This window comes from Phacochoerus africanus, chromosome 16 (assembly GCF_016906955.1).
Source record: "Phacochoerus africanus isolate WHEZ1 chromosome 16, ROS_Pafr_v1, whole genome shotgun sequence".
Taxonomy (NCBI): domain Eukaryota; kingdom Metazoa; phylum Chordata; class Mammalia; order Artiodactyla; family Suidae; genus Phacochoerus; species Phacochoerus africanus.
This window is the reverse complement of record NC_062559.1, coordinates 42799672-42906951: the sequence shown is the minus strand read 5'-3', so window position 1 is coordinate 42906951 and position 107280 is coordinate 42799672. Positions and strand designations below refer to the sequence as shown.

Below are 107280 nucleotides of genomic sequence, written 5' to 3'. Positions count from 1 at the left end.
TGTCCAATGTCTGACAAAATTTATGTCATACATTTTGCCCAGTTTTTTAGTTGCTCACAACAGCAAGTCCCATGGCAATTTTTCCTTCACGGGCGGATGTGGAAGGCCAGGAACACTCATTTTAATGTCCTTAAGGAACCAAATTGCCTGATACAGAATCAACTAGATGCATAATTTTAAGAACTACAAATGTGTAGTTTACTTATAGAATTCCTTCATCTTACTGATTTTTTTTTCTTTTTATGGACATGCCCATGGCATATGGAAGTTCCTGGGTCAGGGATTGAATCCAAGCCACAGCTGTGACCTCCACCGCAGCTGTGGCAACACTGGATCCTTTAACCCACTGCACTAGGCTGGAGACTGAACCCACACCTCCGCAGCAACCCAAACCATTGGAGTCCAATTCTTAGTCCACCGCACCACGGTGGGAACTCCTGATTTTTAAAGTTTAATTTTTATTTTATTTTGGAATAAAGGAGTTCCCATTGAGGTGCAGTGATAAAAAACCCAGTAAGTATCTATGAGGACTCGGGTTTGATCCCTGACCCCACTCAGTAGGTTAAAGGATCTGGTGGTGTTGTGAGCTGTAGTGTAGGTCGCAGATATGGCTCGGATCTGGCATGGCTGTGGCTGTGGCTGGTGCCTACAGCACCAATTCGACCCCTACCTGGGAACCCCATATGCCACAGGTGTGGCTCTAAAAAGACAAAAAAAAAAAAAAAAGATTTCTTTATATTGGAGTATAGTTGATTTACAATGTTGTGTCAGTTTCAGGTGTATAGTAAAGAGATTCAGTTATCCATATACATATGTCCACTCTTTTTTAGATTCTTTCCCCATATAGGTTATTACAGAATATTGAATAGAGTTCTCTGTGCTAGACAGTAGGTCCCTGTTGATTATCTATTTTATATATAGTAGTGCGCACACTCAACATACTGATTTAACAAGAAACATTTATTGAACCCCTGTACCAGGAACTGCACTATTACTACAAAAATGAAAAAGGCGTATCAGCCCCACCTCTCAAGACATCAGAGGCAAGCAGGGATTAAGCATACAGGTAATATATGCATATATCACATGTTGTTGTCAGGGTAACATTAAGAGTTATGCCTAGATAGATATATTAATCTAGCATATTGGGGAATATAAACAAGTTTGAAAGACGATGATAAATGAGGGCTACTCAAAGCTAGACCATTAAAAAAAATACATTGATGACAATTTTGCCTTTCTTCTAACCAGTGTGGATTTTCTAAAGAAGCCCATGCAATGATTCGGGAGGAGCTGAAGTACACGTGTAATTGAGAAAGGCCTTTAACACATTGCATGTAGAGGTATTTTCCACTTAGTGCTTCTTTTAGTGTATCATTGTAGCAAGAGGAAAAAGATCTGTCACTGGGCAACTCTCTCGGGGATGAACGAGAGACAGTATTATGTGAGTGAGGCACTTATGCATGGGTAAGAAAGCCTGTGTCATTGCCTTGCATGTAATCTTATGAGAACTAAAGAAAGGAGCTGACAGAAAAGCCATGGGAAAATGACAAAGAAAAGCACTAGTTAAGAGTAGTCAGCCACCTGCCTTAGTCCTATGACAACCATGTTTAGGAGGTTAGTTTTCTGAATTTGGTTACCATAGTAACAAACCTTTAGAATGCCCTTAAAACAATTTACAGAATTACTGCACACATTGAGTATAGGCAACGCTGAGAGAGCTTGAGTATTCAAATCTATTTTTAAATTATTTTTTAGAATTTAAATGATCCATCAAGCCCTTTAGATATGCAATTTAGACAACCATAAAAAATATTTTAGCAAAAAGTTATGAAATTCTACTCATATAATTAGACCGGGGTTTATAAGTTCAGTTATTCAAATATGTCATTTCAATGAGGCTCCTATTTAATTTTATTTTTTAATTTTAAATAAGATAGTTCATGAATGTTCTGGACCTGGTTTTATAAACAAATTATTATGTATGCTTTACATTCGTGGCTGTACCTCTTGGGGTTATTCATGGGTTTAGCCGACTCTACAGATAATTTAAAGGGAGATTGATGAAACTTCACTTTACAGTCATTAAAGAACAGACTAGAGGATTCTACGATCAGATTTTAGGAGTTTCAAGCTAATCCTTTCTTCCTGACATGTTTTCCTAGTTTACCTGGGTAGAAAAGGTTCACCTCATGCTATGCAGTTTTAAAATAGGGCTGGTTTTTAATATTCTAGTGACACTTGAGGCTGCCTTTTTAATAAATGAAAGCTTGTTTTGAATTGTAAATGTTGAGCCTCTTATGTTGGCAATTTTAACACCATTGCTCACTTGAGATAATGTATGACTTAACCAGAAGCTACTATTAGTTATTTTCCAATTCTTCAGAAACCAAAACAAAGTCTTTCTAAATTGCTGTAGGAATTTTGGATTTAATTAAAGGAAGATTTCTTTCATGCTATGAGTGATTAAACAAACATTTTACCTATTGATAGAATGTATGAAATTTCTGACTCTAGAGAAAGAGTATTTTTGGGGATTACTCTTCTATGTACTATAAAAGACAAACAAACAAAAAACCCTGGTATTATTTGTTTCTTCTTCTTCTTTTTTTTTTTTTTTTTTGGTGGTGTGAGGGCCACACTTGTGGCATATGGAGGTTCCCAGGCTAGGGGTCTAATCAGAGCTGTAGCTGTTGGCCTACACCGCAGCCACAGCAACTCCAGATCCGAGCCACGTCTGCAACCTACACCACAGCTCACCGCAACGCGGGATCCTTAATCACTGAACAAGGCCGGGGATTGAAACTTCGTCCTCATGGATACTAGTCAGGTTCATTTCCGCTGAGCCACAACGGGAACTCCTGTTTTGTTTCTTGTTGGATTAATTAACTGACTTTCAGAGAATTGGGAATAATCTAGATATATGGAGATATTTTAGTTTTTAAATTCCTGATTATTCTTTATTCTCCTTGCCACTGACTTTCTACCTTAATCATAAACCAAGTCCTAGGTTTTTTACTATTCTTATTATATCCCTTATGTCATTGATTCTAGCTCTTCTGCGTGCAAAGGATTTGGCTTTTTGCATACAGAGTGATTTATTACTCAGAGCTGGAATCTTTGGTTCTATTTGAATTTCAAAAATCTCATATTTTTTGAAACAAAATTTAAAAATAGAGATTATTTTAGTATCATATGAATTTCTCAGATCATTGATTTTTCCTTACACTGAATGAAAAGAAAGGATTGAGCTTTAAAAATTATTAGAAAAATTCTGGAATAGCCAAATACATAGAGAGAGTAGACTGGTAGCTTAGGGGGTGGGGGGAAAGTGGGCAGTAACTGGTAAAGGGTATGGAAGTTTCTTTTCGGGGTGACGAAAATGTTCTAAAACTGTGGTAATGGATGCTTAACTCGAGAATATACTAAAATGTATTGAACTATAAAAAATAATCATTGTACTACAATTAATTTTTATTAAAAACGGAAATAAAATACCCCCCTCAAAAAACATATTAGAAAACCAGAGAACATTGCCCCAGTTCAGGATAAACAGGTGAATAAAGAGTTAATAGTTTTAAAGAATTATTGCCATGGTAATAAAATGTTTGGAAAAAAAAAATCCAAGGAGCAGCTTTGATTTACTGTTCAGCCTTAATATGAGTGAGAATCAATTCACTTTAGTAGGCTTCTTAATTTTCTTTAAAGACTATGATTCAAAGCAGAAAACCCTGAATACTAAGGTATAGGGCATGGCATTTTATAAAAGATTACATATCATAAAATGTAGCCAAAATCATGCAAGGAAAAACTTAAGTGATTAGTCTCAAGGAACCCGTTGGAATGAAGATAGCAGGAGAGAACAATGATGCTGGGGGGGGGGGGAGATTTGGCCATTCAAATGCGGATTTCATTGCAAGACCCTCTTTTTAAGGTCTCTGTTTTCCTGCAAGTGAAATGTTGTCTCTTACTTTAGGGCACATCTCCTATACTTGTACTACTCCTCTTCTTGGTTATTCTACACAATTATAATTACCCGCTTAATTAAATTTAGCTATTAATGTCAAGAACCATCTTTTAAAAATCTACTAAAATGTCTCAAAGAGAATGTCTATTGCACAAAATAGCTGTGCCACAATTCCAGGAGATGTGGTCATACAGGTGAAGAATCAACAAAATGTGGTTGAATGTCATGTCTTACTCTCCTACCCAGAGGTAAAAATTCCATCCAAAGTTACATTGACATAAAATGCACTCCGGCAAAGTAAGTCTAACCATGAATGAGAAAATGCTACAAGAAATGGGAACAAAGCCCCATCAGATCTCCCTACCCTTCCTTCATTCTTTATAAAGTCAAACTATCTTGTGTTTGAAATTGTGTTTACCGAAGAGGAAATTATCTTTATCTTACTGCAGTATGGAATTTTCAATTAATTGTAAATTCCCAGAAACCCCTAAGTGGGATATAATTTACCTGTACCTAGAGACCAAGAGGACAGCATCCGTTTTACTCTGGACTTTTAGAATAAGACCTCAGCAGACATCTCATCTTATTTGTCTTTAGATCACAAAATAAAATGGATGGTCGTCTAGCTCACAGGCACTTAAGATTGGCTTTGTAAATTGCTGGCTGACTCATACTCACTAAAGTCATCCATTTTATGCCCAGAGGCTTTATTAGCAGCACGGGGACACAAAGAACTGGTAAACAAAAGAATCCAGTGTGCGAAGTGTTTAGAGCTCCCAGGATCTTCCAACCGTTTTTATCCTTTCCTTAAAAATTATCTATGTATATCCAAAGGAGCCACTTAATCCCTTGGTAGCCCTCAAGCTGAAGGGGGTAAAAAAAGATTATTGCTGGTTTTACATGGAGAACTGCTAGGTAGTTTTACCTTAATTATAAGTGAAACACAGAAAAGTGAGCAAAGTAGAGAATGACAGACTCCAGACTGACAAAAAAGCAAGTGTGCACAGTAAAGAAGTTTCCAGAGAGAGGAAATCCTGTACTAGAGAGAGCATTTCAATGACTATATTTGAAAACTGAGCTGTGAAACCAGTGTTTGCTAAGGTCTCTTTCTGCTGTTAGTCTGGAGCAAGAAGTGGAAGGTAACAGAGGCAAAGCTGAAAGTATATTTGAAATAATATTTTTAGGAGTTCCCATCAGGGTGCAGCGTAATTGAATCCAACTAGGAACCATGAGTTTGCGGGGTTCGATCCCTGGCCTCGCTCAGTGGGTTTAGGATCTGGTGTTGCCATGAGCTATGTTGCATCCACAGCATATGGGGGGTCCATATGCTGCGGGTGCAGCCCTAAAAAAAATAATAATAATAATAAATAATAATATATTTAAAGACAGAAAAGAATTTACTTTTAAATAAGACTCCAAACCCATATATATGAATGTATGGATTGCATTGTACTTAAAGGAATATGCAAATCCTACTATTAAGAATGCCATAGATGTTAAGATAGAAGTACTAGAATTTTAAAGTTTTCAAGTGGGCATAAGAATTTATATTCATGTTTGACAGTTTAGACTTCAAACTAAAATGGTTAAGAAACCAAACCAAAGCAAAACAAAAACTCTTATGCCCAAGTGCTCTACATCTCTGGAAAATAAATCCCTTGTTATTTTTTCCCAGAGTTATTATTATAATGACAATTTGCTTATTAAAAAAAAGTATAGATTTGCAATATTGTGTTGGTTTCAAGTATACAGTAAAGTGATTCACTTATACGTATATTTTTTCTTTTTCTTTTTCACTATAGGTTATTATAAGACATTGAATATAGTTCCCTGTGCTATACAGTAAATCCTTGATGTTTATCTGTTTTATATATAGTGGTACATATATATCTGTTAATCCCATACTCATAATCTATCCCTCCCCTGACTTCCCCTTTGGTAACCACAATTTTTTTTTCTATGTCTGTGAGTCCATTTCTGTTTTGTATATAGATTCATTTGTATTATTTTTTAGATTCCACATACAAATGGTATCACATAATACTTGTCTTTGTCTGGCTTACTTCACTTGGTATGATAATCTCTAGGCAGACAATTTGCTTTTTGTGTGTGTGTGTGTCTTTGTGCCATTTCTTGGGCCACTCCCGTGGCATATGGAGGTTCCCAGGCTAGGGGTCGAATCAGAGCTGTAGCCACCAGCCTACGCCAGAGCCACAGCAACATGGGATCCAAGCTGCATCTGCAACCTACACCACAGCTCAGGGCCATGCCGGATCCTTAACCCACTGAGCAACACAAGGGATCAAACCGGAAACCTCATGGTTCCTAGTCAGATTCGTTAACCACTGAGTCACGATGGGAACTCCGACAATTTGCTTTTTTAGCAAGGGGTAAGAGGTTTATTTTTTTCCCGTAACATTTTACCAAGTTTCTTTTTCCCCTCCTGCAATTTCTAAACAACACTGAGCAATCACCCATATCCTCAATTCCGTGGGGAGATTGCACAGTGATGTCTAAATAGCATTAAAGATGTGAGCAATAGCCTATATCAGGAATGAGATGAGAAATACAAATTCCCCAGGAAAGATTCAAATGGTTAATCACCTGTCTGAACCAGAAATCACTGTTTATTGTTATTTTCAGAGTAACCCAGAATTTCATTTAATTACATAAGATATCTCATAGCAGTAATTTACTTAGCAGGCATTAATCATCATAATGTCCACCTGTGATGCACAAACCCTAAACCAAAGTAATGATAACCACCCTGAAACAAAGCAAAACACCACATATATTTTCTCCAGGGTAAAAATTCACCATTCATGATCAAGGTTTGATGCTTATTTCAAAACAACGGAAGCCAAACCACAGCTTTCTTTACAAATATATCTAAACAAAGTAGATAACCAGAGACACATTCCAAATGCCACCCTACCCTTCACTTTCCACTACCTGTCCAGTTTCCTCACTTATTGTTTTGTTTTGTTTTAGGACTGCACCCCACGGCGTATGGAGGTTCCCAGGCTAGGGGTCGAATGGGATCTATAGCCTCCGGCCTACGCCACAGCCACAATAACACCAGATCCAAGCTGCATCTGCGACCTACACCACAGCTCACAGCAACACCGGATCCTTAACCCACTAAGCGAGTCCAGGGATCAAACCTGCATCCTCATGGATGCTAGTCGGATTTGCTTTCACTGAGCTATGATGATAACTCCCCATTTTCCTCATTTAGTTTTGATATAAAACCTAAAACAATAGTTAAGAAAAATCCATAAAGCTGCTGGGGAAATTGGGGCTTGAATAATTTTTCACAAAACCAATTATTTCCTACGTAAACTTTATTTTGAAAAGAATACTACAACATAGTTGTATAAATTTAAATATGACACATCTTAGCAGTATTACTGAATCAAATTATATACAAGCGAAGTCACAGTTCATGTCTGATTACTTCTACAAATGATAAGGTACAAAGATGCAGCTAACCTAAAAAGGCCGATAACTTAAAAACAACCATAACCTATTTATATGTTGTCATTTCATGCTTGTGTCTATATAATAATTTAGATGGGACTTGATCAAAATTCACACAAGATTAAAAAGATATGCTACTTCACCAAAATTCTTTTTTGGTTTTCTTGCTCTACAAAGAAGTACCATATGACTTTCCCCTGATTATAAAGAATGAAGCTTTCTGTGTTGTGGCTTATAACTCCTCCAGGTTGAGGAAAACAGCAGTAACAACTTAAAGAGTTTTCTAAATAGAGCTGATTTCATCAGAAAAAGGTGTTATGTTCTTTCCAAGAACTCTATGTTTTCGTGATGAACATGTCAATATATAAGAGGTGAAAGTAGTCTACATATATGATGTAATAATTGCTCATACATCTTCAAACAAACAAACCTAGAGGTAAACAGTAATGAAAGGACTATGACACACACCTGGACCCTCTCACAGCATAGGGTTTTTAAGGCAATTCAGTGCTCACCCCAAGATTATTCAAGGAAAAGAGAGCCATTTCTGGATCATGGGGAGAATTCAAAAGTACCAGAAACAGCCAGTTAATGATCTTCAAAGGATATGGGCCTAAAGAAAAAAACCAGAGTTGACTACTAGGAGAGCAAACTGAAGAGAGAATTAGGGCCAATGAATTCAAAGAATATTTTCACTTTTTAAAAAAAATAGTACAGGGCAATAGAAAGATACTGAACTTGGGACTGAAATCTGGTTCTACAAGTTAGATGGTGATCTTGGGCACAAGAATCAATTTCCTTGAATGACAATTTCCTCATCTATAAAATAGGCACATTAAGATCTATCCTCTTTTTTTTTTTTTTTTGTCTTTTTGCCATTTCTTGGGCTGCTCCCGAGGCATATGGAGGTCCCCAGGCTAGGGGTTGATCGGAGCTGTAGCCGCCGGCCTACGCCAGAGCCACAGCAACACAGGATCCGAGCCGCGTCTGCAACCTACAACACAGCTCACGGCAACGCCGGATCGTTAACCCACTGAACAAGGGCAGGGACCGAACCCGCAATCTCATGGTTCCTAGTCGTTAACCACTGCGCCACGACGGGAACTCCTATCCTCTTTTTTTTCATTGGCTTCAGAGCAATGAGAATCAGACAATGGTGCACGTAAGATCACTTTGTAAACTTATAAAGTTAGCAAATGGATATTTGGGCAATTTTTTAAAAAGTATTAAGGAAAAATTCCAATTTAAGATAAAACTATAAAATCATTTTTTTGACCCAGGATAGACCTCTATTCAATAGCAGCTGCTGTGGGTCTGCCTCTTTTTTTTTTGGATGAAGTAGAAATGGGAAAAATTCAATTCGCTTACTACTTTCTCTTATAAGACAGTGTTACTGTAGCATAATATATTAGTTACAGACTTTATTAATTAAGAACCAGGAAGGGTAATCCCCTAGCCTTAAAAAGTAAACAACGACTCAATACAACTCTCTACCTCCTCTACAATACTTTGACACATGTATTATGAAGAAATAAACACATAAATAATTTGTTCCATTAATCATGACAGGCCATTCATCACTAGGAACCCAACCTATGTAGCTTAAATCCTAGGCAGAATATTTCAATGTATACATATTTATAAATTATTGACTCTCTTACTCCAGCATTGCACATCTCAGTAAAGCAGTAACTCTTAACAAATAGAGTTCAATAGCCATTCTCCTCTTTTCTCAAGCAGAGACTCAAAGGCAGTTACAGACATAGTTTCATTATAATATGAAAATAATAAGCCTTGGGCAATTGTGAAATATTAGCATCTAACTTGGAGAAAACAGAGGGAAGAAGAAATAAAGGGTGCTGATTTGTGCTATAACTTGGTCCTAGGTTGGGCATGTTCCCAGTTGCAATATTTTATTTTATTTTATTTTTTGCCTTTTGTCTTTTTAGGGCCACACTATTTTAAAATTAGAAGCCAGCAAGTAAAACATGAGGCTTCATATGTGAAAGTGAAAATGGTCCAGAAGTCTTCTGTTCCAAGACAAATCAGTTTTTTAATTCCCAATAACTCACCAGAAAGAAATGGGTCCTTAGAAACGCTAAGGAGTTCTTCATATAATATTCAGAAAAAAATATTAAAAATAAAAAACAATGAACAGAATGTTATGAACAAATAAGACTTTCTTTCAGGATGGTTACCCTCTCTTTTAAGGATGGATGCTACATAAAATGGGCAGTTGTGTCTCTATAACTCATCATGTTTATATGTAAATTCTCTGGCAGATATAAATCCATCTTTATCTTCATCTTCTTTATCAAAAATATCCTCCACCAAAACATCATGATGACTTTCATTCACCACAGCACCATGCTTTTCAAATTCCTTCTTTAAATACACTTTAACCTACAAAATAATGGGTCACATTAATAATTCTAATTCATAATATACCGATATCAAGTCAACGGATATCATAGACTGGACAGGCAGTGCACGTAATTATGTGTAATAACTGCTAAACAATACCTTATGATATATTTCTAATGACAGTAAAAGAATTATAAGGAGTTTTTCCCCTTAAAAGCTGTTGCTATACAGCTACAGTGGAGACACAGAGTATTGCTCAGAGGCAAAGAAAAGGCTTGTATCACATGAATAATACACAGAGAAAGCATATTATATGTCCTTAATCTGAGTCTAAATAAAGCCAAGCATTTGAAAGACTGCTATCTTTCAATCCAGTGAGTTATCCAGATCTTATCAGTTAACAAGGGTCAGAATTCCAGATATTTCTCTTAAAATTAGACAAAATGATGGCACTTCTTAATTTAAGTATGTGTCTGAGAATACTACCTGCTGTGGACCTGGCTATAATCATGCCAAATGACCTTCCAATCTCAGAAACTGAAGCAAAATCCAGCCTGATGAGCACTTAGACTAAAAATGTCCATTTTCATGTTTAAAGATATTTAAAGATATAAACAAAATACTGCCCCTAATTACCTACTAGATTCACCACAATGCAAGTCAACCTACATTTTCATTTTTAATCATATCCCTGTTATTCCTTCTGTTAGATCAGCAATTTCAAACCCTCTCTCCTCCCCCTATCACCAACATACAAGCATACAGTGTATATTCATTTTTAAGGTTAAGGTGATTTAATGCAGTTGTTAAGGGGGGTGGGTGTGATAATGAAATCCTAAGGGTTAATGTAGAATCTATATCCAGGGTATATTGTGTGAACAGAGCAGTGTGTATAGTATAGCTACTTTCTGTGTAAGAAAGGGGGAAATTAGGAGTTCCCGCTATGGCACAGTGGGTTGAGGATTCAACTGCAGTGGCTTGGGTCGCTATGGAGGTGCGGGTTCAATCCCTGGCCCACTGCAGTAGGTTAAAAGATCCAGCGTTGACAAAGCTGTGTTTCAGATTCGATCCCTGGCCTGGGAACCTACACATGCTGCAGATGCAGCCAAAACAAATACATATTCCTGTTTGCGTATATTTGCATAAAGAAACACTGTAAAGATGTGTTAGAAACTAATAAAATCGGATACAAAGGGAGGAGGGTCACATGGTAGAAAGGGGATGTGGGTGGGAGAATGACTTCATAGATATCTTTGTATATTGAATTGGGTTTTTTTTGAGCCATGTAAATGTGTTGTATATTCAAGCTATTTTTAATGAAATGGGAATTCAAATTTATCTTGGAAAAAATCCATGACCGATAACACTCTGAAGTGTTAGAAACTGAATAGCTGTGGATCATGACCCTGCGGTTTATAACAGCATAGCTTATTCAAGACTTAATCATTTCCTGGCCATTAGAATGAAATTGAGGGAAGCATTAAAAGGGACTTGGTTTCTGACCAGCCAAGCTACCTCCACTTCTTTTCCCACAGCAGCCGGACTAAGATATTTGTAGCAGTGGCTACAAAAGCATAAATTATAGGGAGAAATCTTTGTCCTTTCTCCTTACTCAAACACCAGGACTTTGAGGGGGTTAAGAAAGGGCTCCTACTGGGGGAAAATCCACCCTGGGCTCCCCCCCTTTCCAGGTGCCATTCTGAGCAAAACTGAGCATGTGATGTGCTTGTTGCTGCTAAATGCTAGAAAATCACTATGAAACTCATTGAATAGCTAATCTAAAGCTTTAAACATAAACTGTCCAGATGAGGAACTCTCTCATAGGAAATCTATGTTTCTTAATGCAGTAACTCCAAAATGGGAACCGTCTTGGCGAAACAGATCTTCAAAAACTGAGGGCAAGATACCGTGCGCCCTAAGCATTAAGGAAAAAAGCAAAAGAATGAATGGTATTTTTTTTTTTTTAAGTCTCAATATACTTCTCTCCGAAGTGAAGCTCTCCTATGAAGCAAGACAATTTTCAAAGCATCAGTATTTAAATAACATGTTATGCAAATAAAAATAAATGTTTTTTCAAATATATTTCTGAAAAAGTGAGCTAAAAGAAAGGGAGAAAGAAGGAGGAAGGGAGGGGGGAGAGAGGGAAAGAAGGGAGGAAAAAGGAAAGGAAGGAGATAGAAAGAGAAAAAAAGAAAAGAAGAAAGAAAAAGGAAAGAGTACCTCATCTTTAGAGAGTTTCCAGTCATCATTAAGATCCATTTCTTGGAATGATTCATGGGATCTTGGTCCATTTCGAATCTCCAGGAGATCGATGTTAAATATCAGTGTACTCTCCGGGGGAATTTTACCTGACATGGGGGGAGGGTGTTAAATTTTGTTAAAAAGATCCCAAAGTTTTTTTTTTTTTAATTGGAGTAGTGTTGACTTACAATGTGATAATTTCTGCTGTACAGCAAAGTGATTCAGTTGTGTATATGTATACATATTCAGTTATATATGTATGTATATACTCTTTTTAAAAATATTCTTTTCCATTATGTTTTATTATAGGACATTGAATATAGTTCTCTATGCTGTACAGTAGGGTCTTGTTGACCAAAGTTTTGATGATAAAAATCTTGTGGCACTGGACAAATACTATTTTAATTGAAGAGCCTTTCTAAGATTGTCCCATATGATAGAAATACTGAAAGTTTACTCAGACAAATAGAATAAAGAAGAAATAATCCAAACTATTGGATCAAAAGCAGTCTGTTTTGGAGTTCCCATTGTGGTGCAGCAGAAACGAATCCAACTAGGAACCATGAGGTTTTGGGTTCACTCCCTGGCCTCTCTCAATGGGTTAAGGATCGGGCATTGCCATGAGCTGTGTTGTAGGTTGCCGACGTGGCTCATATCTGGCATTGCTGTGGCTGATTTGACCTGTAGCCTGAGAACCTCCATATGCTGTGGGTGCAGCCCTGAAAAAGCAAAAACACAAACAAACCAACCAAAAAACACCAGTCTGTTTTGGGGTCTGCAATTAAAATTTGTTTTACACACACACAGACACACGCACGCAGATATGCCAAATGCTCTGAATATTAAATTTCAAATATAACTAAGATATTATATATTATATGAACTAATGGGCTTTAGATAATTCAGAATTAATTACAGTACAAGTGATTTACTAACTTTTGGGTCAGAAAGTTCTGGACTAGAAATATATATGGTACTGCCATTTCCACCACCGGGAGGCAGTATATAATTGATTGCCCTCTGGTGGGTTACACTGGGATTGAGGCTTACATCTGCCCCTCTTTAAGCCTCAGCTTTCTCATCTGTAAAATGCAAATTCAACACCCACTGAGGAAATTCCATGGGGAGGAGAGAAATTAAAACAAATTCCTGAGAAGGGAGATAAAAATCTTTTAAAGTGAGAAGAGCTTTGTTAAAGCACCAGGAACCTCAAAAAAACAAAACCAAAACCAAAACAGAAATTTCTGGGAAACATGGATAGTTTTTTTTTTTTTTTCTAACTTGTTTCCTTACAACTGTATTTAAAATACAGGTCTGGGTAAATATTACAAATATTTCTTGGTGCCCCACCCCCTCAGCCCACATATTTCCATGAAAGAAGATTTGTCAGCACCAGAAGAACAAAACTTACACTGTGTGCCGAGGGGTACCACTCCAGATCTAGACAGAGAAAGGCATGCACTAGAGGTCATCGGTACCACTGGTATCTTTCCAAAGGGAGGCATGCAAACAGGGTACTACAAAATTAGTGTTTAAAGACGTATTAGTAGAGTCAGTTCCATGATAATCTGTTTGAAGAAAATGACTCAAATTCAGATCTCTACTTGCTAAAGTTAAATCAAGTTTCAATAGCGTATGGAGAAGGGGAAATGGACTAATACTAAATACATAAATACTAAAGGTGAGACAGTAAAGGTGCAGGAAAGTGAAAGAAATACGTTTGTGTAAGCATCAGAGAAACATTTTCTAGATACTTGATTTTCTTCTCTAAACGGATCGTTATAAACATAGGAATTGAATTTGGTTAGTAAATGCTTTTCTATGCATAAGATTTCCATAGCAAGATCCATTTTAGAAAATGTAATAGTTTACATATGCACCAACTTTCTTCTCAGGAAACTGGGGTGAGGCATCAGAATCCCCACCTTGGAAATGGTTAAGTTTAGACCTATGGATGCTGTGAAGTCTATATTTCTACTGCATCCGAGTGATTTTCTGTCTAGTTCTGATAACTTCTTAAATTCTTTTTCTTCTTCATTATGTAACATGTGCCCATTGTAGAGAATGTGGAAGAGAGAGAACTAGAAATAAAAATAATTCCAGCACCACTGTCCACTGTTAACATTCTTCTTTATTTCCTTGTGATTCAATTTGTATGTGTATATATTTTTTCTATACTATTATAATATATATGCTATACTATATCTTTGTTTTCTATTTTTATATATAATGTTATATCATACCTACTTTAGATGTTAATTTTTAAAAAATCTTTGAAACACCACCATAAAAACCCCCACCAAATTAGCGAGCAATATTAATAATAGTTGAGATTACAGAATGTTTTTCACTGTTGGCTCAGTTGATCATTTACATATTATGGCCTTCATTGGCTATTTCAAATGGTAATCAAGACATAAATATATTTTCCTAAGACATTCAAGTCCTCTATTTACATCTAGGAAAAAAGATACATAGTAGTTACTAACTTCTGCCCCTAATCCAAAGAAGAGTGGTAGTACTATAGTAAAAATGTATAATTTTTATTACCTTTTCCTTCTTTTCCATAGCCCAAGGCAGGAGGAATGATGAGCTTTCTCTTCTCTCCTACACACATTCCCTTCAAACCCTGGTCCCAACCTTTGAGAGCCTCCAAGATGCCCAGGGTAAACCAAATAGGCTGCCCATTGTTATGTTTGTGACTACAAGAGAAAGAAAACACATTAGAACTCTCAAGTAACTTAGTCATTTTTTTTTTTAATTGCTGTGGTATAATTTTTCCACCACATGATTAATTTTATTAGTTTGGAAAATAGCACACATGCACAGGTCCACTCTACAGTAATTCAATTCACGGCCCATCTTTCTTGATGCACATTTCGGAAAGCTGACTTGGCTAGAGAGGGCAGAGAGAATAATAATGAAAACAACTGTCTGAGCATTTACTGTAGACCAGATATTATCTTAAATGCTTTGATTCTTTTAAGTCTAACAATGATCGTATGAGGAAAGCACCACTACCACCCCATTATACAGATGAGGAAACTGAGGTTAAGTGAGCCAGTCTCAGACCTAACTCGGAAGTTCTAAGTCTTAATCAAAAAGTGATACTGACCCAGGAAGGCCACTAGGGTGCAGAAGAGGGATGAAATAATGGAAAATGAGTGTGGGAAGGAAGATGAGAGGCTAAGGAGAATTTACTGCCAACACTGGTGGGTCCATGCCCACATGGATAATGGAGAGTCAAGAGCACATTGTCTTTCATCCTGCCGACAGCTTTTCTGATGTATAGCCTGCTGATGGCTCTAATAGGTTCAAGAGACTGCTCTTTTCACAAACTCTGGCCCAGTTCTCTCCCTAGGCATTGACTCTGGGGCTATGCAGGGAGGCCTGGAGCAGTGGCCCCTCAAGGACTGGGGAAGAAGGGAAGGGTCAAGACATCCAGGCTCACGAGCGGAAGAGAGGCCAGCTGCTGAGCAACTGGAGAAGGCCTGCCGGCCGGGTAGTATATAAACCTGTTAGCTCCTCTTAGTGCAACGAGGAAAGGGTTCTATTCAAGGATCTCTTACAGATAAGAACTGGAAATCACTCTACCAGGCTTCACCGGTACCATGGTTAATAAATGGAGGTAAAGACCATTACTTCTTTTCCTTAAAAGTAATCAAAGTAGCAAAATGGCAACAGTAGGAAACGGGACGGTCAGAAAATATAGAAAAAAATGAAAGAATCTACCACCCAGAAGCCTACAGTTTTGGCACACTTCTTGCCGAATCCTTCATGGCTAAAGGATTTAGGCTATTTACCACATAGGCTGTGGTTCTCAAAATGATGAATACGCTTTTTAAACTGATCATTAGATGGTACTTCTTTATAATACTCAGAGTTAGCAGTACTGGCCATTTACATGGAGGCTGCCTGACAATATTCCTGTCTTCAGGTGCTAGAACTTTAGTAGCAGAGTGCTAATTAATATCCCGATGTTCCCACCGAAGTCCACACAGGCTTTTGGTTCTGAGACCTGAAATAGATCAGCCTGGATCTAAAAGAGATCATACCGAAAATGAAAATGTAAAGGAAAGTTTCGGAAGGCAAATCATAATATCATTTAATGTCCACTGTGGCTCTGGCCTTGTTGACAAAAAGATAAGACTGTTGAGAAGTCTATGGCAAGCCAGCATCTTGGAACTTTTTGCCATTGACTTTAAAATGTCATGACAGATCAGATCTGAATGCCCAGTAATGGCAGTTGATCAGAAGATGAGGTCGAGGGAGTGCCCGTTGTGGTTGAGTGGCTCATGAACCCAACTAATATCCATGAGGATGCAGGTTTGATTCCTGGCCTTGCTCAGTAGGTTAAGGATTCAGTGTTGCCATGAGATGTACATCGCAGACACAACTTGGATCCCATGTTGCCGTGGCTGTGGTGTAGGCTGGCAGCTGTAGCTCCAATTCGACCCCAGCCCAGGAACTTCCATATGCCGTGGGTGCAGCCCTAAAAAGAGAAAAGAAAAGAAAATGAGGTCTAGGATGGGGCACGAAGCTTTGCTGCTTAAGTTCAGGCTGCTCTTTCCACCTGGTGTCCTTCCTTCCTCATTCTCCACCTGGGAAACCTCCAGCCACCCATCTTTCAAGACCCACCTCAATTATGATCTCTCAGAAGGTGTTCTTTCCCCATCTCTCAGAGCATGATAAATTCCAGAGTCCGTGCTTCGTGAGCACTTTGAACATTCTGAACTTTACAGCTGTCTTCCTACCCCTGTACTCAGTGTCCTGCTAGAGGACAAGAACCCAGTCTTAGTCATCTCCGCATCCTCAGGGCCTGACTTGGGGCTGCTCAGTAAGGATTTGATAGATGGAGATGAATGAATGGTGAGGACAGAGAGAAGCCAGATGTTTTAAATCCACCTAGGATCAAGCACAGGGCCTAACATAAAGAAATGTTCAATAAATACTTTAGGGATGGAATCCGAGAATCAACGCCTGATGGGCAATCATTACACTTACAAAACTTTTCCCTGCTGCAATTTCTTTCTTTATAAAACAGAAATAAGGACAGTGTAACCACCTGAAAATCTTTCACTGTAGGTATTGGATTAATCTTCCATAACCACACCCACACCCATCAATGAGGTCTTTGAATTTCTAGAAAGAAACAAATCATGGCCCTGTGCCTTGACCAAAATGTCCACCAGGCCAAAAGTTAAATAGGTCAGTGGACTACTGTTAACATATCCTACCACAAGCAAATAAATGATTGTGTATTCTGCTCATGAAAGGGCTATGAAAAGTTTAATTTCACCTTTACCAAAGAAAAATGGAATTGAGTTATTTTCCCTCAGAACAAGAGAAATGAGAATGCCTTTACGTCTTTCCCACTTATTGCCTATTTATACACCTAGATATTTCTACAGGATTTCAGAGATTCTAGCTCTAATTTTTACAATAAAAAAATTTATCGTTTTATCCTGACCACGTTTCCAGTAAGACCTTCAAAGGCCTTGTTATATAAGATTGACTTTAACCAATTCCTTCCCCCAAAGAGAGAAATTAGATATTTTAGTTTTTTAAAAGGGAGATAACGCTGGTACACGCTACTGTTCCTGCCCAAGAGCTGGCCTAAGTGGGTGGGTTCTTTACTTCTTTACCTGCAGGGTATAATTACTTACGTGGAGTGAAATAAGGAGCCGTCCTTTTCTAAGTAGCCTTCATAGTGGACCAGCATCAAATCCCCCCCTTTGGTCTTGCGATGGCAGATGAATGGCTTCTGGAGCACTTCAATCTTCACTTCTGGTTCAGGGATCAGAGCCCCGCTCGAAGAAGTGACTAACAGCGTCAGGACCGCGTTCCACAAGAAAAGCCTCATGTTGCCAGAGCAGGAAAGAAGTTCCTAGAAAAACAGAGAAAGGGCCCCCGACCTCATAGAGTTAAGAATGTAGTTGAAAGCTTAGGACAACAGCCTCTGGCAAGTTCATAACTCTCCCTCCCAGTAGACGTGGCACATTTACTACGGACAACTTTCCCGTGCAACTTCGAACTGGTTTCTAAAGAGTTAAACCCAAGCCCGGGCCTGACTGGCTCCAACCACGCGGACGCCTGGGCAGGGCGGCCTCTTATTGGCTAGTGGAGCTGTCTCTCGGGCGACTCTCGAACCAATGACTCTACAACCATGTAATTTACCACCCGGTAGCCCAGGGGCAAACCACCCGAAGTGGTCCCGGAGCCGGACAGACTACAGAATTCCTCTATCTGGCACTTTAAGAAAGGGGTGGGGCGCGGAGCTCACCAGAAACTTCTCAGGCAGAGTCACAGCTGCGAAGAACCTGGCTTCAGTGAGAAGTCGTGGACCCAGGTGAAACAGCAGAGGTTGAAGGAAAGACTCCTTTGCTCTCACAGTTGGTGCGGTCCCCCTCCCTCATAGTAATTGCTTATTATTTCATTTACGGTGCAATCGATAAAGACTTTAGCAGTGCTTTTGGTTTCACAAAGTGCATTCCTGTGTTTGACCCTCACTACCCTGCGGGTAAGGCAGATTCTTTTATTCCATTTAAAAGATGAGCATATATAGGCTAGGAGAGGTTGTGTCCTGCTTAAGGTTGTTGAGGGTCAAGAGCCGTTGAGCTCCGCCGTCAAACCAGGTATTGTGATGTATTGTACATCACTGCATGATGTTACGGCTGCTAATAATTTATCATCTAAATGACCTTAGTGTAGAGAGTCAATAATAGCCTCTATCAAGAATAAGTGCAGACCATAGTTCCCGTTGTTGCTCAGCTAACTCGACATTATATCTGAGAGGATGCGGGTTGGATCTCTGGCCACGCTCAGTAGGTTAAGGATCCAGCACTGCCACAAGCTGTGACATGGGTTGCAGATGCAGCTGGGATCTGGCGTTTCTGTGGCTGTGGCCAGGGAGCCCAGGGAGCTTCCATATGCTGCAGGTGCGGCTCTAAAAAGAAAAACAAAACATGAGAGAGAGTGCGGATCTCGGCCTTAAAGAAATAGTAATCACATTTACGAGTTACACAAGCTCAACTTAGTTTAAAATTTGTAGTTTTACATTTTTCACATAATTTCAAAAGCAATACGTGTACATTGTAGTCGAGTTGGAAGAAACTAGAAAGCACTAGAATTCCCAGTTAAAAAACAGGAGCCACATTAAATTTGAATTCCAGATAAACGAGTTGATTGTTCTGTGTTTTTATTTGCTAAATCTGGCAGACTTTCACTAAAGAAAAAGAAAGAAAAAAGATTTCCTATGATATCACCATCCAGATATAATCCTCTGAACATCGTGGTGTATGCTTTTGTGACACATGCCTAAAACAGTTAGGATCCTATTGTACACTCTTTCATAACCTGCTTTTCCACTGAGTCTACAGTTAACATTTTCCCTAGTCAAATATCCTTAGCACAGTGCTTTCTCACAATTTAATACGCATAGGAATCCCCTGGGAGTTCCTGGAACCATTCAAGAGTTCAATTCAGGAGTTTCTGGGCTTGGAGCGATATCCCGCAATTCCGGCAATCTCCTAGGTGCAGTCGGTGGACCACACTTTCTGTAGCGGGGCCTTAGAGTTTAGAAAACATCTGCTAACACTGCTACACACAACATTCTATCGTGCAATTCCCATCACCTCCTTCCGCCCTAATGGGCACCTCAATAGCCTTGAAGTGTGTGAGATCAATTAGCTTTGAAAAGAAGAATTAGACCTTGAGGACTAGAATCCAGGGAGCAGCCTAAGGGGTCCCGGTGACCCCAAACATTAAGAGGTAGGTAGGATCCATCTACAGCACATTGACTTAGGACTTGCCCCAGTGGCCTTCCTCCTCGGTTCTCACCCTTTCCGTAGTCCCCAGCCTGCGGGACTCCTTTTCCCCGCCGGCCTCTGCGGCTACGTCAGCCCGGCCGCCGCGGTTGCCGCTAAAGCCCGGAGTGGATTTTGGGAACGTGCGCGCAGGCGATGCACGGGGCATGCGCGAGCGGGCTCCGGGCCGGGTGGGTAGAGGCTTCAGGTGGCGCGCGGTGGCGCCGCCCGCGACCCGCCGCCCCGCTTGCGGCCCTGTGGTGGCTGCAGCCGCCCCCTCGGCCTCACCCAGTGCTTTGGCCTCCTTGTGGACAGCGCGCCGGCCCCGCGGTGCGGGGCCACGGGTCGGCCGCGCCTTCACGTGTCCAGGCCGCCGCAGTGACCCCGCCCCCGGGCCCAGGATGTGAGGCCCGCGGGGCGTCCCCGCACCGGGCCCGGACGCCGGGAGTGGCCCGCTCGGCAACGCCGAGCGATGGCCCTGCTGCCGGTGCTCCTCGCCTCCTGGGGCCTGAGGCAGTGAGGGGGCCGGCGGGCGAGGGCTGAGGGGGCCGCGGGCGCCATGGAGGGGGTGCTGTACAAGTGGACCAACTATCTGAGCGGTGAGTGGGGGGCGCGCCAGATCCTTTGTCTGAGCCGGAGGAGGGCGGTGTCGCGACGCGGTCCCCAGCATTTCCCACTGCAGTTTTGTCTCCCGTGCTTACAGACAGAGCCCCCCATTGGGGCTGGGTGACAGCGCTAACGGCCCTTTCACTTCGAGGTGAACGCTGCGAAGTCCTGAGATTTGGGGTGACTTGAAAGGCACGACGCCCTCAGTGTCAGCGGGAGGGAGGCGCTGATTCCCGCAGTGGGGTCCTCTAGGAGTCTCTGGAACTCTGGCGGAGGAGCTGGTCTCGGAAGGTTTCCCATGAATGCCCGGCAGTGACCCGGCATTCCAGAGGGGAAAGGTTCTTTTTCCCAAACCGAGTCCCCAGTGCCAAGTTTCCCTTGTCACCTGGAGAGTCATCTGCGTATCTGCGTCTGCGTGCAGAACAAGGTATCAGAGTTGTGTCTCAGCAGCTTCAAAGCTCCAGGTTTGGGGTTTTCTCACTGATGATTTTTTTGTTTTGTTTTGTTTTACAGACTCAGAAAGCACCATAGAATGAATGCAAATATTAGCAAGTCTTTTCTGCCCTGCTGAGCAGAGTGGCTTAAAAATAGTACCCCGCCCCCTTTCCAGTTTGTGGAAGTACTTTCTTCCGATCTTGAGAAGGTCATAACTATTCTTCAGCTGTGACTATGATTCACAAGGAGCATTTTCATAAATGAGTGTATAAATAAAAGCCTTCTGTGTGCTGGAAACTGTGCGAGGCACTTTTTTGAAATTAAACTTTTTATTATGGAAGAGGAGGTAGGCACTTAAGATTTTAATAGCAGTATATTTGAAATGAGAAATATTCCCAGTATCTCTTAGGGAGGTGGAGATATAATTTTCTCATCCTAGGGAAGCTAGGACAGTTTTTTAAGGTTGTAGTGTGATTCTCTGGGGTGTTTTAAGGACATTTGTTTCTGGGAGGATTAGTTGGCATAGTGACTTGGATGAGGTTACACAGCACAGCTAAAAATGCACCTGTTGGGTGTATCCAGAATCTCTTCCCTGTGCATAATGTGGTTAGAAGTGGAGTCCTGTTCACTTTTCTTGTGATCATAAGTAGAAATTGAGAGAGGAAAGGTGTTTTAGAGGACTTAGCCCTTGCTGCAAGGACCTTCATTAGATGTCAAGTGATTATATTAGGTGTGGATACCTCATGGTTGGGCTACTGTGAATGTCAGAGACTAGTTTTCTGCTAACCTAAATGGAAGATGCTTAATCAAGTATTTTGCTTTCGAGGTGTCTTTAAGCTCTGAGATGTTATGACCTTATATCCTCGAGTGAAATTTAGTTGCTGGTCTTGGACTTTCACCCCTTTCCATCACACACACTTTTTAACTTTCTTCTTCTTTCTCAGTGCTCTTCTTTTTTTCCATCTCCCCCCAAAACTTTTTTTTTTTTGTTTTTGGCCTCTCCTTTCTTCCTCTTCTCCTACTTAGAAAGTTGAGTATCTTGGTACTGTATCTACTTCCCGGTCATGAAGTGCTTCTTCCATCCCCCACCCCCACTGTTTTGATGTATCTGTCAATAAAGCAAATCTCTCTAGAAAGATCTTTTGGAATCTTTATCATGTAATGCCCATACCATCCATTCTGTTGGAAAAGGGTCTCCAAGTAAGAGAAGTTAGTTCAGTGAGTGGTGCCAGAGCAGAAGCCCTAAAGAAAAGGGGCACTGAAGCCATTGCCAGAGGTGACTGTCCTTACACCATGCTGCTTGTTCCCTGGGGGCCATGAGCCACCTCATTGTGAACACACCATTCATAGAAGCCCATCACACCACTGCAACCTTTCCTGGGTACACTTAGAATTATGTTCAGCAAGTTCTCTTTCATTAGGAGATAAACTTATTTTGGAAAGGAGCAGTCATAGCCTGGGAGGAACAAATGCATTCTTGTTTCTTTCACCCTCCTGTGCCAGGTAGTCTCCCCAAAAGAGCATAGTGGGAGTGTTAATGACGAGCTTTGATGAGGACATCACTGCTTTTTCTTCTTCTGAAGCTTGTTTTGCTTTTTTTTTTTTTTTTTTTTTTTTTGCTTTTTAGGGCCGCACCTGTGGCATATGGAGGTTCCCAGCTCCATACAGCTAATTAGTTCCTACAGCTAATCCGAGCTGTAGCTGCCAGCCTACACCACAGCCACAGCAACGCCAGATCCGAGCTGCGTCTGAGACCTACACCACAGCTCAGGGCAACGCTGGATCCTTAACCCACTGAGTGAGGCTGGGGAGCTAACCCACATCCTCATGGATACTAGTCGGATTCGCTTCCACTGCACCACAACGGGAACTCCTGCATCTTGTTTTTTACGGTAACATTTTTCTCCTATGGTTTTGCACATAGTAATTTAAAAATAGATATAATCTCAAAATAAGTTTTTGTTCATCTTGAGTTTTTCTCTGAAGGGATTATATAACCTGTTTGTGTAGCGTATGTATTTCTGTTGTGTCCACAGCTTGATATGGGATGCCTTGTGTCCAGATCAGTTTATGAGCTGATCCTTTGAATCCTTGGAGGATGTTAATTTTATCGACCACCTAATGTGTGCTGGGCCCTGAGCTAGGCATGGGGCAAGCAGTGTTAAGACAGACACTGCTCCTGCTTTCCTTGAGCTTACAGTCTGGTGGGGGAGACCGGCATTCACTGGATAAATGGTTAGAAGCAGGTTTCAAGTGTGTGATATTGGTGGAGAGGAAGGGAGAGGCTAGTCTGCATCTTTGAGGAAAATTTAAGCAAACTCCGAAGGATAAATAAAAGCTGGATAGGTGGGGATCCCAAAACAGAGGTACAGCTGGAAGCTATAAAGAAGACTTTTAGGCACAGGGAATGTCAGTGTGAAGGCCCAGGGAACACCCAATTGGCTGGAGAGTTGAAAAGGGTCTCCACCAGGTCTGCAAGGGTAGGGGGCAGGCTTGAAATTGCAGGGCCTCATAAGCTGGTTTAAACAGTACAGAGTGATTGCTCGTGTGTGTGTAAGTACGAGCCAGGAATGATAAGATTGTTGAAAAGCTCATTTTGGGAGTTCCCTGGTGGCTTGGGCCTGAGAACTTCTACATGTCTCCAGTGAGGCCAAAAAAACCCCCAAAAAGCTCACTTTGGTTACTATTATTTTATTTTGCCAAGCACTGTAGTTATTTTGTGAGCTCCTCTTGCCTCTTAATTAAACTGTTAGCTGTCAGTTGCTGAAAAGATGGAAACATCATCAAGCCCTGAGAATAGTAGCATCTAAATTGCTTGCATGAATGTACTGATAAAATACAGAAAGAAAAAGGAGGAAAAGTCTCATTTCCCTAATATACTAGGTACACTCAGGTACCTCGTGCTCCATCGGAGAAAAAAGTAAAACAAAGGAAAAGTTCTATGTATTTTCTTCAACAGTCTTGAGCCATCCTGTCTTTAGAAGAGAATTACATTGGATATTCTGGGATTTAGTGTCCAGGCTCTCTACTTATTAGAAGATTAATCCTGGAATGAAAAGGAAATAGATTAAACATTTCACAGGCACCTCTATTGTGTGAGACATAATGCTAGGCACTGTAAGTTTATTTGTATCTTTCAAGCCCTACAAGTTAGTCAAAGGGTATTATACTTGCTTAGTTATATGTTAATGCTCTCTAGTAGAACACTAGTTAAGGAGTCACGGGAGACCTGAAGTCTGGTGCCAGCCCTGTCACTGTCAGCTGCAAAGTCACGTTACCATTCTGAGCTTTAGTATCTTCCTCCATAAAAGTGATGAGATTTCTCCATTAATAATTGTAAGAGTAGTAAAAAACATAACGCTTCTAATGTTCCAAGCACTATTCTAAACATTTTACATGGATTAACATATTAATCTTTGTGGTGATTTAAAGAAGCAGTTGCCTTTGTTACTCCCATTTTCCAGATGAAGACATCGAGACACAGAAAGGTGGAGGAAGGAACTGGCCCAAAGTTATGCAGTTAATAATGGCTCCAGCATCAATGCTCCATTACATAATACTTGTAAATGTCCTTCCTGCCGGATCATTATATAATTGTAGCTGATTCATAAGGTTCCTATATTTAAAGTATGTTGACCTAGAATAGCAGATTTTATTTGAGGGTGGGAGGTGGGGAGGAGTTCAGGAGTGAGGAGGACTTGCCGGGTGTTGTGCACATGTTTTGTTCACATGGAAATTTTCTGAGCTATGCTCTGAGCTTTCTCCTTTGCAGTTTTAGGTCGGTTTCCTGCCCACTCAGCACACAGAAGGGCTGCTGCCATGAGCTCTAGCCAGCTGCAGGCTGGGCCCCTCCAGTGCATTAGAGCACAAGCACACTGCAGCACTGCATTCCAAAAATAGCAGAAGCTTGCATCATGCTCACCAGATGGTTGTTTGAGGAGGTGCTGTAATTTTGCTTACCCCCGCAGGTGGAAGACGGTGACACGTATACGCATGTACTGTGTAAACAGTGCCAAGAGGTCATCTGGACCATGTGAATGATCCAGAGCAAGATTCTCAGGGTCTCAAAACCACTAGTCAACCTTTTTTTGTTATTGTTGTTTTTAAACATCTTTACTGAGATAGCAATTGATCTATCACGAGTTTCACCCATTTAAAGTATACTAGTCAGTGTTTTTAACATATTTACAGAGTGCAACCATCACCACAATCAGTTTTAAAACATTTGCATTATCCCGGAAAGAAACACAGTACCCGTTAGCAACCATTCCCACCCTACCCTCTCTTGCCTTGCCAACCACTCATCTTCTCTTTGTATGAATTTGCTTATTCCAGACATTTCATATAAATGGAATCCTACATTATGTGATCTTTTGTGACTTCCATATTTTACTTAGCATGCTTTTGTGGTTCATCAGTGTTGTGGTGTGTATCAGTACTTCATTCCTTTTTTTGTTTTTAATTAACAAATAATATTCTGTTGTTTGGAATATTTTATTTATCTCTTCATCAATTGATGCACATTTAGGTTGCTCTTTTTTTTTTTTCCATTACGTGTAATGGTGCTGTGAACATTTGTGTCGAATTTTTGTGTGGACATGTTGCATTTCTCTTGAATATAAACCTAAGAGTGGAATTGTGGGGTCACAGGGTAACTGTAACAGTTTGGGGAACTGCCAAACTTTTCCACAGTGACTACACCATTTTACATTCTTGATAGTAATGAAAGAAGATTCCTAGGTCTTCACATCCTCACCAACACTCATTATTGTCTGTCTCTTATCCGTCCTGGTGAGTGTGAAGTGGTATTTTAGAGTGGTTTGATTTGTATTTCCCTAATGACTAATGTGTTGATCATCTTTTCATGTGCTTATTTGGCCGTTTGTACATCTTTGGAGAAATGTCTATTCACATCGTTACCTGTTTGTTAATTGAGCGTTTTTTGTTTTTGTTTTTGTTTTTTTCCATTATAGAATTGTTAGGGTTCTTTAACCTAGATACAGTTTCTTTAGCAGATATATTACTTGCAAATATTTTTTTTCCTCTTCTGTAGGTTGTATTTTACTTTCTTAATGGCATCATTTGCAGCACAAAAGTTTTTAAATTTGGTGTCCAGTTTATCAATGTTTTGCTTTTATTGCTGTGCCTTTAGTGTCATATCTTAAACCATGGCCAAACCCTGGGTCACAAAGATTTACTCTTAGGTTCCTATGTTTTTTTTAGAAGTTTTTTAAAGTTTTAGCTCTTACTCAATCTCCCTGAGATCTCACCTTGCAGTTTAATGGTGACAGAAAGAATAATTAGCCATACTAGATTTATTATGGAGATGAAATGGATAGCATATATGAAACTGCTTGGTACATAGTTCACTCTAGGATAGGTTAATTCGATGGCTATTTTGATTAATGATGCCAGAAAAATTCAGTTTGTATTGCCTGTGTGGAAATTGTGGCTCCTCAGGGTTTCTGAGAGTACGTGTATCCTGAATTCCTTAGATCTTCCTTTTGGAATTTGGAGGGGTAGAAATTAAAAGGAAAAGAGTCAGATAAACCATCAGAATTTTGAAATTGACCCTGCAGTCCTATGACAGTCATTCTTTTGGGTGAATGATGATTACAGATCATGTAATTCTGTGTACCACTAGTCTGTATGTCTACTCTCAGCAAAAATTAATTAATAATTTCTTAAGGAATATAAGAGATGTTAAAACCATTGCCTCGTTGGCACTCCATCAAAAGCAGTACCGGTCTTCCCCTTGATTGTGATGTGGTTGGAGATACTAGGAGTGAACCATGGAGTCTTACGTGATTATAGTGGTCTGTGGATGGGAGAAGCCTGGGGACCATTGTTCTCGGACTGTACTTTCAGTATTTAATCCTTACTACTCCCTGTTACCATTATTGTTATTTAGAATTGAGCCAAAAAGCTAGTTAAATTCCATTAGGAATAGATTTGAGACAGACCAAAGAAACTTACATTAGAGCTAGTTTTTGGACCTAAGACAGCTGAATGAGACAGTAGGGAAGGTAAGTCCAAAAGATACCATGATGCTTGGGCATTTTTTTCCCTGAACCCGTTTTCAAATTGGCCTTGGAAAGTATAAAAGTACCAGGAGAGAAGGAGAAATGGATAATACAGAGTTAGCTAGAGAGAAATAGCTGACGTTTCTCAGTATTCCTGTCACATCAGAGAAAGCTAAACATCATTTGCTTGAGAATCTATTTCATGTCCATCAGATAAAGTTGTTTCTCTATAATCCAAGACAAAGATGACTCTGTTTTGCTTTTTAGATAGCAGAGAAATGATCTCAACAGTCTACTTTTAACATGGTCTAATAGTCCCCGGTAAGTCAATCTCTCATTCACTGAAGATAAATGTTAAGAAGCACAGAATATAAACTTCATACCAGACCCTTTGTGGGGTGTTGAGAATACTGCTATGAGTAGGACATGATTCTTATTCTCAAGGAGATCATAGTCTAGTGGAAATCTTTCTCAACGATGAAAATGCCCTTAGAGCTGGACTTGTGGTTTGGACTTTTAAGCTTTGTTCTGAGGCTGTGGATTGACAAGACTTTAGAGGGACCACACTACATATAGCTAGTCCCTAGGTGTAGTTAGAGGTTACCTATCACCCTCTGGTGTCTTTATTGGAATTGTAAAGGCACATCTGGCATGCTCTTGACTGGCTGTAACGTTAGTCTTCGGTCATCCAGGTTGGCATCACAGATGTCCTGTTGCTTTTCTGCCTCTGTTGACCAGTATATACAGCTTGGATGGAGACCAGCCCCTCTACTTCGGAGGCCAGGATAAGCAGCCAGAAATAACGAGAGAGGAAAGTAAGAAAGTGAGGAAGGCGTAAAACTGGAGTAGACAGGCATACCTTTGCCAAGAAAAACAGCGAATCCTTTTTCAGGAGTGATCAGAGAAAACAGCATGGAGGAGGAGAGACCAAAGGGCGAGTGAGACTGGCGTGGGCAGAAGGGACCCTCAGTGGAGAAACCAGCAAGACCAAACTGGGGGGTTCTTTTTTGGGAACAGGAGGGCGTACTAGGGTGTTATTAGGATGGGATGAGATGATTAATCCAAGCTAAGCCTGAGAGTTTAGAACTGGTTTTGTAGGAAGTCATTAGGCTTTTCTAAATAGGAATAAAGAACAGGTAGAAACCGTGCTTAAGGAAGATTCAGCCACCTGAAACATGATAAGAGAAGAGGGAAAGCTGAAATATAAGAGCACAGTGATGTGGGAAGGGAGGGGGGGCATTGGTCCCCATTTCACAGATGAATAAACCAGGGCTCACGTGATATTTAGAATAATACGGCAAATAACTCTTGAGCCAGGTCTGCCTGACTCTGTGTCCTTTCCATGACTTTGTGCTCCAGTATGATCAATGGTGGAACACAAGCCAAAAGTAGAAATGAGGGTGATTAGGTAGGACTTAGCGACTGACCTGGAGGAATAGGGCAGAAGTGACCCTCAGGCTTGGAGGTAGGATGATATGAGTGTGCTGGGTTTGTTAAAAGAGACAGAATAATCTGAAGGAAGATGATATATTAAACCTTTCTCAGTGTATTCCATCTCTCTCTGTTTATAAACGAGAAAAATAATGCCCAAAGAACTTAAGTGATGTGCTTAACATAACATCTGGATGTTATGAATCTGAACTTGAACCAAAGTTTCTGGACTCTAATTTTCTGAGGAAGGTGATGGTGGGACATATAAAAGGGCATTGCCTAAAATAAATATAGCAGATACTTAGTTTGGTAGCCCAGAGCACACATAAGTGACTAACAGAAGGGTTTAAAGAGACTTTGATATCATATATTGTATTTATAGTTAGTCTCCTTGCCATCTGCACACCTGACTCCCCAGAAGACTGCCATTCTTTGAGAGCTGGGATCTTCTTTTCTGTATATCTCTAAGCCTGACAAATTATAAGTGCCCCCAAAATGCCTTGTGAATTAATGATGATAAATTAAGAAACCTGTAATTTAGCTAATGCTGGTTATTATCTATTAAAACTAAGGGCACCTCCTCATCCTTCCTCCTCAGCTGCACCAAAACTCTTAGCAACTGACCTGACAGGGCTTTGTTATCTACTCTCCTGTCTGGAGCTCCCCGAGGGGAGCTTAGTTATGATAGATGATTCTGTTGAGGTAGAGTATGGCTGAGCAGAGTTGAAGGACTGACGCTACCTGACCTCAAGACTTCCAGTAAAGCTACAGTATTTTGTGGTGCTGGTGAAAAAAAAATGGACAAATAGATCAGCATAACAGAATAGAGAGCCCAGAAGCAGACCCACGTGAATACAGTCAGCTGATCTTCGACGGAAGAACAAAGGCAGTACAATAGAGCAAAGATGGTGTCTTCAACAAATGGTGCTGGACAACTGGACTTTCATCATATGCAAAAAAATAGATCTAGGTATAGACCTTACACCCTTCACCAAAATTAACTTAAAATGGATCGCAGACCTAAATGTGAAACGTAAAGCTAAACCCCTTAAACTCTTACAAGATAGCAGTGGAGAAAACCTAGATGACCTTGGGTATTTTGATACTTTTTTGTTTGTTCGTTTGTTTGTTTTTTTGCCCTTTCCAGGGCCACTTCCTGCGGCATATGGAGGTTCCCAGGCTAGAGGTCTAATCGGAGCTGTAGATGCTGGCCTACGCCACAGCCACAGCCATACCAGATCCAAGCCACGTCTGCGACCCACACCACAGCTTATGGCAATGCCGGATCCTTAACCCACTGAGCGAGGCCAGGGATCAAACCTGCAACCTCATGTTTCCTAGTCGGATTCGTTAACCACTGCGCCACGACAGGAACTCCTGATACCTTTTTATTTTTAAATTTATTTTTCTTTTTTGGCCTCACCCGAGCAGGCTATGAAAGTTCCTGGGCCAGGGATCAAACCTGTGCCACAGCAGTGACCCAAACCACGGGCTGTGAAAATGCCAGATCCTAACCCACTGCGCCATCAGGAAACTCCTTGGTGCCTTTTTAGATACAGTCCCAAAGACACAATCTATGAAATAAATGGTTGATAAGCTGGACTTCATTAAAGTTAAAAACTTCTGCCCTGCTAAAGACAATGTCAAGAGCAGTAGAAGACAAATCGCATGCTGAGGGAAGATACTTGTAAAGGACACATCTGATGAGAGGAAACAAAGAAACCAACCTAAAAGTGGGTGAAAGACACCCACCAAAGAGGATATATACATGGCAAATAAGCTTATGAAACGTCGCTCCACATCATATGTTATCAGGGACATAGAAATTAAAGCAACATCGAGATACTACGAAACAGCTATTAGAATGGACAAAATTCAAAACACTGGCAACACCAAGTGCTGACAAGGATGTGGAGCAACAGGAACTCTTCCTACATTGCTGATGGGAATGCAAAATGGGAATCGCTTCTTTAGAAAACAGTTTGGTGGTTTCTCACAAAACTGAACATACTCTGGTCATAGGATTCAGTAGTCACATTCCTTCCTATTTACCCAAAGGAATCAAAAACTTAGGTCTGCACAGAAACTTAGGTTTATATGAAAACTTGGACAAAGATCTTTATAGCAGCTTTATTTATGATTGCTAAAACTTGGAAGCAACCAAGATGTCTTTTAGTAGGTGAATGAATAAACAAACTGGTGCCTCCAAAAAAAGGAGTATTAGTCAGTGCTTAAAAGACATAACCTGTTGAGCCATGGAAAGACTTGGATGAACCTTAAATGCATGTTAGTAAGTGAAAGAAGTCAATCCAAAAAGACTACAATGTGAACGATTCCAATTATGAGATGTTCTGGAAAAGGCAAAACTATGGAGACAGTAAAAAGATAAGCTGTTGATGGCAGGGGGAGGGATGATTGTTGTGGGAGATGAGTACATGGGTATATACCGTCATACATTTGTCCAGACCAATGAAGTGTGCAACACCAAGAGTAAACACAGGTAAACTGAAGGCTAAGGTAAATTACGGTGTGTCAGAGTAAATGATAAAAAAAATGGACCACTCTAGTGAGTGAGGTTGGTAGTGGGGAAGGCAATGCATGTGTGCAGGCGGGAGGCATGTGGGGAATCTCTCCTCAATTTTGTTTTATTTTATTTTTTAAAATTTTGGTCTTTTTTGTCTTTTTAGGGCTGCCCCCGCAGCATATGCAGCATATGGAGGTTCCCAGGCTAGGGGTCCAATTGCAGCTGGAGCCATACCCAGCAGCCTACGCCACAGCCACAGCAACACGGGATCCAAGCCACGTCTGTGACCTACATCATAGCTCATGGCAACACAGGATCCTTAACTCACTAAGCGAGGCCAGGGATCGAACCCATGTACTCATGGGTGCTAGTTGGGTTCGTTAACCGCTGAACCATGATGGGAACGCCTCAGTTTTGTTTTAAAACCTAAAATTGCTCTAAAAATTTTAAGTCCTTTAAAAAAGTTTTGTTTTTGTTTTTGTTTAAGATAGGGAAAGGTATCAGAAGAAAGCTGAATTGGCTAGATTACTGTTAGACAAAGTAGACTTCAGAAGAGGGAAAATTGTGAGGGATAAAGAAGACATTGCCTAATTATAAAAGGGTCAATTCATCAAAAAGACATAGGAATCCTAAATGTGTATACAACTAAAAGCAGAATATCAAAATATATGAAGCAAAAACGGATAGAACTGACAGGAGAAATAGATCCACAATTATACTTGGGAACTTCCAATTCTTTTCTGAGTAATCCGTAGAACAAGTGTCCAGTAAATCACCCAAAGATATAGAAAATCTGAATACTGTCAACCAACTTAACCTAATTGACATTTCTAGAAGAATCCCCCAAACAACAACAGAATACTACATTTTTAAAAATGCACATAGAATTTTAGTGACTAAAATTGACCATGTTCTGGGACATAATAGAAACTCTGCCAAAATGAAAATAATGTTGTGTCTTTCCCAAAAATAAACTAGAAATCAATGACAGAAAAATGTTGGAAATCCTCAAACATTAGGAATTAAACAGTACACTTTTAAATAACCCACAGATCAAAGAGGGAGAAGTCTTTCAAGAAAATTAGAAAATATTTTCAACTGAAATTGAAAACACAACAGTGGTTAGCCAGAGCATGAGGAGGGCTTGACTGCAAAAAAAAAAAAAAAAAAAAGGTAGGACAAGGGTATCCTTTTGAGGGAAGGATAATGTAATTTTCTTTATCTTGATTATTGTGGTAATTATTAGGGGAACTATGCATTATCTAAACACAGAACTTTAACCAAAGAAGAAACTGAATTTTAGAATAAATGCTATACATATACGCAATGGAATATTACCTGCCATCAAAAAGAATGAAATACCGGCATTCTTAGCAACATGGATGGACCTAGAAACTGTCATGCTAAGTGAAGTCAGCCATACAATGAGACACCAACATCAAATGCTTTCACTGACATGTGGAATCTTAAAAAAGGACAGACTGAACTTCTTTGCAGAGCAGATGCTGACTCACAGACATTGAAAATCTTATGGTCTCCGGAAGAGACAGTTTGAGGGGTGGGGGGATGTGCTTGGGCTGTGGGATGGAAATCCTGTGAAATCAGATTGTTATGATCATTATACAACTACAGATGTGATAAATTCATTTGAGTAATAAAAAAGTAAAAAAAAATAAACTTAAAGATTCTGGAAGAAAAAGTAGACACTGTGTACAGTCAGGTGGAAAATTTTGGCAGAGTTGGAAACTTTGAGGTAAAATGAAAATGCTAGAAATAAAAAGCACAGTAATGGAGATGAAAAAAAATACTAAAAAAATGCATCTTGTAAGGGGGTTTAAAAAAAATTTTTTTAAAATAATGTGTTTGGATGAGCTACTTGTCACAAGACTGCAGAGTAAAAAATAAGGAAACCTACAGTATTTTTAGTCAGATGAGGGTATGACTCACAAGTAATCACTTTTTTGGTTTGGACCTTTAAAGAATAAGGCATCTCTATGGTGGCTCTTGTGAAATAAAAAAGGAAGAAAATATAGTGCAAAATTAACATGAGTTGTGCCACTTTAGATCCAAATAAAAGTGCCTTTGTTAAGAAAATTTGCTCATTGGAAAAATATATATTGTTCAACATTACTTGAAGTGAAAGAAGCGAATTTTGCAAACAGTTGTTATCTAAAAAGTATAGAAAGACATTTGCACTATGTGAGGGAAAATAAGCTGGTAATTTTAGAATTTTCATTAGAATAATCTTCAAATCTTTAATTTCTTTGAATAATGTTTTGTAGTTTTCAGAGTATAAGTCTTACACTTTTAAATTTACTCCTGTTTTATTCTTTCTGATATAAATGAAAATTTTTCTTAATTTCATCTTCAGAATTTTCAGGGTTTTCATTGCACCTATATAGAAATATAGTTGATATTTGTATGTTGGTCTTATATCTTGCAACCTTGCTGAACTTATTTATTCTAATATTTTTAATGGAGTCTTTTAAATATATATATATATTTAAAGGAATATAGATATATATTTAAAGGAATATATATGTATATTTAAAGGAATATATATGTAAATTTAAAGGAATATAGATATATATTTAAAGGAATATAGATATATATATTCAAGAGCACGTCTGTAAATAGAGGTAGATTTGCATCTTCCTTTCCAATCTGGATGCCTTTTAAGTCATTTTGTACCCAAATCGCTCTGGCTAGACTCTCCAATACAGTGCTGAATAGAAGTACAAGAGCAAGTGTCTATGACATCCAGTGTTTTGTCATTGAGTATGATGTTAGCTGCGGGATTTTTGTAGATGCCTTTATCAGGTTGAAGAAGTTCCCTTATATTCCTAGTTTGTTAAGGGTTTTTGTTTTTTGTTTTTTGGGGTTTTTTTGCCTTTTTATGGCTGCACCCATGGCATATGGAAGGGGTCGGTCAAATCCGAGCTGCAGCTGCCAGCCTATGCCACAGCCACACTCAGGATCTGAGCCGCATCTGTGACCTACACTGCAGCTCATGGCAATGCCCGATCCTTAACCCACTGAACAAGGCCTGAGATAGAACCTGCATCCTCATGGATACTAGCACCCGTCTAGTATCCACTGAGCCATAATGGGAACTTCTGTTTTTATTATGAAACGGTGTTAGATTTTGTCAAGTGCTTTTTCTACATTTAGTGAAATAATCATGTAATACTTTAGAAATCTTTTACTTACAGAAACATCCAACTGAGGTTTGAGGTAAAGAACGGACATCTATTTGTCCATGTAACTGAAAAGTCCAGAGGGTATCTTATCTATCAGTGTGACACAGTCTGATTGAGGTGTTCCAAAACTGTTATCTAGGAGTTTCCATTGTGGCTCAGCAGTGATGAACCACTCTAGTATCCATGAGGATACGGGTTTGATCCCTGGCCCCACTCTGTGTTAAGGATCTGGCCTTGCCATGAGCTGTGGCATAGGTCACAGATAAGGCTCAGATCTGGCGTTGCTGTGGCTGTGGTGTAGATCGGCAGCTGCAGCTTTGATTGGACCCCTAGCCTGGGAACTTCTATATGCCACAGGTGCCATCCTAAAAAGAAAAAAACAACAAAAAAACCCCCTGTCATCTAGATTTGCTTCCTTTCTCTGCCTCCCTCAGGGGGAGGTCTTCCTACCCCCTTTCCTTCTATGTGTAAATTATGTTTAGGTCCCTGGGATGCGAGATGACTGCCAGAGGCTCCAGGCAAGTGAAGAAAGAAACAAAGGGGAACAAAAGAGTCTCCATTTCTTTCCACCTTTCTCCAGTCTCAGGAAAAGTCCCAGAATTATTTCTAGTTGGGTCACTTGCCTGTCTTGGAACATATTATTGAGGACGGGATGTAAAGCTGCATTTAAGCCTGATAGCCCCACCCAAACTACATGGACAGGGTATGGAGAAGGGGGGTATTCAGTAATAGAATACCCCCCCAGAAGTGTGGGAAGTAGATGCTGGGTTGCCAAAAATAAATACTCACTATACCTTCTATAGTAAAATAATTAGGATAATACAAAGTGTGTGAAATTGGCATTTAAATACTTTTCTGCCCTGCCCCATCCCTGGCAGTATAGCTTATATGAGCTAAAACTTTTCCCTGCTCGTTGAAGTTTCTTATCACATTTTCCAAGCAGGGAGTTCGACTGACACCATGGTCCATCCTCCAGTAGGGGACAGCCAAAAAAAAGCGGTGGGGGTGGGGGTGGGAGTAGGATTGACAGAAAGAGTCTGATGGTAATCTGAGGGATCAGGGACTGGTATAGACCCACAGTTTTCACCTGCTCTTTTGTTACTGTGAACATTTTTTATCGTGTTCAAGTGTATTAGGCTTCTCCAGAGGAACAGAAACACCGTTACAGACTTACACCGTTACGGAGATTATGCAGTCCCACAGGCTGCTCTCTGCAAACTGGAGAACCAGCGAAGCTGGTAATGCAATTCAGTCTGAGTTCAGAGACCCAAGAATCAGGGCTGGAGGAGAGTGGAAGTCCTGGTCTGAGTCCAAAAGTCCAGGCATGCCGAGTGCCTCTGTCCCAAGGGAGGAGAAGATGGATGTCTCAGCTCAAGTAGGGAGAGCACATTCACCCTTCCTCAGCCTTCCTGTTCTGTCCAGGCCCTTAATGGATTGGATGGTGTCTGCGCCATCGGTGAGGACCATCTTTACTCAGTCTGCTGATGCAAATGCTGATCACTCTCAGAGACACCCGCACAGACACACCCAGAAGTGGTGTTTTACCAGCTGTCTGGACATCCCGTGGACCACTCGAGTTGATAGTTAAAATTAACCTTCACACTAAACCAAGTTGACAGCAGATTGATATAAAACAGGAAGTGAATTAATGGCATCTCTGCTTCTTCTCTCATGTAATTGCTGAGCTGTGTGTCTGTGCTGCCCACAACTGGCCGTGATAAAAGAACAGTGTGCTTTGATACTGCTCTGGACTCTCCATTTCTCTGCCATTAAATTTCAGATAACAGAAATAAGACTTCTGTGGTCTCTTAATGTGTATTCTGAAATTCTGGGAACTATAATGAAAACTTTCTTGTTTTTATGGTTGCAAACTACAGAATAAAATAATTGAACTTCTGTAATTATAACTTCTAGATAAATACAAAACCTGTTACAGAGAAGGTATTGTTTTGGTTACTATTATAGTTTACAAGCTACTTTTATTTTTCTGAGAAAGTTTTTTTAAAATCTTTTTTAGACATGATTTTTATTTTTTCCATTGCTGTATAGTTGATTTACAGCAAGCTCCTTTAAAAATGTACTGCAGCTGTGCTTTGTGTTTGTGTGTTTGGGCTGTTTAACATTTTTCAGATTTCCTATAAGATAAACCTAGTATAGTACCACATTTTTTCAATTTTTAGGCATTTTCCCCCACATTCCAACAGCTCTGAAATTGGAAAGCATCTTAGACTCAGTGCCATGTCATTGCTTAACAAGCAGGTTTTTTTTTTCCTTGTGTTGCATAAAATAATACTTTATCTTAGATTTTTTTAGGTTTTTTGAAATGTAGTTGATTTACAGTGTTGTGTTAGTTTCTGGTGTACAGCAAAGTAATTCAGTTATACATATATATATTCTTTTTCATATCCTTTTCCATTATAAGTTCTTGTAAGATATTAAATACAGTTTCCCTGTGCTATACAGTAGGTCCTTGTTGTTTACCTATTTTATATATAATAGTTTGTCTCTTTTAATCTCAAACTCCTAATTTATCCCTCCCCCACCCTCTTTTCCCTTTGGTAACCATGTTTGTTTTCTTTGTCTATGAGTCTGTTCCAGCTTTGTTTACAAAAATTCATTTGTATCATATTTTAGATTCCACATATAAGTGATAGCATATGATATTTGTTTTTGGCTTCACTTAGTATGTTAAACTATAAGTCATCCATGTTGTTAAAAATGGCATTATTTTGCTGTTTTTATGGTTGAGTAATATTCCATTGTATAATACATACCGCATTTTTATTCATTCAACCGTTGGTGGACATTTAGGTTGCTCCCATGTCTTGTTAATAGTGCTGCTGTGAACATGGGGTGCATGTATTCTTTCAAATTAGAGTTTTCTCTGGATATATGTCCAGGAGTGGGCTTACTGCATCTGCAACATACACCACAGTTTGTGGCAGTGCTGGATCCTTAATCCACTGAGCGAGGCTAGTGATCGAACCTGTATCCGCTTGGATACGAGTTGGGTTCATTTCTGCTTGAGCCACGACAGGAACTTCCTATTTTTAGTTTTTTTGAGGAACCTCCATTACTGTTTTCCATAGTGGCTGCACCGATTTACATTCCCACTAACGGTGTAGGAAGGTTCCTTTTGCTCCACACCCTCGCCAGGTGTTATTTATTGACTTTTTAATGGTGGCTCTTCTGACCAGTGTGAGGTTATACCTCATTGTAGTTTTGATTTACATTTCTCTGATAACTAGTGATGTTGAGCGTCTTTCCATGTGCCTGTTCATCATCCATGGGTTTTCTTTGGAGAAGTATCTATGTAGATCTGCTGTGGTTTTTTTGGTTTTTTTTTTATTGTGTTGTGGTTTTTTGTTATTGAGTTATGTGATCTATTTGTATATTTTGGAAATTCAGCCCTTGTCAGTTGCACTGTTTGCAAATATTTTAGTTATTTTAAAACCGACAGTGTGTGGAGTTCCTGTCGTGGCACAGTGGTTAACGAATCCAACTAGGAACCACGAAGTTGCAGGTTCGATCCCTGCCCTTGCTCAGTGGGTTAAGGATCCGGCGTTGCTGTGAGCTGTGGTGTAGGCCGGCGGCTACAGCTCCAATTCGACCCCTAGCCTGGGAACCTCCATATGCCGCAGGAGCGGCCCAAGAAATGGCAAAAAGACAAAAAGAAAAAAGAAAAAGAAAAAACCGATAGTGTGTGATGGTTAATTTTATGTGTCAACTTGCCTCTTCTGTGGGGTGCCCAGACATTTGACCAAACATTGTTCTGGATGTGTCTGAGGGTATTTCTGGATGAGATTAACGTTTGAGTTGGTAGACTGAGTAAAGTAGATTACTTTCCCTGATGTGAGTGGATCTTAGCCAATCAGTCAAAGACCTAAATAGAACAAAAAGGCTGAGTAAGAAATAACTCCTGTCTGACTATTGAGTTAGGACATTGGTCCTTTCCTGCTTTCTGACTCTGACTAAAACATTGGCTCTTCTCGGGTTTCAAGCCTGCTGACTTTTGGACTGGAATTACAAATTGGTCCTCCTGAGGCTGTAGCTTGCTGATTGCAGATCTTGGAATTTCTCAGCCTCTATAATTGCATGAGCATGTAGATACACATACAATTGGTTCTGTGTTTCTGGAGCACCCGGACTAAATACAGATGGACTCCTATATTTGATAAAATGTGGTAATTGAGGGTATGTTGAATTCTCTGTACTCAAGAGTCACAGTGTTTTTGGAGAGTGTTCCCATCAGACATAGTCATGAGTTGAGCTGTAAGTGAGAAGATGATATGGTTTTGTACCAGGATAGCCTTATAGCAATGGGGAGTCTAGACTTGGGGGTTGTTATGCTGGGAGGGACTGTAGAAAGGCATAGTTTTCTTCCCAACTCTGCTGTGTACTTCCTGTGTGACCTTAGGTAGGTCACTTGATCTGCGCGGGATTGGTTTCCTTTTCTGTAAAACGAGCTGGTTGGACTAGGTGATTTCAAAGGTCTCCTCCATTTCTCAGGTTCTTTTTTTTTTTTTTTTTTGTCTTTTTGCTATTTCTTTGGGCCGTTCCTGCGGCATATGGAGGTTCCCAGGCTAGGGGTTGAATTGGAGCTGTAGCCACTGGCCTACGCCAGAGCCACAGCAACACGGGATCCGAGCTGCGTCTGTGACCTACGCCACAGCCCATGGCAACGCCAAATCCTTAACCCACTGAGCAAGGGCAGGGACTGAACCCGCAACCTCATGGTTCCTAGTCGGATTCGTTAACCACTGCACCACGACGGGAACTCCCATTTCTCAGGTTCTTAGGAATTGATTCTTTTGTCTCAGTGAGGGGAGATGGCAAAAGTTATAAATAATGACTTTTGCAAAGGGCTAAGATATCACCAATAATACCTATTTCAGGAGTGCTGATTTTTTGCTTAATAATATGTAGTCTGAGGATCAGTTTGGTTTCCTGTATTGTAATGTTTGTGCCAAGAATGGTGGCCTTCAGGTTTCTTTTTCCATAGAATTTGAAGCCAAGGTCAGGAAGTATCACCTTCTGAAATACATTTACAAGTTCATCCCAAGAGATTTTCCAGCCAATAATTGACCTATGTGGGTGTTGAGATAAGGCTTCAGGCTCCTGACATCCAGTAAAGGGTGTAGGTTCTTGCTTCCCTGGGAAGGATGTCCCCAGTACAAGATGTAGCAAAAGGAACATAAGCCATGGTTTTAGAAAACATTACGTATCTTTGGTGAGAAAGGATATTTCAGTGACTGGTATGAATTATTAGAGGGTGGATTTTGAGAATTAGTGTTTTCCCAGTTTTGTTTAAGAAAGTGAGAGACATGGTACCTGGCAGGTCTAAGTATTCTGGTTCCCAGAAAAGCAGACCCTGACAAAGTAGATGATGAATGAAACATCTTGCCTGTCACCTAACCTCTGTGTCTAATTTAGATTTAGTGCTGACCATTCAGCCTCCTGATTACAAATGTAGTTTCTCTGAACTATGACCTTAGGCTATGGGTGCTCCAGGAAGTGTACTAATCTCCTGTTAGTAGTAAATTGATACTATTTTCACATCTCTTGGTGACTTATATACTTGGTTTGTGTGAATCAGTTCCCAAGGGCCCATCAGGTATGTACTTGAGCAGCCCTTGTGGCTCTGCCCAAAGCCCCTACCAGCCTTCTCTCTGGCTCTCTCAGTCACAGAGGGGTCCAGTGGGAGAAATATATACTCAAAGGGCTGGGGCATTTCAGAGAAAGAAGATAAAATACATCTGACTTAGGATACTGACAAGGCTTATGCAGAGATGGTCAAGGATGACGTTTTAGGAAGAAGATCCAGTTCAAGCAAAAGCCCTAAAACAGGTGTATAGCAAGTAAGTTTGGTTCGACTAGAATCTAGGTGTGTAAGAAAGCTAAATAAGATGCATGTATTTCCACTGAATACTGTTTATCCCCCGAAGTTCTCTGAAGTGAAAGTAGTTAAGCCCTTGAGTGTTTTAAGAATATTCCATTTCAGCGGGCCAGTACCAAATCATCATTTAAAGTTATCTTTCCTTAGATGTCATATGACCCTAGGCAGGCTCTGTATGTTGTTGAAAGGCCAAAGCAATCTTTAGTCTTATTTATAAGTTAGGGATAATTTTTCTTAACCATAGGGGAAAAGAGTAAATGTGTTAACAATAATATTTGAAAAACAATAATCTTTTATCTTAGAAAGATTAAAAACCAAAGTTTACTGATACTATATTGAGGGGAAAGGAGTAAAAATCAGTAATCCTGTTACCTAGAGAATCATCACCATATTTATCGCTGATCCTTCAAGACTTCTCTGCAAAAATGGGATCAAACATAGATCTTTTCTAAGTTCTTTCCCTTCGAATTTCCCCTGGATTGTAAGTTCCTTGGAGCTGGGATCTTGCATCCTTTGTTGGGTCCTAATCCTGTGTCCTGGGAAGCTGTAATTGAGACCACGCTCTTGCTTCTGTTTTTAGGTTGGCAGCCTCGGTGGTTCCTTCTCTGTGGGGGGATATTATCATATTACGATTCTCCTGAAGATGCCTGGAAAGGTTGCAAAGGGAGCATCCAGATGGCAGTCTGTGAAATTCAAGGTGAGAAACCAAGAGACTTGCAGGTTTTATTTTTCTTTCTGTCTCTCTGTCAAAATGAAAGAGCACTAGCTTCTGCATGCCTTTCTCTGCTGCTCCTATAGTTCAGACAAAAGTATATAATGTTATGTCCCAGAAGAAAGTCTTACAAGTAAAACCTAAAGCTGCAGCCAGTTTTTACAAGGAGGTTGTTTAAGAGGTAGAATAAACGAGAGCAGCGTGCTTCACCACACCTCCAGTGCTCATTCCTTTAGTTGCCTGCTCACCTGGGGCCAGTGACTATTTGCTAAGCTTATTTATCTTATTGCATATCTTCTTATTGCACTTGTATGTTTAAATCAGGAGACACATACACCTCCTGGCCACCACCTCTGCACTAAAACAAAACAACACAGACACCTAACAGACCTACAAATAGCCTTTGTTTCTTGGTTTTGAGAATCTTGAGATATGCTGAGAAGATGTGGCTCAGAAACTGAGCAGAAGGGAATTTGGGGCATGGGGTTTTGGGGGGTGAAGGAGGGTGTGGCTTGCTTGTTTCTTCTCCTGAAGTGCTCTGAAGGGATTCTCACATTTTTTATATGACTAGTGAAGAAATTAGAAAAGGAAAAATACTGTGTTCTTGATGGCCTTCCAATAGCCCGAGGAGATAAAGAGCATACCTTTATTTTTTGGCATTAAGTCTTGATGGCCGCAGAGCAGCATACTTTACACACACACTGCCCCCCAAAAGAAAGATTTTCCTTTCTCCTCTTATAAAAGTTCCCAAGGAGATTTGGGTGGTTCTTTTTTTAGGCCAAAGGCTTGTTGAGACCTTGGAATCAATGCAGAATTTTCCCTTTTCATCAGCAGAGGCCTCTAGGAAGAGGTAAATAAACTAGAAGTCATAAGGCCTGACGTCTTCTCTTGGAAGAAGTCCTCAGTGACTGGTCCCTGTGAAGCTCAAGAATTTGCGTGGAGCGGAGGCTACCCAGCTAGGGCTCTGCTAGGTGTCTGACCTCCCTCTGCCTTGCTCCCAGTTCATTCAGTAGATAACACACGCATGGACCTGATAATCCCTGGGGAACAGTACTTCTACCTGAAGGCCAGAAGTGTGGCTGAGCGACAGCGGTGGCTGGTAGCCCTGGGGTCAGCCAAGGCTTGCCTGACAGACAGTAGGACCCAGAAGGAAAAAGGCAAGTATTGATTGTCCTCTGGTCTGGGAACCCTGGGAATCACCCATTGGCATCTCTGGGTTCCCATATTTGCTATCTTGCTTTTGCCCACCTAGCCATTTGTATCATACAAATACTGTATATCTCAGTGGAACTTAAGCAGTCTAACTCTTCTTTCTCAACATGGCATAGTAGACAGAGTACAGGTTAGGAGCCAGATACAATAGGACTTAAATCATGGCCTTGTGGAGTACTGGCTTTGTCTCCTTGGCCTAGGTCACTTAACCTGTCTAACCTTTTTGTCTCCTTATATTTTAAAAGGAGGCAATCACCTACCTTAGAAGGATCATCATGAGGATCAGTGATGATATAAAACTGCCTGGTACTGTGTCTGGCACAAAGTTGACCTTTGGTAAAAGAGTAGCTGAGCCAAAGCAGCCTCAGATCTGGGTGCTTCCAGCAATAACGCCCCACTTCCCACCTCCTTTCCTGGGGTAGGTGGATACTTAAGGTTGCTGCTGCTTCAGGCTCATTAACTCAACATCGTTAGTTCTCCTGAGAACCATGGCATAACATGAGTGCCAGGACTTACAGCCTCCCTGGCAGCCCCCCAGCTCCCAGTGTACACCTGAGGAGATTGGTGGGAGAGAGGGGCCTCTGGGAAAGTGTTTCAGGGGGCCTTTCCCATGGCATGTATGGCAGATGTGCCTAACCCGGCAAGTTGAGACAGTAAATGGCCTCTGTGGGTGGTTTTTTAATGCCCAGTCGGGAGCAAATTCCAGACACTGTCAGCTTTGACTCTGATCAGGTGGTGAGGTGCAGCTTTTTTTGTGGAGAAGAAAGCAGAGGCAGTAATGATCATAGCTGGGCCCTCAGTGCCGGGGTGGCTGGAGTGAGCGCTAATGAAGGGGCAGCAGGTGCACAGAGGGGTCATTAGCCCTGCCAGGTGGCATGCTGGACCAGCCTGCTGAGTTAACCAGCTGTCTTACTAGCGGTAATTGCATGTCACAGAACACTGCTTCCCAGTTTCCAACCCTGCGTCAGCAGCTGGGATCCCATTTTACAGATAGTAAAGCTGTGTAACAGAATTGAGACCAAAATTCTGAACCCTTGACTCTGTTCCCAGTTCTGACACAAGTAGATCAGAGGTACACCGTCTCCTTCTTCCTGACCCGGTGATCATCGAATATGTCGCCTCAAGAAATAATGTAGATTCAAAAGAATGGAAACCTCTCTTTTCTGTTTTTCTTGCTCCCATAACTTATATCATATCTGCCACCCATAGTGTAAACATCTGACTTTAGGCGTAGATTATATTTCACTTGTCTGTATAGTATACTAACTAGTAAACGAGTTATTCATTCTGGTAAATACATTTTCATCGTTTTGTTATTTAGAGTTTGCGGAAAACACTGAAAACCTGAAAACTAAAATGTCGGAACTAAGGCTTTACTGTGATCTTCTTGTTCAGCAAGTAGATAAAACAAAAGAAGTGACCACAACTGGTGTGTCCAGCTCTGAGGTAAAATGCCATTCGTCTTAGCCACCTGAAATGTGGCACAGGTGTTGCTTATTCTCACATAATCCCTACCATGGGATTTACTGCTTTTCAGAGGAAAAAAGTGACAAAATTCAACAAAAAGAAGGTTGTGATTCCAGCATGTGGAAGCATATCGTTTTCCTTCCTGGGTTGAATTCAGGATTAATTAACTGATAACATTTGGAACTTTCAACTTTATTACTGATGTGCTAAAATATATTTTCCCCCAGTTTGTATCACTTTTAATTAATTAATTTATTTTTCTTTTTAGGACTGCATCTGTGGCATGTGGAAATTCCTAGGTTAGGGGTTGCATCGGAGCTACAGCTGCCGGCCTACACCACAGCCACAGCAATGCCAGATCCAAGCTGCACCTGCAGTCTGTACCGAAACTCGCAGCAACACCGGATCCTTTAGCCCACTGATCGAGGCCAGGGATCAAACCTGCATCCTCATGGACACTAGCTGGGTTCTTAACCTGCTGAGCCACAACAGGAACTCCTTCATCACTTTTAAAATATAGCCTTATTTGTTTAGCAGAACTATTTCTATACTACTGGTGTGGCTCTTAAGATGCAATGTCATGTCTGTCAGTAATGAGACATGACAGGGTCTGATGAGACCATAGCAGGGTTTTATTTCACTATGACAGACATTCTGTTTTAGTGTAGGCTAGTGCTTTCAGAAATAGAGACACAGCTTTATTTCTCTGCCTCATCAGCAAGAATTGTTGTTTTTTTTTATCACTTATTAATGAAATAGTGATTCATTCATTCTAAAATACATATGAAAAGATCTGTCTGGTATTAAATTTTGCATTGAATGGTTCACATTAACCAGAAAAAGGATCTCTGCTCTGCTTTCAAAGACGTTTTCTAAAGAACAGTGCCTACAAAATGAAGAATCTGCAGGTGATAATTAATTGCTTTAAATTACTTTTCTTAGGTAATATAGCAATATGCTACTAGTAGTGTATGTGAAACTAAGTTTTTCTAGTAATGGTGGTTTAACTCACTTTCATTACCTTTTTTTTGGAGGTGGGGAAGGCCGTCTTATTCATTTAGTAAGCTGCCAATTATGTACCAGACACTGTGCTGGGAGAGGGAAAAGAGAGGTGTGCCAAAAACATTTTCAGTCCTGCTCTTGGGATGTTACAGCCCAGAGCAGTGATTCTCAAACCAGATCAGTTTTGCCCCTTAGGAGACATTAGCAAAGTCTGAAGACATTTTTTGGTTGTCACCACGGAGGAAGTGCTGTTGGCATCTAATGGGTAGTAGCCAGATGCTGCTTAATACCTGCAATGGACAAGAGAGCCACTCTCCATCCCTTACTCCACTAGTTAGCCATCCCCAAATGCCAGTGGTGCCAGGGTGGAGAAGCCCTGGTCTAGAGGGCAGGGAAAAAGTAAACACAGCAATTTTTAATTCAAAGAAGTGTTTATAGTTAGTGCCTTGGGAACATGCTGATGAAACTGTGGCTGTGATATTGAGATTTATAAGAAGAAATATATGTTTGGTCTTCCTCTAGTTTTTGGCACTGAGCTCCTAAAAAAAAAACCTTGAAATTTCCTGTGCTGCAAGTGACTAGATGTCCTGTTATGTTAACGAGGTGACGTTAAGAAAGTACCTAAGGATGGGGGCTAATTGACAGTGAACCCAACCAAGTGATTAGAGGATTGGAAGGAGGGGAGAGGGGCTGAAGGTGGACCTCAGTCTCCATTGGCCAGTGATTTAATCAATCATGCTCACCTAATGAAGCTTCCATAACCCAAAGCTTGGAGTTTGGTGAGCTCCTGAGTTGGTACGCACCCACTGGCTAGAGGAATGTCATGCTCGGGGAGTGCGGAAGCTCCAGGCCTCTTCCCACATGCCTTGCCCTGTGCATCTCTTCCATCTGGCTATTCCTGTTTATAATATACTATTAATCTAGTAAGGAAAGTGTTTCTCTTAAAAAAAAAAAAAAGTTTATCTTAGTTCTGTGAGCTGCTCTAGCAAATTAATGAAATACAAGGAGGGAGTCGTTGGAATCCTCAGTCTGTAGTGGGTGAGTCCGTAGCACAGGTGACAACTGGGACTTGCCATTGGTGTCTGAAGTGGGAGTGAGGAGCAGTCTTGTAGAACTGAGCACCTAACTGGTCAGATCTGATGCTATTTCCAGGTAGGTTGTGTCAGAATTTAGGACACCTAGCTGGTGTCTGAGAATTTCATGGTGGAGAGGAAAAAACCACACATTGTAATTGGTATCTGAATCAAAGTGGTTCACGACCAGCAACATCTAGCTTGTTAGAAATATGAAATTGAAGAAAATATAAAGGCCACTGTTAAAAGAGCAAAATCCACCTGAGTAAAATTTAAAGCTCTTACTGGCTTTATTCAGCCCATCTAGCAGATAGAAAGGAGCTGTACAAGGATATGGATTTTTATGGACCAAAGTGAACAGGAACAGGGAAGTTATACTGAGCGTTTGCAGAATGGTTAAAGCACAGTTGCTTTTCTTCTGTGGAGCAAAGGGGAGTCTTGGAGCTGGGTCAGTACTTGCACTGCGCTGGCAAGCACTGATTGGTTGGGCTAGGCCTGCCTTTTCTGGGAGAGTCCAGCACAGAAACTTGGTTCAGTTTTTGGTTTGTTGATGTGAGGCCTAGCATGAGTATCTCCATCTTTGGCCAGTCTGATAATTTTAACCCAGCTAACTAGCTACCATGTTCCTTAGTCAGGGGGTGACCTCAGTTTCCTAAACAACTTATTAATGTCAATATTAGAAGAAAAATACCTCGAGCAAGTGCAATAACTTGGAGGGGAAAAAGTGATTAGATGTTCAAGAGAAAACCTCTTAGACTCATCTGTAGTGAAAGCTAAAAAACCTATTCAGAAAGCAAACTATGATTCGTGGTTTCTAATGCTTCATTTCTAGAGCCTCATTTTTACTCAGACAGTGTGTTATGTTTTCCCATTGATTCCAGTGTCTTCAGTTCATGTGATTCAGCTTCATGTCTGCCACCCCTTATAGTCTGGAAACCCCATGAAGGCTCAGTGCCCAGTACCTGACATAGTGCTGTCATATATTGTTGAAAAAAGCTGTTGCCTTCAGCTAGTGAGTGAGCCTGAAGGGCAGATTGAGGATAAGACTTGTGTGTGATTAATAGATAAATTGGACTTGCTCAGTCTTTTTCTTTTATAACTGTTGCTGAAACTCGGCCTCTGTCCCCTGGTGCTGAATAGAAACATGGAGACAGTTTTGGGTAATGGAGGGAAAAAAAATGGCTTTTATTGTTTTGCCAGGCAAAGGAGACCAGAGCAGACTAATGCCTTAAAGACTGTGTCCTCCATTGGGAAGAATTGCAGGAAGTTTTATAGTGAAAAGGAGAAAAACAGGATTCCAGATAAGAATCAGGGTTGAGGGCAAATATGCATTCTTCTTTCTTTGCGGGAATCTTTAGTTATGGAGGTTGGTGTCATGAGATCTCAGCATGATCCTAGTGGTCTTTTGGGTTATCATATATCGATTTTTCCTCAAATAAAAATACTTGCGCAAAGGCATATAGATCAGAGATTAGGGCGTTCTAGGAAAGTCCCTCCTCCCCCCAAAAAAACATGTGCTTTTAACCTTTGACCCACAGGCAGTAGTGCTCAGGGTGCCTAAGCTGTAGGTCACGGGTGATTGTGTTTAGGGTGCAATTAAGCCAGGGAGAAGCACAAGGAAGGGCTCTAAGCTGTTTAATTTTAAACTAGTCATTTCTCAAAGAAGCATGAGGAATATAACTTTTCTCTTAGGTATATGAGGTGCCTGCCTCCTAACTGATACACGTATTTGTCCACCAAAGTAGATGGTACATTATTATTATTATTATTATTATTATTATTATTATTATTGTGTGGTAGATAAAAACCTCTAAGGACAGTCCTTATCTGGGCTTTTTCCTTTTTGGCAAAGTAAAGGAGTTTTTCACTCTGGTTGTTTCATAGGAGGGAATTGATGTGGGAACTCTGCTGAAATCGACCTGCAATACTTTTCTGAAGACTTTGGAAGAATGCATGCAGATTGCAAATGCAGCCTTCACTTCTGAGCTGCTCTATCGTACTCCCCCAGGGTCACCTCAGCTGGCCATGCTCAAGTCCAACAAGGTAACAATCCCACCTCAGAAGGGCATCCGGAAAAGTTAAGGAAGAGATGCACTGAGTTATGTTCTCCATCACCCCTTGGTAACTGATGAAGACAGTTTGTAATGGACTTTCCTGTCTGTCCACTTTTATATCTGCCCTCAGTGTCTCACATCCAGTCAGCTTTTGTTAGCAGTTTTACCACCTGACGGTGTCTCTGATGTAACCAGCCTCTTCTCTCCAGTCTCCTTGTCCAGTGGCTCTTGCTGAGATTGACAGTAGCCTTCTAACTAGTTGCCTTCAGCCCCCACAACCCCCCGCCTCTTCCAGGCAGCCTGTGATATTCTTATTCGTATGCAGTGTAAAATTTGGACTCCTACCTAAACCTTTCAGTGGCTCCCTCTTTGCCTAGAGGTTAAAGTCCAAACTTCTAGACACTTCTCCCATGACCAGCCTCCTCTCTGTCACAGCCTGGCTTGAATGTATCAACTGCTTGTAGTGCCCCTACTTCTTTGTGCCATTTCCCAGGGCCAAGAATGCCCTTCTCACCCATCTTTCTCTGGTTAGCTCTTACTCATCCTTCAAAATTTAATCTCCTTCCCTGAATCCCTTAGATGGGCTCCTCTGGGCACACCCCTCTTTTGGCCTTATTCTGTGTTGAAATTACCTTAAGGGCAAGAACCCCATAATGTTTATCTTCATACTTCCAGTGTTTAATACAGTGCTGTATTAGTTTGGTATGTATTACTGTTTAATGAGCGTAACTCTAATTACAAGAAAGCCAACCACCAAGGGTTTGAATATTGTAATTAGGCCCTTGAAAAACCGTCTTCCTTTTTCTTAGAAGTTTGAGTTACCCTTATTTGAATAACTCTTAAAGACTGGTTGGGATCAAAGACTTCCTTCTTTTGGGAGAACCTAAAATTGTTCCTTGTGAGTGGGGCAGTGTATGTTATGATCATATTAATAACTTTCATATGTGATAAAACTCTACCTATGCTCTATTGGAAGTTTAACATGTAAACTTCATTTCTTTGCTTCTTTTAAAGATGAAACATCCTATTGTACCGATTCATAATTCATTGGAAAGGTACAGTAACATTTTTTTTTCTTCTTTCTAAAAATATAAGAATAAGGATATCGGTATTCCTTTTTTTCTAAAGAAAAGTTTTATCATATGGTGGTTTTTCTGATGATATGAGATGATACCAGAGGGTAACAGTAACTGATTTTCCTCTTTTGGGTGAGCCTAAAGCCATGCAGACCTTTGATTCGGCCCTGACTACTAGGAAGGATGTTTGTCTTTTCCCCAGGGTATGAACCTCACCCATCGCATCGAACGACTCTAGTAATCTCTGGTGTGCGAGTGTTAGTACTTCCTCTCTTGTGGAGGAACTGAACGTTGATTAGTGCGCTTTTATCCAGAAAAGACAGTGCCGTTTTCTTTTGTTTAAAAATAAAACCCTTAGGTAGCTTTACAGGTTGGGAAAAGAACTTAATATCAAAATCTGAACTATTGAAGAAAATGACATATTTACACAGTTATGTTCCCAAATAAGGGGTCTTTGTTCAGTTATTATTTTCATGGAAGCATTCCCATATTTTGATAGTCCATGTATTTGTCCTTTCAGATTACTATTTAATATTTCATTTCTCTAAATAGTGTTGTTTGCCTCTTTAGTACAAGGATTCTTCTCCACTTTGGTTAATGCTTTTCTCCTGTTCTAAATATTTTTACTAGGAGCATCTTTTTAGATTTTTTTTTTCTTTTGAGGTATCTCATCAGTATACTCCTATATTTTTAATTGCCAAGTTGAAATACAGTGTTTCTTTTTAAAAAATGCTTTTCCTGGAGTCACCACATAGCTTGGGCCTTTTCCCCTTTATTCTTATTAGAAGAAAATGTTATGATTGTCCCTTTAACAGACTCAGCTATTCCACTTGCGTGTTACAATAGCATTTTCTGTTACCCAAAAGAGCAGCAAATCCTTGAGGTACCCTGTCCTCCTTGGGTTTTTCCTGTCTTCCCAGACCACAGCTTGTGGCTTCTAGACAGCTCACTGCTAGGCAAACAAATGGAAGTGGCTGGTAATTTGAGAGCTGAAAAGAGAAAAAAAACCTCCCAGGGAGAAGCTGAGGAAAGTGAGAAAAGTGTAAAATGTGGTACCTGTAGAAAAACTGATTGAAAACCAAAGAGCTGTCAATGCCTATTTCCTGTTGCTGGCGGGGAGCAGGACGGATGAGTCAGTTGAGGGTGTTGTGAAGAGCCTTGAGTGGCTCTTTGGTTTCTGAACTTCGGTCTGGAGACAAGCTTGCTCCCAACACAGGAAGATACCCGCCTGTGAGGCAGGCTGGTGAGAGCTTTGGCTTGATTTAACAAATCCGTCTGGTCATCAGTGTTGAACGGAATTGGTAATTGTGAACCCTTCCTCCATCTCTCAGAATAAGATCTAACTGTGCAGTCTATTTATGACCAAATAATTGGACTTTTTGGCTTTTTTCCTTTTAAAAAAATTTCAGGCAAATGGAATTAAACAGTTGTGAAAATGGATCTGTGAATATGGAAATAAACGATGATGAAGAAATCCTAATGAAAAACAAGAGCTCCTTATGTTTGAAACCTGCAGAAACAGATTGCAGCTTATCAAGTGAAGAAAATACAGACGATAATATAACAGGTAAAAAACAAAAAGGCCTGAAGCAAGGCATTGACTAAAGAATGTTGAGGGTTTGATTCATTATCCATGATGACACTTGATGGAGTGTGACCTCAAGACAGCATGCCAGCTAGCTCCTGATAACACGGTCACTTGACAGCATCCTGCCGTCTCATCTGACCCCTGGTTGGAAAGGAAGAGGGAAGAGGAATTTTCCCACTCAGTGTTCTTAGCTGATGTTTATGGGCTTCTGTGAGCTGTAGCTGTCCCGGCTGACTTTGTAGAGAGTTATGACACTGGCCTTCCACTCTGAATTTCAAAGTCCTTGGAACATAGGCTCTGGGGTGAGACTTAAGAGTCTGGTCAAATTATGGGGGTTCACTTCCCATCCTCCTGGTTTCTGGTGAGGCCTGAGGGTCTCAGAATTCAGCAACCACCATCAGGTTTTAGGCCAGTTTCCCAAATTTCAGGTAATAGCCTGTAGTTGAAAATGCTGCCCTTTTGAATATACTAATTTCATTGGCTCTAACCACTAAAACTAACTTCAGATCAATCCACGACACCCATAATTGTGTTGTGTGTAAAATATATTTTGAAAATAATTTTTTTTTAAAAGTTTCATCCTCATCTCCTCTGGCGAGTTGAGGAAAAAGAAGATGCGTTTTCATAACTGCTCATCTGCAGCAAACAATCCATATGTTGCTAAAGTCTTATTCCTTGAGTAGATAATCAAGACAGAAGAAATTCTGTTAGAAGAGTCCTGTTATTTATTTGACCCAGTAATTTTCTTCTAGGAATTTGTCCTTAGGAAATAGTCAGACATAAGGACAAATATCTGTGGACAGGGATGTCCTTTATGACATTACAGTTAATTTTCATTATTATTCAAATACTGAATGTTGCTCCTAGGGGAAATACATGGCTAGGTTCGTGCAAGCCTCTCTTCGCATTTTCAACAACTGATCAGTACATAATGTTGTTTTATGTGTGTTTCTTTCTAAAGATACCTTGTTTAATACCTATTATTGATTCATTAACATCAAACCCATGGCCAACAGCACTATAACTCATGCTTGAATGAAGCTTATCTTATATAAGCTTATATAACACATGGACTTTCTCCATAAGGCACATCACAGCTTTCTTGTGCTTAGGAATACAAGATAGCATTATCTTTGAAGGTCCTTTTAAACAGCAAAATCAACAACAAAATGCAAAAACATGGCACTAAATAAACACATTTGTGCGCACTATGAAGGTTGGAACAAGAAGGCAGAGGTCACCTTGTTTGACATCAGCTGGGAACACTTGTATCAAGTAATTCAAATGTTTTCACCAGTCTGCACATGTCCACAAATGACTGCAAAAGTGCCACAAATGGAGTTCCCCTTGTAGCTCAGTGGTAACAACCTGACTAGTATCCGTGAGGCTATGTATGAGTTCAGTCCCTGGCCTTGCTCAGTGGGTTAAGGATCCAGCATTGCTGTGAGCAGTGGTATAGGTCACAGATGTGGCTCGAATCTGGCATTGCTGTGGCTGTGGTGTAGGTTAGCAGCTGCAGCTCCGATTTGACCCCTAGCCTGGGAGCTTCCACATGCTGCAGGTATGAACCGAAAAAGACCAAAAAAAAAAAAAAAATGCCACAAGCATTGATTGACTAGTATTACAAATAAACTTTAGCAAGTAGGGAAATCCACAAATACAGAATACACTAATAATGGGGATCCACTATATTTATATTATTACCATTTTAGAAACCACCCAAATGCCCTCCCTATGAGCATGATGCAATGTTACATGATCACTAAAATCATGTTTTTGAAGGGTATTGAATGATAGTGAAAATATTCATGATACACCATTCTGTGAAAACAAGCAGGATGAAACTCGGCCTCTGTTTAAACCCAGTTTTATTTGCGTGTGTGTAAGTATGGTATTTCACTGATTTTTCTTTCTGGACACTTTTCTGTGTTAGAAATGTCTAACAGTGAATGTATATTTTAATCTTTATAATAAATAAATAGGTTAGTAACAAGTATCTTCTACTTTGCGGTCCAAGGTGACATGAAGGAAGATGGAGAGGAAAACCTGGGAAATCATGACAGCAGCTTGGTGCAGCCTGAATCACACTCGTCACGCAGCTCTCCAGAATCCCACTGGGAAGAAGGCCAAGAAGTTATCCCAACTTTCTTTAGTACCATGAACACCAGGTATTCTGTACTCTAAAATCACTGACAGTTGGATACCAGCTTTCCTTCTGCAACGTCAGTCCTGGTGTTCCTTTCAGCTGGTGGTATGTTCTAACAATAGAGAATGTAGCATTCCAAGTGTCCGCTTTCCTCTCTTCACCTTGTCTGAAGCAGTGGATCAGAAGGAGTTGGATTGTCAGAGTATACCTCTTGACAAATTTTAGCTTGTTTTGGTGGATTATCTTTAGAAAATGATTTTATTAGACCATATGATAATGGAAAAAATCACTGGGGGTATACTTGTGAAATCAGGCTAAAGGATTTGACCCACAAAGGGGCAGTTATTTTACAGCTACCTCCAAACTGCAGAGGATGCTGATGTTGTATTTTTAATCTTTCCTCCTCTGTATCACCAAATTGTTTAGCTTTAGTGACATTGAACTTCTGGAAGACAGTGGCATTCCCACAGAAGCATTCTTAGCATCATGTTATGCTGTGGTTCCAGTATTAGGTAAGATTGGTGGATTTGCCTTAAATGTATAAGTATCTAGAATCTGTTACACTGCAGTTATTTTTTAGTAGAAATATCCTGAACTATGAGATGACACTTCTTACCCACCTCTTCCACATGCGGTTAGAACTGTGTGATCTTAATCATTGCTGCGTATTTCCGTTTCATCTCTGACTGTGATTAAATATCAATCTCAGCGTTGTTTAATGAAAAAGGGGGAATTCTGTTTTATAGAAATCATACTTAAGAGCCAAAGTGAACGTAGCTGAACAGATCTTCAAGTACTATGAAAAAAAAAATTTCACCAGCTAAAACTTTTTTTTTGAGATTTTTAAGAATTATGTATATAAATTTAAATTATGTTTACTTTTTATGGAGTCAGTAACACCAGGAATTGCTAGTGTGTTGAAATTTGCTATATAATTCTTTTAGCTATGTATCTTTTTTTAAATGGAGGTATACTTTGCATAGAACTTAATTATTAAGACTCAGTGAGTTTTGACAAATGCGTCTACCTGTGTAGTCCACACCTCTATCAAGACAGAGAATGTTTTCATCACCCTAGAATGTTCCCTGTACCAGTCAGTCCCCAACCTATCACCCAGCCAGAGGCAACCATACTGATTTCTGTCACCATAGATTCATTTTGTCTGTTTTAAAATTTCATATAGATGGAGTCATGTAAGGTACTCTTTGTATCTGGCTTTTCCTCCCAGTATGTTTTCTTCATCTTTGTTACATGCATTGGTAGCTCATTCCTTTTTCCTGCTGATTAGTATTAAGTGATTATACTGCAGTTTGTTTATTCACTCTTCTACTGATAGACATTTGTGTAGTTTCTTGTTTGGAGCTATTGTAAGTAAAATTACTTGAAGATTTTTGTGTCTGTGGTACATACTTTCATTTTTCTTGAGTAAATACTTAGTGGAATTGCTGATTTATATGTTTATGTGTTTAATTTCATAAAAAGTGCTTACACCTTGTGCATTTCCAACAGCAGTGTATGAGTATTCTGGTTGCTTCATATTCTCACTGGCACTTGCTGGTGTCAGTATATTTGATTTTGGCCATACCTGTGTGTTTGGTGGTATCTTGTTGTGACTTTAATTTGCATTTCCCTGATGACTAATGATGTTGAGTACTTTTTCATATAATTATTGGCCATTGTTATCTCTTCCATTGTGAAATCTGTTCAAATCTTTAATCCATTTTTAAAAGTTGGCTAATTTTCTCTCTATTATAGAGTTGAAATAGTTCTTTGTATGTTCTGAATAACATTTCATTGTAGACATACTTGCTCTGAGTATTTTCCCCCAGACTATGGCTTGCTCATGTATTTTCTTAGTGATGTCTTTTGAAGAGCAGGGTTTTTAATTTTCATTAAATCCAATTTATCTGTTTTATTTCTTTTATAGTTAATGCTTTCAGTGTCCTAAGAAATCTTTGCTTATCCCCAAGGTCATGAAGATAGTCTCCTGTGTTGTCGTCTATACTCTTTAGCTTTGATTTTGTGTTTATATTTATGATTCATCTTGAATTAATTCTTGTATGTGGTGTGAGGTAAGGGTTGGGATTCTTTTTTTTTTTTTTCCATATATATGGTTGTTTAAGAACCATTTGTTGAAAAAGCATCTTTTCCCTTTTACATTAATTTGGCAGCTTTTTGAAAACTAAGTGACCCTATAAATGTGGGTCTATTTCTGGACTGTCTTCTGTTTTAATGATCTGTTGGTTTTTCCTTATCCTGATAGTACAGTATCTTAATTATTGTGCCTCTATAGTAAGGCTAAAAATCAGCCTTGGAATATAAGTCTTCCAATTGTGTTCCTTTTTTCCAAGATGTTTTGGCAATTCTGACTCCTTTATATGTCCATATAAATTTTAACTTTTCAATTTCTATTAAATAGCCTGTTAAGATTTTAATTAAGATTACAAAAAAAAAAAAAAGGAGTTCCCGTCGTGGCGCAGTGGTTAACGAATCCGACTAGGAACCATGAGGTTGCGAGTTCGGTCCCTGCCCTTGCTCAGTGGGTTAAGGATCCGGTGTTGCCGTGAGCTGTGGTGTAGGTCGCAGATCCCGCGTGGCTGTGGCTCTGGCGTAGGCCAGTGGCTACAGCTCCGATTCGACCCCTAGCCTGGGAACCTCCATATGCCGCGGGAGCGGCCCAAGAAATAGCAACAACAACAACAACAACAAAAAAGACAAAAGACAAAAAAAAAAAAAAAGATTACGTTGAATCTGTAAACTAATTGGTAGGACGTTGACGTCTTAAACAGCATCGAGTCTTCAGCTCATGGGTGTGCTGTTACAGCTCTCTATTTACTGAGGTCTTCTTTAACCACATTTTACAGAGTGTGGAGGTCCTGTACATCTATTGTTAGGAATAAATTTGGGGATTTTATAGTTTTTTTATGCTATCATAAAAAAGTATTTCATTTTCCAATTGTTCATTAATAGCATATAGATGCAGTTGACTTTTGTATATTGAATTGTTTTTTATAATCATGAATGAGTTAATTTTACAAAATGTAATTTTTATATTTATTGAAATTGTCATTTTTTTCCCTGTGCTTTATTAGTGTAATAAATTACATCGTTTGGGTATATTTAAGCCTGCAGTGGATTTCTCCCTTCTTGCTATTTATTTTCTGTTTTCCTCATCTGTTCTTTGTTCCTTTCTTTATTCCTTTCTTGATTTCTAGTCAATTTATCAATTATTTTTTTAGTATCCTATTTTATTTCTTCTTTTGACTTTTTAGCTCCTTATCTTTGTTTCTGTCTTTCTTTTGGTTGTCAAGTATTTTTTAGAATTTTGTTAAATTTTCTCTTTGTACCCCTTTGTGTTAGTTTTTAGTTGCCCTATGCCACAAAAATATTCAAGCTACATATATAATTTAAAATTTTCTAGCAAGCACATTAAAATAGTAAAGCAAAACAGATAAAACTAATTTTAATAATGTATTTTATCTAACTTGGTATATCCAAAATATCATCTCAACATGGAATCAATGTAAACGAGTCAGTAATGAGATAATTTTGTTTTTTGGCACTAAGTCTTTGAAATCTGGTATGTGTTTACACTAACAGAACATTTCAGTTTGGAAGAGGGTACATTGCACGTGCTCAGAAGCCACACATCTAGTGGCTACCATATTGGACAATGCAGCCCTAAGGATTACAATATGCATTCAGACTTATAAGGTTATCTTCACCTGCCCCTAGGGCTGCATTATAGTTACTCACTTGAGAGCAGACTAGTAGAAGAAAGCAGTAACGGTGTCCTAGAAAGCTTTCCAGCTTATGTTTAGAAAGTGATTTAAAAGCAAAAAATTAAAGTTTGTGGGGGGTAGTAAATCTGTTTAATTCATTGTTGCTATAAAACTTATTTTCCACTTGAAAAAAAATCCCTTCTTCAAAGATGTTTTCATTCTTTTCTTGTAGACAAACTTGGCCCCACGGTGTTTGCTCCTGTTAAAATGGATCTAGTTGGAAATATTAAGGTGAATATACTGGCTTATCTCTGTGTCCCTGTATATTTAGAGGGAGGAGTTGCCTGAAATCTCATTCAGAGACAAATAACTCTTGACTTTTTTTACTCAGCATGAAAAGTACAGGTCAGCTGTAAGAACATTTCTCACAGAAAAAAATACTTTAAAAACAGTGCTTTTAAACCCTTAGAATATTTAATTCTAGCATAAGCCTCATAAAAACTTGCAAACAAATAAAACCCATTACTTTGAAACCGTAAGGAAGGTGATAGAGACTTTTTTTTTTTTTTCGGCCGAGCCCACAGCATGTGGAAGTTTCCAGGCCAGCAATCGAATCTGCGTACAGCAGTGACCCGAGCCACAGTAGTGACGACATCAGATCCTTATCCTTTAGCCACCGGGGAAGTCCAGCTTTAACATTTTTAACCTAAGATTGTTTCCCTCCTTTTCTTGCAGAAGGTAAATCAGAAGTATATTACCAACAAGGAAGAGTTTACCACCCTCCAAAAGATAGTGCTGCATGAAGTGGAAGCCGACGTAGCCCAGGTTCGGAACTCAGCTACAGAAGCCCTCTTGTGGCTGAAGAGGTAAGGCAGCTGCAGTGGGGCAGCAGTTAAAATCCCGCTTAGTTGAAATGTTACCTCCAAAAACAATTGCCATACAAAGGAGACTGCTTTTGAGGGACAGCTGTGACTCAGCTGTATAAAGACCTAATGAATAGAACACCACCTTTCTTTTTGCCTCCATCTTGATGGTGAGAAGCATTGTTAATAGAATATATAAGATTGGTATCATAAAAGACAATACAGTTGATTGGTTTGTCTTTAGTCAGTGGATCACAAACTTTAGTGGCACCACAATCACCTGGAGGGCTTATTTGAAAAAAACAGAAATTGCGCCACTCGAAACTCAGAGTTTCTAAGTCAGTAAATCTGGAATGAGGCTTCCCAAATTTGCATTTCTGACAAGTTCCCAGGTGATGCTAAAGCCTCTGGTCCTGGGACTACATTTTGAAAACCACTGTTTTGGTATTTCAGATAAGAAGGGTCTAGAGAAAGCTAAAGGGAAATGACAGGGAAGAAACTCAGAGAGGACTGCTATGTGACTTGACCTAAGATACTCTTAAAAAGAAGCTAATGTCATTTCTATATACCCATTTAATATGAGTGAATTTTGAAAATTATATTTCTTCTTTTTTGTTTTAGAGGTCTCAAATTTTTGAAGGGCTTTTTGACAGAAGTGAAAAATGGAGAAAAGGACATCCAGACAGCCCTGAGTGAGTGTTCTTTACGTGTTGATTGGTTGATTGACTGCAGTGTGAAATGGAGACCCCTGGTGGAGGAGACAGGGTCTGCTTTTCAAGACTTGATTTTTTTTCTACTTCATTATTATTAATGTTTATTATGATGATGATGTTTTGTATATGCTTTGATAAAAAAGAACCCTGAGGTAGTGACCTAGTAATCTAGATCTAACTTATTAAAAGTCAGTATATCTTTAAAAAAGAGCTAAATTAATAGCGAGCTCTCTCTTAATAGGAAAACCTACTATTTTTAAGACATTAGTTCTTCCTAAATTATACTGTATAGTTCTCTAAAATCAATATCCAAATGGAAGCTAGTTTTGGAGGCAGTAAAAGGGAGGGGGATCCCTGGGAATTTGCTCTGAAGTGAGAGGAAGGGTTGGGCATCATCTTGTGCTCCTCAGGTTGAAACTAGGATGAAGGCCTTGGTCAAAGGAGATGGCCCTCTATCTCTAGCACTTAATGCAGCGCCTGGAATGTTGAAGGTGCTTATTAATAAACATGGGTGGGTGGATGGAGAGATGGATGGTTCATTGCATCTGTCAGGCCATTTTTGGAAAACATTGAAGACTTGGAAGCGTCCTCGTGGTGCTCCTAACAAAGTGACTGAACTCTCACTTAGGAAATCCTTCCAGGATGAGCATTGAGGCGCTGGCGGGTGCATGGGCGGGAATGAAATTCCATGTATTTTGAAGCCCTGTATTGTTATGTTGTAGAGAAGCACATGGTCACACTCGAAGCAGCCGTGATTATAAATAGTGAAGTGAATGAATTAGATGCTTCTGTTGGGAAGGAGGAGCCAGTGTTCACAGCAGAATTTTATCAGGGTCAGGGGTGGGTTCTTCCTTTTGTCTGTCCTCCCTCTGGGTCATGAGCCCTGAGGGATCCTGCCCTCTCATGATTTTCCCAGGCTTCCCTGTCTGGAAACTAGCTGAAGTGCCATGAAGCAATAAAAGGTGTTATTTCTGTAATACTGTATTAAAAATTCAGACAACCTAGTCCTCACATCAGTCTATTTTTACAAGTTAGGTGATTGAAATTCTGCAAGATTTAGAGATATGCTAAGACCACAAAAGATCTGGAGCAGTGTCACTTTGGGATCCCTGCTTCCAGAGCCTTCATTTCTTCCACAAAAGTCTCTACCATCCCTGAGGTGCCTGCATTTTGGAGTTTCTCATCCATCCCTGAGTTTCCAGGGCAGTGTCAGTTATATTCTGCCCTTTGTGTCCTGATTTCAGGACTCAAAGTTAGACTCACCATGGACCCGCTAAAGTATCTACCAAACTTTACGGCTTTGTGGAGAGATTAAGATCTTGGCCTCTCAGGTTTCACCAGCAAATGGTGTTGTGCCCTTAAGCAATTTACTAAACTTTTCTCTGCCTCTGTCTCCTCATCTATAAAATGGGAGTGATGATTTGATTTCCCTAATAAGATTGTTGTAAAGATTAAATAGGTTTATGCATGTGGAAAGTTTAGAAAACTGGTTCATGGAGTTCCCATCATGGCACGGTGGAAATGAATCTGACCGGGAACCATGAGGTTGTGGATTCAATCCCTGGCCTCACTCAGTGGGTTAAGGATCTGGCGTTGCCGTGAGCTGTGGTGTAGGTCGCAGATGTGGCTCAGATCTGGCGTTGCTGTGGCTCTGGCGTAGGCTGGCAGCAACAGCTCCGATTACACCCCTAGCCTGGGAACCTCCATATGCTGCGGATGCAGACCTAGAAAGGCAAAAAAGACAAAAAAAATAAAGAATGCCTTGTCTGAAATCCATTCAGTGTATGGATCTGTGCAACAGTGGTGAGACACATTGAAAAGAAGCAAGAGCAATTAAAAAAAAAATTGGTTCATAATAAGCACTTAATAGAAGTTAGCTTCTATTATTGTTTGTATTTTTATCATGACATACAAAGTTAATGACCTGGCAGAAAATGGGACTTATTTGTCCCTAATCACAAATGGAAAGTTTGCAAAGCTCAGTTGCCAAGGCCAAATTTTCTCTCCAGACTAACTTCTTAATATGAGAAAGTTCCGTTGGAGGAAGACTCTGCCCCTTGCAGGAAATGCAGATGATATGGGATTCAGCACTCTGTGCCTGGCGGACACCACATGACACAGGATGCTGTTGCTGTGTAGTGGCTGTCTGTGTGAGGGGAAGTGGGGGATGCTAATCTCGCGACTCTTCTAGTGGAGCTGGGATGGAGTAGAACCCGGCCACTAGCAACCAAAAAGAAAAGCTTTGCCTCTTGGAGGTGGAGGAAGTTGAGGATATAACCTTTCTGCCCTTCCCTCATCCCTCATTCTGCTCCTTTTCCTCCCCTCCCTTTTACATAATTTGGGAACTGGGCCTAGAGATGTTGACATTGTGAAAAGAGAGGCAGCTCGAAGGGTGAATGCTGCTTCAGAACTGAAATAATCACAGCCAGTCTCAGCTTCTCCTTCCCTCTCTTCCCCTGTGGACTGTTTTCAGCAGAAAGGAAGAGGGACCATACATTGGAGATTTTCATCCTGACGCTCAGCCTTTGCTCAGAAGTTTTCATGATTTAAATCACCTTTGCTTGTAGAGATTCCCAGGTTCCTGCTGCTGTTCAGCGTAGAGAGATAACACTCCCCTAACCAACCCCCTCCGGACACAGACACAGCAAGCTCTGTGCAAACAAATAGTTTTATGAGAAATGTTTACGCATTAACTGTTCAGAACCCATATGCTCCTTGATGCATATTCCTCTGGATTAATGGCTTCTTTTTTCTCATTTTGAAATCATAGGCTTTATAAGCAGAACTGATACATTGTCTAAAATGAGGGAGTTTGGGTATGTAGGTAAAAGAGAGGGTATGTGCAATTTCTGTGCTATCTTATAGGCAGATCAGCTGCATTTAATTCTAAAATCGAGTGAGTTATTGTAATAACAGCTACCATTTATAGAGTACCCAGTGTTGGCATGACACTAGGTTCTCTGTAAACATTTCATTTAATCTTCGGAGTACTCCCCTTTTACAGTGAGTAAACTGAGGTTTAGAGAGGATAAGTACCTTCCATAGGGTCTCAGATGTAGATCAGTGGTTCTCAGAGTGGGCAGAGGACAGCAACATCTTTACCACCTGGAAACTTATTAGAAGTGCAGACAACTGGGTCCCACCTGACACCAGCTGACTCAGAAACTCCCAAGGTGGGGCCAGTGATACATGTGTTCACACGTCATCCCTGTGATTCTAATCCATGCTCAAGTTTGAGACCCATTCATCTAGAGCTGGGGTGTTGAAGCTCACCTGTCACTAGGCTACATTTTGATTATTTGGGAATTTTGACTGTGTCTAAGTGATTATTTAATAAGGAGAAATAAAGGTGCTAAAATTAATTAGCCATAGCATCAGTTAATTCTGCCTCTTTTTCATTATGATTGGCTGGTTCTCCAATACCTGAAAGCTTTTCCTAGCCTAGGAATAGCAAGACAGGTAGCCGGGATGAATGAAGGATAAACCTTTTGTGGCACTCCCAAATTTGAACACATTGCTAAAGAAAGCATGCTATACATGCTCATAAAACTTGTATAGTCTTAGTGGCTCGGAAGATGATATGTAAAAGTCCTCAATGACACAGTGGAAGCCTTGACATCTATTAACTGGCTGGAAGATGCATGTATCGTCATTGTATTGCTGCAGTTCTGCGACCTAGAATGAGTTTTCAACATCTGGAAGGAGGCCTTGGGCTTTATACTGCCCCCTTTAGCATTTGAGCCATCACTTGGATCCCCTATAATGATGAGCAGAGGGGAATATTTTGGGAGTTCTCATACCAAGAGCTGCTCTGAACTCTTGGTGTCCTCTGACATTCTCTAGACATCATTCTAAGGCAAGAGTTGGGTAACAAGGCAGATATATTTAATGGTCCACACTGTAGCTGAGGCCCTCCATTTGCAGATGCCACATCAAAAAGAGCCTTTGGAAAGCATCCTTCTAAGTGAAGGGAAGAAAAATTGCTCTGCCATTTCATGCACCATTGTATTAAATGTTATATGCTCAGCATTACTCCCATAGTGGGCTGGCATGTGGCCACATCCCTCACCTCAGAATGATTCCATAAATGTCAGGTAAGCATTAACCTAACCAAGATCTCTAGCACAGAATGGGGAAAAAACTGTAAAGGATGCTCAGTTATGTATTTAATATGAAAGGCTTTCACAAACGAGAGTTGTATGAGAGATACAATGTCAGGCTCATAATCAGATATTCTGCATCAAATCCTAACTTGACTAATTACCTTGACCGCAACTCCTGGGCAGTGTGAATCAGGTCGTGCCCTCTCCAGGGCTCTTCACAGCATGAGCCTCTAATGGCAGACCTGGCTTACGGTACAAGTTTTCATCTCATTGGTGCCTGAAGGTAACAAAGGGTAGCTCTGGGTACTTGTTTCATCTCTGTCAACTGGTTATTGAGTTGGCTTTTCTCCATACAGTTCATTTATCCATATAGCTTAGTCACTATAAAGAATTTGGGGTACTTTCCAAATAGGTGGGTTTTTAAATTATATCAAACGTTTACCATTTAACCAAATAAATACAATGCCACCTACCACCTTGTGACCCTATTACTTCCAAAGAAGATCTTCATCCTGAATTGGTAGTTTATCATTATAATAATGAGTGGTTTTATGCTTTTACTGTATATTTATTTGTCCACAAAGTATCTAGTAATATAGTGCATGTTTTAAACTCAGGTACGTGGTGTCACATTATACACAGACTTCCGCTTTCATTCGGTATTTTCAGGTTTATTCACTGCTTATTCACTTTCAAACTTGTTGCTGATTGTTGCCTGAGGACTTCCTAGTTTATTTGCAGGGCTGAGATGATTGACACTTCCTGAGCTTAGTGAATGATTGATTCCATGTTTCTGGCTTTGCTTGTTTATTTCCCAAGCTCTCTGCTAAAACTTAGCTTTGCATCTCTCCTTTTTCCTCTCTACACCCTAAAGTAACTTTACAAATTCTTACCAATTGTAGATTTACAGTAAGAGAAACACTGTCTTATATTCTGTTCCTGGACAGAATAGTTATCCACCAGCAAGAATGGAAAAGTTGCTCTCATTTAGATGCTGTAACAGGTTGAGGCATCATCTCTAAATACCTCACAGCAAGTTTCTGACTAACCAGTAAAGAAATCAGATCTGGGTTGTGTCCATAAATAGAATGTTTCCAGTTTTGTTCAAGAAATGGCTGAGAGAAGGCATGTTTTTCATGTTTGTTATTTTGTTTTATCACAGAGAATAAACATTAGTTTTTGTTCAGTGGTTTAATGTGACGTAAATGAGCCAAGTTCTCATTGCTTTTAACTTTGTGACCTTGGGCAAAAAACTATCTCTCTGAGTCTTCTGTTTTTTTATTTGTAAAAGGGAGAAAATTCAGCAAGGTGATTCTCAAATACTTCCTAGTCAGAAATTTTGACTCAGTTTTTGAGGAAGTGACACATCTCGAAGAACTGGGAGAAGGGTATCATTTATGTCTTTCAGAGGCCAAAAATACTTCCAGATTATAGAACATGCATTATGATAATGACTGGGTATTATGGTGAAGATTAATGTATTTCATTATCTAATCTTCTGTGGGTAACCAAAATAGGGGTCAGGCTTAGACTTCATCTTATATTAATGCAATCTTGCATAGCAGGGATATTTACAGCCCTAGAAGTCAACTAAGGACTATGGACAAGTCTTTTTCTTTTTCTTTTTTCCTTTTTTTTTTTTTCCTTTCCTTTCCTTTCCTTTTCTTTCAGTGAGTTTTATTTATTGCATTTATTTATATATTTATGTGTTTTAGTGCTGCACATGCGGTATATGAAAGTTTCCAGGCTAGGGGTTGAATTGGAGCTGCAGCTGCTGGCCTCTGCCACAGCCACAGCAGTGCATGATCCAAGCCATATCTGCAGCATACACCACAGCTCAGTGCAACGCTGGATCCTTAACCCACGGAACGAGGCCAGGGATCAAAACCGCATCTTCATGGATACTAGTCAGGTTCATTACCGCTTCGCCAAAACAGGGAACTCCCTATTTGTTGCTTTTAAGTTGCAGCAGTGGTCTTCCTAGGCTTAAGTCAGGACCCAGCCTAAATTCTCAGCCTACTCTTCTCCTGTTAGACTATCCGGCCCACATTTTGCCCAGTGAGCCTCTTTGGCAAGGCGCAGGCGCAGCAAAGACCACCTGCCTCCTCTAGAAGAGCCCAATGAGGGCCACAGGTCGTGCTGCTGTACAAACACTTCGCCTTCCTTAGACCAGGCTGCTCCTCTTATTTGGACATACAGCGTCCTTGTTTTCTTGGTGTCCCATAGAAAGGGCATGGAGAAGGGTTTCTGGGCTTTTTTTTGAATAGCTGACTTCACTGGCAAAGCGTAGGAAAGGTATACAGTCCCTGCACTTGGGGTAACCCTGGCTTCAGAGCCCGATGAACAGGCAGTTTGTCTGCCAGGTGAGTTCTGGAGCCAAAGGCACAAACAGGACGGCAGTGAGCATTGTTTGTTGCATACCATGAAGAAATGTGGATCTCTTTTTATTTTCCTCCTGTAACTCTAAATCAGAATGATTATCACTTTTAGTAAAAGAAAACACTACTATCTGCATAGGAAAAAAGGCTTAAGAGACTAGACCTTCTGAGTGCCCTCTACGGTTATCTTCAGGAGGCATGACTAGGGTTTTCTTTAGCGTTTCCCTTTTTGCATTTTCCATATTTTTAACAATGAACATGCATTATTTATGAAATCAGAAAAAAAAGCAGGAAGTGTTATATATATTTTTTAACTACCACTGTGCCTCTGGTGGAAAGTTTAGAACTCTTGACCTGGCATAAAAAGGTCTTCACACTTTGGCCCTAGGCCCAGTGATCTTCAGCCCTAGTGAACTGCTCCCCCTTCAGGCCACCATCTCTTACAGCTCCATGTGCTTCCTCTGTCTGCAATCCTGGTCACTACCCTCCGCTCTGCCCTGCCCAGCCTTTGAGACTCCTTGGAAAATTCTCTCTGTCCACATGCTCCCAGGCTGGATTCATCTCTCTTCCTATTCCTGGAGTACTGGATTCAGATCTCTGTTATAGCAGTTGACAATTTGCATGATGATGATTTGTTAAAGGCTGGCTCTCTTATAAATAAGACCATGAATTTCCTGAAGATAGGAGTTTGAGTTTAAATCAGGCCAAGATCCCTGCTGCCTTGCACAGTGAGGGGTGTATGGTAGACTCTCACCAAATTCTGGTTGAATGCAGCAGCTGTTCCATTGTGGACGTCCACCAGCAGATTGTAATAGAACTGGGTTTCACCTCTATTTTTAATGGCACTTAGTACCTTACCTGGATTAGGATCACAAGAAAGAAAGCATTCCCACTGTCTTGCCTCTGTGAGTCACCTCAGGATGCCTTCCTTGGACATGTGCACTATCATGCCAGCCCACATGGCTCTGTAGACAGTTGGAAAGTTGATTGTTTTGCTGATTTACCTCAGAGGCTCTGCCTGGTATTTTCTGCCTACCTATGCACTTGGTCTGCTAGCAACCCTTTCTCCACCAAGGTCTTATATACCATCCAAAATGTCCCTGATAACATGTCCCTAGAGAACCAAATAGATTTTATTTATTTATTTATTTATTTGGTCTTTTTGCTATTTCCTGGGCCGCTCCCGCGGCATATGGAGGTTCCCAGGCTAGGGGTCCAATTGGAGTTATAGCCGCCGGCCTACACCAGAGCCACAGCAACGCGGGATCCGAGGCATGTCTTTGACCTACACCACAGCTCGTGGCAATGCTATATCTTTAACCCACTGAGCACGGCCAGAGATTGAACCTGCGTCCTCATGGATGCTAGTCAGATTCGTTAACCACTGCGCCACGATCGGGAACTCCTCAAGTAGATTTTAAAATGTGGATTAAATAGGAGTTCCTGTCGTGGCTCAGTGGTTAACGAATCTGACTAGGAACCATGAGGTTGCGGGTTCCATCCCTGGCCTTGCTCAGTGGGTTAAGGATCTGGTGTTGCCGTGAGCTGTGGTGTAGGTTGCAGATATGGCTCAGATCTGGTGTTGCTGTGGCTCCGGCATAGACTGGCAGCTACAGCTTCGATTAGACCCCTAGCCTGGGAACCTCCATGCCTCGGGAGCGGCCCCAGAAAAAAGACCAAAAAAAAAAAATGTGGCTTAAATAGAAGATTTGTATCTTTGATGATACCTTAGTATACTCAGACTCTTCAGAGAAAAAAAGATTAAATTTAATCTTGCGTTCTCCTTTCACCTGTTTCAGAGAGTCCTTTCTACACTTGAATCTGTTGACTTTTATCGTTTCCACTTTAGCTTCGCCACACTGGGTGCTGGCATTTCAACCTTTCCTAAAACTTTAGATGCCAGGGAATCTGCTTTTATTAGAGATGTACAATCTTCTTTTAGACAAAATGTAATCTGTTTTATGCAAACTTGAGTTCTATAAAATTGATAGTATGGTATGCTAAAAGTATTAATAAAGCCACACACAAATTTTAAAAATAGAACTTGACAAGAATTATATCATTTCAAAGCTAGAGGGCTTAAAAAATTGTAGACTGTGTTTAAGTTACAACCACATGGCAGCACCCTTTTGCTCACTAAAATGCAGCTAGACACCTGATGTCCTTTGGTGGTATTCTGTGAACCACACTGCTTTTTACTGCATAGGAACTTAAGGTTGTGGTTTTGGTGTCTCTTTTTTTGTTGTTGTTATTTTAATAGCTGCTCTTGTGATAATTTAAAATATCTTTATATCATCTTACTGTATTGCCCAAACATTGATTAAATGGCGGTGGTACATGTACCGGTGCTGAAACTAGCACACGAAAATGAATAGGTTTTGAAATAAAATTTAGATGTGGTAAAAAATAATGAAGGTCAAACAACCCCCATGGTATTCCGTGCTGTAATTTAGGAATGCGAGCACTCTGTAGGCCGTTGGAGACGATGCTGAGAAAATAAAACGCAGCCCTGAAATAAATACATTGTGTGATGATGTAGTTTTGTCTCCTGAGACTGCGTTTACTCCTATGGGAAAACCAGCTTTGAATTTTGCATATATTGAATTATTCAGAGCCTTCAGGAACACATCCATTGCGTAAAATGTAGTCATCTTGTTCTTCAGATTTTTTTGTAATTAAAATTATTATATAGCAGTTTTTAAATCTCCTTTCAAAACACATTGGGACAGGAGTTCCCGTCGTGTCGTGGCTCAGTGGTTAATGAACCTGACCAGGATCCATGAGGACGTGGGTTCCGGCACTGGCCTCACTCAGTGGATTAAGGATCCGGCATTGCCGTGAGCTGTGGTGTAGGTCGCAGACACGGCTCTGCTCCCACATGGCTGTGGCCAGCAACGACAGCCGCAATTCAGCCCCTGGCCTGGGAACCTCCATGTGCCACGAGCATGGCCCTAAAAAGACAAAAAAATAAAACCACATTGGGACAAAACCAGATTTTTATCTTTAAAGTCTGGAATGTGAATGACTTTTTATTGCTAGGCCTCACCAATTACGTAATATCTAGCTTAGTAACGTGAAGCCATTCTTTCCAATTAATAGTTTTAAAAGTTTCCAGCTTTCATACTGTATATCCAGGGTCAGAGGGACAAACATTTGACATCCCAGAAAAGAATGTTAGAATTGAAGAGACCTTAGAGATCATTTTACAAAGGAGAAACAAATGGTTAGAGAGGTCAGCTGAGGGATTGGCTCGGGCTCATTCAGCATTTCAAAGAATTGCATTTCTATATTTTTACAGTGTATTTTTAATTTTATTTAGTCTCTATTTTCCAATATGCTTTCCTCCTTCTTTACTTCCTTATATACATCGAATTTTCCAACCATGATAATAAGCTGAAGTTCAGATATTTTGACACAGAGTACAAGTGGAAATACCAGTTGTTCTTTTTAAAAAAATCTATATGACCTTTTTTCCTACTCAGGACTTCTGGGGTATACAATCTTGTAGTTCAACTTTTTCCATAAGTTTTTAATCCAATAGGAATGTGCTACTACATACATTAGAAAGAGCACATGAAATTCTGATGAAATTGTTCCTCATGGAGTTTTTCTTCTTTTCAAGATAATGCGTATGGTAAAACATTACGGCAGCACCACGGCTGGGTAGTTCGAGGGGTTTTTGCGGTAAGTATTCCTTTTGCCTCCTAATATTCTGATGGTCGCAGGGAGGTGTTTTGTGTGTCTGATGTTTCTGCTTGCTTTGTGTTTGTGAATAAGAACAAAATGTTGCTTATTCCACTTCAGTCTGTAGGTCTTTGTTGTGTGGAAGTGCTGGCAATAAAAAGTGAGAAAAGACTGTTGAGTGTGCATCACTCTGTCTCGTTCCAGCGACCCTGTGAAGAGTTGTCTCAGAAGTGATTGCCTTTCGGATAGGCGGTAGAGCGTGTCATCGCAGAGACAGGTGGCAGCAGGCTGCCAGATGCTCACCATCGAGGGGAAACCAGCAGTGGTTTCAAACCCGTAGCTCCCTCTGCTGCCTGTTACAGTCAGTTCTCTTAATTCTCAGACTTTAGTCAATTTTTTTTTCCTAAACGAATTTTACTTTTGAGCCTTAACTGACCTGGGTTGCCAGTGGCTAGGGCAAGAAATCTCTTCTTACCCGGTTATTTTATATGTGGAGGTGTTCGTGTTCATATGTTTTGGCTTCTGTTACCTGCCACTCCTTCCGTCCCTGCACGACCTAGGAAGGACCCACAGCTGGAAATCATAGTCCCCTGGACAAATCACTTAGCCCACTTTGTAAGATAACAGGAGTGGATGGCTCCTTTATGTCAGCAGTAATACTCTGAGTCTCCTGGCTGGTCAGAGGTCAGCCTTAGTCAGATGCAGCCATGAGAAGACAGTCTCACGTTAATGGTGCAATAGGAAATGTCATAGAATGTGAATGTTCTTTGGAAGGTCAGGGATTAAAAATAGTCTTGCAGATGATGTCTTTTATTACATTAAAGCAGGGGAGATACCATTTGCCTAAGGTAAGAACTGTTCAGGTCATGATTTATTAGGAGACAGGTAAAGAAAGTGGGAAGAATTTGCCGTGGAATAAATCAAATTTTAGTGAAAAATGAGACATTTTTGAAAGCATAGAGATGACTAGCTCTATGTCCCCTGTTCACTGGAATAGGAGCCAGACCAATTGCAGCCACAAACTGCTCACGCTTAACCTTCAATGCATGGTTAATAACACAGTGATAGCTACTGTATGGCTCTCGGACACTCACTGTGTGTCAGGCACTGTGCCAGGTACTTCTGTGTTTATTATCTTTGGTAATCCTCAGGATTAACTCCCAACTCTTCTACAAGTTCAGAACTAAGTCCAATCCCAAAGTGAGGCAGTGGCAGAGCCCAGGTCTAAATGCAGATCTGCTGTCTCCAAGGCTCATCCCACACGTAACAGCTCTCCACAGGGAAGACAGAGTAATTGAGATGCTGCTAGTGAGAAATTAGACAAAAGATGCTGCTACAGTCTGTCTCCCTGTGATATGTGATTGCCTGCTACCCAGGTTCCCTTAGTGAGATGATAAAGCACGAAAGCATTTGAGTTGCACTGCTTGTAAGAAACATAACTGTGGCTGGGTTGTTTTTTTCCTACTACAGAAGGCAGAGTTTAATCCCAAAAAATTGATGATTGAAGAGATGTTACCAACAAGAATGCAGTTATAGCAGAAAATCTATCATAACCACAAATCTTCAAAAGGACATTTTAACATAGGATTTTCCCCAGTATGTAGTAATTTAGACTCACTGTACAAATTTTTTAGAAACTATGGAAGAATAGAAAGGGTAAAAATTAAAATTGTCCACATTCCCATCATTCTGTAGAAATCATTTTTAACATTCTTTATAGTTTTTAAAAATATTATTTTCCATCATGTTTATCATAGGACATTAAATATAGTTTCCCATTTTTAACATTTTTGGGTTTTACCTTCTTAGCTGTTGTTTTCGTATACTTTCACATATTCTTTCAATACTATTCTATTTCATTTTATATATTTATATAAATATATATCTATAGATGTTTGTTTTTTGTTTTTATATCTACATGTTTGTATTATATAATTATCTTTATTTTGTATACTTATTCTGTATATGCATACAATTTTTTGACATTTGGCTGATTGTATAATTTTATATTTTCTCTCACTTTTTAATGTTTTAATTTTTTCTAGTTTTAGTGAAAAATAATTGACATACACTACTGTATGGTTAAGGCACTCCACATGATGGTTTGATTTTTGTCTAAGGCACACAGCATGATAATTTGATTTGATTTACAGGGTTGTTTTTGTTTTTTTGGTTTTTTTTGTCTTTCTCAGGGCCACATCTATAGCATATGGAGGTTCCCAGGCTAGGGGTCTATTCAGAGCTATAGCTGCTGGCCTACACCACAGCCCCAGCAACACAGAATCCGAGGCATGTCTTCGACCTACACCACAGCTCATGGCAGTGCTATATCTTTAACCCACTGAGCAAGGCCGGAGATTGAACCTGCGTCCTCATGGATGCTAGTCAGATTTGTTTCCACTGAGCCATGGCGGGGACTGCGACAGTGATTTTTAAAGTTGCCGGTTTTAGAGAAAAATAGATTATGTCAAGCATTTGGCAACAGCCTTCTCAGTGGGGAAGCTAGAAATGCCCTTTCAGCCCCTCTCCTCTTATTCTCCAAGTCATCCCTACTTTGGAAAGTTTATAGAGTTTTCTAATGTACTAATTACAATTTGGAGGGGCAAATTCATTTTACCGACTGATTTTTTTTTTTTTTTGGTCTTTTTGTCTTTTTAGGGCCATACCTGCAGCATATGGAGGTTCCAAGGCTAGGGGTCTAATCTAGCTGCCAGCCTATGCTAGAGCCATAGCAACGCCAGATCTGAGCCACGTCTGCGACCTACACCACAGCTCACGGCAATGCCGGATCCTTAACCCACTGAGCAAGGCCTGGGATTGAACCCACAACCTTGTGGTTCCCAGTCGGATTTGTTTCCGCTGCACCACATTGGGAACTCCTCATTTTACTGACTGATCTTGGTTGCTCAGGGAAACTTTTTTTTTTTTGCTTCAGCTGCAGTGACTCAATATGGGATCTCAGTTCTCAGACCAGAAAGTGAACCTGGGCTGCAGCAGTAAAAGCGCAGCAGAGTCTTAACCACTAGATCAGCAAGGAACTCCCAGGGAAAGATCTTTCATGCCAAGGAATTTGACTTGTTTACAAGCCAAATAGTGAACTAAACTATTTCATCCATGAAACTGATTCCCAGTCCAGGCTCTGCCGCTTTCTGTGGCTTCCTCCTTTTGGCTTCTTCTCCAGTTGAGTTCTGTCGCTGTTTCCCAAATAGCCCACATTACATCCCCAAGGAGCCTTTGAGAAATGCATAGTCCTGGGCCCCACTCCAGAGAAGCTTTAAAAATTTTTTATTCTACTTAAATGTACGTACCTTGAGTTTTGTTTCATTTTTTATCACAAAGTCCAAAAACGTTATAATAGGAGTTCCCTGGTGGCTTAGCAGTTAAGGATCCGGCATTGTTACTCCTATGGCACGGTTAGACCCCTGGCCTGAGGACTTCCATATGCCACAGGCGCAGCCAAAAAAAACAAAGAAGAAAAAATGGTTATAGCAGAGAATAACAGTCCTTTTGTTCCCTGCTTCCCAGACTCACTAAAAGAGGTTGCCACTTTGAACTACTTTGGCTATTCCTTCCAATACCTCTCTAATTCTAGGGGTTCCCTGATGGCTCAGTGGGTTAAGTCATTGTCACTGCTGTGGCTCTGGTTATTGCTATGGCACAAGTTTGAGTTTGATCCCTGGCCTAGGAACTTCTACATGCCTCTCAGGCGTGGCCAAAAAAGAAAAAAGGCCAATACCTCTGTAATTCTAAAACTATTTACTATTCTTTGTGGCCTTATCAATTTTAATTAACTTATTAATTTTAATTAATGTTGACTTTCTGTTACAGATTAGAATTTAGTTCTCTTAGACCTATTCTCACTTCCTCACCTCCCCTGTCTCCACCTTATATCACAAGCTTATATTATGATGATGAGCCACAATTCTATGATTTCTTTTTGTTCTTCATTATATGAGTTTTATATTTTTCCCTGCACCATCCAGTCTGTCCAATCGCCATCATTTTGAACTCACAAATGTATCAGTCTGTGGGGTTTTTTTTGAGTCTTCCCTTCCAGAACTTTCTAAACTCTTATCCTAGACTAAGTTATTGTACTACTGTTGCCCTAGGACTTTTCTTCACTAATTATCCCATATCGAATCCTTACTTCACCTTGATTTCATTTCCCAGGTCCTTTGGCTTCCTAATTCTTGATCTAGTTCCTTTTTTTGATGGTATCCATCCTCTAGTAGCTTCCTAAGAAAGGGTGCAAGGGAGCTAAATTTGGGGATTTCCGTGTGTCTGAAAATGTCTTTATTCTACTCCTTTTTCCCTAAAATGTTGCTTTGGCTGGTGCAGAATTCTAGGTTAATAGCAGTTTTCCCTCAGAACTTTGAAGGCATTCCTCGGTTGTCCTCAAGCTTCTAGAAGTACTGTTGCAAAATCTCATGTTCCACTGTGTATAAACCTTTCTCGCCTCCTTCTAGATGCTTTTAGGATCTATTTTTTTTATCCCCACATTCTAAAATGTCCTCATGTTCTCCTTTGAGGCTTTATCACTCATTCTGCTGAGCACTTGGAGAGCTCTTTAAATCTGGAGACCCATATTCTTCAGTTCTAGGAGATTTTCTCACATTACATTTTAGGTCAGTTGTCTTCCCGTCACTCTCTGCTCTCCCTTGTACTCCTGCCATTATTTGTGTATTTATTGTGTGCCAGGCAGTGAAATAAACACATCCTACATGTCTCATTAATCCCTCAAATAAGGAAAGCGGTATCAGTTGTTTTCTACAGGTGAGGAAACGGAAGTTCTATGAGTTTAAACACCTTGCTTAAATTCCTCAAGCTAATCTGTCAGAGGTTTGGGATTCAAGTCCAGGTCTCCACACCCATGCTTGTGCTTTAACCCTTGCGTGATAATGCCATTTGCTCTGCAGTTGCAAAAAGGGGGAGAGGGGGTGTTGGTTTTCAAAGGATTTCAACATAAGGAAGCTCACGAAAGCAACTGCAGAATGATAATTCAAGATTCTGATAAGTCTAGAGATCTCAGCAGAGCCAACCCAGTAGATGCCAGATAGCAGATTTTAGCAAGCTTAGGGAACAGTTGGCCTGCGAAGGCAGAGGGAAGGGAGCTATAAGGAGCTTAGGAAATTTTCTGTCAGGGAAGTGGTATGTTTGAAAAAGCATAGCGACCATCCTAAGTTCAGATCCTGGCCCTGGCACTCTTTAGCTGTGTGGTGCCCACATGTAAAATAGGGATCGAAACTGTACAAGGTTCTTAAATAATTAGCTGGAGTAAAACACCTTAAAGCATCAGCGCACAAGCCAACAACAAACGATAGCCCCTTCCATTTTAGAAGATATTCAAGAAAACAAAGGAAATATTATCCATGTGGGGGGAAATAAAGGATATGCAAGGAAAGTCTATGGAGATGAGTATATGGAGTATGAGGCACCTGCCAGGTTGGCCATGCACAGAGCCTGGTAGCAACATGCATACAGGTAATTCTGAGCACTCAGCAGCAAGTGTCTGGGTCACTGAATGAGAATGGAGCTTTTCTCAAGGGAACCCTCCTACATCGTTGGTGGGAATGTAAATTAGGACACCCATTCTGGAGAACAATATGGAGGTATCTTAAAAGGCTGAAAATGGAACCATCATAGGATCCAGCAATTCCCACTCCTGGACATCTATCTGGAGAAAACCATAATTTGAAAAGACACACGCACCCCCGTAATCACTGCAGTACTATTAACGATTGCCAAGGCATGGGGGCATCCTAAATGTCCATTGACAGAGAAAAGAATAAAGAAGATGTGGTGTATATATATATATATGTGTGTGTATATATATAATGGAATATTATTCAGCTATTAAAAAAGGAATAAAATAATGCTATTTGCAGCAACATGGTTGAAACTAGAGATTATCATACTAAGTGGAGTAAGTCAGACAAAGACAAATACCATGATATCACTAATATGTGGAATTTAAGAGGGTACAAATGGATTTATTTACAAAACAGAAACAGACTTCAAAAACAAACTTATGCTTACCAAAGGGAAAGTGTGTTGAGGGGCATAAGTTAGGAATTTGGGATTAACATATACATACTACTATATATAAAATAGATAATCAATAAGGACCTACAGCACAGTAACCTATATGGAGTAACCTATATGGGAAAAGAATCTGAAAAAGAATGGATATATGCTTTGTGTAACTGAATCACTTTTCTGTACACCTGAAATTTAACAGAAACATTGTAAATTAGCTATACTTCAGTATAAAATAAAAACTTTTAAAAGTCCCACTGTATAGCACAGGGAATTATATTCAATATCCTGTGATAAACCATAATAGAAAAGAATATTTAAAAGAATGTAAAAAATAAAAATAAAGCTGAGGGGGGGAAAAGAGAGAAAAGAGCTTTTCTCAAATTTCTTTTCTCCCGGCATTCCCAGACTCGATGGCATTTTTCGTCCTCAAGATGGCCCAAGTACACACTTGCTGCTTCTAGCCTTAAAAAAAGGTTCAAGTTACTTGATTTGCTGCTTTAAATGTAATTTTAGAGTCCACACACTGGAGGAGTGTATTCCTGTTTTTTTGCTCTTGCTCTCCTCAGCTCTGTGTATGTGTGCAAGCGTGTGTGTATGCATGTGCAAGCTGTGGTGCAGCTTCTCACGGGCAGTTCTTTTGCAGTTAGCTCTGAGGGCAGCTCCATCCTATGAAGATTTTGTGGCTGCGTTAACCATAAAGGAAGGCGACCACCAGAAAGCAGCTTTCAGTGTTGGGATGCAGAGGGACCTCAGCCTTTACCTCCCTGCCATGGAAAAGCAGCTGGCGATACTGGACACTTTATACGAGATCCACGGACTGGAGTCTGACGAGGTGGTATGACGACTGCAGGGCAGCGCCGCCTTTCAACTTCAGGGAATAAAGTTTGCTAAAGTGTTTTGTTGCCCTGCTTAGTTTCCAGCAGCAGCTTCAACCCTCTTCAGTCCCTTGCTTGGGAGTATGGAGAGGAGGAAGCAAAGCCCAGTGCTTTTATATGTAATTTTTTAAATGCATATATGTTTCATGTGTTTAAAAATCAAGGTGCTATATATATTCAGTTCAAAGGGCCTCCTGGAAACCAAATCATAGCTGTTACATAGATGTGAACGGCAAGTTGTAGGAGCAGATTTGGCAGAGGACTCTGTTAGTGTTGTATTTGGTTTTTTTGGCTTGTCTCTCTCTTTGTTTAGCTTTTGGTTTTGATGGGCTACCCAAACCCAAACTGAAAAGGAACAAATTCTGTATCAGAGATGATGACTCACAGGCAGTGTTGCAGTCAGTTTAAAGCTAGACTAAGAACGTGGAGGGCGCCAAGCCCCTGTGTTGAAGCTATTGAAATGGAGTTTGCTGTTCCTGGACGTCCTGCAGAGGATCTTCTTCCCTGTGGCTCTGGGGCCGGATGAGCCTGAGTGGTCCAGGTGTCCGGGGCCTTGGTGTGACCAAGCAGTGCCATCCTTATTGACAGGTTGGAGGCTGTGGCTCTGAAGAGATGAGTGGCATGTTCTGGCTCCAAGCTGGAGGACAGGACAGAAAGATTAGGACAGGTCTTCTGAGGTGACCCGTCTGTGCACCCTTTGCCAACCTGCTGGTCTCTGCATCATCTTAGTTGGACATCACAGCAAAAGCGTGACATTCAGGAATTACTTCCCGGTTTTAAAGGTGAAATTTAGAGGTCAGGAGATGTGCTCAGTCACACAGCCGCGCTGTAGAGGAACCACGTGATTTCCATGTGTGATCCGGACCACCTCTGCATCCAAGTGCCAGGGAGTGCTTGTTTAAACAGCAAATTCACAGGCCTTATCTTGACCTGAACGACCAGGATTGTGGAAGTGGGACTCAAGATAATAAACCTCGGATATGACTAAACTTTCTAAGTTATTCTTGTGCATATGGAGTTGGAGAATGAATCACTAGATTAAATTCCGGCTTACGGAATTCCCAGTCTTCTGCATGAACTAAATGATGTGTCCTTTTTCTTCAAAAAGGAAGAGGCCATTGCTGAAGTGAAGCCGTTAAAGGGGAGAGTGAGAAGTGGAGCAGGGCTGTTCAGCAGCTTTCTTAATTGAACCAGCAGGCCTTCGTGTTGCCGTCTGGGCCCACAGTTCTAAACGTGCTCTCTGATCAGTCTTGGCTTAATAATGCAGGGTGAGCTAAATGCAGCTTATCAATTTCAGAAGCTTCAGGACCATGTCCCAGGTTAAAGGTGGGATTTAAGTCTTTTTGATAAAACAGCCTTGTGTAGGCATTCTCCTGAAGAGTGTGACACCAGGACTGTGGCCCTAGTCTCTCAGGCCAGGCTGCCAGGCATGGGCGTTGGGGAGAAGCAGAGGTGCCTTCCCCATCACAGGCTACATGCTTAAGGTAGGTGGCAGGTGCTGGCGTGAGGTAATTCCCCAGGGCCTTTGCAGGGCATAGATGACTGCTCTATGAGAGCCTTAGAGGATACTCTTCCCAGCCCAAAGAGATCTCCTTAGGCAAGAGATTAATGCAGGGAGGGTCTTGATTTTGTCTTTAAACAAATGGGCATTTATGGAGCTCAAATTAATAAAGCAGGTACTCTGCTCACTAAAGACTTAGGGAAAATGCTTGAGCTTAGAAAAGCAACGTCAAATGTTTTAAGGCTGGGGAGAAAAAGCGCACTAAAATGAGGTTTCTTTTGTGTCTTAGCGCCTGCTGATGGCAGCTGTGAGGGTGTGCGTGTTGTCTTTCCCCACTCCCACGAGTGATGAGTGCGGACCCCCGTCTCTGACCAGTGTGAATATGGTCGTGGGACCAGGGGATGATTTAGACTTTCTGCCCTTGACGGAGCCTCCTAAAGGGAAAAAGAAAAAGCCACCAGCCTTTGCTTTACCTTGAATGAACACACATGAGGCGTTGTACCACGGGGCAGGGATGCTCAGGAGGTTGTGGGTGTCGTGAAGCCTGACATTCCGAGCAAATGCCAGACCTCCCCGTCGCTCAGGTGACCTGGTGTGGACTCTTGGAGAGAGGTGGGCTCACTGAAAGAACCTCAGGTACTCCACCTGGGCTCTGAATACAGGCAGAGAGAAAGGTGTAAATGACCTTGTTTTCTAGAGAAGGAGGAAGGGTTTCACATTACCTCGGATCATTTGGACCCCAGAGCAGAGAAGCTTGAGTCACTTGAATAAGTTACATTATATACCCAGTACTTTTCCAACCCTACAGAAAGATAGGTATTTTCCTCACTGGAGCATGTGACGTTTAACTAAGATATGTAAAGCTCTGGAAATTGAACCTCATACTAAATGACAGATTCACCTTGCCCTGAAGCTTGGCACAGTAAGAGCCTCCTCTTGGAGCTACACTATTTGTTTCTCCGTGTCATTTAAAGCCATCATTTGTGCTGATTTGCATTTACTACCCAAGAAAAGGAAAAAGAGAAAAGATGGTTAAGGCTTTCTCTCCGTAATCCTCCAAGATTCCTGGGACAGCGAAGCTTTCTTCCACTCTGACGGCGAGAGGAGACGGGAAGGCGCCAGTGTGTTGGGTGGCGGAGTGGTCACCTTGCTCGCTTGCTCAGTTTTAGGATTCCTTCTCCAGAGGGACCTTTGGAAAGGTCCTGAAGGAAGGGTAGCGTAGCTTCTCAGTATCAGTAGAAGCTAATAAGTAGCGTGTGGAGGAGCTTCCACACACATCACTTCATCACATCGGCAGAAGCCAGGCTTACACTTAGGAGGGATCAATTTGATCTGACGAACGGAATAAAGCCCTTTCATGGTGGCAGTTTTCTTTTGTCCTTTGAAAGCAGATTTGATTCTTTGTAGCTAATCTTGGAAAAATGTCAAGTTAAAGGGATACTCTTAGGGGTCAAAACCAACTTGTGACTCTGAGATGTAGGTGGTTTTCTTATCCCCTCTTGATCCAGTTGCTTGGGGATTTCAGTCCTCAGGGATTCACTTTGAAAGGCAGCATGTGTTAGGATGTTTAAGTCGTAGCTCGAGGCGCCTCATCCTTATTTGCATGTCTTTCTGAACATCAGTACTTCCCAAATATCACATTCCACCATCAGGGAGGTCTGAACTCGGTAGTTGAGCCCTGCACTTCTCTCTCCTCCTCTCTATTCCCAACGATTGCAGACAGCAGCCCCCTCTTAGCTGTGCTGCGCCGTGCCTCAGCAGCAGCTTCTCGTATGTCGGTGGAATGTCAGGCCTAGACCCAGCCAGGGTCAGGTGCGCAGTCAGTGGGCATCCTGCTCCCATGCGTAGCTGCGAAGCAGGTGACGGCCGTGATGTGCAGCATCTAGAAAAGGCCGTCCAGTATTAGATGAGTGCTGCTGGAAAGGTTTGCTCGCTTCTCTTTTTTGATCATTAATTTTTTATACAGACACATACATAATTCCAAAAGTGAATGCTTCAACTTTTTATTTTCAGAAAAGTGTTTTTAATTAAAAATATGTGGTAGGGATCAGTGAATAAAGTATACTTAATTTGAGGTAGAAGAGCTGAACCAAGAGGTATCTTATTAAGAAACCTGATCTGATTGTGCAGAGCACATATATGAAGAAATATGTAAGCCGGTAGGGTGGGTCAGAGAGTCAGGATCAGTACAAGATGATGTGATGTTGAAAACGTTCTGAAAGACAACTGTTTTTATGGTTGGTTTTTTTTTCCCCCCAACTAAACTACCGTGTTCTACAAGAAGTTGGTTTCATAATGGTGCATTGCTGAATCATCAATTAAATGATTGTAGTTGCTTCGGATTTTAGTCTTAGGTTTTAACAACTCTTGAGCTTTCCCACCCTCATGTTTCATTTCTTTTTTTCAGGTGAATTATCAACCTTTAAAAAATTTCTTAGATTTAGAATTGATAAGTTATAGTCTGTTGTAAGCCATTGTCCTGTTAGCAGAGCTAATGTTTGGTCTTGGACAGCCTGACTTCCATGCTCTTTTGATCTGGTGGAGCCTGTACACAAGCCTCAGTGTCTCCGGCAACCTGTGTCCCTGTGACGTGCACATAGAAAGACACTCTGCTTCCGGACGGCCCTTTGTGGTCCACAGCTGCTTACTCAGGGGTTCATAATAGTGACATAAAAATACCGCCAGCTGTCTGATAGTATTTTAAGACTGCTTGTCTGTTACAAGGGTGTTAGGGTTCTTTCAGCAATTCCATGAACATACTGTCCACTAGACCTCTGGAAATGCCCCCAGCCCCATCCTGGCTTGGGCAGTGGCCTATGTACAGAGGCCATCTGCGTGCTTTCTCGTGGCACTGCCTCCTCGGGGCACTGGGGGTCCAACGAAGCAGTCGTCAGTGGAACGGTTGCCGCAGGCTTTGATCTGTCTTCCCCACTGTTATACAGCCTTTCACTAAAAGGAAAAAAAAAACACCACTACTCTGCAGTGCAGAAGTCTTCAAAATTCTTCAGTTAACCTTTTTGATTCATCATTTCTCTTTCAGAATGAACAAATGTTCTTAACTAAGCGATGTGAGATCACAACAAAGAGATTTGCTTGTTTTAAGCACCATCCTTTCTACTTTATGTATTTTAAAGTGTGGTCAGTATTTCCTCCCTGTACTTTATAAACAGGAACCACCTTGGGGTGGTTGGTACCCCTGGCAAAGCTGATCCGTCCACACAGTCTCCTGCGTATGTGTGACTTTAGGTGTATGTGGAGTCAGTGGTGACAAGAAGGTGATCTAGAAGTAATTCTCTTGCTTCCCAGAAGGCCGGTGAGCCAGTCTCACGGCATGTTTGATGCATGAGCCCCCTCTGTCATGACATTTTCACTAGAATGTTAGTAAACAGCCTAACTACCTCATGCGACATTGGCTGTGGACAATCCGTGTCAGATGAGACATGCGTTAAAGTTGATTTAATCTGGTTAATAGGTTGAATAAAATGATGTCTCTATAAAGAAGAAACACATTAGACCATATGCCAAAGGCTACAATGTACATAGATTTCCTTGGATTGCTTTTTTAAGTCAATGTTTCATTCCACCCCCAGGATTATCTCGAATATCTGTGGTTTCATAGATCCATGCACTTTGAATATCTGTCACATGCAGTCTGACATTACCTGTTCTGAATGAGCATCATAATGACAGTAGAAAGCAAGTATCCAGTGGTTTGCTGATTTCTTAATTTTAAAGGACCTTTACTTAGAATATAATGTGTTGGAGCCTTTAAGGATCAACTGATAAATGAGAATTTCATGCGTAGGTTTCATGTAAAACTCTGTCCAAGTTCTTACTCTGTCTCTTGCGGGGAAGGGGAACAAGGGAGGGATTTACTTTTTTTGAAAAATGTTTGAAAATGTCTGTCAGATTTTATATTCATTAGTTATAATAAACTTATTTTTAAAGTATTTTATCAAGTGTTTCCTTAAAAAGTTTTTGTGGGGGTTTTTACTTGATGGTGTCAATAGTGAGTATCATCTGTGGGGCAGATACTTCGTTGCTGGGCATCATTCCAAGCCCTTTACAAATATTAACCCATTTAATCCTCTGAATCACGTTATAGGGCAGGTACTGCTATTATCCTCAAGTTACAGATGAGAAAACTGAGGCACAGGGAGTTCCCGTTGTGGCTCCGCCAGTTAAAAACCTAACTGGTATCCATGAGGACACGGGTTTGATCCCTGGCCTCACTTAGTGTGTCAAGGATTTGCCATGAGTTGTGGTGTAGGTCGAAAACATGGCTCAATCCTGCATTTCTGTGGCTGTGGCTGACGGCTGCAGCTCTGATTCGTCCCCTAGCCTGGGAACTTCCATATGCCGCAGGTGCGGCCCTAAAAAGACAAGAAAAGAAGAAGAAAAGAAAAAGTCCCCTGCAAAACTTTGGGAGCCTTTTTGTAATAGCTTTGTTCTCATACATCTTAAACATCTGTAGTGCCAGAGACAGCTGTGTAAGGACCAGCTGGCCACCTCCCGCCTTCTCCATACCTGCCTGGAGCAGAGTGCTCAGATGGGTGTGTGTGAAGAGAGTCGGTTGCTCTGCCTCAGCTCCGCCCTCAGCGGTACTTGGGGGCTGTGAACAGACAAGCTTCCTGGAAGATGAACCAAGGTGGGTTCGAAAGAGGCCGTGTTTGGATATCTGTCCTGATTTCTTGTGGGCCGGAGAGAAAAGATGCCTTGTGGTGACAGGGACCAGCTGAGGACAGGGGACGTCTGCTGCCTCATGTTCTTCCAGAACCTGGGAATACTACATTTTCTGATCTCTTACAATTCTACAAGATCGTGGCTACACCTGGAAAATCTGGGCTTAGTGGCAGCGATCGGGAAACCCAAAGAGCAAGAAGAAATGGAACCGTCCTGGAGCTGATGTTTTTATTCTCACGTTCACACAGATCACTTAGATGTCCAAGACCCTTTCCATGAGCACACAGACACACACATTCTCACACACACACCCGCGTCCTGGCCCTCGGCATCACCGTCACTCTCTCCAGAAGCACAGCATGGAGGGTGCCTTTGCAGCAGGATGGTTTGGTTGGTAAGAATTGATAAGTGTTGATGGTCTGACATTGGCCCTGAGGTCCCAGGCCACGTCCGAGTGGTTCACGGGGTAAACACATCTCCTTCCTCCGGGAACGGAGTTGTCACATCTCTGCTCATACCAAGTGTGTCACCAGTTTTAGGGCTTTTTGCCTTGCCTTGACAGCCCAAGGTATTGCCGAAAAGCTTTTAGGTGTTTTAAGAGTCAAATCCAGCTTCTGAGGCCTTCATGACATGGCCCCTGACCATTGTGCTTTATGGACCAAACCTCTTCCCCAGGGTTTTGTGAATCACGGTGGGGAGATGGATGAATCTCTGCCTGCTTCCTCCTGGTTTAGACCTTACCACTCACTTCCCTGCAAACTGGCTAAAATAGCGCATCTCCACGGCTCCAGGCGGCAGCCTCCCTGCACACCGCCCTTTGCACTCACCTGGGTTGTAGTCTCAGCGCTCCGATCCAGCCCCACCTGCCTCCTGATCACCTGCCCTTAAATGCCCTACCTTCATCCGAAACCCCAAATCCAAACTTACTTGTTTCTTGGAGTTGCCGTCGTGGCTCAGTGATTAAGGAACCCGTCTAGCATCCATGAGGACGTGCGTTTGATCCCTCGCCTCGCTCAGTGGGTTAAGGATCCAGCGTTGCCGTGAGTTGTGGTGTAGGTCACAAACAAGACTCGGATCTGGCGTGGCTGTGGCTGTGGCGTAGGCCAGTGGCTACAGCTCCGATTGGACCCCTAGCCTGGGAACCTCCATATGCTGTGGGTGCGGCCCTTAAAAAGACAAAAAAAAAAAAAACAACAAAACAAAAACCCACGTGTTTGTTTCTTAAGCTCTGCCCTCTAAGTCAGTGACATTAGCATTATTCCAGTCCCTCGGGCAAGAAACACCCTAAACTCCTTCCTGACTTCCGACCCCTTTTTTACGGAGGCCTGCCTCAGCCTCCACACCCCCAATGGCTACAGCCTTGATGTCTGGAATCTGTGCCTTTTCAACCTATCACTGTCTTCCAACCTGAAAATCCTTTGTGACTCCCTGCCATGACTCAGTTTCCTTTACGAACTTGCAATGCCCTTTTCCCTTCCCGAGAGCCCAGATTGAGCGTCTTCAGAAACTGCTCAGACACAGTAAATCCTGGCTGTCAATTTCATCTCTAAAGACTTACCACACTTCTCAACAACACCACATAAACTAGATCTTAAGGATGGGAAGCATGAGTACATGGAAACAACTAATGCTTTGGTGTGTGTTTTAGTTACCAATATAGCCGCCTCCCTCACTAAATCATGAACTTGACCTTCTTCAAATTAGTGTGCCCAGGACCCCACAGCGCCTTTCCTGTCCATGGAAGGATTCCAGAACTGTCTTAGAAATTGAGCATTACCTCCGATGGGGCTCCCTGCTTCTTTCAGGTGGGTTGGTTCTGTTTCCCAGCAAGGTAAAAATATTTTGAAGCAAAGCCATACACATCTATTTCTTCCTGCTTTCTTGACTGCTCAAAAAATACTAAATGTCTCTTTTATAGTTTGCCTTCATTAATGTAGGTATAAAATGCTTCATGGTCCTTAATGCATATCAAATTATGAATACTTAGAAGACAAAGTCTGGCTCATGGATCTCTGCCCTGTTTGTGCATTAGAATCACTAGAAGGACTTAAAGAAGCAAATTAAAACACTTATGTCTATAGAGTACCCTTTATGGCGCAGCGGAAACAAATTCAACTAATCCTACCCCCGCTGGAAGAATTTGGATTCTGCAAATCCAGAATCCATGAGGATGCCGGTTCGATCCCTTGCCTTGCTCAGTGGATCAGGGATCCAGTGTTGCTGTGAGCTGTGGTGTAGGTCGCAAACGTGGCTCAGATCCCAAGTTGCTATGGCTGTGGTCTAAGCCAGCACCGATTCGACCCTTAGCCTGGGAACTTCCACATGCTGCAGGTGCAGCCCTAAAAAGCAAAAACAAAAACAAAACACTGGTGTGTAGGCCCCTCTCAAACCACTTAAATCAGTCTCTTGTATTCTAAAAATCTCCCCACTGATTCTACTAAGCAGTCCAGATGGAGAACCCCAGAGCTGCTGCTGGCTTAGATCTTTAAAATTATGCTTTGGGGTCTTGTAGGATAAGTAAAGCCAGATCACAGAAACTCCATCCCCTAAAGCCTAACCACATCAACTACCAAAATAAGTAAAACTTTAAAAAGTAAAAACCAGTAGAACTAGCGTGAAGCAAAAGAAGCCCAACCTTGTCATTGTGCCCTAAACTGTAAAAGATGATCACCAAAGAAAAAGACCAGATATTCTGGCAAGAATGAGAAGGTTTGCTAATCCTACCCCCGCTGGAGAAATTTGGATTTTGCAAATCCAGAATTCACATTAAAATCTCAGATATTGGAAAGAAGATTGGAGAGTTGGGAAGGCTGAGTGGGGCTGGGGTGTGTGCGCGCGTTTGTGTAAGGGCAGGTGGTTTTGCTGGGGAGAGATGGGTGAAGCAACCAGCGCATCCCTGAATTAAGAGACAAACCCACATGCTAGGAGTCCCCTGGTGGTCTAGTGGTTAAGGATTTGGTGTTGTCGCTGCTGTGGCTCGGGTTTGATCCCTGGCCTGGGAACTTCTGTGTGCTATGGGCACAGCCAAAAAAAGAAAAACCCCCATCCCAAGGGTCTCCTCCCCCGTGATATAGTATATATCTCTCCTCCATTCAGAAATCACCGTGGTGCAGGACTTGATCTAAGCATCAGACGGCAGAGCAGGGTTCAGCCCCTCCAACAAAAGGCTGTATGCACAGCTCTCCCTCCTCCCCGCTGTGGACGCACACAGACGAGCAGGGCTTGAGTTTGGCTGGGATACACTCTATGGCTGTGCTGGTTATTAAAACATCAGACTGCTTCTACACCAGGAGGTAAATACCGCTATCCGAAGTGTCTCCAGCTGCTCTGACTCCAGCCCCTCTCACAAGAACCAGCCACCTCCAGACCCCCCGCAGTCCAGTCCCTAAAGGAGTAACATAGAGTAACTTGAGGTTTTCCTGAAAAGACCTTCAGGAGTAACAAAGGAGTAACAAGGAACCTCCAGGCCCCTGCCCCAGTGCTATGGTCCGCCTCTATTCTGCTTGTTCAGTGTCTGTGTCATGATTGTTATTAAATACTTTTAATACCATCCATACAGGAAAGTGTAGAGAGAAGGTCATAGAGGAAGAGACATCGTTGTCAAATGAGATGTGAACGCTGCCAAGGATGACACACCAAGCCCATGTCAGAGCAAATAAATGGTCGGAACAGGGGCTTAAGGTGTCTGAGGTGCTCACCTTAAACAGGAGCACATTTAAATAAAATGACCTGGTCACCACACCAATATGTAATCACCAAAGCAAAGGGAGCAGAGTGAGGAAGAGAGGAAACCAGTAGGGAAGAAAAGCTGACCTACTAAACAGAAGTTCCTACAGGTATGGTGTGTTCTCAGAGAACATCAAAAGAACATGAATTCAATAAAACGAGAGCTCACGTCTGAGCTGATGAAACGACAGAGTGAGATCAAAAGGCAGATGACAGAGCTAAGGAAACAACTGGGCCAAAATAACACTATCATCGAACAAACGAATTAGAAATAGTAAGAAACATGGTCGAAAACTGAATCATTAACATAGAAGAAAAGGCTTGGGATGAGTGCAAGTGAATGAAGAATTTAAACCATAAAGATTAATTCTTGAGAGGACAGTCGTAGGAAGACAAATACACATTCACATACATGTAATTGGTGGCCAAAAAAAAAAGGCAAAGCAACTGAAAACAGGCAACTGAAAGATGTGAGACATCTTGCTGAAATGATAGAATGAATTCCCATTGAAAAAGTACACCATGTTCTGGCGAATCTCACAGAAAGCACCTGACACCAAAGCATCGTGATGAAGTTAAGGTACTTCAAGAATGAGGAGAGAATTCTTTGCCGATTCAGAAGAAACACCAAAGGGTCTCAAACTTCTTTACTGCCCGATTCAGTGGTAGGAGGCAGTGCAGGAACATTTCTGAAGTTCTGAGTAGGAAAAAAAAGAGTGACTTGAGTGTGTTATGCCAGCCAAATTGTTTGATAGGAGAGATGAATCAAATAAAAGGACTGGGAGTGAGCCCTGAATTTATATAAAGAACCAAGACCAAGCTGGGAATTACAGATACAGGTTGCAAATATTATAAATCTTAATAATAGAACTAATAAACTGGGAATGAGGAAAGGGAGGTATAAGAGTGCCAGTCTCCTCTTATTTTTATAGAAAAGTGTAGATATTGCCTAAAATTAAAAATCGTAAAATATATGCATATTATATAAATGATGACTAACCTTTTAAGTTTTTTGGTAATTTTTTTAATAAGCTTGAATGAATTTTTAAATAAGTGCCTCTTGAGATAAATAAATATTTAAAGTTTGGAGTTCCCGTCATGGCACAGTGGAAACAAATCCAACCAGGAACATGAAGTTTCAGGTTCGATCCCTGGCCTTGCTCAGTGGGTTAAGGATCTGGCGTTGCCATGGGCTGTGGCGTAGGTCACAGACGCAGCTCAGATCCCATGTTGCTGTGGCTGTGGTGTAGGCCAGCAGCTGTAGCTCTGATTTGACCCCTAGCCTGGGAACCTCTATGTGCCACGAGTACCGCCCTTAAAAAGTTTAAAAAAAAAAAAAAGAAAAAAAATATTTAAAATTTAGTATTTTCCTCAGTTTAGTTTCTTATTTAACTAAAAGCAGGGGTTTCCTGGTGGCCTTATGGTTAAGGATCTGGCATTGTCCCTGCTGTGGCTCAGGTCTCTGCTATGGGTCAAGTTTGATCCCTGGCCCAGGAACTTCTGTATGCTGAGGGCATGGCCAAAAGAATAAATATAAGCAAACTACCTGAATTCTTTATTTAAAAAATTAATGTGATTTGGAGTTCCCCGTGTGGCTGAGTGGGTTAAGAACCTGGCATAGTCTCCAGGTGTGGGTTTGATCCCTGGCCTAGCTCAGTTCCCCGTGTGGCTGAGTGGGTTAAGAACCTGGCATAGTCTCCAGATGTGGGTTTGATCCCTGGCCTAGCTCAGTGGGTTAAGGATCTGGCGTTGCCACAAGCTGCAACATAAGTCACAGATGTGTCTTGGATCCCACGTTGCTGTGGCTGTGGCATAGGCATGCAGTTGCAGCTCTGATTTGACCCCTAGCCCAGGAACTTCCATATGCCACAGGTGAGGCCCTAAAAAGCAAAAAAAAATTAATGTGATTAGAAACAAATATGATGAATAAAAATAAGTATCCATCCGTAGGAAAAAAAATAGAAATATCTTCTATTTTTTATCTGTGTCTGTGTAAAAAAGTCAGGAATGATATTTAACAAAAGTTAAGGCGAGTTATTTTTAAGTGGGTATTGATTTAATTTTACTTGTTTCTTTGTACTTGATTATGTTACTTGACTTTTGCTTGATAACTATGCTATCCTTTTATTTTAAAATTGGGGGAAGGGGCCTATTCTAAAAATGAGGTTCAAAAGGCATTGTATAGTGTGGGTGGACCCCCTGATATATGCTGCTCCTTATAATGCCATTTGCTTTATAACTCCTAGCTAGATACTTTAAAATTTTAACTTAATCTCAACACACTTTTTTTCCTCTCGTTATTTTTCACTCATTAGCTGCTATTCCTTCCACCACATATTACTTATCTAGATGTCCTATCTTTTATACAACTCACGAGTGTTACATTCCTTGGGGCTAAGGGAGAAAAACAGAACTGATACCTACTGACTTGCCCAGTGCGTCTGAAACTTGAAAAAATAGAAAAAGAAGCCATTTGGAGTGGCTGACAGTCATCATACAAGAGGAAGCCAGAAAGACTCAGCAACTTGGGAATTTTGCACATGAATTGGCTGCAGCCCATCAGAGGAGCTGAAAGGTTTCTTTCTTTGTGCTTCTGTGCGCTTGGAAATGAAATGTCAACCCTTTTTCTGCCCAAGTGAAATGGCTGGGCAGTAGAGCTGTGGTTCAGCATTAGCTTGAGCTGCTCAGGCTCAGCTGCCAGGGATGGCAGATGCGAGAATGCAGGGGAGTAAATGTCTTCGGTAAGTGTTTGTTTGAAGGACCGCTCCACATTGTGTGGGTGGAAACTGCGGAGGCCCTGTGTTTGGCGGCAGGCGTGAGAACAGCTCAGGACCCTCTCTTTGCCCCACCGTTTTATGAAACCCCAAACCCTTGACTTGAGTAGCATAAAAAAGATCGCCCCAAGTTGCAGCACTGGAAAGCTCTGTTGTGGTTGTAATTGCTTCCCAGAAGGTTGTTCTCAGGGTCAAGTCAGGAATGGCGCATGATGTCAGCTCAAGGTAAGAGCTCGAAAAATGGTGGTGGCGATAATAATAGCTGTTATTACTACTGTTTTAACGGGAAGTAAAACTTTAAAGGCCATCATGCCTGGAGTTTTCCTGGCTGAATAAGCCTTTTCTTGTTTGGGGCACCTGTCCCTGCTCTCACAAAGGATTCTGTGCCGCCCCTAGGGCAGCCCCCTCCCTGCGCTGAATGTCATGCCACCTTCAAAAAGGAGACCTTCACCGAATCCCGTTTCCACGGAGACTGCAGCATTTCCTCTTCCTTGCTCGAGCTCTAGAGCCAGCTGCGATGCTTCATTGCCCTATCCCACTTGGAGGATTCCAGAGGAGGGCTGACAGGGTGTTGGGTGGACCTGATCCTTTCTACAGGACATTCCTGTTCACTCCAGAGGGCATCTAATACATTTTCCTGTCCTAATCTCCTCTCCCCTTGTTCTGGAACATACTTCTTCGAGGGACGGCCCCCTCGCTACTCTTGAGTTCTGATTGAGCCACCAGTCGCAATGCCCAGCCCTCTGGCCACAGTGGTGGGTGTGTGATCCATCCTGAGACGTCTGGGGACCATGTATTTGGACACTGGGAGAGAGTATTGTTGTTGTGAATTGCATGTTTGTGTCCCCGCCCCCCAATTCCTCTGCCGAAACCCTAACCCCCGGTGAGATGGTATTAGGAGGTGGGGTCTCTTAGAAGCAATTAGGTTAGTTTAGGTTATGGGGGGGGCTGCAATTAGGTTAGATTAGGCTATGGGGGGGCTGCATGGTATGATCAATGCTTTTAGAAAAGGAAAACCAGAAAGCCCGTGTAAGGACATACCCAGGAAGAGGACCCCCACCAAGAATCCAACCAATCCAATCCAACACCCCTGATCTGAGACTTCTAGCCTCCAGAGCTGGGAGAAATAAACGCTGTTGAAGCCACCCAGACTGTGGTATTTTGGAACAGCAGCCCGGCTAAGGCAATCCCTTTTCTCAAGGGTCACCAACCTGGGCTGGCAGAAGACTTACTCATGGGCAGCCTGCCTCCCGTGGCTGGCTGGGGGCAGGAGGGAGCTGGGAAATGGCACAGAGGGCCCCGAGCACGAGACGATGTTGGTTGTCGCTGCTGGGTGCTGGGTCAGACGCTGTCTGGGGCCTGTCCACGCCCGTCTCTCCCAGTCGTACACATCAACACGTCTCCCTTTAGTGCTAGTTGGCATTAGGTTGCTGTAACTTGGAACCGAAAAAGCCTGAGAAATTTTCAAATGCATCCAAGACATTTGCCTTTGGCCAGATTATATTATCCTCTCTCAATGCTTCTGCCTCTGCATAATATACAGACATGATCTTTTGTGGTTAATAGAAGAAAAACGAGCAACGTGCCTAAAGGAGAGCCAGCTGGGGGGCCAATTAAGTATAGCTCTTTGGCACTGCAGCAGCCCCGGCACACGGGGCTGAGTCTTTGCTCGCTGTTAGCCTTTACCCCTTTCCTAGATGACAGCCAATGAATTTTCATGTACTACCCAGAACTGTGTGAAGAACTTTGTACAGGGTACCTCATTTAACCCTTGGGATAACCAGGAAGTATATGCTGTTTTAAACTCCATTTATATAGGAGGACACAGAGGCTTAGAAATGGTGCTCCCTCTACCCAAGGAGCATGAGTGCCAGGGGTGGATCTGAGCCTGTGTCCTCACCACTAAGTGGGTGAGGTAGGAGAGTGCAGACTCCTGGGATCAAATCCCAGCTCTGCCCTAAGCCTGCGGGGCTCTGCCCAAGCTAGTTACCTTCCCTGAGCTTCCCTTTCTCCTCTGTCAACGGAGAGAATGAAATGACACTCCCTGCTCTTGGGGTCCTTGCAAGGATTAAATGAGGCAGCATATGAAAAGCCCCTGGCATGTCGCCTTACTTGCCTGGACAGGCACGAGCTTGTGGGTGTTTTCATCATGGCCCACATTCCAATCTCCTAAACACAGTAGTGAGAGCTCACATTTTTGTGCAGATCATTCTGCACCCTTCTTATCTTCCTGGCTGTGAGGGTGGAGAGGGCATGGGACTAGAAGGGACAGATCTGGATCCTGGTTCCACCCTTCTAACTGACCCTCTGGGCCACCTTGGGCAAATCATTTCACCTCTTGAGTCTTTGTTTCCTTGTCTATAAGACTGAGATGGTACTTCCATGAGGAGCATGTGTGATGAACATATTTATAGGCACATGGTAAGTTCTATTTAAGTTGTGATGGTGGAGTGGTTAGAGAGGTACCTGTTTTCGACAGGTAGACACTAAGGTAGCTAATTCCTTCTCAGCTCATACTAACTGCAGGTCGACACAGAGGAAATGACATTAACAGGAAGGACATCTTTAGATTGTTCATAAATGTCATCACTTATATTACACTTAAGGTCTTTCTTTTAAGCTTCTTCTTTTTTTTTTTTTTTTTGGCTGCACCCCTGGCATATGGAAATTCCCAGGTTAGGGACTGAATCTGAGCCACAGCTGAAACCTGCACCACAGCTGCAGCAATGCCTGATCCATTGGACCTGCTCCTCTGCAGTGACCCAAGCACTGCAGTTGGATCCTTAACTCACTGTGCCACCGTGGGGACTCCTAAGGTGCTTTTTTAATTATTTGATTTAATCTGCTAAGTATTCAGGATTCGTGGAGAGGAAGATTCTAAAATAAAATTATTTAAAATATCTTCTGTTTTACAAAATCTTTAACCACACATCAAAACTGAGATCTATTTAATATAACCCTTTGCCAGTCCCTGCATTATAAAACTGAATTCTATTGGCAGAGGTTATCTCCACAACCAGGCAAGAAGCAAAACACTGCAAACAAATGAATACCTAAGGGGAGCTTCCACTGTGGCGCAATGGGATTGGTGGAGTCTTGGGAGTGATGGAATGTGGGTTTGATCCCCGCCCGACGGTGGGGTAAGGATCTGCTGCAGCTTGGGCCTAGGTCGAGACAGCAGCTTGGATCTGATCCCTGGCGTGGTAGATGCCTTGCGGACACAGAAATGAATCTGATACACACCCTTCTCTCCAGGAATATTCAATCCAAGAAAGGAGATGAGACTTGTCCTTGAGTAAGAATAACTGTTATAAAACAGAATGTAATAAAAGCTTTATGAGAAGTATAAATAAAATGCTTTGGGATCCCAGAGTGGAGAGTGTGTTCTTTTAGTTGAAGGCACAGCACAAAGGCTCCCTAGAGAGAGTGGCAATGAGGTGGGGACATAAGGAGTGTTGTGCCAGACAGCACCCTTTGGGTTGCAAGGGACCAAAGACCTGACAGATGCTATCAACCAACTCAACCCCACTGACATTTGTAGAAGACTACATCCATTTACAAAATTCAAGTTCTTTTCAAGTACTCATGGAACATTCACCAAATGAAACTATGTGCTAGACAGTAAGACAAGCTTAAAATCATTGATGTGAAGAAAGATTCTGGGAAAATGGGAATGGCAGCAGTATAATTTTTCAGTCTCTAAATTTCCACATAAAAACAGACAGAAAACAAGATAGTAAAACCAAAAATTCATGAACATCTTTTACTAAAGAAACTAGGTACATTAGTTCACTAGGACAATAGCAAATTACCACAAACTAGTTGGCTTAGCACACCAGAAATGTATTCTCTCAGTTCTAGAGGCTAGAAGTCCAAAATCAAGGTGTTGGCAGGGCCATGCTCCCTCTGCAGGCTCTAGGGAGGAATCCTTCTTTAGAAGAATCCCTCTTCATAGCTTCTGGTGGTGGTCAGCAATCCTTGGTGTTCCTTGAATTGTGGCAGCATAACTATCCATTCTCTGCCTTCATCTTGACGTGGCTGTCTTCACCCTGTGTCTCCCTATCTCGTTCCCCTTGTAATAATACAGTCACTGTATTTAGGGTCCACCCTAAATCTGTATAATCTCATTTTAACTCAATTATATCCACAAAAACCCTATTTCCAAATTCAGAAAATAGGATTCAAACATATCTTTTGGAGGGACACAATTCAATCTGTAACACTAAAAACAAACAAAAAAATTAAAAAAAACAAAACAAAACAAAAACCAAACACCAAACCTGTAACACTAGGTGACATTATACCTAAAAATATGATAATGAATGTTTCCCCCATGTCCCCCAACCAAAGATCAAGAGCAAGGTGAGGATGTTTGCTCTCACCACACCACTTCCATTTGTGCTTGAAGTTGAGGTTCTAGCCAGTGGAGTAAGGCAAGAAAATAAATAAAGGAGAGAAAATGAAAACAAAACAAAAAACAAAACCAAACAAGAAAACTCCTACAATGAATTATTACCTCACACTGGTCAGAATGGTTATCATCAAAAAGTCTACAAACAATAAATGCTGGAGAGGATGTGGAGAAAAGGGAACCCTCCTACACTATTGGTGGAAATGAAAAGTGGTATCATCACTGTGGAGAATGGTATGTGTTCTCATTTTGGTTTTGGTTTCCTTTTGCTGTGCAAAAGCTTTTAGGTTTAATTAGTTCCTATTTGTTTATTTTTCATTTTAATTTCCATTACTCTAGGAGACAGAGCCAAAAAAATATTGCTGTGATTTATGTCAAAGAGCGTTCTGCCTATTTTTTTTTAAATTACATTTTATAATTTTTGTTGCTGGTGAGCAGCAGTGTTACTGATTATTTCCAGTAGTTTGTAGATTCTTCTGTATTTTTTTAACTTTCCAATCTTTATAATTCTTATTTCTTTTTCTTGTGCTATCACACTAGTGAAAAACTCCATTACAATATCGAATAGAAGTGTTAGTATAACAAATCTTCATTGGGTTCCTGACCTGAAAGAGAATGCTTTTAGCATTTCACAATTATATATAATTTTTGCTATGATTTTGGTAGACACCATTTACCAGGCTAAGGAAGTTGCTTTCTACTCTAGTTTGCTATGGATATTATTTATGAAACTAGGTTGGATAGTATCAAAAATTTTTCTATATTTATTGAGATGATTGTATGGTTTTCTCCTTTAACCTGTTAATATGATAAATAGTATTAGATTTTCTAATTTTAACCATCTCTGCTTTCCTAAGATGAATCCAACTTGGCAATGATATATTTTTAATAGTATTTCTGAATTCAGGCGACTCACATTTTATTTAGAATTTTTATATCTATATTTAGAAGTGAGATTAGCCTTTAATTATTACTTTCTCATACTGTCCTTATCTGATTTAGCCATCAGAATTATTTTACTTCATAGAAGGAGGTGGGCAGTGTTCCCTCATTTTACATTCACTGGAACAGTTTGTTTAAGCAAACAGTGATCTGTTCTTTGAAGTTTGAGTCTGACTGGTAAAATCTCCTGGGCTTAATGGACTGTTTTACTTTTTCTTTGCTTCTTTCTTCTTTTCTTTCTTTTTACAGAGGAATGTAGTTTTAAAACTCCTGGCTCAAGTTATAAATTATATTTCTTCTTGAGTGGTTTTATTATATTTTTCTAAGAAACTATACATTTTGTGTATATTTTCAATTTACTTGTTGTAAGTGTCAAGTACAAATGTGCAAAAGTAACCCTGAGAGCTTACTCTGGATAGACATTGCGGAATTCATCCTGAGCCCAGAGACCTGACAGGTGGTGACAGTGAAGGAGCCTACTTTGCATAGCACAGGTAGACCATTGTTCTTAGAATTAGGGTTACACCTCCACTATTTATAGTTTACATCCCATGTGTCACTCCTAATTATTTATTTGTGACTCCTCTCCCTTCCCGCACCCCCATAGCTCTAGATCGAGCACACTAAAGGTTTGCCCAAAGTTATGGAGTTCTCGCTAGAGTCTAATTTTACAATATTTTCATCACCCCCAAAAGAACCCTCTGCCCATTAAGTAGGTGATGATTCCCCATCCCTCCCTCCTCCAGCCCTAGGCAACAGGTAATTGCTATCTGTCTCTATGGATTTTCCTATTCTGGACCTTTCATATAAATGGAATTATATAACGTGTGGTCTTTTATGATGCGTCTTTCACTTGCATGTTTTTGAGATTCATCTATAGTGTAATACATATCAGTACTTCACTCTGTTTTATTATGAAAAGCGTTCTCTTGTAAGGATGTGTCACATTTTATTTATCCATTCATCAGTTGATGGATACTTGAATTGTTTCCGTTTTTTGGCTGTTATGAATAATGCTGCTTTGTATATTCGGATACCAGTATTTGTGTGGATGTACATTTTCATTTCTCTTGGATATATATATCTAGGAGCAGAATTGCTTGGTCTATGGTAACTGTAGCTCCACGTTTAACATTGGGAGGAACTGCCATACTGTTTTTCTAAAGTGGTTGCGACAGGAGTTCCCATTGTGGCACAGTGGAAACGAATCTGGCTGGGAACGGAGAGATTGCAGGTTCGATCCCTGGTCTCGCTCAATGAGTTAAGGATCTGGCACTGCCGTGAGCTGTGGTGTGGGTCACAGACGTGGCTCAGCTCTGGTGTTGCTGTGGCTGTGGTGTAGGCAGGCAGCTGTGGCTCTGATGTAACCCCTAGCCTGGGAACCCTCCATACGCCATGGGTGCGGCCCTAAAAAAAAAAAAGTGGTTGCAACATTCTATAACCTACCACATTTTCACCAACATTATTATTACTTTTTATTATTATTTTTATTTTTATTTTTTATTACTATACCCATCCTAGTGGATGTGAGTGGTATCTCATCATTTTTATTTTCATTTCCCTAATGATTAATGATAATGAGCATTTTTCCATGTACTTATTGGCTATTTGTATATCTTCACTAGAGAAATGTCTATTCAAATCCTTTGCCCAGTTTTAAGCATGTCATTTATTTTCATATTATTCAGTTGTTGAAGGTTTTTATATATTCTGGGTGCAAGTCCCTTTTCTGATATATGACTTTCAAATGTTTTCTTGTGGTCTGTGAGTTGTTTTTTCACTTTTTTTGGTGTTATCATTTGAAACAAATTAGTTAAAATCTGTCCATTTGACTATGTCATTCTACCAACTATGCTGTTACTTGGTTCATAGAACATTCTTTAATATTGACTAAGTCCAGTTTATCAAAATTTTTATTTTATTGCTGTGCTTCTGGTATTGTACCTAAGAAGTCATAGTCTAAGATCATGAAGATTTACTCTTATGCTTCCTTCTAGAATTTTATATTTTTAGCTCTATGATCCATTTTGAGTTAATTTTTATATATAATGTAAGCTAGAGGTCCAGTTTCATCCTTTTGCATATGGCTATCTAGTTATCTAGTTCTCCCAGCACCATTTGTGGAAAAAACTATTCTTTCCCCATTGAATTTTCCTGGCACGTTGTCAGAAATTGGTTGACCGTTGACTTATGGTGCAGTGGGTTAAGAACCTGGTGTTGTCACTGCAGCGGCTTCAGTTGCCATGTGGTACAGTTGGATCCCTGGCCCAGGAACTTGCACATGTTGCAGGCATGGCCAAGAAAGAAGAGAACCGGTTGACCATTAATACAGCAGTTTATTAATGCCCTACTATCTTGATCCCATAGCTTTGTAGTAAACTTTGAAACTGGAAGAGTAAGTCTTCCAACTTCATTATTTCTCTAGATTATTTTGGCTATTCTTTGTCATCTTATTTTAACTTTTTAAAAAAGAATTTTTGGTTTTGTGGTTTTTCTCTCTTGTTTCTTAGTCTTCCATTTCATCCATTTCTGTTTTGATTTTTATTAATTCCCGACTTCAACTTTTTTGGGAGTTTGTCATATTTGTTTTATCCCTGGAAGATGGACATTTCTTTTACTACTTTTTCAGGCTTTCTTCTTTACTGATATATTCAGTTAAGGCATACATTCATGAATGACTCAAGTTCTACTTAAGCTGCTTTCCGCGTGTTTTATTATGTGTTGTTGTCATTGTCTTTTAGTGATAAATATGTACATTTCCCTTAAAGTTTCTTTTTTGACACATAAACTATTTAGAAGTGTGTTTTTAATGTTTTTTTGAGGGGTCATCTTGTTAACTAGTTTCAAATTGCAGTACTTTGTATTCAGAAAACCTCGACTTTGTTGGTACACATTGAGCCATGTAAATTGTTCGAATCTTCTATATTCTATTTTTGTCTGCCACGTTTGAATGTGAATTTGTCCATTTTACTATGTCCTTCTATCAATTATGCTATGTTACTTGGTTCATAGAACATCAGAACTGTTAAATATTCCTGGTGAATTGTTCATGTTTTCATTTTGCAATAACTTTACCTCTAAAAAATTTTTTAAATTCAGTCTTTTTTGTCTAATGTCAACAAAATTACTGTCTTCTGACCTCTGTCATTGCACTGAGTCAACGTACTGTCAATTTTTTAAAATATGTATTTGCCTGGTATAGTTTTTTGGCCATTCCATTATTTTTAGTCTTTCTGAGTCATTAGATTTTAAGTGTACCTGTTGTGAAGAGCATGTGGCTGGGTTTTTGTGTCCAATATCTGAGTCTATTTTAAACTCATGGATTTAATATATTTATACACATTTAGACTATATATTTTATATGTGCTTATATAGCATATAAATATGGATCAGTATCTGTCCACTCTGTCTCTCTGTCCTGATATATAGGCGGTCATCTAAGCACTTTACATTCATTAACACATTTAATCCTCACAACGTCCCACTGATGCACCCATAAACTACTATTAATAGTCCCACTTTAGGAGTTCCCATCTTGGCGCAGTGGAAACAAATCCGACTAGGAACTGTGAGGTTTCGGGTTGGATCCCTGGCCTCGCTCAGTGGGTTGGGGATCCGGCGTTGCTGTGGGCTGTGGTGTAGGTTGCAGACGCGGCTCGGATCTGGCATTGCTGTGGCTCTGGCCTAGGCTGGCAGCAACAGCTCTGATTAGACCCCTAGCTTGGGAACCTCCATATGCCACAGGTGCGGCCCTAAAAAGACAAAAGACGAAAAAAAATTCCCACTTTACAGAGTAGAACTGAGACCCAGAAATATTAAGTGAGTCACCCCAGTTGACATAAGGATTGTGAAAAGCAGATTGAACATTACAGAAGAGATAATCCTAGAATTTCTAAGAGGCAGGTAGGGTCAGAGGATGGCAAGCATTCTTGGGAGACCAGAGATTTTAGCTCATTGTCATCAAGAAGTTAAGCTAACAGGTTGTACTATCCAGCAAATAGGTGACAGAGCTGGGATTTGAACCCAGCAGTTTAGCTCCAGTTTCTAAGCTCATGAAAAGTGCCTTTCATAGGACTTGTTCGTGTGTGTGTGTGTATGTGTTTTAATTACATCATTTAGGCATTTAAACGTGATAATTTTACATTCTCTCTTAAATTGTCATTCTATTATGTCAAATTGTAGGGCATCTTTTGTGCTCTTTATGTGTTTGCTGATTCTCATGGAGGATTTTTGTCCTGCATTTCATCATTTTTGTTTGTGAACTCATCTTTAGAGAAGGCTGTTTTTCTGTAAGAATCCTCAGTGGCCTGGGTTTGGGGTGTGTCCCTTAGGTGCTGTTTTGCTTTTGCCACAGAGAGATCACCATACTTGGACTAACTTTTTGGTCATTTTATCACCTTGGAGGGCATTTGGCGTCATGGTTGCCTGGATCATCTGCAAATTTAAACCTCCAAATTAGGGGGAGAAACAAAGCTGGAGATTTTGTTTCCCAGACCGACATTTTTCCCACCGAAGCACAAGCATACAAAAACCTTTTGTCTCTGTGCCGGTGGAGTGACAATTTTCCTAAATCTACTTTTTCAATAAGACTACAGTCCTTTAAAAGCTGCTTTATTCAGGAACCCACGACCTCATCCCAGCTGCAGCAGCATCTCACGTCCTTGCTACTCACTTCCCTATTTCTTACTGACACCCTTGGGCCTTCCCTCTCTCGTACCAGTCCCAGGGATTTAAAACAATTCTTTAGGAGTTCCCATTGTGGAGCAGTGGAAACGAATCCGACTAGGAACCTTGAGGTTGCAGGTTCGATCCCTGGCCTTGCTCAGTGGGTTACGGATCCCGCGTTGCCGTGAGCTGTGGTGTGTATTGCAGATGTGGCTCGGATCTGGCGTGGCTGTGGCTGTGGTACAGGCTGGCAGCTGTAGCTCCCATTCAGCCCCTAGCCTGGGAACCTCCATATGCTGAGAGTGTGGCCCTAAAAAGCAAAATAATAATAATAATAAAAACAATTTTGTATATATATTATCAAACATTTCTAGGCAATGTGATGGGAGAGCTTTCAGATTATCTTTTCCCCTCATCTTATCTTATGAGAATTGGAAGTCTCATTCCACCCTTTAAAAAGTATGTGTTAGTTATTTTCTCTTGATAAGAATAATGAAAAACTTGGGACACATATTAAAATGTTAGGAGAAAAATGTAAACTACTTATGATACACCACCCAGAAGTAAGCACTGTTTATTGTTTCTTTTATTCTTCTACTATCTAGATAAACATATATATGTGTGCATGTATGTATGTAACTGGATTCATGTGTACATCATCTGCTTACTACTTTTTTCACCTGATATTACATTTTTGCTATATCATTAACTTTTTTTTTTTTTTTTTTTGCTTTTTAGGGCCGCACCTGTGGCACATGAAAGTTCCCAGACTAGGAGTTGAATAGCAGCTGCAGCTCCCAGTCTATGCCACAGCCACAGCCACAGCAATGCGGGATCAAGCCATGCCTGTGACCTACACCACAGCTCTCAGCAGCACTGATCCTTAACCCACTGAGCGTGGCCAGGGATCAAACCCCATCCTCATGGATACTAGCTGGGTTTATAACCTGCTGAGCAACAACGGGGACTCCTCATTAACATTTATAACATTTACTTCTCTGTACCCCATGACCTAGAAGCAACAGAGGGAATAACTATTCTAAGAGCCCGGCAATCCTAACTAACTTTGTGCCACTGAGAAACTGTCTTACATTTAGAGCAAGACAATGTTCTTTCTCTCCCATAAGCTGAATAAGTCGATTATATTGTCTGGTCTCCAATTTGCCGGAACTAAATTTTAGACACTTCTGCATTCTAGCTTTCTGGTTGAAAATCGCTCTCTTAGTGAAGTTTGGAATGTCCCCCCACACAGTTGCTATATAAGGGCTGTGAGAGAACAGGATTTAATAGCAAGTTTCTCCATGGCAGGGCGTAAAGATGGTTTGAAACCAAAGTTGGGGAATGACAGGCATGTGCGATGGAATGGCATTCCCCTTCTCTCCTTCTAAAAGCAGCCTAGCCTCAGGAGAATGGGCGTTGTGTTTCACTTGTTCTTGCAAATGCAGGTCTAACTTTGGCACAGCCTTTCCATCTGCCCACCAGCATCCATGCCCCAATTGACACAAGGATTGTGGAAAGCAGATGGAACGTTACAGAGGAGATAATCCTGGAAATTCTAAGAGGCAGACAGGGTCAAAGGATGGCAAGCATTCTTGGGAGACCAGCCTTTTAGGCTCCCAGTCGTCAAGACATCAACTCAGATGCATGCAGCGTGATAAAAATGGGCATTTCTGGAGTTTACATTGTGGCTCAGCGCTTAGCAAGCCGACTAGCATCCATGAGGATGCGGGTTTGATCCCTGGCCTCATTCAGTGGATTAAGGATCTGGCATTGCCCTGAGCTGGGGTGTAGGTCGCAGACGCGGCTTGGATCCAGCACTGCTGTGGCTGTGGTGTAGGCTGGCGGTCCAGCTCCGATTGGGCCCCTAGCCTGGGAATCTCCATATATGACTGGTGTGGCCCTAAAAAGACAAAAAGACCAAATAAAATAAAATAAAATAATGGGCATTTCCTTTAAGTTATTCCTTGGCCCTCCCCAGTTCAGTCACCACAATGCAAATGGTGGTGAGTTCCAAATTAGGTTCTTGGAACTCAAATGAGTTCCGAGTTAGGTTCTTGAACTAGTAAGAGTAGTCTTAAAATCCTACACTTTTGATTGACAACAGCCAGGATTTTCGAGAGAAAAGGAATTTCCAGTTTTAAAAGACTCACCCCTAAAGGGATCAATGCACAAAGTCTATGTTGTACACAAGATATTAGAAAGAAATCAGAAGAATAACTAAAAGGCTGCACTTTCAGATTAAAGATTGCCCAGATTTTATCAAAACCCTTTTTATTAAAAATAAATATGTATATAAAGGAGTTCCCATTGTGGCACAGTGGGTTAAGGATCTAACATTGACTCTGTGGTGGTGAGGGTTCAATCCCCAGACCAAAAACTTCCCTATGCCATGGGTGAGGCCATTAAAAAAATATGTGTGTGTGTGTGTGTGTGTACATATATAGACACACAAGTGTGTGTGTGTGTGTGTGTGTATATTTTTTTTTGTCTTTTGTCTTTTTAGCACCACACCCATGGCACATGGAGGTTTCCAGCTAGGGGTGTAATCAGAACTGTAGCTGCCGACCTATGCCAGAGCCGCAAGGGCGGATCTGAGCCCTGTCTGTGACCTACACCACAGCTCAGGGCAACGCTGGATCCTTAACCCACTGAGCGAGGCCAGGGATTGAACCCGCAACCTCATGGTTCCTAGTTGGATTCGTTTCTGCTGTGCCACAACAGAAACTCCACAAATGTATGTATTTAATGCTATTGAGTTCCTAAAAGGGGCACAGACATGTCAGACAGTAACCAAAGAGCTCTGGAGGGCTGTTGTGCATGATCAGGTGTCCAAAGAGTGGCTGCAGGGACGTGATGACCCGGGAGCAGATGGACTGCATCGCACCTTGGTTACATCCCTCTCCAGGTAGGTGAGCATGGACCCAATGGCACGAAGGATGCCCAAAACGTCTAAAGATGATACTATAGTGAAAAGGAAATGTATTAGGATATCCTGAATTGAGTGAAACTTAAAATGCCTGAAAAACATTGAAATGACCAAGTTTACCTGGAGCTTGAGTTGATTTCTTTTCTGCCATCAGGTGGACGGAGAACTGAAATTTGATTTTGTTATAGGAAAATAAAATTCAATCACTTGTCCATTGGAGTTTTGTGACCTATGAAAATCTTACCAAACTCTGAGAAGCACCATCAGGGAATTCATTATAAATCTATAAGTGAGTGTCTCATGGCATCCGAGGAAAAAACTTCTGAGCCGGGCTCAGAAAGGACTCGTGCCAAGTACTGGAAAACTGTGGTAGTCTGGTCTCAGCTTGCATTGCTCCTTCTTTCTGCTTATCAGCTTCCCTCTTGTCTCTCTGAGAACCAACTTTCTGCACGCCCCCATCCACGTGCCAGAATATAGCAGCATCTAATCCTAAATCATGTGACACAGTTCTGGCCATATACAGATTCTAACTTCCTGTATCTCGATCTCAGTTCCAAAGTGTTATACAAGAATCTGGCCCCCTCTAGTCCCATGTCTGTCTCCCCCCGTTCAATCAGCAGTGACCCAGAAGGCATGGCCTGTGGTACACACATGACCACTCTGGGGCCATCACCCTGGTTCAGGGCATGGTCGTCAGGGAGCTGGAAATGGCTGGGAGCTGGGGAGACCAGATGATGCCTCATTCACTGGCCTCAGTTCCCCCATCCCAAAATAGGAGGAATAATGTCTATAATAGCCCTGTGTTTAAGGGAAGGCAAAGAGAACTAACATTATGAACTTCCCTCCAGGTACCAGCCATTGTAGTAAGTTAACCAGGTTATCTTAGCTCATCCTAAAAGCAACCTAGGAGATGAGCATTTTAATTTCCACCTTTACAGATAAGAAAACGGATGTTCACGGAGGTTAAATCTCATAGCTAGGCAGGGGCAGAGCTCAGATCTGAACCCAGACAGAACCAGTGCTGCGGCAGAGGAAAGAGCTATTTATTAAGATTGAGATAATGTCTGAAAGCTGTGCAGTACATTCTCAGCTATTAATAAATTGCCTGGGACAGTATCTTACAGGAAGTAAAGGCTCAGAATTAAAAGTCTCATTAATAAGAGCCCCCGACTCTCTGACTACAGCAGAAGTCTTGTCATCATGAAGGGTTTGGCTCACGCCAATCCACCAGACACCTCTGGGAAGTGGGCCCCCATCTGCCTTAAGAGGTTTCTGCCAAGGCATATTTTATTAAAAATGAAAAGGGAGATGAAAACAGCAGCTGATGCTGATTTTAACAGCAATGGACCTTCAGCCACCACTTGGTGCAGTGGGTCAGAGATCTTCTAAAGCTTCCATTGCTGCTTCAGGTTTGAGGTGTGAAGTTGCCAGCTTTGGGGCCTGTTGTCATGGAGTCTTCTTTAGAATGTATCCATGTGCTCTGATCTTCTGACCTCCTGAAGCTAAACATAGCTCCTTTTGATTGGTGCTGAGCTCACACAGAGCTCAGACTCTAGAGATTTGCCCAATGAAAGGTTTGTCAACAGGTAATGATTAATCACCACCTGCATCCTCAGTCCTGAGAAGGTTAAACATCGAAGATAAAATCCATGCCTCTGAGAGCAAACAATCTTTTCTACGCAATCAGAACCCTAAGACCTTGGTTATTAGGGAAAGGCAACTCAAAATCATCTTGAGATCCCTCTCCATACTCACTAGGTTAGCTCTAGTCAAAAAAAGGAAAATAAATGTTGGTCAGGATGTGGAGAAACTCTAACCTTTCACATTGCTGGGGAGAATGCCAAATGGTACGGCCGCTGTAGAAAAACAGTTTGGCAGTTTCTTAATACGTTAAACATGGCATTATCATGTGACTCAGCAATTCCATTCCTGGGTGTATACCCAAAAGAACTGACATAGGCGTTCAGGAAGTTCCCTGGTAGCCCAGTGGGCTGAGGATCTGGCATTGTCGTGCTGTGGCTCTGATCACTGCTATGGCACAGATTCAATCCCTGGCCTGGGAACTTCTGCCTGCTGCGAGCACAGCCAAAAAAAAAAGTGAAAGAAAGAAAACAGGTGTTCAAACAAGAGCTCCTACACAAATATGCCCAGCAGCACTATTCACAATAGCTGAAAGGTGGAAGCAACTGAAATGTCCGTCAACTGACAAATGGATAAATAAAATGTGGTGTTTCTGTAAAATGGAATATTATTCCGTCATAAAAAGTAATGAAGTCTTGATAAAACATTGTACTCAGTCAAAGAAGCCAGACATATAAGACTACATGTTGTTATGATTCCATTTCTGTGAAATTACAGATTTATTTCTCTATATATGTAATATATATATTTATATGTAAATAAGTATAAGAGCTGTGACCAGAGATGAGGATATCAGTATGACATACCTTGTGATTCTATCTGGGCATTCCAACAGATGGCCTTTCTAAGAGGTGGAATCAGAACCTATTAACCTGGGAGCTGCTGTTGGAAATTGGTCCATTTGGTTTTCTAATTGCGTTCAGAAAAGAAAAACCACTAGATCCACATATTATATATCAGTATTCTCATTGCTGAATATATAAAAATCATACAAGACCCTAAAATTATTTATGTGTTATACTTTTGGTTACCCTTCCCACTGTGTTTTTTTTCCTTCTACTATGTTTTTTAAATAGTATTATTATGACTCATGTTCTGTTTCTTTTTTTTTAACATTTTTTAATTAAACATTTATTTATCACATCTGTAGTTGTATAATGATCATAACAAATGCATTTGTCACATCTGTAGTTGTATAATGATTGTTATGATCATGTTCTATTTCTTATACCCTATGAATCCATCCTCTTCCAAAAATTTTTTTTTGGTCTTTTGTCTTTTTAGGGCCACACCCGCAGCATATGGAGGTTCCCAGGCTAGGGGTCCAATTGGAGCTGTAGCCACTGGCCTACAGCACAGCCACAGCAACGCAGGATCCGAGCCGAGTCTGTGACCTACACCACAGCTCATGGCAATGCCAGATCTTTAACCCATTGAGGAGGCCAGGGATCGAACCCACAACCTCATGGTTACTAGTCGTGTTCGTTGACCACTGAGCCACAATGGCAACTCCTACCAAGAATTTTTTAAAAATCATATTCATCTGTTTAAAAGCTCTATAGTTGTAAAGTTCTTTTTCCCCTTGAAAAAAAATTGAGATATAAGGGAGTTCTTGCCCTGGCTCTGTGGTAACAAACCCGACTAGTATCCATGAGGATGTGGGTTTGATCCCTGACCCCACTCATTGGGTTAAGGATCCAGCAGTGCTGTGAGCTGTGGGGTAAGTCGCAGTTGCAGCTGGGATCCTGCGTTACTGTGGCTGTGGTGCAGGCCGGCGGCTACACCTCCAATTCAATCCCTAGCCTGGGGACTTCCATATGCTGCGGGTGTGGCCCTAAAAAGACCAAAAAAAATTTTTTTTTGAGATATAATTGGCATATAACATTATATTAGTTTTTGGTGTACAACATAATTATTTGATTTTTTTAATATACAAATATTATGAAATATCACCACAATGAATAAAACCAAACACAGTTTCAATTTTTTTCTTTTTTTGGCCACACCCACAGTATATGAGAATTCCTGGGCCAGGGATCCAATTCAAGCTGCTGCTTTGACCTAGGCCACAGATGCAGCAACCCTGGACCCTTAATCCACAGTAGCAATGCTGGACGCTTAACCCACTGAGCCAGGCTGGGGATTGAATCCATGCCACCTCAGAGACTATCCTGGATCCTTAACCCACTGTGCCACAGTGGGAACTCACATAATTACAATTACGAAAAATTGTAACTACGTGAATTACAACTATGTGAGTTTTGTGTGTGTGTGTAGTAAGAATTTTTAAGATCTACTCTCTTAGCAACGTTCCAATATGTAATACAGTATTATGTAGCCACCAGGCTGTACATCTCCAGGACTTATTTATTTTATAACTGGAAGTTTGTGCTTTCACACACACTTTTACCATTCCACCCATTCCCTGTCCCCCACCCACCTCTAGCAATCACCAATTTGTTTTCAGTATTTTGAGTTCACTCGGGAGGGTTATTTTGCATATGTGTGAGATCATATGGCATTTATCTTTTTTTGTATGACTTATTTCACTTAACATAATTCCCTTAAGGTCCACCCATCTTGTCACAAATGGCACTATTTCCTTTTTCATGGCCGAATAATATTTCTCTCTGTGTGTGGGGGGGGGTAACATTTTCTTTATCCATTTATTCATCAGTGGAAACTTAGACTGCTTCCATGTGTTAGCTATTATAAATACTGATGCAATGAACATTCAGGTTCATATATTTTTTTCAAGTTAATGTTTTCATTTCCTTCAGATAAATACCGAGAAATGGAATTTCTGGATCATATGTTAGTTCTGGAAGTTCCCAGGCTAGGGGTCTAATCAGAGCTGTAGCTACTAGCCTATGCCACAGCCACAGCAATGCAGGATCTAAGCCGAGTCTGTAACCTGCACTGCAGCTCACAACAATGCCAGAACCTTAACCCACTGAGCAAAGCCAGGGATTGAACCCACATCCTCATGGATAATAGTCACATTCATTACCACTGAGCCAGGATGGGAACTCCTGGTAGTTCTATAATTAGCTTTTTAAGGAAAGGTTACTTCTATAACTTGGTAATTGTAAACAATGCTGCTGTGACCACTGGGGAGCGTGTATCTTTTTGAATTAGTGTCTTTGTTTTCTTAAGAAATGTACCAGGAATGGAACTGCTAGATCATATGGTAATTCTGTTTTTAGGGTTTTTTTTTTTTTTAATCTTTTTTAGGGCTGCACCCATGGCATATGGAGGTTCCCAGGCTAGAGGTCAAGTTGAAACTGTAGCTGCTGGCCTTTGCCATAGCCACAGCAACTTGGAATCCGAGCCATGTCTACAACCTACACCACAGATCTTGGCAATGCCAGACCCTTAACCCACTAGCAAGGTCAGGGATCGAACCCACATCCTCATGGATACTAGTTGGGGTTGTTAACCACTGAGCCACTATGGGAACTCCTGTTTTTAGTTTTTTTGTGGAAATTCCATACTATTTTTCATAATGACTGCACCAGTTTACACTTCAATCAGCAGTGTATAAGGGTTCTGATTTTTTCCCACATCCTCACTAACATTTGTTATTTTTAGACTTTTTGATGATAGCCATTCTGACAGGTGTGAAGTGATATCTCACTATGGTTTTGATTTGCATTTCTCTGATGATTACTGATGTTGAACAATGTTTCATGTGCCTCTTGGCCATCTGTATATCTTTCTTTGAAAATGTCTACTCAGGTTTTCTGCCTATTTTTTGCTTTTTTAAAACATGTTGAGTTCTATGGGCTGTTTATATATTTTGGATATTAACCCTTTATTGGCCATGTCATTTGCAAATATTTTCCCCAATTCAGTAGGTTGTTTTTTCATTTTTTCATTGGATTTTGGGGGTCTATTTAGGGTCTTTTGTCTTCCCATACAAATTTCAAATTTGTTTATCCTAGTTTTTGAAAAATGCCCTTGGTATTTTTAATAAAGACTGCACTGACGCGATAGATTGCTTTGGTTAGTACTGTCATTTTAACAATATTAAGTCTTCCAATCCATGAACATGGTATATCTTTCCATCTGTTTGTGTCTTTTTCAATTTCTTTCACTAGTATCTTGTAGTTTTCCAAGTACAGGTCTTTCACCCCTTAGCTGGGTTTATTCCTAGGAATTTCATTCTTTTTATTTCTTTTTGCTGTGATGATAAATGGGATTGTTTCCTTAATTTATTTTTCTGATAGTTTTTTTTTAGTGTATAAAAATGCAACAGATTTGTGTATATTAATTTTGTATCCTGCAACTTTACTGAATTCATTGATGAGCTCTAGTAGTTCTTTTGGTGGTATCTTTAGGATTCACTATGTATCACGTCATCTGCAAACAGTGACAGTTTTATTTCTTCCTTTCCAATTTAGCTTCCTTTTATTTCTTTTTTATCTGAGTGCTGTAGTTAAGACTACTAATACTATGTTGAATAAAAGTGGCAGGAGTGGGCATCCATATCTTGTTCCTGATCTTGTCCTTTGCTTTCAGTTTTCACTATTGAATATGATGTTAGATCTGTATTGTATATGATCTTTCTTGTATTAATGTATGTTTCTTCTAAACCCACTTTCTGTAGTTTTTTGTTTGTTTGTTTGTTTGTTTTTCCCTATGCTGAGGGCCACACCCTCAGCATAGGGAACTTCCCAGGCTAGGGGTCAAATCAGAGCTACAGCTGCTGGCCACAGCCACAGCCTTAGCCACTTGGGATCAGAGTCTCATCTGTGACCTACACCATAGCTCCCAGCAACACCAGATCTCCGACCCAATGAGTGAGGTCAGGGATCAAACCCACATCCTCATGGATGCTAGTCCAGTTCGTTTCTGCTGCACCACAATGGGAACTAACCCTGGAGCATTTTTATCATGAATGGATGTACAATTGTATATATGCTTTTATTTTCCAAGGAAAATGAGTAAATTTATCCTAAGGCAGCAGTTCTTGGACTTCTTTGTTAGTTTTTGGAACCTCTTTACCCTCATGGTTTATTGAGGGCTCCAAAGAACTTTTGTTTATGTGGGTTATAACTATCAACATTTACTAGATTACAAGTGGGAACTGAGAACCTTAAAAAAATACATATTGATTCATTTGCCAATAGCGATGATTAATACATTGCATGTTAAGATAGACAACATCTTAGTGTTATTATGAAACTGGTTTTGATTTGCAAACCCCTAAGACCTGTTCTAAAGTAAAATGTCAGTTTGTTTTAGAATAGGAAAAAGGATAATGAATGACTAAACTTGGAAAGTGAATTTTATTTGCCTTCAATAACTTGAGTCTGAAAAGTAGCTCCGT

The 107280-nt window shown here is 40.9% G+C and overlaps 2 protein-coding genes across 2 annotated transcripts; one reads left to right on the top strand and one right to left on the bottom strand.

Annotated features, from left to right (window-relative positions):
* Nucleotides 1-8853: 8853 nt before the first annotated feature.
* On the bottom strand, nucleotides 8854-18084 carry FKBP14 (FKBP prolyl isomerase 14). Its single transcript, XM_047763586.1, has 4 exons — nucleotides 17719-18084; nucleotides 14603-14754; nucleotides 12032-12159; nucleotides 8854-9850 (listed from the first exon to the last, which is right to left on the bottom strand). The coding sequence occupies exons 1-4, from the start codon at nucleotides 17913-17915 to the stop codon at nucleotides 9692-9694; spliced, it is 636 nt and encodes a 211-aa protein (XP_047619542.1). The 5' UTR covers nucleotides 17916-18084; the 3' UTR covers nucleotides 8854-9691.
* A 2175-nt stretch (nucleotides 18085-20259) lies between these two features.
* Nucleotides 20260-75668, top strand: PLEKHA8 (pleckstrin homology domain containing A8). Its single transcript, XM_047763105.1, has 14 exons — nucleotides 20260-20456; nucleotides 40553-40669; nucleotides 41686-41841; nucleotides 43218-43342; nucleotides 47323-47481; nucleotides 48507-48547; nucleotides 49978-50135; nucleotides 52174-52324; nucleotides 52729-52814; nucleotides 56257-56315; nucleotides 56760-56890; nucleotides 57509-57579; nucleotides 67704-67765; nucleotides 74448-75668. The coding sequence occupies exons 1-14, from the start codon at nucleotides 20417-20419 to the stop codon at nucleotides 74643-74645; spliced, it is 1554 nt and encodes a 517-aa protein (XP_047619061.1). The 5' UTR covers nucleotides 20260-20416; the 3' UTR covers nucleotides 74646-75668.
* The last annotated feature ends 31612 nt before the right edge of the window (nucleotides 75669-107280 follow it).

Excerpts from the sequence above, each read along its gene's own strand:
- PLEKHA8 (XM_047763105.1), top strand. The coding sequence starts at position 20,417 with ATGGAGGGGGTGCTGTACAAGTGGACCAACTATCTGAGCG. Across the intron at positions 48,548-49,977 it reads ATTCATAATTCATTGGAAAG|GCAAATGGAATTAAACAGTT; the intron begins GTACAGTAACAT and ends AAAAAATTTCAG. Across the intron at positions 52,325-52,728 it reads TTTAGTACCATGAACACCAG|CTTTAGTGACATTGAACTTC; the intron begins GTATTCTGTACT and ends CAAATTGTTTAG.
- FKBP14 (XM_047763586.1), bottom strand. The coding sequence starts at position 17,915 with ATGAGGCTTTTCTTGTGGAACGCGGTCCTGACGCTGTTAGTCACTTCT. Across the intron at positions 14,755-17,718 it reads GGCTCCTTATTTCACTCCAC|TCACAAACATAACAATGGGC; the intron begins GTAAGTAATTAT and ends TTTCTCTTGTAG. Across the intron at positions 12,160-14,602 it reads CTATGGAAAAGAAGGAAAAG|GTAAAATTCCCCCGGAGAGT; the intron begins GTAATAAAAATT and ends CCCCCATGTCAG.